The 134,885-nt window shown below is 38.2% G+C and overlaps 7 protein-coding genes, 1 long non-coding RNA gene and 1 pseudogene across 10 annotated transcripts; 5 read left to right on the top strand and 4 right to left on the bottom strand.

The window, feature by feature from the left end:
- Positions 1-4,725: 4,725 nt before the first annotated feature.
- LOC143882049 (uncharacterized) lies at positions 4,726-6,227 on the top strand. The gene is made up of 2 exons (XR_013252081.1): positions 4,726-4,831; positions 5,257-6,227. It is a non-coding gene; the product is annotated as an uncharacterized LOC143882049 (long non-coding RNA).
- Positions 6,228-19,133: 12,906 nt separating this feature from the next.
- Positions 19,134-28,429, top strand: LOC143882047 (leucine-rich repeat protein 1-like). Its single transcript, XM_077385433.1, has 6 exons — positions 19,134-19,592; positions 23,009-23,080; positions 23,893-24,036; positions 25,085-25,156; positions 25,253-25,324; positions 28,097-28,429. Exons 1-6 carry the CDS (start codon positions 19,357-19,359, stop codon positions 28,164-28,166), a joined length of 666 nt encoding a protein of 221 aa, XP_077241548.1. The 5' UTR covers positions 19,134-19,356; the 3' UTR covers positions 28,167-28,429.
- A 570-nt stretch (positions 28,430-28,999) lies between these two features.
- On the bottom strand, positions 29,000-35,365 carry LOC143882046 (uncharacterized). The gene is made up of 5 exons (XM_077385432.1): positions 35,204-35,365; positions 34,495-34,627; positions 31,978-32,222; positions 29,736-29,907; positions 29,000-29,286 (listed from the first exon to the last, which is right to left on the bottom strand). The coding sequence occupies exons 1-5, from the start codon at positions 35,317-35,319 to the stop codon at positions 29,128-29,130; spliced, it is 825 nt and encodes a 274-aa protein (XP_077241547.1). The 5' UTR covers positions 35,320-35,365; the 3' UTR covers positions 29,000-29,127.
- A 1,938-nt stretch (positions 35,366-37,303) lies between these two features.
- LOC143882044 (FAD-dependent oxidoreductase family protein) lies at positions 37,304-45,975 on the top strand. Its single transcript, XM_077385430.1, has 5 exons — positions 37,304-37,793; positions 41,749-42,030; positions 42,419-42,855; positions 44,773-44,932; positions 45,715-45,975. Exons 1-5 carry the CDS (start codon positions 37,509-37,511, stop codon positions 45,826-45,828), a joined length of 1,278 nt encoding a protein of 425 aa, XP_077241545.1. The 5' UTR covers positions 37,304-37,508; the 3' UTR covers positions 45,829-45,975.
- A 3,041-nt stretch (positions 45,976-49,016) lies between these two features.
- LOC143882045 (putative F-box protein At1g23770) lies at positions 49,017-50,223 on the top strand. Its single transcript, XM_077385431.1, has one exon. The coding sequence runs from the start codon at positions 49,202-49,204 to the stop codon at positions 50,045-50,047; it is 846 nt and encodes a 281-aa protein (XP_077241546.1). The 5' UTR covers positions 49,017-49,201; the 3' UTR covers positions 50,048-50,223.
- Positions 50,224-69,433: 19,210 nt separating this feature from the next.
- Positions 69,434-96,242, top strand: LOC143882043 (protein ZINC INDUCED FACILITATOR-LIKE 1-like). Of its 3 annotated transcripts, none has more exons than XM_077385427.1 (17): positions 69,434-69,778; positions 76,382-76,422; positions 76,956-77,016; positions 77,111-77,213; positions 77,347-77,449; positions 80,228-80,281; positions 80,361-80,423; positions 83,263-83,312; positions 83,434-83,509; positions 85,804-86,019; positions 87,412-87,499; positions 90,661-90,746; positions 90,849-90,956; positions 92,326-92,370; positions 92,518-92,606; positions 94,811-94,854; positions 95,829-96,242. In XM_077385427.1, the coding sequence occupies exons 1-17, from the start codon at positions 69,637-69,639 to the stop codon at positions 95,918-95,920; spliced, it is 1,461 nt and encodes a 486-aa protein (XP_077241542.1). In that variant the 5' UTR covers positions 69,434-69,636; the 3' UTR covers positions 95,921-96,242. The 3 variants fall into 3 exon arrangements, with proteins under 3 accessions (XP_077241542.1, XP_077241543.1, XP_077241544.1); XM_077385429.1 differs by lacking the exon at positions 69,434-69,778 and adding an exon at positions 73,910-74,049; XM_077385428.1 differs by lacking the exons at positions 69,434-69,778; positions 76,382-76,422 and adding an exon at positions 73,656-74,049.
- A 1,735-nt stretch (positions 96,243-97,977) lies between these two features.
- LOC143882042 (Ribonuclease III family protein) lies at positions 97,978-107,509 on the bottom strand. Its single transcript, XM_077385426.1, has 6 exons — positions 106,705-107,509; positions 106,062-106,223; positions 104,041-104,245; positions 103,408-103,608; positions 103,064-103,150; positions 97,978-98,575 (listed from the first exon to the last, which is right to left on the bottom strand). The coding sequence occupies exons 1-6, from the start codon at positions 107,403-107,405 to the stop codon at positions 98,258-98,260; spliced, it is 1,674 nt and encodes a 557-aa protein (XP_077241541.1). The 5' UTR covers positions 107,406-107,509; the 3' UTR covers positions 97,978-98,257.
- A 3,713-nt stretch (positions 107,510-111,222) lies between these two features.
- Positions 111,223-113,104, bottom strand: LOC143882040 (noroxomaritidine synthase 2 pseudogene; annotated as a pseudogene).
- A 4,927-nt stretch (positions 113,105-118,031) lies between these two features.
- LOC143882041 (putative glutathione S-transferase) lies at positions 118,032-119,950 on the bottom strand. Its single transcript, XM_077385425.1, has 2 exons — positions 119,607-119,950; positions 118,032-118,501 (listed from the first exon to the last, which is right to left on the bottom strand). Exons 1-2 carry the CDS (start codon positions 119,913-119,915, stop codon positions 118,139-118,141), a joined length of 672 nt encoding a protein of 223 aa, XP_077241540.1. The 5' UTR covers positions 119,916-119,950; the 3' UTR covers positions 118,032-118,138.
- Between the last annotated feature and the right edge of the window lie 14,935 nt (positions 119,951-134,885).

Below are 134,885 nucleotides of genomic sequence, written 5' to 3'. Positions count from 1 at the left end.
TCATATTTACCTGGGATTTCGTGTCATTTTGACTGACTCGGGGTTTTCTAATAATTTTACCTAATACGAAGTATTTTGATTAGTTTTTAATGTCATATGGGTACTGAAGTCATTTAACACTTATTTGGTATATTTTGATCATTTTAACCCCTTACGGGTCAGAATTAGATTTATAAATAACCTCTAGCAGAAAGGATTTATAAATCTAAAAAATTAAACTAACATGAGGAATTTATAAATCTTGTGGATTTCACTCAAATCCAAATCCAGATGTCATAAAGGCTTGCCAAATGCTGAATTTGGATTTAAAAATCCAAATTTACCTCCAAATCCAAATCCAAGGGGGTATCCAAACGGGCAATAAAAATCAAATATTGATATTTACTCTTTTGAGAATCCTTATTGAATTTTGTTGTTCATTTAGGTTAGCGAATGAATGAATGTTGCTGTTCTTCTTCCGATTGAATCAATTGGAGTTTTTTTTTTTTTTTTTAAAAAAAAAATTAGGGCCAATTGACGTCATGTATATAAGAACGAAGAGAAGTTCAATAATCACCCAAAGGATTTGAACTCTTTTCTGCAATGAAAAGTCTTTGGCCTTGTGATTCACTTCAGCCGTTGTTGTCTTTTGTTTTCGGGAGTCAGTATGGCTCTATGCATATTATGCATCAGTAGATATGTTTGTGTAGAATGCATAGAGATATAAGAATCTCGCTATGAACGGTGAAAGATGGTATATGGTAAGAGCCCTCTTCATTTTCGATTTTGACAATTGATTTCGTGTCCAAAGCTGATTATTGGACTAAAAAGTACATTTAACTAGTTTTCGAACAATTCTCACAGAAACCATTACGGGGTGGGGGGATTTTACCCGTTTAAGATTATCATTCTTTGTATTTTCCTAACATCAGTCTCCATTTCTTTCCCATGTTTAGGTCTTATTGTTTGACTCTCTTAAGGCCTCTTTTGACCTCCAAAATTATTTCTTCCTTGCAAATGAGGTCGAGAAACTGCTTGCCCACCTTTTTCACTAGTTTTCCCAGAAAGCAAATCCGACCAAAATAGTAGGATTTGGTTTTCCACCTAGGCTCGAAACTGCTTGCCCACTTTTTTCACTAGTTTTCCCAGAAAGCAAATCCGACCAAAATAGTAGGATTTGGTTTTCCACCTAGGCTTGTTAATTTCTCAGGAAAGCAAGTGAACACCAGAATTCTGTCTTATCAAGGAAAAAAAGGCTGTTTCCAGGGATTTCCCGGGAACACAAGTGAACAGTCAGTGTGATAGCACCCACAACCCATCTTATTGACTTGCAGGCCCCATCTCGATTGATCTGAACCGTCAGTGTGGTGGTCTTTAATCCAAGGTCACCCAAACAATCCTAAGAAAAGAAGAAAATGGTTCCATTCTACGGCCAAAAAAATATCAACTTATGTGAAGGTTAGAATCATCAGATCAAGAAGAGGTCCTTTAGCCATTAAATCTAAGGAGTAGACTATTCAGATCAATAATTAGACCATACAGAAGATATAAAGTTAGAATCATCATCGTCCATATAGCTTAGCAAATTAAGAGGAGTTCCTCATTATGTTGCAACCGTGCATGCCCACAACAGCATTTTTGGACCCCACAATTCAACTGATCTGGACCGTCCATTTGATTGGACTTTTTCTGGACCTTTGATGTTGCAAAAATCTCTTTGACCATCCGATCCTATCATAACGGGTGGCCAAAAATCATATACGAGCAAACGCTCTCACATTCAACGACAAAAGATACAAATTCTTATATGGTAGTATTGCATGTTTATTTGATTTTTGGAAGACAGGAGATCCAAAGGCCTATATCAAATTTTTTGTTCAAATCAATCAAAAGCAGGACCCACTATGCCATGGTAGGTGTGCCTCATTGTATTAACATGAGGTCGCACCTTAAAAAAGGATTTCTCACTTAGCCTCTGTTTCTTTCGGCTCCGTTCCTTTCGACGTAAAAATGGACATAGAATTTGTTTTATGTTCGCGCCTGAACAAACTTTACACCCATTTAAAGAGGACAAATGGGCGTAAAATTTGATTTATACCCATTTTACGTCAAAGAAATAGAGCTTGAAGCTATGATTGGCAATCATAATCTTTCCCCATAGAATATTAGCCTACCCAATCGTGAGGGAGGGTTGGAAAGTGAGAAACTGGTACGTACTTAGGATGATCCCTCTGTTTTTTTGACGTACCTATTGATTGAACAGATAAAACTAAAGAAACAAGAGTAATGCTAGGGAAACCGAGAGTACAACCGAAAAGGGGACCCAGCAAATGGGTTCTCGCCACAATATCACTAGTGACACAATATCACAAGTGACGTGTGCCAGCCCATAGATTTAGGAAAATAACCAGAAGCAGATATTTTTGTGTACATGTCACATTCTCATTGCAGGTCCCATGCTCGGTGGTACTCTCGGTCTCCTTATCATTTTCCAAGAAACAAAATAGGTTTCTTTGAGGAAACCTTGCCTCGGAAACACGATAGTGTTTGTTGAGTTTTAATATCATTCATTGCCCCCAAAACGTCAATTATAATAAGCTTTATAATAAACTTTCCTAACTACCAACAAAATAGGAAGAAAATCCTATAAAATAGGAAACTACCAACACGTTTAGCAACCTATCCGACTACAATTTATCCTACAAACAACTTTATTCAATCTTCCTTGATTCTCCTAAAAAGTAGCAAAACCAAACTTATCCCTATTGAGCCTTATGTTGCTCATGTAACATTCCTTGATTCTCCTAAAAAGTAGCAAAACCAAACTTATCCCTACTGAGCCTTATGTTGCTTACGTAACAGAAAGCCGAAGGGAACTGTTGGGGAGGGTGAGAAAAGGTTGAAAAACAAGGAAAAACAAAACTCCATTCAGAATTCAATTCCACTGTAGCCACTTCTCATTCTCTCCTCACTCAGCCATCTCAAATCTCTCCTCCCACTTCACAACCCCATTCTCACGACTTGATAAACTAATATTTTTACACTCCCACTTCACAACCCCATTCTCACCACTTGATAAACTAATATTCAATGGAAATTTTTTTGCTGTTGCCATTTCTTCATCATCAATCGAATCACTGTTCGCGACCCAAGATTTTATTTAATAAGATAATTAAGATGGCCTAATCCAATATGGCATGTATATAGACTATGAAAACAATCATCTGAAGATTTCCATTAAGAGCATATGATATACATCTTCTTCTCAATTAAATACGTCTTCAAACAAGAGAGACTACTACTCATCCATGTAAGGTATGTATACGGTGTAGGTACGTAGAGGAAATACAACGGAATACCGGCGCCTATGCACTACATCGGGTCGACGGGTTTAGTAGAGATGGTGGCCACGGTGGATTTAGGCATGGACTTTGATAGCCTCATCCAAGCCGTAGATCCTGACCGATGAAACCGACACCTAAACGATCCCTGATGTGTAGTCGGTGAGCACAGGCATTGAGGGACACATCCCTGCTCTCCTTTCGGTGATGATGCCGAAACCGTGTTCTTGGGTAATGTTACACTAGAACCACCTTCAGAATCCATCTTTCTCTAATTCTCTACCTTGAACTGATCTGGGTTTCTTTTGTACTTGTAAATGAGGATGGTACATTCAGTGGTCCTTCTTTTATATTGATTTTTCCTTTTTGGGATACATTATACAAGTGGTGGTGTATTAGGTAGGATAGGATTCCATGAAGAATATCAAGTCAGGATATGATTCCAGGTAACAAGTGGGAGGTTGTCTTTGACTCTTGGTATCTCTTCAATTGGTAGTTCCCCACGCCCAATCTATTCATCTAGCAGGTCCCACGTCGGATAAGCCAATCCGGAGCACTAAATAAGATGCAAATATCTTAACCATTTTATTTGATGAAATTTTCATCTAAAGGATCACTTTTTTAATGGTCCATTTGCAATTCATTGATCCAATGGTTAGATTTATGGATTTCTTCTCATCTACGGTGAGACAAAGTGGATGAACAATTTCAAAATGCTGAGATTTAACAGCAAAGGTGGGGCCCACTATGTGGCAGACCAAAACAATTTGGGTAGAAACAGCGAGGAAAGACTTGAGCGCTAGGAACGTAACAGAGATATGACCTTGGATATGAGAGAATGGAAGAGAATGATCCATGTAGATGAACCCAACTAGTGTCAGGATTAGACTTAGTCAGTTTGAGACTGGTAGATCTTTTCACCTTCTTCATGAAAATTTTCTAAAGGATTCATCAGCTGATCCCAACTAGTTTGGGACAAAGGCTTAGCTGAGCTGAGTTGAGTAGAGATTAGTCTAAGGCCTGTCAATGAACGGTCTCGATCAATCAAAAGGTGGGGCCCACTATGTGATACCGGCACACCTCATGTCCCACCCATCAGGCCTACTAAAGCATTCTACCATCCTAACCGTTTAATCAATGGAGTTTTTCGAATCGAACAGGTTCTTCTCCATTCCTATCATCCATATTCAAGCTGCCGATCCAATGGTTAATTAAATCTGTGGAGTAAATGATTTGATCACTGAATCTTCAATTCTTCCTTTTGGAGTAGCTAAGAGAATTGATTTAAAGAGGACTACCAATTCGGATAGTGCCCAGGACTACTAAAACAGGTCCTCATCTCTTTTGGAAAAGTACCTCTTTTTTTATGCGAGCAGCATAAAAAAAGAAATGAGGTTGGGAAACAGTATGTGGCCGACTGCAAAAGCGGCACAATACCCACACAATAAAAGATAAAAAATTCCAAAGTTCCCGATGTCACCCATCACCAATTAAGCACGAGATTTTATATGGTATAAGGCTATAAGCCCTTCTAATCCCTTATTTTTCAAAGAGTACTGTACTGACCACACCACAGGATGATCCAAACCGTCCATGTGATGGGCCACAATGTAAATAGGAAAATCATTTCCATAGGATGATGCTAGACCTCCCATCTATAGACTTTCCATAATATGCACTTCCTCTATAGATCAGAGAGCTAGGATCATCCTATGGAAATGAAGTTTTGGCGCACAACCAATTTACGTATTGGCCCATCATATGGACGGTTTGGATCATCCTATAGTGTGGTCCGAGCAGTATCTTTTGAAAATACGGGATTGTAAGGTCTTATACCATATAGAAACTTGCTCTTTCCTTCAAATTGAAAAAAAAACGACCTTTCTCTCTTCCTTGTATTGATACTGGCACGCTTTTCTATGGGTGATGGTTACAGATACGAAGATGAGATGTTCGTTCCACAAATGGGAAGGGGTTACTTACACGGGAAGGAATATGAGATTTATTTCGAAAATATGATCAACAGCCCATCCTCTTGAGTTGCGGGCTCCAGCTCGATTGATCAGAACCGTCTATGAGGTGAGCTTTAATCTTGGTTGCCCAAATAATCCCGTCCGTCTCATAAGAATCCTCACATTGAGGTTAAGAAGAAGGAAAAAAAGAATTTGGTTCCATTCAACAGCAAAAAAAATCAATTTAATTATGCGAAGTTTAGGATTATCTATCAAGGATATCCTTTAGCCATTAGATCTAAGGAAGGGCCTACTAGATGGACGATCCAGATCAATAATTAGACCATCCTCATTACGGTGCAACCACGTGCATGCCCACAGTAGCATTTTTGGACATCTTATTTCAACTGATCTGAACTGTCCACATGTTATGTATATAATATGAACACACTCTTTGGAAGATTTCCATTAAGAGCATGTAATATACATTTTCTTCTACACTAATTACATGTTCGAACAAGAGAGGTGTAAAATATTACTCATCCATGTAGTATATGGCGTAGGTATGTAGAGGAAATACAGCGGAATACGGGCGCTTGTACTACATCGTACCGACAGGTTTAGTAGAAATGGTGGCCGCAGCAGTGGCGGTGGTGACGGATTTTGGCATTGAGTTTGATCTCCTCATCCAAGCCGTAGATCCTGACCGATGAAACCGACACCTGAATGATCCAGGGTGTGTAGTTGGCGAGCACAGGCATTGAAGAACACCTCCCTCACCTTTTGGGGATGAGACCGAGACTGTGATCTTGGGTGATGATACACTAGAACCACCTTCAGAACCCATCTATCTCTAATTCTCAAACTAAACTGGACTGGATTCTCTTGTCGTTGCAAATGAGTATAGGAGATTCATTGGTCCTCCTTTTATATTGATTTTTCTTCTTTGGGTTTAGTCTTGACTCTTGATATCTCCTTAATTGGTAGTCCCTCACACCCAATCTATTCATCTAGCAGGGCCCACATTTGGATAGGCCAATGTTGTATTAAACAAGATTTATTGTCTTTCCCATTTAATTAATGGAGGTTTCCTGATCGAAAATGTGAATTGGGCCACTTTTTCTTTTTCTTTTTTTTTTAATTTTAATCATCCATTTGCAAGGCATCGATCGAATGTACGTTTAAATTTTAACTGTAAATCTAAGATCAAGGCATCTAGAATTGATTTCTAGTTGGTAAAACTAATCTAGATTACCATGATCTCTATAGATCAAAATACACTGATTTTCTAGATCTATTAAGAAACAAATTAATCTAACCATACATATTTACTAGAATATAAATTAGATTAAGAACCTACCTCGATCGGCCATTCGGATGATCAATCTGGTGTTGTATCTTCTAATGCCTCACTGGCTGATCAAATCTCTGATGGGGGTTAGTCTGGTTTGAGCTTTTGATGATCTGTTAGATATAAGTAGAGACTGGGTATCGGAATGTTTTGCAAGGGAACATGGGATGGTGGCTTGGTCTCCTAAGTTTCGCAGAGACTTCTTTGTTAGGGAGTTAAACTCTTACAGCGCCCTCCTCTCCTTATTGGATTCTTGCTTCATCAAGTCTTCGGGCGTAGATCGTCGGATTTGGATTTGGAATCCTTCGGGGATATTTTCAGTCAAATCTTTTTATAACCATCTGATCCCTTCTTTAGTGGAGCATGTGTCCTCCTCGGTTTGGAGACAATCTTGCCCTCCGAGAGTTGCTTTCTTTGGGTGGTCGGTTAGCTGGGGCCGCATTCAAACTATGGATTTTTTGAGGAAACGAGGAATGTGGTTGGTAGATCACTGTCCTCTATGTTTATCCGCTGGGGAATCCATTGACCACCTTTTCATACACTGTAAGGTTGCTCGCCATATTTGGGGTCTTATTTTTTCTCGTTTTGGAATCAGTTGGGTCCCCTCCAACTCTATGGCTGAATTCATTCAGAGTTGGGCCTGGACTCCTTGGAAAAGAAAAGGCAGAACGCTGTGGAAGATGTGTCTCCTGGCCTCATGGTGGTTCTTGTGGAAAGAGAGGAATGCTTGTATCTTTGAAGGGAAGGCTAGATCTCCTTATTGGATTTATATTCAGTTGATAGCTGCGGTCATATCCTGGGCTCGAAGCCTTCCTCTGTTTCGTTTTGTTTCAGCTTTCGACCTCTGGGAAGGATGGTCAATCATATGCTTGGAATTGGCTACCAAAGTGAAAATCCTCCCCTCCTGGATTCCTCCTCCTCCGGGGTCCCTGAAACTTAACTTTGACGGATCGTCTATCGGCAATCCAGGAATGGCAGGAGTAGGGGGGTTATGTAGAAACCACAAAGGGGAAGTCCTCTGGGCCTACTCGGGGCCTATCGGAGTGGCAGACTCAAACGAGGCAGAGGTCCGAGCCGTTCATAGCGGGCTTCTCTCGATGCCTCGTCTAGAGTGCGACAAAATTATCGTCGAAGGGGATTCCTTAAATGTTATTCGCTGGCTTTCGGGTAACGCTTCTCCCCCTTGGCGATTTTTGCCTCTCTTAGAGGAAATAGAGGACAGAGCTAAGGGCTCCTCAATAGTTTTTCACCATGTCAGGAGATCAGCCAATGCGGAAGCAGACACCCTTGCCAAGAAAGGAGTCTTTCGGGCCGCGTTTGAGTGCTTTGACTATCTACCTCCTTGAATTATTGTACTGCTATCTTTGTATTATCTTTGTTCCTTCAGGACCACCTCGGTTCTGTGTTATATATATATATATATATATATATATATATATATATATATATATATATATATATATATATATATATATATATATATATATATATATATATATTCTGTTGCCCTTTTCAAAAAAAAAAAGATATAAGTAGAGACTAACCCCATTATTTATAGAAGTTTACCCATTAGAGTTCTCGAACTCAACAGTTAATTGATCTGAACTAATCTGATCACATACCAATCTATGTACATTAAAACTATTAAGATGTACTAAGTGCCCATTTTGCCCTTTAATAATCACTCAAATCAAGGATAATTCCAATAATCTTCGCATCTAAGTCTTCTCTTCAATCCAGAACATAGATCTCAATTATCTATGGTTGCCCGCTTAGATCTTATACTCCGTGTATAGATTGGCATGATTTTTGGGCTGCTAGGGATTAATCTAAGGCCTATGAGATGAACGGTCTCGGTCAATCAAATGATGGAGCCCACCACGGCACACTCTACTTAAAAAATTCTACTATCCTATCCATTTAATCAATGGAGTTTTATTAATCATCCATTTGCAAGCTACGAATCCCATGGTTAGATTGTAGACTTCTGCTCATCTATAGTAGACTAGAAATTCAGGTAGTCCCAAGACTAGCAAAACAGAGCTTAATCTCTTTTGGAAAAGTTTCTGTTTTGGATTGTGAGGAGCATATAAGAGATGAGGTTATGAAATTGTATGTGGCTGACTGCAAAAGGTGCAGATTATCCACACACAAAGAGATCCAAATTTCAAAGTTTCTTTCGTCACTCATCACCCCACTTCCTGCCTTGAAGCGCTTTTCAATGAGCCTTCTATTGTCCACTTCCCAACAAAACTGGTCGTTCGTTAGTTTGGCCTTTAGACAGAGATCACAGAAGACAGAGAACAAGTTGGTAGCGAGATTTCTGGAAAATGAAGTCATTTTCAAAAATAGACCAATAGAAGGGGGTGGAGAAGTGTGGGGAAGGGAGTAGAAATATGATTTGCTTGAAGTACTTTAAGTTTTTGTCAATGGCTTTCTAAGATAAACCTTTAGTTTGTCTGGCTTTCTAAAGGCTCCTTAAGGACGTTTTGATCGCAGTTACATGGATTATCACTATAAATTAACAGCTTAAGTTTAAAGAAAGATATATATAGAAATAAGATTAAGAGCGATGCAAGGACGCCCTTGCATACAAGCTGAAAAAGGGCCCTTGATTGGTTCCACGTCATTAAGTGTAACCGTTTAAAATCAGTTGAAAAGAAAATTCCGTTACACGTCATAGTGACCTGGAATGAATCAAGGGCCCTTCTCCGGCTCTTTATGCAAGGGCTCTCTTGCATATAGCATTGCTTATAAAATAAATTTTAAAATCTAGTAAATATTTTCCAAAATCAATCCTCTCTCTCTCTCTCTCTTTCTCTCCTTGTTAGGTGTATAATTTTTAGTCCAATAATCGGTTTGGAGCTCACAATCTGTTGTCAAGATCTAAAACAAACATGGCCTTGGAATTATGATGAAATTTATATGGTAGATTTTCTTCCTTTTTGCAAAGATTGTAAAAAATCAATTACAATGACCTCGAATGAATCTCTCCTCTCTTTTCACGAAAGGAAACATAAAGATAAAAATGGGCGCCTCCAATCGTCCTTTTTTTTTCCCTTTTCATTGTCTACAAAAGGCTCATCTCTCTCTCTCTCTCACCTCATCCTTTCTTAATAAAGAGACAACAAGAAGTCAAAACCCTCCACTAATTTTACCCTTCCCTTCGTTTTATTTTTATAATCTCAAATTGGGGCAATGTATCATCCGTCCATGATCTTCATACAAAGCCTCCATGCCACACCCACTTCTCTATCTATTCATGACGGATCTACCATCAAATATCAGAATGGCAGATCGCAGATCGCAAGGATCAGAGAAGCACAATAATACAACGCATGGAAGAGAGACTCATATAATCCCACTTCCAGGGGATGGCCTCAAGAATAATAGAGAATAATAAGAGAATAAACAATTTTTCATTCATGCTCCAATAAAAGATACAACTTTTTTTTATCAAGAGATCCTACGCCACTTTCCTACTGAATATAGATCTCCTACTGAATATAGAATAACATAACTACTAAAAATATTATCAAAATGCCCTACAAAATATAGAATAGGATAACTACTAAAAATACTACTAAGATCTCCTACTATATTCAGAATAGGCTAATTGATCAAAATACCACTAACTGCCACGTTCACATCGTTTCTCTTCTCCTTCAAAATGACCTTATCTTCAAGGTCTAACATCTGGAAATTATTGCTGCAAGTCATGCTAATATTCTCACGTGGCATCCTCCAAATAAGATCCGTAATCATATCTGCTGCCTGTAGTGAGCATAATTGTGTTAATATTCCTTCCTAGATTTCTGCAGAACCAAGTCTGAACATCACTCGGCATGGAGCCCGGTAAAATAATTTTTTGGCTGTCACGATAAAACTCCATGCGTCAATTTGTAAAATCCAACATTATTGGACCCAACATTGCCAACCATTGTATCCTCGGAACCATGTCGTAGCCACCTAATGGCAATAAACGCACTTTAGCACGAAAATTAATCCCACGCATCGTCCACTGAAAATCATGACATATTGTTGTACTAAAAAGCCAAGTACCATTCACAATAGTCACTGGCAAAGGATTTATTTTCTATAAAACATAACCTACTCGTTTCACCACTCGAAGGTCCAAGAGGTTATGTGCAATCCCGGAATCCACAAGGATCATCGTCGGAATTTTTTTACAATCCCCCTAATAAGCATAGTTGGGAATAACGACGAACTCGTGAGTGCGTGCACAACTATCTGTGAATTCAAAGGTGGAACCTCTTCATGGAAAAGATCACTCTCGCCTATTTCTTCCTCAACCCCATCCTTATCACGACCTTCTAATAGAAATAGTTGGTGTTGCTTACAACGGTGTCCCGATACGAACTGCTCATCGCAGAGTAGAGGCTTTTTTCTCGATGTTCCATCATTTCTTTTTCTGTGAGGTGTTTGATGGAAGGAAGACTATTGTTACTACCAAATTGAGGTTTCTAAATTGTGGTGAAGACAGTAGAGCAAGTTTAGGAGGGGGTCGAGGACAACATGTAATAACATCAACTAATTCCTCATGCAAACCCGACAAACTTGATGGCTTGATCTAAAGTTGTAGGATTGAGCAATTGTACACCCGGTCAAATCTCATCATTGAGTAGCACAAGGAACATACTTACAAATTTTTTTATCAAGAAGACTGAAGACTTTAGTTTTACAGAATAAATTTTCAAAGCGTTCCCGATACGCTACAACCATCCAAGTCTGTTGAAGCCTCATAATATCTCAGATGAAATCATCTCTCACTCTTGGTCCAAAACGTTTAACAAACAACCTTTTTGAAGATCGACCAAGAAACAATTTGATGGGTGTGCTCAAACCATTGGAACCATTGAACAACTTTTCCTTCTAAGTGAATCGAAGTTAGGGCCATCCCTTGCTCCGTATCAATTCCATTAACCCCAACAAATTGTTACAACTTATTTTTATCAAAGAGATCCTACGCCACTTTCCTACTGAATATAGAATAGGATAACTACTAAAAATACTATCAAGACGTCCTACTGAATGCAGAATATGAAAACGACTTAAAATACTATTAAGGTCTCTCACTTAATATAGAATATATAGGATAACTACTAAAAATACTGCCAAGATGATGAAGGAGACTTCAGCTTTGATACCATTTTGAAGCATGTGACACGGCAGAGGTGCAGTTTTGACTTTGAAGGGGTGGGTGCTTTGAAGTAAGCCTTAGCCAAAGTAATGTGCTGTCAACAATCCCCTCAATGTAACCTTAAGACTTAGTAATATAAGAACAATTGAGAGAGACCATGACATTTCAGCTGTGTATAATATCAAAAGGCAAGTTCTAACCAATAAAGATATGCTTTCCTTTTGTAGCCCAACTCTCACCTCCACATTCCAAAAAGAATTAATTCAGACACTTTCACACGCAGTGATGCAAACAGTTAACATGAAGAACCATGATCAATAGTGAGCAATAGCAACCTCAGAGAACACTCCTTACTATGAAACATTTCAAATGCTAATGGTTTGCCTTGCTAAAGTGACTAAAGTCTCAGATAACACTGAATTAGACATGAATGCAGGTTGTCAAAGGAATTTTAACAAACAAGGGCCGGGCTTGCAATAATAATTCAAATAGTGGAAACATTTCACTATAACAACAAATTCAATTCTGTGGTTGTAACTATTCTCCACTACCCTTTCTTCGTTTGAAGAGAGATACTTCACTTTTTTCAAGAAATGATGATTGCACCTTGTATTAATAGGACTAGGACATTCAGAGATGATGTTCTGGAACGAACTTTCAGAGGAACCCATGAAATATCACCATGACCCATTAGCTTATAACTCTCTAGCCTTGCTCAAACTGGCAGAGTTGAATTTCAGCTTCTTCAATGGAGTCTTGAATACAAATTCATTGAAGTAAGGCAATCAGTCTTCATTCAATCCATAATCTGCTGGAGTGGGTCCCTCCCATTTGGGAGTGCCGACCACACTTATGGTGAGAATGGGAGGGTGTAATGGTAGTGGGTTTTTGAATTAATGATGATGGTGATGTATAAGAAATAAGAGGGGGACAAAGGAGGAAAATATTATCTGGGCTTGTAATTCCGCAATAGTAACCCTCATTTTTCCCAACATAATCAGATCTATCAAAACATCATACGAACTGTGACTGACAGAGGGACGTACATGTTACATCCTTTGAGAATTTTGATGAATAAAATGCAAAGAATTTTAGCAAGGGGGGAGTCAAAATAACAAAAAATGCAAACTAACCCTAAGGTGAAAAATAGAAGAAGGAAGAAGTTTCAACTCCAAGGTGAGTTTTCTTCCTTGCCATAGGAAGTTATCACAAGGGATTGGAAACCCTAAGTATCAAATGAAAAATTTATCAAAAGCTCCCAAATTCAATTGGCTATAGATATTTATACTAACCTAAAGATAAAGGTTGACCTATTCGGGAATCTCCGGATCTATGCTTATTTTCAACTCCCCGAAGCATTTCGTCGACTAAAATGACTGGATCACCCTTCACTTACTTTTGCTGAAATGCAAGAGTTTTGGGCAAAAATGTCCGCTATCCCTTCTCCTTAAATGATAAAAACAACCGTGTAATCGAAATGGAGAAAATAGATCCGCCTTAGCTCGCTAAGCAACCTGAGTCTGAGCTTCAAGTCTAGCAGCTCTGCGTAAGATCTCCTACTGAATATAGAATACGCCAACTACTAAAAATATCACCAACTGCCACGTTCGCAACAAATTAATATCTTTTACTTATTTTTATTTCCCCTCATTTTCTTATAGTTTTTAAATCTTATTTATATTATTTAAGCTTTAATCATTTACTCTTGTTATTAAAGTAGCTTCGAGCTCCATATATCATATAAATCTCCCGTTGATAAACTAACATCTCGCTTCACATTCGTAGACATAACCAAATCTCTCAACCTACTAATCATTATGCAGAGGCTTCTTTACTATGTATTTCTACCACATGCAATTTTAGACACCGAAAGAGAAAGATAACCTAGTTTTGGTTGAGTAATAGATTGCTTGTGCAAAACAAAGTCAGTTGGATTATATGGAAATCCATGGTGAAATCTCAGGCATATTTATTCTCCACACACTCAGAATTAAAAACAATACACTCACAAAAATAATAATAATAATAATAATAAAAAAATAGCAGATTTGATTTTCAATAGGTTATTTATGTGACGATTCTTTTAGTTTATTGGTTCCCCATACGTTCACATAATAAATAAATAAAAATACAAGTAGAATTGATTCTGAATAAGGTATTTATGTACTGGGGCCTCTATCTTTATTTATAATTTTGCATTTTCACTTTATGCATATGGGAATATGGAATTGAAAAATGCTAAACATACTTGGCTCATGTGCTTGTTCTTAACAAACAGTATGTGGGTCACCTCATGATATTCTATAAGATCAATGGTCTTGATTGCACGTAGTACGTGTCCCCATATGAAATGGATCATTGGAACAGGGAAAAAGCTTCTTGTTTTTTTCTTTTTTCTTTTTAAATAAGACCTTGTCCTTGTGATTGACCTTGCAAATGGGGCCCATGTACATGGTATTAGCAACAGGGGTGGCAATGGTTCGGTTTCGGTTCGGTTCGACCCCCAAACCGAACCGAACCGAAATTTGAATCGGTTTTGGTTTGGTGGTTCGGTTTCGGTTCGGTTCCGCCAGATTTGCCACCCGGTACTCATAATAATTGGAAATATTCGGTTTCGGTTCGGTTTGGTTTAACCAAACAGAAACCAAATTTTCAGTTTGGTTTCGGCTCGGTTCCGGTTCGGTTCGGCCAATTTTGCCACCCCTAATTAGCAATAGGGAAGTGATATATTCACCCGTTTTTCTTCCCCGGGCCATCCACCCACCTCCAGTGTATTTTTTTAGTAGATACCTCTAGTGTATTTGTGTATTTTTTTAGTAGATACCTCTAGTGTATTTGCCGACCCCAACCAGTTTAGGAGAAGGCTTAGTTGAGTCGAGTTTATACCTCTAGTGTATTTATGACAAGTCTTCTTACAGTGCAGGGGTGGCCTGGGGAAGAACGGGCCCAAATATATAATTCTCATCTGATTATCGATACTAGTAAAAACGCATGTGCATTGCATGTGCGTGAACAAAGGATTATCATCTGTAAATTATTTTTTGGGAACAATCAATTTATATTGTGGCCCATTAAATGGATGGTTTGGATCATCCTATGGTGTAGGCCGTAAAATATTCAGTACATTTTTTCCTTTTTTGATAGGTAAGTTGGGGTTTTGCGGGGACCCCTACCGACTTATTAAAAAATACTTCACTACATGGGCTTACACCATATATATTCTAACAAGAATTTTGTGACAAAGCCTGCAAACCAAAAACATATTTCTTACACTCCCTACTAAAAAAGACAGTACTGTATAACTTACACCATAGGATGATCCAAACCGTCCAATTGATGGGCCACATTGTACATAGGGTGTTCCCAAAAAACACATTTCCATGCGATGATCCTAGCCCTGCAGTCTATAGAGGAACGGCATATTTAGGAAACATTTATTGGTTGGAGGGTTGTAATTATCCTGTGGAAATGAATTTTGGCACACAACCTACTAACATTGTGGCCCATGAAATGGACGGTTTGGATCATCCTACGATGTAAGCCATACAATACTTTTTGAAAAAAAATACTTACTATCAGGACTTACACTATATAAAAACTCTCATAATCACATCGTTTCCATCTAAATCATGGGTAAACGGGTCAAACGGGCAGGGCCAAAATCACTCGGAAAATTTTATGGGTCATTGGGCTTGGACCCGCACCCGGCCCGTGGGGCTGGGTAGACCCGCGGGTCAGCCGGAATTTTGACATTTTTTTGAAGATATTTTTTTTGTATAGAGATTTGCTAGACACCTTCGCCGAGGCTACTTGTCTGCTTGTCACCCATCCAGAAGTACGATTTGTGCAATAAATAATAATCATCCAGGTACTAAGTTTTAAATGAAAATTAACGGGAAAATGGAAGCAAAGTAGCAAAATTACGAAAAAAAATACCGAAAGAGTGTATTAAAATATGACAATTACGGGAAAAATACAAGGAAAATTCAAAAATTATGACAATTACGGGCAAAAGAGGCATAAAAAGGAGACAGCTGGCGTCTTTTTTTAACTCATGTGCAAGGGCATATGAGAAGCGGAAATGATGAAAAAGTAGTGAAAAAGGACATACATGGGACTTTGACGGAAATTAAGGCGGGACGCGTAAGGCAATAGTAGGAAAGAACGTGCCGAAAAATATAGGATTCTCGCTTTTAGTATAGTAAGGAGTATAGTAAGGATAAGGAATATTCTACTAATTTGAAAGTCGCACTTATTCAACAATTTGGACCATCCGATCAAAGGATTTGAATCTGAGCATGCTCAAATGGTGCCATTTAACAATTGGGCTCCCATGCTCACATTTGATTGTCTTTAAAAAATTCAAATTGTCAAAAGGAGGAGCACATTGTCCCGTTAACTACTTTCTTCCCATTAGAAAAAGTGGTAGTCTAAAGTGAAAGGAAATTCCAAAGCAAGTTCACCAAAATCCACTATGTAGTGGAGTTGGTCGGATTCCTTCAAACTTATCTAACCCTAGTGGGCCCTCTCCCTATTTATTGGTAGGCCCTTTCGAGAGAGAAAAATAGGAAATAATAGTAGTAAATAGACAAGAGGAATGATAGATACAAGGGAACCCTTGCATAAAGAGCCAAAAAGAGCTCTTGATTGGATCCACGTCATCAAATGCAATTGTTTTTACTTTTTCAACCGATTCTAAATGACGTGGATCCAACGAAGAGCCCTTTTGCGGCTCTTTATGCAAGGGCTCCCTTGTATCTATCATTGCTCAATAGACAATACCTAATTTAGTAAAACATAATCCTTATGACTATAGTATCATGAAAAGCCAAGGGTCCACATGTTGTGTGTTGATTAGGCAGTGGCATGTTTAAGAGGATAGATATCATTGACTGGCGAGAAACCTTTGTACCCACCAATAGGGTGACACATTAGGGCATGTTTGGCTGCATTGAAGATTTTTCCATGGAAATTTAAGCTGGTTTGGTAATCCGTTTTTAGGCCATGTTTGGCAACCATGAAAAAAAAATCCATAGAATGTTTGTTTACCCAGTGTGAAAGAGGGTCATAGAGGGCTTGTACGAGAGATTTGGGAGAGGGATGGATGAGTGAGGATAGCATGAGACGGGGCTAGAAATCACGGAAAAAATAAACCTTGTTTAGAATAGGTTTTTTTTTTTTTTTTTCATGTTTTCTAGCCCATCACATGTTCTACTCACTAACCACCACCTCAAATCTCTCCTCCCTTCCTTCTTTTACCATCTCTCACACTAGCTAGTTAAGTCAGGATTCCATAATTCTCTTTGGCATGTGCCAAACATGAGGTAATAGATTTTCAAGTTTTATTTAGAGGAGCCTTCAATTTATGATGATACCCCTCTGAATAAGTCATAAACATATCATTTCCCACTTTCGATGTAAAATTTGTGTTATGTTCATTTTTACAGCATCAAACAAATTTTACGTCCATTTTTACGTCAAAAGAAACGGAGCGTGAAGGGAAAGAAAATTCTATGGACCCTAAGACTTACATTATCATGTCCCAATACAGCTAAGCCTTCAATTTAATAACCACCTTCCTTTCATCAACCTTTAAAGTCTTGAATTCTATCGTAAGAAGGTTGACTCAGTGGACATTGAGTAGTGGTGGTAGGACCGTAAGACTTACGACAAACTCTGCACCTTTAAATGGAACATGAGAGTCCACATATTCCAAACAAAAGTCATTCTAGAAGAAAGCTTGCTGTACCCAGGTAGGTAATCATGTGCAACATGCACACATATGTCTCACACGCTTTCTTGGTAACTTTTAATGAGAAATTCAGCCCCTTTTCTTCCCCAGTCTGCCCACTGTAGCCTAAAAGGAGTAGTCATGAATGCAACAGCGGGGGAAGAAGAAGGGGCGAATGTATCACTTCCCTGTTTTAATCTCTTATAAGAACATACTCTTTTGTGCGAAGCTGTACTTCCAGCATAAAATCTTGCACGATTAGCGAGAAAAATCATTTTTTCTTCATATTAGTTCATTATAGACTTAATAAGTAGACAAAATTATTTAAAAGGGAAACACTTATGTAATTATGTTCAGAGGAAGTCTAAACTGAAGGGAGCCCTTGCAAAAAAGAGGTGAAAGGGCTCCCCCATTGGCTGCACATCCTTTCACCTCTTTTTTGCAAGGGCTCCCATTCCGTCTAGAATTCCTCTTATGTTCATAACCATTTTAGAAATTCTTTGGCAAAATGGGTAGAAACGGGATAATGAGAATTGTTGCCGAACACAACTTAGTTACAATTTTGTAAGTTTAAGAGGATGTTGTTACACTGTAGAATGTTAATGGGGGACCTCCCTATAAAAACCCCTTCTCTAAATGCTAAGTTTGAACTCCGATACCCTCTACTCCGGTCAGGCCCAAGACCCTTCTCTTACTACATCCCCAACCATGGCCTAAACTCCTTCACAAAATTCACACGGCAGCCCCATTGCCCCCAGTCAAATTAAGCCTTCATCTTCTGGACCTGGTACCCAATCTCAACCATTTAACCCTCCTCCCAGACCAAACAGCTCCCATCACGGATAATCATGATGTCTCTGGTGGTTTGTCAGTCCCAGCCGATTCGAGGCCTGAGAAGGAACAAAGTGAACCTTGTCATAGTAAGGAGGAAGCAATTAGGCCTGAAACAGAGTACTCCTCCAAAGAAGAGTCGGAAATGGAAGCTGATGAAGAAGAACACCCCTATCTGAAGAAAAAAGAAACCGTCTATCAAAGGAAAACTAAATCTTCTAAGGTTCAGAAGCTGAGGAAGAGCCAGAGACCAAAGTATTTTAGCGAGAAGATGAAAGACGCCTTAGATCATTAGTACCTTAATCATGAGGACCAGCTCTAGATTTCACATGATTTCACATGTTTTCTCTATTTCCTTTCTTGTTTTGTTATCAAGGGTATTATTATCTTTGTTGTTTTCCCCTCCCTTAGTCATTGTTTTAAAACTGCCGCTAGCATGATATTTTTCCACAGATATAATGATGTTTTGATCACCACACCATCATGCCACGTGTCTTGTTCTAGAATTGCTCCTGATCTAAAGGTTAGGATCATTTCATTTGTGGCTACAAGATGTGACCCACCAAATGAATGGTGAGATCAGCATCCCTTTATAGAGAGAGAGAGAAAAACATGTCTCACATTTTGGACACCTTATACCATCCCGCCAATTAGAACCGAATAAAAGAAGGAAGACACGACGAAAAAGAGATGGTAGAAACCTAGAAAGAAAAGTAAAGAGATTTGAGTTGAATTAACCCAAATTTGACTTCAAATTCAACATATCTCTCTCTCTCTCTCTCTCTCTCTCTCTCTCTCTCTATAAAGTGAGAGTTAAAACTCATAAAAAGCTGTCCATGTTTTGCTCTGATATTCCCAAAGCCGATCCTCTCTTCATTTCTCCCTTCCCCACCACAATCTCTCTCTCTCTCTCTCTAAACAACGAAGCTTTCTCTTCCTCTGTAAACACTAGAATCGCTCCATCGGAAAAAACCTAACCCTAATTCTGCTCTTAGAATCAAGAAGAAACCATGGCAATCTCGGGCTGGCTTCGGAACTCCGAGGAGATTGCCCTAACCCTAGCCCTAACCATAACCCTAATTCTGCTCCCGTTTGCTTCTCCTAATTCCGAAGGAGATGCTCTCTACACGCTGAGACGGAGCTTGTCCGATCCTGATAACGTCCTCCAGAGCTGGGATCCAACGCTTGTCAATCCGTGCACCTGGTTCCACATAACCTGTAATCAAGACAATCGCGTTACCAGATTGTAATATCTCCTTTTTATGTTATTTCTTTTAATTTGAGCTGATCTACTGTTATATCAATTTTTGTTTCTCTTTTCGTGGCGATTTTGTTACAATTTTAGGGTTTTTTTTGTGTTCTGGTGATGAAGATTTTAGACTTGTGTGAGGATTCAGTAGAAAATCGGATTTTTCTTTACTTTTAAGGATCCTTGATTGGATTCTTCTTGTAATTTTGGGGATTCTTCTTGTAATTGTGTTGATTTTAGGGTTTTTATGTTCCGATGCTGTAGAAGTTAGATTTGTGTGAGGTTTCAGTACATGATCGGATTTTTCTACACTTTTAAGGTTACTTGATTGGTGGGGAGTCTTCTTGTAATTTTGTGTCAATTTTAGGGTTTTTATGTTCCGATTCAGAAGAAGCTAGACTTTTGTGATGATTCAGTAGAGGATATGATTTTTATTCACTTTTAAGGTTACTTGATTGGACTCTTCTTGTAATTTTGGGGATTTCACTTTTATGTTTTGATCTTGTCTGTCTAAGTTCGAAAATGAAAGCCTTCTATATGAGGGTTTCCTGAAGGGCGGGATTAATCTTGAATTTAAGGTTGACTGGTTGTTTTACAATTGTGATTTAGGGATTTTGCTTACCTATGAGAGTTTTGTGTATCTCAGTACAAAGAGGCATGGCTTCTTGCATGGGGATTTGATGCGAGTTAAAAAAATTCTCGAGTCTGAGGTTGATTGATTGTATGTACACTTCTTGAAAGCGTGGATTGTAGAGTTTTGCCTGTCACTGTACAAAAAATCTTAATTTTTTTGTGAGGATTAGGTGGTAATCCTAATTTTCTTAAACTTAAGTTTGATTGAAAAGATTCTTCTTGCAAGTGTGGAATTGTCCTCATTGTAACAGTTTTCTCTTTGTGGATTAGATGCAGCCCTAACCGTTTATAATAACAATTTTCTCTTTGTGGATTAGGTGCAGCCCTAATCTTTTGTGATTGGGTGGATTTTTTCCTTTACTAATCAGAAAAATACTGTGGGAGTTATTCTGTGAGATAGGGTTTTGTCTGTGTCAGCACGAAAATGCATAGTTTTATGCATGATAATTCAATATTCACTTTTTTTTCTTGAATTTTAAAGTTGATTACTGGATTTCTTACTGTCTACCCGTGGTTTGTTTGTGTGATTAATCTAATTTACTAGTCTGTTTTCTGGTTAATATATGTTAAATCACTACTGTTATCACTCTTTTGCTAGCTTTAGTGTGTTATCAGGACTTTTTTTCCTGGTTCTCTGAATCAATTGTTTGTATGATTATTACTATTGCATGCTAATGAAGCTACTAGATTTATCATAGCTTTTATAATAATTGCGTAGGGATATTTTAAGCTTGTAGGTTTTTGCTTCCATTGATGATAACATAGTTGTTAGCTTTTATTTTTGTGTAAGGGATTTGAACCTACTGGTTAAAAATATTAATTCAAGCAACCTTAATTGCACTTTTGAGGTTTGGTTCTTCATTTATGATGATGATGATGATGATGATATATAGGTGGATATCCATTTATCTGAACTGAAACTTTTGGTTTTTTCTAAGTCCAATTTTTTTTTTTTTTTGAAGATGGTATTTCCGCTCACTTTTGTTTTTTTCTTGAAATTAATGTCATTTGTAAGAAAAGGGAATAGAAATGTATCCATATTTGGAAAAGACGTACCAAAGGGTGTGGAAATATCATTTCCTTTCCATTTATGAATTTTTTCTTATATTGGAACTTAGATTTGCAATATTTTATACTTAATCTTTTTTTTTGCTTGCGGTTTCAACCAAGTAGGAGGGAATTTGCAAGGAAACGATCAGATCTGGAAACTTACGTAGCTAAGTTTCTAGGTTTGATGAATCTCTTCCACAAGCTGACTGAGTAATACCGATGCAGTTCTTGTTCTTCTTGTTGCTACTCGGACTTTTACCATTATATTTCAATCCAATCAATTGCAAATCTTGGAATTTCACTTAAGATATGGAGAAGCATACCTTATACCAGGATTCATCTATGAAGAGCAGTAGAAATTCACAAGATTCAACATGAGAGATGATGGAGAACCAAGGGAGAAAAGCTTGCAGATCCAAGCTCCAAATCCTCTCTTCTTAGGGATGAATTCCACTAGCAGAAGCTTCTCCAAATAGAAGAAACTCTTCTTACAAAATTCCTTTCCCAAAATTTCCAAACGAGAGTGTCAATAACTGAAACTAAAAATGGGAGGGAAGGCTTTATATAGCCCCCCATTACAATCAAATTTCAAAGAGCAAATGAAAACACAAAAGACAAGGTTACCTCCAAGTGTTGCGCATTAACACTTAACTTCAACTTTTAATGACCGATTAACAAGTAAAATGATGGAACTTCAGAGCAAGTTTTCCTCAACCCTTGGATTAGCCATAGGTTGGCCCCACCAACTCGAACTTGCAAAGAGGGGATGCTAGCCACACTTGCATCACCTAGCAGCTAGCTGCCGCTGTTAGACGATAAGAACGAAGAAGGAAAGGGCGTGGTTTCCTTTTGTTTTTCCTAACAACTAGGGCTGTGTTCGGCAAGGCTTCTCATTCTCATGAGAAAAAAACGGGCGAAACGGATTGATGAGAATCTCGGGAGCGACTCCGCGTGGTTTCCTTTTCTTTTTCCTTACAACTAAGGCTGTGTTCGGCAAGGCTTCCCATTCTCGCGAGGAAAAAAAACGTGTGAAACGTATTGATGAGAATCTCGGGAGCGACTCCGCGTTGCTCCGCAGAATCCTAACTTTTAGCCTTGAAAAAATTTGAAATAATAGAAACGGACTCTAGTGGGTCACGCTTTCGAACAAGATTCTCGTTTTTATTTTATTTTTTTGAAGTCATTCCTGTGTGGCTGTGCCTATAAAATAAGGAGAAATGGTTTTTAAGATGTTTGCCGAACACGCCCTAAACATTTTTTTCTGAAATTTTATTTTTTTTCTTTATTTTGTTAAATTCGTCAAAGTTTCTTATTTTAACAAAATACAGCCCCTTTATCTTTTAGTGAGTTCTGGAGCTCGGTTGATATATAAGGTCCATGAAGTGATTGGTTGATTATTTAGCGGTCATCAGTTGGTTATCATGTCAAATTGTTTGGGCAATTGTTCATATCATATGGGTGGTCTAATTTTAGGAAGATTTGTGATGTTTGTAGTTTTGGGATCCACCTCCACAGGAAGGAATCAAGGGTTTCTGCCAACAAGCTTAAAAACTCATGCTGTTCAGTTTCATCAGTTGTTTATTGTAATTAGTAAAACATTTCTATTTTCGGTGTCAGTAAAGATCTTGTGCCAACACATTCTCAACTCAACTCAACTAAGCCTTTGTCCCATACTAGTTGGGGTCGGCTGCCAACTATCTTTTATTTATTACAATTTTACTGTTCTGCAGGGACCTTGGCAATTCAAACCTGTCTGGTCATCTGGTACCTGAGCTTGGAAAGCTTGAACATCTCCAATATTTGTAAGTGGCTTCTGTTTGGCTTACTCTTTACCTCTCTTATAGTGATTTAGATGGTTAATATTTGTCACATGCTTGCTTTGTGTGGCCTATGCGTTTTACCAACCTATGGTTGCTTTTGCAATATATTATTAATTAGTAGTTTATGGTGTTAGACTTTGTTCATGGGCACCAAACCTACTAGAAAATTATGTTAACTACTATGGTATTTCTGTCATTAAGTGCAATGGCATCTATACAACTGATGTGCTTATTACCTCATTTAACATAGTCACTTCTATACGTTGAATGTGCACGGAGTCCATGTAATGCATTCCATCGAAGGTTAAGTCTAAATACCGACAGTTCTCCTACGGTCATTACTACTAGTTGTATTAATACATATATATGTGCCTCATGCTATGTGACACATTTTTTTCTGGTTTCTAGATGTCATCACTCAAAAACAATTTTGCATTGATGCCTATTTTGATAATTTTTTGTTGTTGTATGGTGTATGCTCATTCTTATTTTAATACATCATGCTCCTTCATTTCATTTTCAAATTTAGACATCTTAGGTAATATAATGTTGTGCTTTTATGAGGGGTTCTATCTGGATAATATCTATGTGATGTGATTCATGAAGCAATGTCTTTTTCTCAGTTTTGATAGAATTTTCTTCTTTTTTGGTGATTTCAGCTACTAACCTTTAAAAAAAATAGTGTTTATTCCTGCGAGAGTATACCTGTTGATATTTTCTCACTGGGTGTTTAAGTTGATTTACCTGTTCCTTATTGTTCTTAATTTATTTTTTACCTTCTTAATTTGATGTAGGGAACTTTACAAAAATAACATTCAAGGGACGATCCCAGTCGAGTTTGGTAATTTGAAGAGCCTGATCAGCTTGGACCTATACAACAACAACATTTCTGGGATCATTCCCCCAGCACTTGGGAAGTTGAAGTCTCTAGTGTTCTTGTGAGTCAACACACATCTTCGTCTCTTCATATTCTTAGCCTCTTCCCAGATTTGCTTTCTCATACTTAAATTATGTACTTTCAAAAGTCGGTGACCTGACTCGCAGCACCCCCAAACCAGACTTGCATGGTGGTGAGTTCAGTCACCCAAGCTGGAATAGGTGCATCTGGTAAAAAGTAAAAATGTTTTTTACTAGGCCATTGCTTGTAGCTGTTTTGCTGTGTCAGCAGCATAGTTACGTCGTGAGAAAAAAAAAATACAAATAAATTGCAGATTTTTTTCAGAAAGATATGCTCAAGAAAAGTCATGAATTATTGAGAGTTGAGAATTATTCACGAATTCTCACTTAATTGTTTCAACATAACACGTGTGTTAAATAAAAAAAAGGTAGGATTTGTTAACCCCATTAATCAAATATATCAATGGAGAATGTGTAATTATGAAATGTATATAAATCACCTGCAAAGTCTACCCTACTTTCTAAAATCTCTCTCCACTAGATTTGCTCTCTTAAGATAACTACCTATGACTAGCCACTACTTCAGCTGAACATACCTCTTAATCAGGGAAGTGGGGAACTTGCCAAACTACCTATTAATGTATATACTAATTCCGGCCTGAAAAACTATCCACTAGATAAATCTAAGAGATGCCTTTGAACCATCTGTTTATGGCCACCAGTCAGACTGAGGATTTCCCGATTCCAACAAGTTTAGGGCTATGGACAATCTGTGGCGACCCACCTGGTGGATGCTTTACATTGTATATTCTTTATTTTGAGGATTTGACCACCCATGGATAGATGCATAGCATGTCCTATTTTATTATCATAGGATTATATAATACTTGAGTAACATCATATAACTGATGTCAGAATAACTATTTTATTTTAGATAATTGCTTTGCCCATTCTTTCCCAAATCTCAAACTTTATAACCATGGCCTGCAATATATGAATTTGGTTTGCCATTGGCTCTGTCTCTTTAAATTATCTTCGTATGTTCTCCTTCTAGGTGCTTACCGGACTAACAAGTATTATATTTCATAGGCGGGTTAATGACAATCAACTGAGTGGGGGGATTCCTAGAGAGCTTGTTGGCATTTCTACCCTCAAAGTTTTGTAAGTTCAAGACTTTTGGCTTCGTTCCATTTTTAGGAGTAATTTGGTCTATATTCACGGGAAGCTCATATCACAAACATGTCACTCTACTTGTAGAGATGTCTCAAACAACAATTTGTGTGGAACAATTCCCACTACTGGACCTTTTGAGCACATTCCCCTGAACAAGTAAGTTTTGGTTGTATTTTGTGTTGCTTTCATTTCAGATGCTATATCTTCGGTGTTTTTTTTCTTTCTCTTGGTTTGAAATTTTTAAAATTTTGAGAATTAGTTTCATTTACTGCCTGAAACTAATAAAAATTTATTAACAGTTACGTCTTAATGCAAACCCTACGCTTTTGATACAACTTTGGTACAAACCCGGGTTCATGGGTTATTCCCGTAGAACCTTAGGAGCTTAAAGGGGTAAGTCTTGCAATTAAAGTAACCCAAACCATATCCAAAACAGATTAAGACAGTGGGAAGTTTTAAACCAGCCAAGAATGCTCTCTTTAAGTTAGTTGTTAAGATAACCCAACAAGACACTTGCAGACTAACCTCAAGCATGCATCAACACAAACAATTCTCATCAATAAAGGCCATGAATAACTAGGACAGTAAGGAAATACCTTGCTTCCAAGGAGGAGAGGAGTTTTCACAATTTCCAAGATATGCTCATATTTCTAAAAGAGCACTACCAAATCCATCTTCGGATTGCAATCTTAAAAATAAAGATTTGAGAAGGGGATACATGTCATTTCAAGTTGGACTTTGCTTTATTAGAGATCCCCGGGCTTTGACAATAGGGTGAAAGAATGGTGGCACGAGATGATTGTTGAAGGGTGGAAAGGCTTTATATTCTGTGAAGTATGTAAGATGTTAAAATTAAGAATAAAGGAATGGAAAATGTCTTTTGAAGAGATTGGCAGACTTAGAAAGCAGGAAATCTTTAACAAAATTGAAAGCATTGATCAAATAAAGATTACCATCTCGAGGGAGCTTTGGATGTGGAAAGAAGAAATCTTTTGTAGAATATGAGAATATATTGTGAAGAGAGGAAAATAGTTGGACCCAAACCCGAGCAATTTAGGAAGTTGATAAAAATATTACTTTCTTGTATCGGATGCAAATGTGAGAAAGAGATTGCCTTGTTCATGAGCTAGTAGATGTATTCTTTACAAAAGGACGAAACTCTTGATCATCTAATGTTACATTGTTCATTCTCATGAACACTATGGTGCATCATCTTAAGACGTTTTGGTGTATCTTGGGTGTTCCCAAGCTCGATTAAGAAGGTTATTCTTGATTGGGGTAGGCTCCTTTTGGACGTGCTAGAAAAATTCTTTGGAGGCTTGTTCCTTTTCCATGGTTTGGCTAATATAGAAGGAAAGAAACACTTGAATTTTTTAGGGAAAAAGAGGACTTTGGGCGAGTTATCACAGATTCTAAGTTTGATATATTTTTTTGGGCAAAAATAGCAAGACAATGTCTTCTCACCCTACATGAGATCCTTCTGAATTAGAGGAATGTCGTCTGGGAAGAAGGATCGAAATCTATTTCCAGATTCAGGATGATAGCCCCCCCCGGCGGTTGTATAAAACGTATGATTTTTGGATACAAGTGACTGACATGGAGTGTCGGACACGGGTAAAATAGAAAGTATACATAATCATAATTTGTTGATACAGATTCGTGTGTCGAGTATTGACATGGAAATGAGTTGTCTGACATGGCAACATCTAAAAGTCTAGAAATGATTACATCTACGCACACATAAAATTATTGATTATTACACAAATACGTGTCCACACGTCCACATTAACTCTAACACTCCTGCCAAGACATTTAAAAGTGTCCAAAGGAGTGTCGACACGGGTGGACATGCGTGTCGTGTCCGACACAGCAGGACACATGTGTCTACAATAAATTGAAAAAGTCCACTAAATCAAAGGATAAAACTCAATTTTGATGGGAGCTCCATTGGAATGCAGAGTCAAGCCAGGGTGGGAAGAGTTTTCTACTTTTCAAATGGTTTAATTCCAGTGAGGTTTCTGCACGCCAGCCGGTGGGTGCAAATCAAATAAAGCGGAAGCATGGCACTCCTTTGTGGCCTGAAAATCTTTTCCTCATAAGGGGACAATTGCTTATAGGAAGCAACCAATGCTATTTCATGGCCCAGTAGGTTGCGGGATCTTGGAAGTTAGTGGAAACAATTATGGAAATTTGGGATTTTATGCGACAGGATTCAACATTGGTCTGCCATAAGCCTCAGTCAGCAAATGAAATGGCGGATCAGTTGGCTAACGGGTGGAGTGGGTTCCATTGTTCATTCACTTAGGGTCCATTTGATTTGAGGAGCTAGGATAAAAAATTGGGGGTTTTCCCGTCAAACCCCATTGAATGGGTGTTTGTGGATGGAGAAGTAAATTTTCGAAATATGAGCTTTGCCTTGTCAACGCCCCGTCAGTCGACTGGCAACTTATTTCCCCCTTATTATTTTCCGCTCAATATGAGAAGATCTCTCTCTCTCTCTCTCTCTCTCTCTCTCTCATGCACTTCAATGAGAAGGGAAATTAACCATTAACAATTATTTTTCAAGTTTTAAAACATGGATTTTGGAAAAGGGGGCATGTTGCCCGACGCCAAGGTCAACCATGAAAACTCAACAGGGAATGGAATCGAAAAAAAGTTCCATTCCGGCCCTTTCCCTTGTCGCCAAGGTCTTTCCTTTCCCATTTCTTTCCATTCCCATCAGCCAAACAAACCCTTAATAAACCCCCCATTGTGATTTTGTTGAGTAAATACAGTGTAGTTTATCATCACAGGTCCAATTACTAAAATCACTGTCGCTCTGATTTTGATTTTCTATCTAAAGGAGCTGTTATTGTAATTCTTTATAGTAATTACACTGTGTCAGTGTTGATTTTCATTCTTAATATTTTTCTGCTTTACACATTGCAGCTTCGAGAATAACCCGCGTTTGGAAGGTCCAGAGCTCCAGGGACTCGCAACATACGACACAAACTGCTAAGACGAAGCCCCGCTATACTAAAACCAGAATTGGTCAGTTCAAATATGAAATTACTGTAATTTGGAATGGATGGGAGATTAGTTTTTCTTATATTTGGTATTAATGCTAAGTCATCATGAAGTAATTGTAATATTACAACAATCTAACTGTTTGTATTTGTAATTGGTAGCATTGCTACTTAAAGATGTATATGTTAAAAGGAAAGGGTGTGGTTCAGGCTAGAAGCTGTTAAAAGTTTTAAACAGATACTATGTTTGTGCTGAGTTCTACTCTGTTGCTTGGATGAATAAAATGGTGTCAAATGTAAAAGTGGGCTCTAGCGTTTTGGTGATCCAAATCATTTGCCTGTTGGCCCACCCTGGATGGTGGGTCCTAAACCTATAGGAAATGATATGAGGACTCACTTGTGTCAGGTTTGTCTCAAACAGCCCCCTCAATGTGGCCATGTGTACCTTAGATAGGGTTGTGTTTATCATTTCATTAAAAATATAGTTGCATTTGGAATGGACCGGATGCTGGCCATTAGACTTTAGCTTGGTTTTTAGACACTGATTACGAATGCAGTGGGGTCCAAATTATTGGGTGATCCAAGCCAGTCATTTGTTGGGCACTGCCCAAAATCATCTCCATATGATGATCTGTGAAGATTTATAATACTTTCTCATCCACTTTAAACCTTTATAGATCGAAGGGTTCAGATCATCATATGGAGATGATTTTTGGAAAATGGCTCGAGTCGGGTTCAAACAAACCAATAATGTGGATCCCAATTCATTTTTTTTAGTACTTTCACGTGTTGAGGACTGATATCTGCACTAAAACACTTGGCCATGTAGCTCTGAACTCTGATACTCATCTGCCATTATCATTTTTCATTAAAAATGTGCTTATCACAAGATCAACTTCTCTCAATACAACAGGAAGTTGAAGAGCTAATATCCGTCATGTTTTGACCATACCCCTAACTAGATGCAATGAGTTCTTCTACTGTGCGCAGAATAAAGCCTGTATTTGGAAGGTGGAGACCCAAAGAATACTCTTCTTCCTCAAAGTTCACTCGACTTAATGTACTCCTGTAACTCTCAATCGCTGTATTTGGTCGACCCCTTGCAACACACACCTGTAATTCCATTATACATTAGAAGCTTGTTACAGTAATGTTAAAAGAGGAAAGGAGAAGAACAGGTATTGAGTTAGATGCTTCATCAAGATTTGTCGAATGCTTGAGAAAACAACATACACATCTTAAGGATCCCCTGAATTTCCTTATGATAGGAGTAACAAAAGAAAAAAAGAAACAAGTAATCGGAATTCTTCTCTTCTAGGCCCTCTTTGTTGTGGATTTTGAGAACCAATTGTGAGTCCAAAACTGATTATTGGACTAAAATTTACATTTACATTTAATTTTAGTACAATAATCAGTTCTTGACTCACAATTGGTTCTCAAAATCCAAAACAAACAGGGCATTAGCATCTTTTGAATTTTATATATTGCCTAAAAATAAAATAAAGGGGATAAAAGAATAGAAAAATAGAAGAACACAACAAGGTTATGGATGGTGTACTGACCCAATGCCTTCTGCCCAGTTCGAAAATCCAAAATCTCCAGTCTCTTGACTCCTCCCCATCAATGTGAACGGATATATTGGTCCAATCAGTGTGGTGAAACTCCAATCTGTCCAACCTATAACCGAGTCCAGCCCCTATGGCTTTGATATATGACTCCTTCAGACACCAATATCTACAGAAGAGAATAGATTTCCTATTATCTGGAATGATGGAGTCTCCCCAGATGGCTAGACATGATATGGAACATCCCACATCTACTGTCGTAGGCCCCATACGAACTCACCGATGAATGAATGGCACATGGAGATCCCAAAATTGGCCACTATTGGATAGCTGAAGTTAAGCCCGTAACTAGCTAAAAAGATTGTAATTTGAAAAGTCTTATTACCATGGTTGGAAGGATGATATGACTCCATTGTGATAATGGAACAATAATCCTTAACCACAACATCTAAGATCCTGTTTGTTTCGGATTTTGAGAACCGATTGCAAGTCCAAAACTGATTTTGGACTCGCAACCGGTTCTCAAAATTCATGCAAGATCTTGTATTAAGAACTGTGAATCATAATCGAATAAACACATACTGCGAGAGGACTAATGAACTGAAAAAAAATAAAATTAATTCACTGAGCTTAGAGAAAAGACTGATCACATTATATGCATGAAAGATTGTTTTTCTTTTGCATGACAGCGACTCCAAACTAACTTTTCAAGTATATTATATGCCATGAAGACTTGCCAATTCCTGTGAACTAATGATGATTAAAACTATGGATACAATGCAAAAAAGGGAGTCCTATAATAATCAGAGCAAACCAAGCCACTGACTAAGAACATTGTCACAAATATTTGTCTAGGGAAGGGTGTATCTCAGGATATTTTAATTTTTTTGTTATTTTTGGGTTTAAATAGAGAAAAAAAGGAAAGATAAAATATTTTAAAATATATAAAAACATAAATTTAAGAAAAAATAGGAAAGAAAATAATGTTGTGAATTTATTGGGATTTTTTGCGTTTAAAAATAAAATATCAAGATTTCTCCATATTTTTCAAGAGAATTTATATGATGCCCCGACCGTCATAATTGCCCTTGGTCAGGTGTTTTGACCAGATCAAAAATCAAGGGCCAAACCACCTAGCCCTTGTAAATTACATGGTCAGCCATCATATAAAAACTCATTTTTCAAAATACTGGGATAATTTTGGGATTTTGTCTCTAAAAAATCGTGATACGTATCATTCAAAAAAAAAAAAAATTTGTCTCTGGGATCCAAACCATATACAAAGGCAGACAAGATACAAAATGAAGAGAATATTCCCATTTCAATAAAAGTAAACCATCTTAGCCTACAATACAATGTCTCGGATGTAAACATAAATTTGCCGGTAGTAAATAGCCATTAAAAAAAATTTCGGTAGTAAATATCTTAAAATTAAAAATAAGATATATTAAATTTCTTCTATATGGCTGATTTTTTACATTTGAAGGATAGTATAAAAAGATTTTTTTTCCCCTTTTTTTCTGGCAGGCATACGAAGGAACGGTAATAAGGAGGATAAACACAGAGTTAAACTTAGAAAACTGGTGCGTCGGAGAAAACTGTGGACAAAAGTGCAATGTACCTGTAACCAGCATACAAATGTTTTTTTCCCCTTTCGGCAGATATATATGCAAGGCAAAGGTTACAAGCAAGGTTTTAAATTTCGGTTTCAGGGGTAGTTTCGGCCCTCACCGAAACCGAAACCGAAATTTTAGCGGAAATCCTGAAATTTCAGACGAAATTCAGTAAAGGCGTTCAAAATGTCTGTTTATTGGGCTGAAATTCTGTAAGGCCTGTTTGGATACCTCATGCATTTGTATTTTGATTTGGATTTGAGTTTTGGATACAAAACACATCAATCATCTTCATGATCATGTTTTAAGAGAGAGAGAGAGAGAGAGAGAGAGAGGGAGGAAGGGATGTCTCGCTGCTGCCGGAGCAATGTCGAGGAGCAGGGACGGTGAAGGAAGTTGCCACAAATATTGATTTCCATATAATGTCTCGCAGAACAGATTTGAAAATCGGAATTTTTTGCACTGTTGTAGCTGATTTGGAAATCTAAGGATCTGATCCAGTTCAAAATATCAACTAAATCCAAATCTAAATCTTGTTGATATCCAAACGTGGCCTAAGGAAATAAAAAATTAATATTTTATTAAAAATTTCGCCGAAAACAATATGGACAACAGTGCATTTGTACCTGTAAAACTCGGCCAGTATTTCATCTGAAGTGCCAGCATTGATGATATTATTCCATTCCAAGCTTGTAAGATACGACGAAAAGTTCTTGATGAACTCAATAGCCGTTTCTTGTTTTGGAATGGTATGAGAAACAATATCTAATCCAACAATGCACAATGGCTCAGATGCTATAGCAACATAGTCTCCATGGTGCGACGAATTGAAGTTGAAATTTGGGAATTCCAAGTTCTCCTGATCGTTTTCCTGCAAACAAATGGAACAATCCACTTTTTGTTAATGAAATAGAACAATCCACTTATTACTACAAAAATCAACTATAATGAGAAAAGGCCCAATAAAATGATTGGATTAAACATCTATGAGATCATTCAGCAATACTTTAAAAGCTGAAACATAAACTCAAGACAGAAAACTGGTATAGCAAAAAACTATATGGTTTCCTTGAAAAGAACCTCTAGCGAGGAGCTTGCCCTTCCGTAAATCCCACACAACAGCAGAGGAAATAATAAAAAGAAAATAACAATTGATTTGAGAAGTAAATAAAAGAAATTGGGAGCAAGTTCTTTTGAATGCTAGTACTAAAGAAAAATCAGGTGACAGATTTTCAGAGGCTCGGTAAAAAGTTCACAATTCATCTAAACAAAGGTGATCGCTTTAGCCATCTCCTGGGTTAAGAACCTCCCAAGTTTCAGGTTCGTGTCAGCCTATGACCTTTGGTACGGTTGGAGAGATATTTGTACTAGTGGTACTGAGCATGTCGTGTTTCCTTCCCCTGGGTGCAAACCACCCGGTCTAGGTCATGAACCTTAACTTTGATGGGTCTAGCATGGGTAAGCCAGGGTCAGCAAGAAGTGAGCCTTTTCAAGTCCAATTGGGGAAACGGAATCCAACGAGACATAGGTGAGAGTGGTTCTATTTGGCATCAGGACCATAGAGAATAGAGATTTGGATAGACTGATCATTGAGGGGGATTCACTCAATGTCATCAGGTGTTCAGGGGAGTCATTCATATCCTTGGGCTTTTGCCCATTGGATTGTTGAGATTCATGATAAAGTGGCAGTATCAGCCATATCCTTCCATCACATCAGGAGGTCTGTCAATAGTGATGTTGACATAATCTCTAGATCTGGAGTTGACAGGGAAAACTTAGCGATTTTTTATTTTCTCCCTCCTTGAGGGTATTGGATCTTTGTATATTTTTCCTTTTTCTTTACTTTATTCCTCATGTATCGACCATCTTGGTTGTGGGATATTTTCCTCTTTCTTAATATAATCATCTACCATTAAAAAACACATCAGTCGCATGAAGAGAACTAAAATAGAAAGAAATAGATGTAGAACTTACATGAGTGATGGAAAGAGATGATCTACTACCCACGATGATTCGAGAGGATCCGGGATACAGGGAAAGGGCAAGAAATTACCCGAGTCATCAAAATATGAAGTGTGGAACGGGTATTAACTACCTTGGAAGCCTTTGATAGTGAAGAAAGTCATTAGGGATAGTATTCAATTGTCCGACTTTCTCCCTCATTGATTACTCTATTCTCATGTTGTATCTATTTTTCTTATGTTCTTTTTATGGGCTTCGGCCCTTTTATTAATATAATCACCATTCAAAAAAAATGATAGGACAGGGCAGTAACGGTGTCTGATGGTAATTCGCATTGAAACGATTGAGCAATTTGGAAGTTGGATCAGGATGATTAGGACCCCAACATAGAAATGATTACTTGTGATGAGCCCAACACCAGGATGCGTCGATCTTATGATGAGCCAGGGCAGTCGACGGTGTCTTAGAAATGATTCACTTACCTCAATTGCACCTCTACTTGAGCAAATTGTAAGATAAACTACTCTAAACATTTATATCTTATATTATTCCATTTCAAAAAATATATATTATTCATTCGATATATTTCATTATACAGGCAATGTAGTCAAGTCACATTCCCTTATTTAGATGTTTACTGAATGTTTCAAGCGCCATAAAAATATAAATACTATAAGAAATTAATTCTGATACTCTGGATCCATTTCTTTCAACATAAAATGGATGTAAAACAAATTTTATCCCCATTTTTACATTTAAAAATGGGCGTAATTTTTTCCGCTCATTTTACTTCAAAAGAAACAGAGCCTATAGATTTTTGTGAGAATACAAAATTTAATCGAAGGTTCTACGATTAGGTTTGGAAACTCCACAGTCCACCCAACTAGATCAGACTTAAATCATTGAAATCTGAGAAAAGCTAAGCCATAGACTCAGATTTGTTCAAAACTCAAAGCAAACTCACCCAAATTATAGACTAGAAAAGAAACCCTTGTCTTGTTAATGCAATATACAGAACTGAATGACCAACCCAAATACCCAATTGTGACAGTGTGTTTGAGTAAGGGATATCCTCATAAGCCTGACTAGTCAAGCTCTTACTGTAAGCCTGACTTTACAAAACCTTAAGTGCATTTCAACCAATGTGACATAACAAATGCACATCATATCAAGAGTCATACCAGATATGGTTTGCCTTCGATGGTGCGATTTATGATTATCTCATCGAACGGAATTCCCAACACTTCATTTACTAGCATATATTGAAGCAGCCGGCTTACAAGCGCCCGTTTTCTATCCTCGAATTTTATAAACCTAATGACAATTTGAGAGCTTTGAGTAAGAAATTGAATCTTACAATAAGATATAACCCGCTACAGATTCGTGGACACCAATTCCATAAAAATCACCAGAAATTACCAATTCCATAAAAATCAACAGAACAGATGCCGTAAATCACCAATTCCATAAAAATAAGCAGAAAAGACACAGTAAACCAACAATTCCATATAAATCAACAGAAAATACACTGGAGATTAAAGGGAAATGATATCAGCACAACCATATTTTGATATTTCACAAACCATCTTCTGCTTTGGTGTTTAAGGAGCTGTGAGAAGGTTATTAAATTTCCCAAAAAGCTCTCAGGAGCCAATCAAAGAAGAAAATACAGCTGGGTTTGTGCAAATATCAAAATATGGTTGTACTGATAACATACACTGTAAATTAAATTCAACAAAATTGAATAAAGAAAAAGAAGATTAGTATACATGGAGTAATTGAATGGAGCTAAGCAAAGCAATATTTTCTGCCAATTCAATCTAACGACCAATCGCATAGTAGAATGTAAATACGAATTAGGGCATAAAAAAAAAAAGGAAAAGGTGGAACCTGGTAATGGCAGAGCGCTCATGGAGAGGAAAGAGAGAAAGGAGAGAGGAGAAGTAATGAGGAGAAGGATTCCATCCAGATATATCAACCAACCATCTCCGTACGCCCTTCTCCATTTTATTTTTGAGAGCTGATCGTTTGGAATGTCTAGAGTAAAAATAGAGATGCCCTCCAAAGGTTTTAATTTGTATAAGGTAGACCCCTTCTTTTGAAAATGCTGATGAAGACCCGTACCCGAATCCAAACACTACCAAAAACATAGTGGGCCACATTGTTTGGATGATCTAAAGAATTCATCTGATCGGCCCTAACATAGATAGGGTGTGCACAAAAAAATCAGCTCCAAGCATCATCTTAACCTTTCGATGAGCAGACGAATTTTTAACTAAGGGGTTTACCTTATACAAATTGAAACCTTATAGGGTGTAGTTGGTGACTTTTAAAAGTTATGGTCAAAGTTAAAAATGTGAGAGAGTTGAGGGGGTGTATTTGTATTTTTACCAAATAATTTTGATGTGTAATTACCTCAAAGATTAGTGGTGTAAATAGTAAGTAGGCAGGAGAGTAGTATTGGATTTATATGAAGAGGGCGATGTTTCTGAGCTAGAGCTCATATTACACCGTCTCTCATAGTTGTTTGACTTATCCAACTCATTCATTTTATAAGACCTCACATAGACAAGGTGTTCCTAACAAATAATCTTCATACTATAATTCTAACCATTCAATCTATAGAAGAACATCTTCTAGCCATCAATTTTAAACCTGATATGGTTTCTGAGCTTTAGAGGCTGAGCTGGAGCTGAGAAACCTTTTCCTATTATTTGAAACGTAATTCTTGTTAGGGCTGCAACTCGGGTCGGGCGGGTCGGGTTTTGGAGAACCCAACCCTACCCGAGAAATATCTCGGGTCGGGTCGGGTCGGGTTTTTTTTCGGAAAACCCACGATTCCCAAACCCGGCCCTACCCATGATAAATCTCGGGTCGGTTCGGGTCAGGTCGGGTTTTTTCACGTTGACGCAAATTTTTAAGGAAAATTCTTGTTTGGCAAGGCAACTCAACTCATAGAAGCAGAAATTACACTTGAATCAAACAATGATGTAATTACACTCACATCACACTTGAATCAAACAATGCTGTAATCAAATAATGTTGTAATTACAATCAAACAATGCTGAATCAAACACTTGAATCAACTCAACTCATAGAAGCATAAATTACACTCACATACAGTAGGTGCGTGGGTTTTCACTTTTAACTTTGGGATAATTACATTTACACCCCCTCTAGTTTCTGACACATCCACTTCCACCCCTATAGTTTAAAACGTGACAAATACACCCCTGTAGTTTCAATTTGTTTAAGGTTTGCCCCCTCAGCTGAAGGTTCGTCCATAGATTGAAGGGTTAGGATGATCCGATGGAGCTGATTTTTTGGGCACACCATATCTATGTCAGGACCCATCAAATGAATGCTTTGGATCATCCAAATAATGTGGGCCCTACCCGAATCCAAACACTACCAAAAAATCATCCAAATAATGTGGGCCCACATTGTTTGGATGATCCAAAGCGTTCATTTGATGGGTCCTGACATAGTTAGGGTGTGCCCAAAAAATCAGCTCCATCGGATCATCCTAACCCTTCAATCTATGGACGAACCTTCCGCTGAGGGGGCCTACCTTAAACAAATTGAAACTACAAGGGTGTATTTGTCACGTTTTAAACTATAGGGGTGGAAGTGGATGTGTCAGAAACTAGAGGGGTGTAAATATAATTATCCCTTTAACTTTTAACTAACAATAGAAAAAAATATACATACTATAACTTATGTAACTCGGGTCGGGTCGGGTCGGGCCCCTTCAAACCCGGCTCGACCCGAGATTCATGCGGGCTTTTGAATGCTGAACCCGGCTCGACCCGAAACCCATGAAACCTGAACCCGACCCAGGCTATTTTCGGGTCGGGTCGATGCGGGTCGGGTTTTACCCGGCTCGAGTTGCAGCCCTAATTCTTGTAGAATAGTTGTATATTTCTGTCCAACCAAACACACCCGGCAGTCACCCGCAATTTTAGAGTCCCTCTTTTGATAGACAGAAGCACCCACCACCTCATTCGAAGTAGATAATAAGACAAATTCAGCTTACTAGGTGGCTTTTTCTCTTCTGAAAAAGATAGACCGTGTAATGGCTTTCCGCAAATTGCCTGGACATGTACGAAAGGTCGCATGGTAGCTCACAGTAAACGCGCCTAAGAGGATCTACACTCTCAGAAAAAGATCTGGAGTTGGGAGAGTCCATCAAAAGATGTTGAGAGTAGCATTCCAGAGCTTAAAAAACCATCTAAGAACCATACTCAGATACGGAAAATCTGAGAATTTCAGCACCCAATTCACGGAAATCCCCAAAGAAACTGCAGATTGCGTCGTGATTGGAGCAGGGGTTGTTGGAATTGCAATTGCGAGAGAGCTAGCTTTCAAGGGTAGAGATGTTTTGGTCATCGAAGCAGCTTCTACTTTCGGTACGGGAACCAGTTCTCGTAACAGTGAGGTCATTCATGCAGGCATTTATTATCCTCCCAAATCCCTAAAGGTACAGTTTTTATGATATAGAGAAGAAACCCATCTGGGATTTCTTGTTTTGAAGAAAACCCATGTTTATTTTTGCTTTATTTTTCAGTTTTTTGGTAAATTGAAGAAGAACCATGTTTATTTCTGCTTTATTTTTTAGTTTTTGGTAAATTGAAGAAGACCCATGTTTATTTCTGCTTTATATTTTAGTTTTTGGTAAATTGAAGAAGACCCATGTTTATTTCTGCTTTATTTTTTAATTTTTCGTAAATTGAAGAAGACCCATGTTTATTTTTGCTTCACTTTTTAGTTTTTGGTAGTTGGATTAGACGATCGTGTTCATTTTGGTGCAATTTGTTGCCCCTCCAAGATTCATTATGGTTACAGGAACCCATTTGGTGTTTGCTTTTCTATCTTCATGAACTTGAGAAAACCAAACTAACCCAATTTTTGGTATGCTATTTTCATGAAATTGTGAAAACCAATGTTTGGCTTGTGTATTCTTTAATTTTCAGATAGATAGATTAGAATCGAACTCATTGCTACACTCCAATTCCTTAAGGTGTGAGTTTTATGAGATGGAGAAGAAACCCATTTGGAATTTCTTGTTGTTGGAACTGATATCTTCATGGCACTGGTAGACACATGTTTATTTACTGTATTTGTTAGTTTTTGGTAAAAGGGGGTCTGATTTTGTAATTCTTTTCATGAGTTGTTTTGGCCAATTCTACTTTTATCGCTCTTGTCCAAAGATATAAGGAACGGTGGAACCCAAAGATTTCAGGTCTTTAGAAGGTTATTGCTAAAATTCTCTCACTTAGCATGCTTAAGAGAAGGTTGGGGACTTTGCTGGATCTTTGGAGCCTTAGATTCACTGCTGATTGCATTATTTGGGCTTGCCTTTGGGTTTTGGGATTCATATCAATGCCGCTTTAGGATCCAGTTGTGGAAATGTTTGAAAGGAAGCTTGCTGATGCAGGGTAAGATGACTGTGTGTTCACTGGGAAGGTTCCATTTGACTTGGCTTAAAATGGTTTTGAGTCAAGCTTCAAGCCTTCAGCTGAAGTTCAGGTATTTCATCCTCCAGTAATAGTAGGAATTAGTATACTGTTATCCTTATTCCAAACAGGAAAGAATTTCAATTCAGATATCTTCACTAGGTCTTAAATGGCAGAGTGGAATTGGTTTTGAGTTAAGGAATGAGAGCTGAACTTTCAGAGTTATCTCAAGTTCAAATACTGACTCATCATTCACAATTTAGAAAGTTCAGCAGGAAATTCAGAACACTTGGTGGCTTTACATAAAGAATGGAAAATCCTTGCAACCGACAAGAGGAAATGAAATTAAAGATGATCTTGTAAGTCACTTACATCGAAGGACCATATAAATCATCGATGAAGGAAAAAGTCCTCAGCTCCAAGAAGCTCCAAAGCTCTCCAAGTTTCATGACACCAAAAACTCCGTGAAAAATTACAGCAAAGGCCTATTTATAGATGAGGTCCAAGGCTTTAAGTGGATGCCAACCACGGGACAACTGCCATGACAGCTCATGCCAGCTAAGGGACGGCTAATGGACAGGTCATCTCTTGATGCTCATGGACAATCATCGCTTGATGATGTGGCAGGCATGGGCTGGCATTCCTCCTCCTTATAGTGATTGCTATATCGCTGCCACCTTTCCTCTTATTCTTTGTTGATGCACATGTCCAGGACTCCAGGCCTTCATCCTCAACCTCATGCACATGTTTCCATCTTTGGCCTCTCGTATCATTTAAGGGCCTTTGAATGTTCTAAGGCTTTCATCACCAAGGATTCCACCTGATCAGTGTTACCTGGGTTGCTAACCCCTCCATCAACTCGCGGTCTGGATCAAATGACCTGAAATATTGTTCGTTTACGACCTGAACCACTAAAAATGGTGGTCTAGGTCATATGACCTCAAACACAGTTCGTTTCTGACCCAGATCGCAAAAAATAGCTACCCACAGTAGAGAATGAGAGAGATGCATGTACACATACGTTGAGAGAGAGAGAGAGAGAGAGAGAGAGAGAGAGAGAGAGAGAGAGCATATCCAAATGGAAGAGTTGTTTCCGCCCTTTGAGAGAGACAACAACATATGTTTTTTCCTTTCAAATGCTCGATTTATAATTTATACGTGCATATCATGCTTCCTCTATTGTCTTATGCCCTTGAAATTTTGGCATTTCTTATGTCCAAGCTCACCAAACTGGATAGTTGATTATGATTTTGTATTCTTTTCTCATGAAAGTAACAGCATTTGACACTCTTCACTAGTTTCCAATCCTCTTATGCCATGGAGAAATTATATGATGAGCGAGCTAACATGCTCTTATTCATCATCTAACCCTTTTGATCGGACAACAACACACTTTTTAAGATGCTGCTGTCTGATCAAATATAAATGAGAGAGAGAGAGAGAGAGAGAGAGAGAGAGAGAGAGAGAGAGAGAGGAATGAGAGATACAAGGGCCCTCTTTATGCAAGGACCAAAGAAGGGCCCTTGAATAGATCCACGTCATTACGTGCAACCGAATTCAGTTTCTCAACCGACTTTAAAAATGACGTGGATCTATTCGAGGGGCCTTTTCCGGCCCTTGCATAAAGAGGGCCCTTGCATCTCTCTCTCTCTCTCTCTCTATATATATATATATATATATGAGGAAAATGTTGGTGAGCTTAAGCTCACCAAACTTATGGTGAGCTTAAGCGCCCAATCACATTGGGGCCTACTTTGTTAGGATGATCCAAAGCATTCATTTGAAAGGCCCTTACATAGATGGGGTGTGTACCAAAAATCAGCTCCATAGGATCATCCTAACCCATCCATTTGTGGAGGTCAAAATGGACAGACATTATTTGTCCACAAATCTGCCCATTTTTGTCCTCCACAAATGGAGGGGTTAGGATGATCCTATGGAGCTGATTTTTGGTACACACCCTATCTATGATAGGGCCTTGCAAATGAATGGTTTGGATCACCACAGAAAATGTGGGACCCATGTGATTGGGGCGCTTAAGCTCACCAACACTTTCCTCTCTCTCTCTCTCTCTCTCTCTCTCTCTCTCTCTCTCTCTCTCTCTCTTTCTCTCTCTCTCTCTATTATATATATATATAGTTCCTGAGTGACATGAATTAGCACTTCAAATTGACCTACGATCCCAAATAGTGAACCAACTAAGCTTACCATCATCATATTGCACACCGGACTACCATCCTACCCGTACTCGTACCGGTTCCCGTACCGAAACGAACCACATATCCGATGACATTGCAAATGATAGGCATGATTTTGACTCTCATTGAGTTCAATTGGATTCTTGTTGTCATCAATCATCTAGAAAGGCTCATTTGGAAATCTCTGATTTCGGAGTTTGGTATTAGCATCAATGTTAAAAAACTAGGACTCGGATGAGAACTTGGGCAAGGTATAAAGGAATTGATTTGGGCAAGTCAATGATTAACCTGGTCAATTTTTTATTAACTTGAGCATGGTGAAGGAATTGTTGATGGACTTGGTAGGGAAAAACTCAATCTCATGTAAGAATTCGGTCAAGGTAAAACTGAGTCAACTCAGGGGAGTTGATGATTGGCTCAGGGAAGTTTTAGACAGGGGATCTGCATTAAATTGACCCATGTCTGGCTCAGTTTGATTTCTTTGTTTTGATAGCTTGTATTGATTAGGTTTTAAACTAATACTCAAGAAAACTCTTCCTTTTAAAAATTTATGGTAAAATCCCTATTGATAGAATTTTTCTAATACTGTAAGAATTACGTTTGGAAACTAAAAAGGAACCCATTCTATTTCAGTTGCAATTGAAAGATTCAAAACCCTCATTGTGGCAATATTTGTTATATCTGAAATCTTTTAAAATCTCCTCTCATCTCTAGTGATAGGCGATACTGATAAGAGTTTCTCTGGCTTCTTAATCTGACCTGAAATATGTAATTCTACCAGGCAATTCTTTGTGTACGAGGAAGGGAGCTTCTGTACAAGTACTGTGCAGATCGAGGGGTCCCACATAAACAGATTGGTAAACTCATAGTTGCTACCAGTTGTACCGAGATTTCAAAGTTGGAGCATCTGCTAAAGCGTGGAACTGAAAATGGGGTTGAGGGTCTAAGGATGATGGACGATTTTGAAGCCATGCAAATGGAACCAGAACTACAATGCATCAAAGCTTTGCTGTCTCCTTGCTCTGGCATAGTTGATTCCCACTCCCTCATGCTCTCCTTGATAGTATGTTTTTCCATCATGAAGTTCATTAGTGAGAAGTGGTGATTTTCTTAAAGTTAGTAGTATCTGGGTTATCAGTACTTTTGGATATTTGCTGGCCTTTTTCTCATTAATCGGGATCTTTAGCAATTTTTTGTAGAAGGCCTTTTCTGATACATGATGTCTCCTGAATTTATTTCTACAGTTTTATTCGTTAAATTTCTTAGTTTTTTGAAAGTTCTCAAGAAGATTATACTTGTAAATGCAATCACAAATGAATGTCTTCTAGTAGGTCACCATGTTCTGAGTTATTATCATACCTTTATACCAAGATTCCTGTGTTTATCACTAGATAAGTCCTGATATCTTTGTAAAAAGGCTCCACCTAATTATCACATTAATGTGGATCCAGGGGGAAGCTGAGCAGTATAGAGCAACCTTTTCTTACAATACTACCGTTATCGGAGGTCATGTTGAAGAAAAACGTATTTATCTCCATATTTCTGAAAGCAAGGAACTTGAAAAGTGTATTCCAAACTCTCCTTTGCGGCCGCAGCTTCTACTGATTCCTAAGCTTGTGGTCAACTCGACTGGTTTGAGCGCTATCTCCCTTGCAAAAAGACTGCATGGCTTACACAATGGAGTTATTCCACCGTCATATTATGCTCGAGGTTGCTACTTCACCCTATCTAAAACTAAGATTCCTCCTTTCAGGCACTTGATTTATCCAATCCCGGAGGATGGTGGTCTTGGAGTTCATGTTACACTTGACATGGATGGCCATGTCAAGTATGGTCCAGATGTTGAATGGATCACAGATATAGATGAGATATCAAGCTTCTTACACAAGTATACTTTATCCTTTCATTTTCTTTCATTTGGAGTATCGAGAAATTATATGGTGCCCAGCCGTGAAGTCTCTAGTGTGGACGGTACCACCCTTGGTATGTGATCCAAATGCAGACCACTTTTTAAGAGTCTGCCGTTGGATCAAATATCAAGGGCGGTACTTTTATCATACCGCCCACACTGGACTGCACGGCTGGGCACCATATAAAATCTCTAGAATTTCTAATATATTAACAAAATGTTCCCGACATCCTACGTTGGTAGTAAAGGTATTTCTGAAGGAGGGGCACAATTCCTTCGAAGTCCGAAAGCCCACCAGAGAGAAACTATTGTTATCCCTCGTGAAAGTGGTTTACTAGACTTTTACCTTTAATTATGGCTCTGGAATCACATCTATGGGCTAAATGAGAGGTTAAAATCATGGTTTTAAATTTCGACCAAAATCCGAAATTTCGGATTTCGGTGGAGACCGACACCGAAATCGATCAAAACCGAAACGGTCATTTATTTCGGCCGAAATTTCAGTCTTTCCGAAATTTGACCCAAAAAATCTGTTTTTTTTTTAAATATTAATTTAATATTTCACCGAAATTTAATATTGAATAAAATATTGGTTTCGGGTTTTGTACCAGATTTCGACCGAAATTTTGAAATTTCAGGGTCCGAAACCGGTACCGAAACCGAAATTTTAAACCTTGGTTAAAATGATAGTTTTGTTCCTATGGCTCTCTGACCACCAAGTGAGTTGTGCCCATCCTTACAAAAACTTGCTAGAGAAGTCAGGCTTTTAGTGTTTTACCCAAAGGAGTATCAAGCTTCCATGACCTTCCAAATGGAAGTTAGAAAAATGTATGGTAATATATAAAGGTGCACATGCATCTATCATTTCTACCATCTCATCAACATGTTGAATTTGTGCGTGCATGGCGTGTTTTGTTATCTTGGCTAGCAACACCAAGGTGCCAATAAGAATAATATTTTGGCGGCTACTTCTCTGGTTTAAGATTCTGAAACCTTCAATTACTGGTTGAGTCACTCAAGCTGAAGATTATTCTATATGATAACTTCAATACTAGCTTGGGACAATTGTAAATATCTTTCAGCTCAGTAGAGTCTGGTAGAAATGCAGTTTAAGTCGAAATTGACAAGTATTTCTATTGATATCATTCTTTTAATCAAACAGAATTCTCTCATTACCTTTCCTGTTTTAATTCAGTATGTTTTCTAAAACAATGTAGATGGAACTACATAACAAGGATATCATTAATTAAAAATTTTCCATGACAGACACTTTCCAGCACAGTGACTTACAGAAAACCTCTTCTTTTCCACACCCTTTTCGTATTATTTATGTAATACACACTAATGCCTTGTACTGTATTTTATACGGAGACTTATGCCTTGTACTGTATTTTATACTGAGACTTATGCCTTGTACTGTATTTTATACTGAGACTTCTGGAATATTGTGTTCCAATATTCTTATATGACCATGTGGATTTATCCAGATTTTCTGGGGTTGTGTATTCCGTGTTAAGTCATCTATGGTCCGTTTGGTTGCACCAAAAAACCAAAAATAGGGAAGATCGAAGTAAATGTAAATGTTACAAATGCAAGCCACTTTTTACTATTTGACTTTCCTCTGAAACCAGGAAGAACAACCAAAGAAATGGGAATTTGTTTTCCTTTTCTTCTACTTTTATATTACGTACATCCAAACGGATCCAGTAGAAATGCAACGGTTCTATATAGGAAAATCGCTGATGCATTTTTGTGTTTGTATTCCAAATATCCTTTCCCCCTTTGATAGTAAAAGTACTTTTTTAAAAAAAAATGGTTGATAGTAAAAGTACTTGGGGACATACAACAGCTGCCTTGCCAGTTTCTCGAACTTACCATTACATATTCTTGCTTCAGGTATGACTATACAGTCAATGCAGATCGTGTGAAGGGATTTTATCCAGAAATAAGAAGGTACTACCCCAATTTAAAGGATGGATCTCTTGAGCCAGGATATGCTGGGATTCGATCTAAGATTTCCGGACCTGGACAGCCTCCTATGGACTTTGTTATACAGGTTCCTCTCTTTGCAACCCTTCATCGTAAAATTACTTATATTTGGAAAAAACCTACCAATTGTGACTGTTTTTTGTTTTGATTCAAAATACTTTCAACGTGCCCATTTTACTCAGTACATAAAATTTGAGTAAACTCCCCTACAAAATATGATGTCTTTCTGTAGTCAAAACAAGCTCAAGGAATCATAAGAGTCAAGAGGGAGTGGCACCATAAATAGGTCATTCATGCTCATATTCTGAAGCTATTGTTTACATTTTGGGTTAGTTGAAATGTAATGGATTTAAGAGTTCTTTCTTGGTAAGTAAATATGGACTGTGTGCTATGGGTACTTCAATTCAATCCCCACATCCTTGTCAAAAAATAGATTTTGTCACAGCTGTGTCCAGTATCCACATTCTTCGCCAACCCCATGTTTGAAAATTATGTTGAGATACAGGGGTATATACATTGTAAGATAGAGGTATTTATGTAATTTCTCTAGGTATATACTATGTAAGATAGGGATATTTAATTAATTTCTCCCTTTTCGCGAGTTGCAGCATTATATCTATGGAGGTCGATTAATATAAGAATGTTACATTGAGATAAAAACGCACAAATACAGCGTTTCGTATTCCTTTTAAGACCAACATGTGCTTTAACCATCTATAGTGCATAATACTATAAGTCATTTCTTTACCACACACTGAGCTGAAGATTTTTCATGTATCCATGTCTATGTTAGAAAAGCCTTTACTTCTGTATAAATCAAACTCAGTCTCTTCAGAAAAACACATGCAGGGGGAGGACATTCATGGCGTGCCCGGATTGGTGAACTTGTTTGGGATAGAATCACCAGGTCTAACTTCCAGCATGGCAATCGCAGAGTATATCGCATCTAAATTTTCAAGATGATGATTTCCTCTCTCGTATAATCAAATGTCATATTATCGGTAAGGATATCTTCTTTTCGGCTAAATTCCCCATAAACAAATCACCGTCAGCATTTGGTAATCTCTCGATAGCTTCAATAGTTCACAAGGGGAAGCTATGGGACAAGAATGGCCTTTTGCTAGTGTTTAGGGGTGGCAACGGGGTGGGTCGGGGCCGGATGTTGGGGTCCCCTTCCCCTTCCCCTCTGCGGGGATGGTGGGGAATCCCCCTCCCCTCCCCGCGGGGAATATCTAATCCCCTTCCCCTTCCCCTCCCCGCATCCTTCGGGGACAAAATCCCCGCCCCGCCCCCTCTTTGGAACCCAACCAAACCAGCAAACAGAGCTTGTTTCTTCTACGTCCATTACAGACAATATTGTGATGAATGCTATGATTCTATTCATGTGATCAACAAACAGATGGACAAAATCAGAAATGCATGGATGAGACAACAAACATAAATAACAACAGGACCTCATCTTTCAGCAATTTTCTGCATAAATTATGGAATGATAAATAGGAAATGAGCACCAGGATTACCTTCATTAACAGGCAGCCAATGTGCAAAAAGTAACTATTTCAGTAGTCACAATGAACTTTAAAAGTCCATAAGTGGGCGCTCACACACGCAAAATAATGTCATTAGTTCATTCTGTATAGCATGTTAACCCCCAGATGAGCATGAGAAATGAGAATGGAGAAGAGAACAAAATCAACAAATGACTTATTTCTTTAACTGCAATTCAGTCTAGTGCTGACATGAAACAAATTTCTAGTAGCTAAATTTTTCTTGTTGAAAATTAAAACCTGCAATCCAACCCTAAAATTCTGTTGGCACTACGATTTTTTGATAATTGCATACACTCAGCGTCTCAGGCTCTCAGCTTGTCTTTATTATTTCAACATCTGTGAAAAGGTTATTATAGTTCCCAAAATGCTCTCAGAAGCTAATTAAAAGGAAAAGACAAGCTAAGTTTATGTTTGGGGGAATCTTGTAGCCGATCCACAGAGTTTCTAGTAGTTTTCCTTAAAAAAAACACTTAAAAATTTACAAAAAAATGGCATTGATTAGCGGGGCGGGGACAACTCCATCCCCTTCCCCTTCCCCTCCCCGCACCGGGGAATTTTTATATTCCCCTTCCCCTTCCCCTTTCAAATCGGGGAATCCCCTCCCCAAACGGGGCGGGGCGGGGCGGATCCCCGCTTTTTCGGGTGAAATTGCCAGCCCTACTAGTGTTTTGTATTCACTGTAGGCAAGCCAACAATCTAAGTCTGGAGTTGCAGATCGAAAGCCTTATGCCTGGCTTTATTGCTGTCCATATATCATCATACTCCATATCGGGGTGTAAAGGATTACGGGCAAGATTTTCACAACTAAAATTTTACCCATGAATTAATTTCAGCTGTTAATTTTTGGTTTTCTTGGATTGGGTTGGGCATTCTAACCGAGTTGAGTTAGATTGAACTTTCCAGGGCCTGAAATAATCAGAATTGAGTTGAGTTTAGCTTTGCCTGACCAAATATTAGATATATTACAAGGCAACAGCATGTGCTATCCACGAATATGATTCATTTCAAAAGGTTTAGGCTCTGTTTCTTTCGATGTAAAACAGGCATAAAATAAATTTTACATCCCCTTTTATGTGGAAAATGAGTGTAAAGTTTGTTTTACAATTTCGACAATGGAGCCTTAGGATTTATAATCATGTTTTTTAGGAGGTAAAAGAGTTCACCTAAAATTAGCATTTTGAATTTTTGAATTATACTAGAACTTGGATTTAAAAAAAATCTATATGGGAAATTTCCTCAAAAATTTGCACTTTATCTCTGAGCTTCTATTTGTTGCAAAAGTTTCTAAATACCAGTGTTTGCAAATAAATAAAATGGTTATAGAAACGATCCGTGTGCAAATAAGATTAAATTAAAATGATCTTTTTTTTTTTCTTTTGTCTCCAGAAGATACCACTATTGGTGTAAAACAACCAATTACTCCCAAAGCTTAAGCCGATGGGGAAGGTGTTATTTATTCTTTTATACTTTAACACTCGCCCTCACGTGTGACCCCTCTTTCTTTGGGTTGGCCTACACGTGGCACGTAGCCCCCTTTTGGTACTGGCAGTACCACCCTTGATATTTGATCCAACAGCAGCGAACTTTTTAACGTGGGTGGTACTTCTGTCGTACCGCCGATACTGATTTGTATGCACATTAACCATATAATTTCTCCCATTTGTAAGAGTTCTCATTCCTTCATGTTATCATACAAAGCTAGCTTGGAAACCAACTCAGTGTGTGAGTCGGAGTGCTCTCACACTATAATTGGTAGAAACAATGACTACAAAAGCTTTTCTTTCTTTGTTTGTTGCAACTTTACTAAATTATATCATAAATACTCTGGCATTTACATTCATTGCATGTGAATTTTTTGCTAGTCCAAATAGTAAGAGAACCCATATTATTCCCAATCCTTATGAGAGAAAAAACCTCAGATTTTTTTCGATTTTAGTTTGTGGTGAATCCCAATTTGAAATTATAGGCCCCACCCTGGCTATCCATGGGGTGTAAGAAATCCACATAAACAAAATTTAATTAAAAAATTTCCATTAAAAAGTTTTTCATTCCAAATTTTCCATGAAAAGAGTACTAGTATTCGAGACCCAAGCTACGCGTGGGTGTGAAAATGGTGGGCCCTACCCACAGGTGTTAAATGATGGGCCCCATCTTAATGCATAGGTTTTGGTCTCAAATACTCAATAACATTAGCTGTAAAATGTTGGCCCCATCCTGTGGGTTTGGTTAGAGATGGTAGGCCCCATCCTATGCATAGGTTTGGGACTTTGGGTAGAGGTAGTGGGCCCCACCCCATCAAAACTGAGGTGTAAAATGATTGGCCCACGCCATAAAAATAAGAGGGAAGTGATAGATTTACACAACTGATTTTGGCACTTCAATGCTTTGATAATTGCACTAAATCACCTTCAACTCAACTCAACTCAACTCAACTAAGCCCTTGTCCTATACTAGTTGGGTCGGCTAATGAATTTGGCAGCTGTTTAAATAACAAAAGACGAGGTGATTTGGTGCCACTATAAAAACATAGTAGTGCCAACATAAGCTGCCTATATTTATGGTTGCAACTTGGGTCGGTTAGGCTTTAACTATTACAAAAAAAAAAGAAAAAGAATTAGAATCAACCCGAATCCTACCTTATTTTATGGCCATTAGAAATCTATCAGTAAATAGTAACGGTAACATGACCGTTAAGCTTCTTTCTAAATTGTATAAATAGAAGTCTTTTGCAGAGAAACCCAAAACGAAAATATCTCCCTCCCCCAATTCCTCACCAAATTCTCTCAATGGGCAGTAGTTCTTGTTCTTCAGTTTCATGTTTTATGAGGAGGGTTTTTAAAGAAATTGCGATTAACGAAAAGGGCAAAGATGATCTTAGGGTTTTAATGATTGCTGTTCATGCTATTTTCCTAGACTCTGGATTCATGGCTCTCAATCCATCCACTGACCGTGTAAGCCACGGATTTCACATTCCTGAAAAAGGGTCCAAATCTCCCGTTCTTTCAATTCGATATACACTACCCGATCTTCTCAATTCAGATGCGGATTTTGTGGTTTTGAAGTTTCAGATTTTGGGAAAATCTTTGATCGTTTATGGGTCTTTAATGGGTTTTGAAAATCATCGCCTCTCTTTGGATGCATCGAGGTTTGTCCCCTCCTTAGATTTTGTTTGTCGGAATGGGGATGGGAATTGTGAATTGAAAGATGCTTTGGAGCTTTGGAAGATTGTGAAGGATGGGCTTTGTTTGCCTCTCCTTATTGGGTTATGTGAGGATAACAGATTGTCTCTTCCTCCTTGTTTTATGGGCCTTCCAATTGATCTCAAGACTAAGATTTTGGGGTTGCTTCCGAGTATTGATATTGGAAAAATGGCATCTGTTTGTTCAGAATTGAAGTATTTAACATCTAGTGATGATTTGTGGAAGTACAAGTTTTTGGAGGAGTTTGGACAATTAGATGAGAAATTGCAAGGGAGTTGTTGGAAAGAGAAATTTGCATTGAAGAACGCTGAGAAGAAGAAGATGAGGAGAGTTGAAAGGGAATTCTCATACTCTTATCTTATGAGGAGACTACCTATGGTTGAATTTGATCCATTCCCTGGTGGATTTACTTTGATTTTAGACGCTATTTAGGCATGAAGCTTGTGGTTATGGTTTTTATAGGCTGTGGTTGAAGCTTGTGGCATGAAGGTTACGGTTGTGGTTTTGTTTTTTTTTTTAAATTTACATGTTTTGTGGTTTTGTAAAGAAAAACGAAATAAGTATTTTGTATATTTTTTTGTTAATTAAGGTTTTAATTTCTGAGTTTTTGTCCCTGTGTTCCTCTGCTCCAAATTTCTGCCGTTAGAGTTTTAAGTTGAAGCTTTTTTTTTTTTGTCTTTTCTTGAGCCTCTCTGTTGCGGGAAACTGAATGTGTTTCAGTTGGGTAGTGCTCGAGAGAGAGAGAGGAACCGAACAAGTTTTTCCATTTTAAGGAAAAAAGCCAAACATAAGGACGCTATTTGTTCCGTTCCAGTTCCACTATTGATGAACGTTGGGCAGGAACAAAACGCCGTTCCTGCGCAGCGCACTAAAATCAAGGAGAAACAGGGGTGTGGAAATATCAAACAAGGAGTGTAGAAATATCAGACCATAGAATTGATATTGCCACACCCCCTTGTTTTCCTTTATTTTAGCGCGTTGCGCAGGATGTTGACCCCGGCCAGAATTCATTAATAAGAGAGAAGATTACAAGCGATAGTACACAGTGCCAGAGGCATCATCTGAAATAATAGAGGCCAAGGAGAGGAGGGATCATTGAAATTGGGATCCTATCCCCCTCTACAGGGACAATCATGCTTAGACAAAAAATCAGCAGCCCTGTTGGCTTCTCTCCAAATGTGAGAGGATGGGACCACTCAGAGAAAGTAGAAAGTAATCTTTTTATGTCATGAAGTAGTCGGATTTTTTTCGTCCACGGACATTTTTATCTCTTCCTTGACAATCTGCAAAGCTAGGAGAGAATCAGTTTCAACCCAAATATGATGGATTTCGGAGTCTTTGGCCAATGAGATGCCATGGGCAATGGGTTCAAGCTCAAGTTCAGCAATGGTACCAGGAGTCAAGGACTTTGAGAAAAGCATTGTAGGTTCCCCTTTGCTGTTACGGAAAATCCCACCAATTGAAGCATCTGCGTCGCTTAGAGATGCGTCAGTGTTGATCTTGATGTTGCCCATCTGAGGGGGAATCCACGAACAAACTTTTTGGATCATGGGAGAGTGAATTAAGGGGAGCCCTAGATTGGCGCAGGAGGTTCCTGTGCAATGTTGCGTAGCCAAGTATTTTTCACTATTGCTGGTCATATCATTATTAGAAAATAGGACCCCCTCTAGTTTCTGACACATTCAACTTTCAAAAGTTGACCTCTAGTTTCTGACACATTCAACTTTCAAAAGTTGACAAGTACTGTACCTAAGGCTGCAACTCGAGCCGGGTTTTACCCGACCCGCATCGACCCGACCCAAAAATAGCCTGGGTTGGGTTCAAGTTTCATGGGTTTCGGGTCGAGCCGGGTTGAGCATTCAAAAGCCCGCATGAATCTCGGGTCGAGCCGGGTTTGAAGGGGCCCGACCCGAGTTACAAAAGTTATAGTATGTACATTTTTTTCTATTGTTAGTTAAAAGTTAAAAGTGAAAACCCACGCACCCACTGTTATTGCGTGTGAGTGTAATTTCTGCTTCTATGAGTTGAGTTGATTCAAGTGTTTGATTCAGCATTGTTTGATTGTAATTACAACATTGTTTGATTACAGCATTGTTTGATTACAGCATTGTTTGATTCAAGTGTAATGTGAGTGTAATTACATCATTGTTTGATTCAAGTGTAATGTGAGTGTAATTTCTGCTTCTATGAGTTGAGTTGCCTTGCCAAACAAGAATTTTCCTTAAAAAATTGCGTCAACGTGAAAAAACCCGAACCGACCCGACCCGACCCGAGATTTATCATGGGTAGGGCCGGGTTTGGGAATCGTGGGTTTTCCGAAAAAAAACCCGACCCGACCCAGCCCGAGATATTTCTCGGGTAGGGTTGGGTTCTCCAAAACCCGACCCGCCCGACCCGAGTTGCAGCCCTAACTGTACCCCCTAAGGTTTCAATTTGTATAAGTTAGACAGCCTCCCGTCAACGGTACGTCAGTTTAACCTAACGGAAAGATCCAAACTAACATGGTTCAAGTCCAACCATAGCAACCAATAAAACATGTATTTTTACCCCGCTATTTTACATCGTATTTTGATAGGCCATCTATAGGGTGTGGCCCATCATTTACACCACAAGAAGTGATAAATCAGCCCCTTTTGATTACTTGGGACACCCGGGTATCAATGATTGCAGAGGGTAGGTGGTGGACATGGTTCAGGTCCAACCCGAAGAACTCTAAAAATTGGTAGTTCGGTTGGTCCAAAATTTGGGAACATGGGTTTTCGGTTCGGTTCTGGGTTTGGGGTCCTGTAAGTAGAACTGAACAAAAAACGTTTGAGTTTTGAGGGAAAAAAAAGGAGGTGCATGTTCATTTGATAGGTAAGATTTTGTGCCTTTACATGGGTTTCCTTGCACACTACTTTCATAAGATCTATGGTTTGTGAATTCACATTTCAAAGAGCAAATTAAACTAATGAGATGATTGATCACATGTTGCATGGCACAACTTTTATTCCCTTCTATCTGGATCATAAGCAAATTAAACTCTTGTTAAATGAAAATGCCTGAGTAGCTATAATTCGGCAGGAAGATTACACCTTGAGGAATGCTAATTGGTAGTGAACATACACATTGTTTGTCCTTCAGTTTAAAAAAAAAAAAAAAAAAGTTGGGTAAACCCAGAACTGAACCAAACCAACCCGATCAAGTTCGGTTCTGGTTCGGTTCGGTTTCATGGCTCCATGGCTAGGTTTTGGTTCCTAATATTGGGACCCGATAGGGATTGGTTCGGTTCTGGGCCGAACCAACCCGAACCATAACCACCCCTAGCAGAGGGGCTGATGTACTTCACGTTAGAAGGAGGATTCAATGGGGCTGATTGCCCCGTACACTGCTGCTGGGTGTCACAAGTAATCAAAAGGGGCAGATATATCAGTTCTCGAGAAAATCTTCTCCTTTGATCTATAGAATATCTATAACGTGTTGTCCATTTTAAACCTCAAAAAGGGCTACGATCGCCAGAGGAGAATATTTTATGGGTACGTCCCTCTGCTCCGGGTCCAGCAAATGAATGGTGTAGATCACCCAATAACATTGGGCTAGATGTTTTAGGTAAAACTTTTCAAGTTTGTGCTTTGGAAGAGTTTTGCCGGAAATATTTTTTTTTCCTAAAAAAAAAAACGCATTACCAGACCTATCAGAACGATTCCCATCATATACATGCCCCGCCAAACACATAAGGTCAAATGGTGGGCCATGTATAGTTTTGAGTTAAGTTGGTGGGACCAACCTAAAAACATATCACTGAGCGTTTTTTTGTCTTTTTTACAAGGTAAGTTGTCTTTTCACATGCATATTTTATTTGCTAGAGATCTAATGATTTTTGCCTTAGGAGACTCGAACACAACCAAAGGAGTAGTAGATTGCATGAGAAAATTCAGAGTGTAATGGCCTCAAAGCTAATCTAAGCAAGTGCGAGAAGTTTACTTAGAGAAGCACGGTAAAATCTTGTTTTGGGCTCTTTCAAAACCTTCATTCATACCATGGGAATGACCAAAAATTGCATTTATCAATTCTATTAGTCCAATGGATGGCTTGCAAATGGTTGATTAAGAAAAAAATGCACAATGAGCTACATTTAAGTTCCATGATAGAATGCGGATAAATGTTTGAATAGATAGGTTTAATTGATATTCATTCACCAATGCTTCTCATATTATCTAGTTCAACCTTATTATAGTATCATTATTCACCAACTCTTCCATTGGGATGTTCGTTCAAAGTGGGACAAAGATCATGTGAGTTGTATGATGCATCATAAATGTTTTACTATATCGACGGTCTTGATTTCACATACGTGCTACCTTATGCTCCATGTAGGACCAAGAATTGCCTTTGAAAAAAGAAGACATTTTAAGGTTAAAGTTTTATAGGAAATTTTATTTTATTTTTTTAGGAAAACATTTTTAACATGTTTAAAACACACGTATTAAACATATTAAAAGCTTCTTTTTTGGCTAACTTTCCAACTTTACCTCACTATATTTTGTAAATAACAGAATTTTAAGAGGAATGCTAAACTAAGGGATGCTACCTTTCACCCCATTTTTGCAAGGGCACCCCTCAGTTTAGCATGATCTTATATGATGAGTGGACGTACAAACACTTAATGGTCGTACCAGCCTTGATATTTGATCCAACAACAGCCTTGATTTTTCCTATAAATAGAGCAGCCAGGAAGAGAAAAGGAAGAAAGAGAAAGAAAATGGAGGAAGAGAGGGAGAAGAAGGAAAAGGCTGGGAGAATCACTTCTCCCTGATCGTTTTCATCTTCAAGGTCAAGCATCTTCAAATTCTCACTTCTCAGGTTTGATAAGGCAGGTGGTAGCTAGACTCGACTGGTATATTTTCTCAATGAAAGTGATAGGGATATGATTATATGTTGTTTTATTCAGATATTTCTTATCCGTTTTACTTCAAATATTCATTGTTTACATTTGGAAAATATCAAATCATATTTGTTTCAAAATGAGGAAATGTGTTTCATTCTGGAAAATGAAATGAAATGTTGAATTTGATATGAACGAAAGTTTGAACGAAAATGAGAAATGAAAGAAATGGAAGAGGTAAATATACGATAGTCTCTCTCGTGTGACATGTTTGTACATCTGAGCTGTCGACTTACCCAAAAGCGGAAGCGGGCCAAGTCCAAAGCGGACAATACGACGGTGAGGCGGATCGTTACAGGAAACTTCATAAATAAAAATGTTGGAAACTATTGGGCTTTAAATGGTTTGTTTTACTATTTGATTAAATTTTTTCTATTAAAAAATCCTATTAGTATTAGTTTTAAATTCACATCATGTTCTATACAAAATACTGCATATTTTTATAGAACTGTCTCTTATTATTGATTTCTGCTACTTGTCGAAGCTTCAATATACATGATCTCCTAACCCACTTTTTCCCACCAGGATTTGAAAATTTGGATGCGGGAGTATTTGTACATGAGGAACCTTAGTTATGAGAAGTGCGAAAGCAACTTGAGGAAATACAGAAATGATGAACCTAGTCAATCCCTTCAGATGTAAAAATGTTTTAAATATGTTGTACTTATAATTTTTTGTAAATTTAGGATGTACTTTAACCTTCCGCTGTGTAATTACAAGACTAAATATGTTTTGTTGCCCGTAGCGATCTGTACAATAAAAATCTGGGTCGTTGCAATTTAACAGTTGTCACAGCAGTCATTCACCCCATTTTAATATCCTCTTATGCATCAAATTGCAGCCTCCACTTCTCATCAATCTTTCCCTTTGTCAGATTATCGTTTCCCCCAATCCAACCCCTAATTTCCTCACCTGAACTCTCGCTTGTGGCTGGAACAGTCCATTTGCCAATCAGTGCTGCATTTATTTCTTTAGCATCTCTTGGACACTCCTCGACCAAGAGGTCGTTATATGGTCAAAACTTCCACGATCGAGCTAGGGTTCCAATACATCTTTACTTCATTGCAACCAACCCAATTTCTATCAAATTTATATAACACTAATTTGCCTATAGCGGTCCCCATCTTTATCACCCTTAGCTCCATACCCTACAATAAACATCTATTAAACATACAAACCACAACCCCTACCTTTCTTGGCATAGATAAGTATTTTACATTGAATTGTGATTTGTTTGACAGGATAAAATATCTACATATGTCCAAGAAAGCTAGGGGTTGTGGCTTGAGTGTGTGGATGTATGAGTAGTATGGGACTGGGGGTGATGAAGATAGGGCTGGTAAAAGCAAATAAGTGCAGAAAGTATCAAATATAAAAGGAGGTTTCCAAGAATAAAATAAAGATGAAGGGGAACCCGTACGTTGATCGTGCAAGCTTCGACTATGGTCTTCTTCGTGAAGAAGTTTCAAAGAGATGCAAAAGAAATAGCTACAGCAACTCTGAAAAGGACTCTTCAGCAACAAGAGAAAAATTTCAGACAGGAAAATTAGAATAGAGATTAGAGGAAAAGATAGGGATAAAAGACAAGGAGACAAACTGCTACTGATCCAAGTTTTGAGCAAGGTCATTAGGTACTTACGAAATATTTCATCCAACCCATAGATTACCTAAGAATCTGAGTTCCAAGCAAGCCATATAGTTCGTTACAAGATATTTTATCAAACCCATCAATTACCTGGGGATCTAAATTGATAGTAAAGCTTGTAGGTAGTAATGAAATATTTTACCTAGCCCATGGATCACATTGAGTATATCAGTTATGAGTAAGGTCGATAGGTCGTTATATGATATTCACTCGTCTCATCGATTACTTGAGGATCGTAATTCTTAGTAAGCTGATCAATGCCATGAAGACCTTTGTGAATAATTTAGACCGATTGATCCGATTTGAATGATATGAGTCAAGAAAATCGCCCGGGGATTGGTTTTGGACGAAGAGGTTAGTTTGAGTTGAGAAAATTTACCTTGATTAGCTTAACCAACCTTAAGCTATAAACGAGTAAGCCAAATAAAGAGAAATTAGTGAGAATAAACACACTAAAGAGACTTTAAAAGGTTGGAATTTCCCCCATGGTAAAAGACGGGGCTTAGGTATCGTGGCGACTCCTCAATGTGTTGAGTCCATGTGCTTAGCCTAAAGAAGTTGGATGGGCCATCGAATACCTAAGGATTCAAGTCATGAGCATAGCAGATAGGTCGTTACGAGATATTTCACCCAGCCCATCGATTACCTTACTATTTGAATTCTAGGGCCAATAAGTCGTTACGGGATATTTTACCTAACCAATTAATTGGCTGAGAATCTGAGCTATGAGTAAGCCTGACGGGCCATTAAAAAATATTTCACCAAGCTCATCGATTACGGGAGGATCGAAAATTATGAGTAAGGGCGATATTAAAATAAAAGATAATATGTTAAATTTGAAAATAATGAAAATCACTTACAATAACACACAGAAAAAAAAAAATCAATCAAGAATAGTATAAAGTTACCATAAAATTAAGTGCAGTGATAAATCGACTCCTAATATCTTATATCGACCACCATATCTCTCTCTCTCTCTCTCTCTCTCTCTCTCTCTCTCTCTCTCTCTCTCTCTCTCTCTCTCTCTCTAAGCACTGCCATATATGGGGGTCGATTTATCATTGCCCAAAATTAAATGTAAAGAGTCAGAAATAATGAAAAGAAAAGCATCCCTTTAAAAATTCATTAGTAAGTAAAATAGAAGTAAGTTGAGCATATTAGTGAGTAAAACTAGAAATAAGTTGAAGGTAAATATTTAACTATAAATTTTAAAAATATGCAAAAAAAATAAAGATAATAAAGAAAGCATTACATAAAAAGACAAAAAATAATAATAATTATTAATTTTAGAAAATGTAAAAAAAATATCACATCAATTAATGACAAAGTAAATAGAAGCATTAATAGAGAGCTATGAGTAAACACTAGCATTAATAGAGAGCTTTGCAACCTATGCATTCATAAACTCAAGACCCTAATTCAAAGAACTATGAGTAAACAGAAGCAATAATAAAGAGCTATGCAACCTATGCATTCACAAATTTAAAAGACCGTAAATTCAAAAGAACAATGAGCAAACAGAAGCATTATTAGAGAGCTATGGAACCTATGCATTCATAAATTCAAAAGACCAAGGTGGTTCAAATAGTGCGACTAAAATCAGATTGGAATATCATGAAATTACCTTTCGCTCTGTGCTTCATTGCTGCCCCACTGCGCATTCAAAGCCCGCCATCGTAAAAAGAGTTCTACCTTTCAATGATTATAGGAAGGATGGAGAGAATTTAGATATCACATATAGGAAGGATAGAGAGAATGTAGTTATCAGTGATGAAACATGGAGATAATATGATAAAAGGCTTTATTTTTCTAAATGAAAATGAGTCCATGCTCATGAATTCATTATTGTTTTTTTATTATGAGGGCTGGTAGCAAAACAGAATCACGTTTTTAAAAAACAGGGATCTTCTATCGTGACACTTGCGCATAAAACAAAAAAAAGTGGGGCGCATATCTCGACTACACATTAAGATTGCCAAAGATCGGCAATCCATATCCCATTTTTATTTTGGGGAAGGGATCTCATTTCTAATTGTTATGACTCTTAGTGGAACGTGCAATGGACGTGCATTTTTTATTAGTTGACTAAAGTTAATTATAGGGATGGTTAAGAAATTATTTTTCAAAATACAAAATTTTTGGAGAATATGTCATGCCCAGTGACTGATTAAAAAAATATTTTCACAGATACGGACTTCATCAAAAATCCTTAACTATAAGAAACCCCCCTAGATCAAAACATATCTACAAGAGTCCCCCAAGTTTTTCATAATTGCCAGTGGTACAGTTTTGTGCCTTCCATAGCTTTTAATTTTCTCTGTCCATCATTTTCCCTTCATTACATTACCCTTAGAAATCCCTAAAATCTCTCCATCACCGGAGGCAACATTAAATCCTTTGAAAATCTCCATCTCTCTCTAAAAAAAGACAGCATCTTTCTCTAATGAGATTTTATATGGTGTAATTGTGTAAGCCGGTATGGTTATTTTTTCAAAAAGTATGGTACGTGCCACACATTAGTATGATCCAAACTGTCCATTCGATGGGCACACCGTAGGATGATCCAGACCGTTCATTTGATGGGCACACCTTAGGATGATCCAAACCATCGATTTGATGGGCACAACTTAAATTGATTGTGGCCCAAAAATCATTTCCATAGGATGATCCCCCCTCTTATTTATATAGGTTTTCATAATATGCAGTTACTCAGAGGGTTGGGTTGATTCCATGGAAATGATTTTTGGGCCACAACCTATTTACGTTATGGCCCATCAAATTCACAGTTTGGATCATCCTACAGTGTGCCATGAAATGGGTGGTTTGGATCATCGTAGAGTACTTTTTGAAAAATAACCAAACCGGATTACACCATATAAAATCTCATACGACTGATATTGTATTTAGACGATTTAACGTTGCCTTTATTGTTGAAGTGGGAGATGGGATTTCTAAGTTGTCTACAACTAAGGGTAGAATGGGTAAAAGAAATAATTAGAAGATGTTAATGTGCTAGTGGTAATAATTAAAATTTGGAGGGATTCCAGTAGATACGTTTTTATCCAGGGGATTTCTAGTAGTTTTCCCTTTAATTAATTAATTTAGTGGGATGATTTTTATCTCTTTTGAACTTTTTTTTTGGGTAGGTAAATTGGGGTTAGGCAAGACCCCGACCAGATATCATTAAATAAAAAAGGAGAACAACTAGGGGGGCTTAAAAAGCAGCCAAAAGGGAACACGCTCCCAATACAAAAGGCCTAAAGCATAGGAATTATAATCGGGAGAACAAACAACCTGATGCATCATTAAAAATGATATCGGCAAGCGGGGGAGGGATGAGGTCAAGAGGAATATCATCCCCCTTGCACACACAATCTACTTTAGATAGAAAATCTGCCACAGCATTAGCTTCCCTCCAAACGTGAGACACCTTCCATTTTCTGAACTTGGAGAGGGAGCAATGAATATTATCAAGAGTGGGAATCAATCTCCAAGGACATAACCAGGTTTTGTTGATGATGTTGACTGCCATGAGGGAGTCGGATTCCACCCAAATCTGATCAAATTCTTTCAGGACAGCAAGATTGAGCCCATGGTTAATACCTTTGATTTCAAGGGAATTTATTGCTTCATTTTTCATGTTGATCGAAAAAAAGGCAACAACCTCACCCTTCGGGCCCCGGAGAAGGCCACCTATACCAGCACTGTCACACATAAGGGAGGCATCCGTATTGATTTTGATTGTTTGGTTCTCAGGGCTGATCCAGGAAAAAAATTTGGGAGATACGACAGATTGGAAGAATGGAATGTTCAAATTGGCAGCGAATTTCTGGTTCCTAAAAGAGGGAGCATCCTGCAGACCGAGAAAGCACAGCCGGGTCTTCATAGCCGAGAGGATTGACCAAAGGATACTCTGTTTATGGGTAGAAACTTTATCATGAATTCGACGATTTCTTTCCAACCATATAAAATATATGGCGGCACAGAATCCAATTCTGATAGCTGTAGCTGACTGACCTTTTCCACTGAACGTCTTACGGATCCATTCCTCTTCCTGCTGAATGGAATTAAAAGTTTTTCTTCTGAAGCAAAATTTCTGAAGAACAGATCTCCATAACCACGCAGAGTAAGAGCAAGAGAAGAAGATGTGGTTTACAGATTCCGGGTCTCTATGACAAAGAACACACCTGGCATCACGGTTCGGGCCCAGGAAGCACAATCTGTCCCTAGTGCTAAGGCCATTATTCATAGCCTGCCAAGAAATGAAGCTTTGCCGAGGAACATTTCCGCGAAACCAAACAGTCGAGTGCCAATCAGTTTTACCATGCGGGGTTCGAATGTGATTCCACGCACTCGCTTTTGAACTTAGTAATGGAAGTCCTTGCTTTATTTACACTTCCCTTCTTTTGGTATTGGCACACCCCTTCTCTAATTAGCTGGAGTGAAGCTATCAATGCCTTTCAAAGTACGAGAGCGAGAGACCCTTCTGGTCTTCCAATAAATAAAGTCTGCAACGCCCATGGTAAATATTTACCAAAAAAGGGTCAAATTAAATGTTCAGCAATCAGACAAGGCCTTTCAAAGAAAATGCTATGATAAGGAATTCAATCCGTATCCAACTCTCTCACTTCACGAGTTTTTATACGATGGCCGACTGGGTAATTTACAACGGCTTGATTTTTTATTTGGTGTTTTGACCGATAAAAAATCAAGGGCTTGCTATTTTGATGGTGGGGCATCATATAAATTCTCCTTACTTCACAACCCACCCATACCGCATATCTACGCATATATTCCCCATTTTCACAACCCACCCATACCGCATATCTACGCATATATTCCCCATTTTCTTCTGAGGCCACCACCTCTCATGAATATAGTAGAGGAGTGGTCTGGGAAGAAAATGGGGACTATAGCCCTTATAGTCTTTCAAAAAGTACTGTTCGGACCATATTTGGGATGATCTAAATTGTCCATGTGATGGAACACAATGCAAATAGGTTGTGCCTCAAAAATAATTTTCAGAGAATGATCTTAGCCCTCCGATCCATAGAGGTTTCCATACATAATGATTTATTTACACATTTGGATGAAGCAAGGGATTCGTCCATACCATTGGTATAGCTTATAAGACTACGGCCGATCCTGAAAGGGAATGAATGGAAAAAAATAGCATGCCGTATCAATGGAAAATTTTGTTGATAATACTTTATCCTTACTGAATAATAAAAAAAATCTAGATTTGGGTCGTGATTAATCATTTGATATTTAAGTACGTCTATGTACTTAAATAAGATCATCCTTTATGGAGAACATAATAGCCTTTTTCCTTTTTATTTGTTATTTGTATTATTTTTGTGTTTGAGGAGAGCCACATATTGTACCATATTCCACTAAATAAGTATCTGTATTATGATCCAAGTCCAAGTGTTCAAATAAATTGATGAGATTTAGTCCCATCGGATCTAAACAATCAATGCCTCCATAGATCGGAGGGCTAGGATCATCCTATAAAAATGATTTTTCGGGCACAACCTATTTACTTTATGGCCCATCACATGGATGGTTTGGATCATCCTATAGTGTGGGGAAAAAAATTGGGGAACACGGGTATAGGTTCAAAAAATAGTGACCCGTAAGATTCCGGCTCGCCCAGCCCACCCGTTTGCTAGGTCTGGCATACGTATCTTTTCAATTCTCAAGGGAAGTGATATATTTGCCCATTTTCTTCCCGAGCCACCCCCTCTCATAGATGCGCTAGAGGTGTGGCTCGAAAAAGAAAATAGGGCCAATATGTCACTTCCTTTGATCTCGCATCACGTCACCCCAATTCTTTTGAGATCTCCTAAGGTATACCCTGCTCATTGTTGTCCTTTTCACACGTGTCAAATTATGCTACAACATTTTTTTAATCAAAACGCTGAACCCGTTTTTCTCTATTCCATACTTATTTAGGGTCCATTCCAATCACCATAAAAGGTTGGTAAAATAAAGTTTTACAGTTAATCTGATTTTAGGCCACGTTTGGATGCTCATAAGATTTAGATTTGGATTTCTCATATTTAGAGTTCATATTTGGAACTCGACCAGATTCTTAATTAGATTTCCAAATTAGTTTCAACAATGAAAAAAAAAAAAACTGATTTTCAAATCTGAGGGCCCTCTCCTCCCTCATTTTCTCTCTGTCTCTCTTACAACATCAGCATGAGGATGATTGATGTATTTTGTATCCAAAGTTCAAATCCAAATTCAAATACAAGAAACATGAGGTATCCAAACGGGGCCTTAGTGTGTGTTCCAATAAAGGCAAACCTAATTTACAAATTTAAAAAAAAACACGTGGGTTTTACGGGACAGGGCCATATATCTTATCGGGAAATGATATCACCACTACTGTATTTTGATGAACGCGTTCCTCACTTTATTAAAAAGTACGGTATGGCCTGCACTATTGGATGATCTAAACCGTCTATTAGATGGGCCACATCATAAATAGAGTGTGTCCCAAAAATCATTTCCATAGGCTAATCCTAACTGTCCGATCTATAGAGGGACTGAATATTAGAGGGTTGATCCTAACCCTCTATAGATTGGAGGGTTAGGATCAACCTATGGAAATGATTTTTGGGCTAACGGTTTGGATCATCCTATGGTGCGGGCCATACTATACTTTTTAATAAAGTGAGGAGTGCGATCATCAAAATATGGTAGTACCGATAACTTTACCCTTTAATTCGCCTCTCATCCCTCTCCAATCACTAATCTTGCAATTTCCCATCTCTTGTATCTCAATTTCCAGTCATTTTCTTCCTCCACTATTGTATTTTGCATTTCGAGGATTCAAGCTCTCCTTCTTGTTTTCCTGAGCATGTGGCACAACATACACAGGGTTTCATCTTTTTAACAAACGAAACTCCGTTTGCACTTAAATACTCATAGTCATATATGCCTGTATGATACACAAGACTGGTGTTTTTGTATCCAAAGATCAAATACAAATACAAATACAAAAACATGACGTATCCAAATGCGGCCTAAAGGTGTTTTAGGAATGCTTAGTTGTTTTCCTGTGTAAAATACACACATGCGTGGTTATCCATTTTGGCTTTAAAATTGAAAACCAAAGAGGTGGTCCCCACACTCGTCTTTTTACATCTTTTAATTGCTACTGTCAGCGTCACCCCGTACTGTGGAATCGAATTTTAAAGGGAAAATGACCAAATGAAAGGACTTTCTACTGACTATGACATATGAAGAGGGGAGACTTGGAAATAACCAATCTATAGTGATAGTGACTGGTTTGCAAGGGTTTAGGACAAAAATACCCTCATTTTTAAAATACCGTCACCTCTCTCTCTCTCTCTCTCTCATGGGATGATCCCAACCATCAATTAGAGGGTCACAATTCCTCTCTCTTTCTCTCTCATGGGATGATCCCAACAGTCCATTAGAGGGCTCTCTCTCTCTCTCGTGGGATGATCCCAACCGTCCATTAGAGGGCCCCAATGCCCCCTCTCTCTCATGGGATGATCCCAACCGTCCATTAAATGGCCACAATGCCCCCCTCTCTCTCATGGGATGATCCCAACCGTCTATTAGAGGGCCACAATTCCTCTCTCTTTCTCTCTCATGGGATGATCCCAACAGTCCATTAGAGGGCCACAATGCCCCCCCCCTCTCTCTCTCTCTCTCTCTCTCTCGTGGGATGATCCCAACCGTCCATTAGAGGGAGGGCCCCAATGCCCCCTCTCTCTCATGGGATGATCCCAACCGTCCATTAAAGGGCCACAATGCCCCCCTCTCTCTCATGGGATGATCCCAACCGTCTATTAGAGGGTCACAATGCCCCTCTCTCTCTCTCTCATGGGATGATCCCAACCGTCCATTAGAGGGCCACAACGCCCTCTTTCTCTCATGGGATGATCCCAACCGTCCATTAGAGGGTCACAATGCCCCTCAGGTTCGTGCACCTCTCTCCGGTATCCTCTTATTCTGAGTGAACCTCCTCTCACAGGTTGGTAGTCTCTCCCTTTCAGTTGTTTAAACCCCTAATTTTTTTAGAAATCTATGGTTTAAAGCCTTAAAGTTTGGTTTAAACCCCTAATTTTCCCCAAATTTTTCACAGATTATTGGTTTAAACCTCCAAGTTTGGTTTAGAAATTTAGTTTAAAAAACCCTATATTTTCCCAAATTAGTTGAGAAAACCGTATATTTTGGAAAATCAGTTTAGAAAACTCTATAATTTTCCCAAATCAGTTTAGACTCAAACCAATAAGTTAGGGTTGGTACTCTCTCTCTTTCAGTTTGGAAAATCAGCAACTAAAACCCTAATTTTTTTTTAGAAATCTATGGTTTAAAGCCCTAAAGTTTGGTTATGTTTTTTAGAAATATATGGTTTAAAGTCGTAAAGTTTTGTTTGAACCCCTAATTTCTTAGAATTGTATGGTTTAGAGCCCTAAAGTTTGGTTTAAACCCCTAATTGCTTCCAATTTTTTCACAATTTTTTTTCGACCCACAATTACGGGCAACTTCTTCCCGCCGATGTATTCAAATGATACCGCATTCTTTACAAAGCCGTCGACCTGTAAGATAAAAGAAGCTCTTCGTTCTACCGTTCTTCTGTTTACACAAAATTAAACCATTGTCAAAATAACCAATTGAAAAAAAATCATTCCAATTAACAAGTAAAGCAGCCATTTTAGAATTATGCACAACTTCAACCACTACTAAATCTCCATAAAACAACATAAACCACTACTAAGACAATTCGGACCACTTTTAAACACTCTAAACCACTACTAAGTCATGACAAGGAAATATGAACCACTGCTTACCCTATATAAACCACTTATAAATTCTATAAACCACTGTTAAGCCAATATAAACCACTTATAAACACTCTAAACCATTGGTAATCCTAAATAAACAACTTATAAACACTCTAAAACCACTGGTAAGTCTATATAAACCACTTATAAACACTCTAAACCACTGATAGGGTTATATAAACCACTTATAAACACTATAAACCACTGATAAGCCACTCTAAAACCACTGGTAAGTCTATATAAACCACTTCTTACCCTGTATAAACCATGTATAAACACTCTAAACCACTAATAAGCCTACATAAACCACTTATAAACAGTCTAAACCACTGATAGGGTTATATAAACCACTGTTTACCCTATATAAACCAGTTGTAAAAACTCTAAACCACTGATAAACCTATATAAACCACTTACAAACACTATAAACTACTTACCCTGTATAAACCATGTATAAACACTCTAAACCACTGATAAGCCTACATAAACCACTTATAAATAGTCTAAACCACTGATAGGCTTCTATAAGCCACTGTTTACCCTATATAAACCAGTTGTAAACACTCTAAACCATTGATAAGCTTATATAAACCACTTATAAACACTATAAACTACTTCTTACCCTGTATAAACCAATGATAAACACTCTAAACCACTGATAAGCCTACATAAACCACTTATAAACACTCTAAATCACTGATAGGCTTATATAAACCACTGTTTATCCTATATAAACCAGTTGTAAACATTCTAAACCACTTATAAGCCTATATAAACCATTTATAAACACTATAAACTACTGCTCACCCTATATAAATCATTTATAAATCCTTATAAACCAATTATAAACACTCTAAACCACTGGTAAGCCTTAATAAACCACTAATTACGATTATAAACCACTACGGAGGATTCTTAACCAAAGAAGCTATATAAACCACTTATAAACACCCACTTCAGTACCGGTTTATGGTAGTGAAATACTGGTTAAACTTAAGAAATTAGTGGTTTACAGAAAAATAACAATGATTATAAAGTGTTTAAAGTAATTTAAATAAGATTAAATAGTGATTGAAGGCTTTCTGCAATGGAAGACAGTAGTTTAACATGAAAAACTTTCATTCAAGTTTATAAACATGCCTTATAATGGAAAGAGAGGGGAGAGGGGTAAAAATACACACATTTCCATTAAATGGAAGCTTTCTGCAATGGAATGGTGGTTTCTAGTGAAGATTTTTAAGATTTCTAAATCCAATAACGTTTTTTTCCAATATTTGTTGAAAATGGAGGCGTTGTGCAATGCAATGAAGGGTTAGGAAGGCTTTCACATCTAAAAATGAGGTTTTCAGCAATAGAATGGAGCTTTTGGCATCTAACAATGGAGGTTTTTGGGTTTCAAAAATGGAGGTTTTTGGGTTTTTCATACGTACGTTTTTTTGGTAGGTGGGAGGAAGAAGAAGAAGAGGGAAAAAGGTGGGTTTTGAGATTTGTTTTTCTCTAAATGTAATCATTTCAAAAAGGTGATTTGAGAGAGAGAGAGAGAGAGAGAGAGTCAAGGGCATTTTAGTCATATGCACTTTAGTCATATGCACTCTTGATTGGTGATTTAGAAAACACCCCCTCTTGAAATGTCATAGTCAGTAGAAACCCCTTCTATTTGGTCATTTTCCCAATTTTAAACTCTTGGTTGCGTGTTTGATGGCTGCTTGGGATCATGATTTTACACATGTTTTGGGCAGTAACTCCCTATGTTTTTTTCTCTCTCCTCTGGGTTAGAGAGAGAGAAAGAGGAGAGACATAAACACATGGGGCATCGATTTAAGATATATGGGAGTCGATTTATCACTCCCCCATGTTTTTTATAATAAAATCTGGAAGATGATATTTTCACTCCCTGTAGTACGCATTCGCCCCCCTTTTAATGTGATTTGAAGTCAAAAATCGTTAAAGTTGCCCACTCTTCACGTTATATGGGGGGCAAATGCATACTGCCGGGGGAGTGAAAATATCATCATCCTAAAATCTCAAAAGATGAGTAAAATCATGATCCCAATGGCAACTAAATGCCACTTAATGAGTGCCCAAAACTCATTAATTGGCTACTTAGCTCTTTGGGAACTGTAATGACCATTGGCGGCTGTTTAAATAATAAAAGACAAGTTAAGTTTGTGCACTTATCAAAAGTTCAAAACATGGTTGTGTGAATATCAATAGCCTTATTTTTTTTTTATCAAAATAAAAAAAAAAACTCATATTAAAATTTTGTATTCTAAACTGAAGGGCAGCCTTGTAGAAATGGGTTGAAGGAGTGCCCCATTGGCTGCAAATAGGGCTGCAAATAAACTGAGCCGGCTTGCGAACTTGTTTGGGTTCGGCTCGTTAAAAGCTCGGCTCGGGCTCGTTCGTTTACTAAACGAGCCGAACCCGAGCCAAAAAATAAGGCTCACCAAATAAACGAGCCTAACTTGAGCTTTGTATAATTCGGCTCAGAAAAGCTCGCGAGCTTTTTTAGGCTCGGTTCATAAACGAGCCGAGCCGAGCTTTAAAGGTTGGATTATGTTTGCCATATATATATAAAATAAAAGAATATGGGTTGTTTATCACAAATGAAAGTTTGGCCGAGTGGTTAAGGCGCTGGATTTAGAGGGGGCTTAGGTTCAAATCCCGAACACCCCAAAGCTCGGCTTGGCTCGGCTCATTTGCAGCCCTAGCTGCAAGCCTGCAAGGGGCGGTTATGCATTTAATGCACTTTGACTTTCAACAATTATAAATGCCCAACTGCTCCTTGCAGCCAATGGGGATGCCCTTTAACCCCATTTCTACAAGGGCGCCCTTCACTTTAGAATACCTCTTAGCAAAAACCCAATAGCTGTCAAAGCAAAAGCTACGACTAGAACTCCACTTTATCGAAATCCCCCCACTTCAATTTCTCGCAAATTTCCGTCACTTTTCACAAATTTCTACTTCTCACAACTCACAAGGTTGCTTTGAATTTTGCAAGTTGCCTACGCCATATAACAAATACCCACTCCTAGGTAGGGGTGGCAAAATTGGCTGAACCGAACCGGAACCGAGCCGAAACCGAACCGAAAATTCGGTTTCGGTTTGGTTAAACCAAACCGATTCAAATTTCGGTTTGGTTCGGTTTGGGTATCAAACCGAACCGAAACCGAATATTTGCAATTATTATGAGTAAAGGGTGGCAAAATTGGCGGAACCGAACCGAAACCGAACCGAAAATTCAGTTTTGGTTCGGTTTTGGTTTGGTAAAACCAAACCGATTCAAATTTCGGTTCGGTTCGGTTTGGGGGTCAAACCGAACCGAAACCGAACCATTGCCACCCCTACTCCTAGGTCCTAGCTATGTCTCTTCTCAATTCACGATGCATATTGATATTTGCGCTACCAAGTTTTGATAAAGACACACTCACCTTGTCTTTTATTATTTAATCTTCTCTCAAAAACTATTACAATTCCAAAAAGCTCTCAGCAGCCAATTAAAAAGGAACAGACAAGGTGGTTTTGTGTCATTATCAAAACATGGTTGTACAAATATCAGTAGCCTTCTTGGAATGCACTGTGTATTTCCATACTGGAAAATGTTCTTAACATGGGATTCTGTTTTGGAGATATCTCTGAAAGTTCATCCGGTACGCGGGGGGGGGGGGGGGGGGCATTTTTTATTTTATTTTACAGTTTACACATTACTCATTGTTGCCTTTTTCACACTCATCAACATTCCACGTCCCATTTTTTTTAATCAAAACGTGGATCTCATTTCACTGGGAGTCACATGCAGCTGTACTAAAACAGTGGCCCATAATTCCATAATTAGTTAATTACGCTTGATGGGGGCTGTCCCATCTAATACAATAAGTTGTGATGAAAAGAGGAGAGTTTTTTCGATTTTTTTGAAAGGCACCCATTAAAGCCGTATAATTTCGATCTTACCCTCCTCCTTTATGGTTTTTTAATTAAAAAATTATAGGGTGATCTTAACCATCCGATTTAAGATAAGAGGAATTATGGAAACATCTATAGATTGGAGGGCTAGGATCAGCCTATGGAAATGATTTTTGGGGCACAACCTATTTATGTTGTGTTCCATCACATGGAGGGTTTGGATCAACCTATGACGTGGTCCGTACCGTTCTTTGTCGGCCCGTGCGAATATACCCCACTAGGTGGCTCGTCTGACATGCAACAGACCAGCCGTGAAAAGCCTTATGCGATGGACGCTAGCAATTCCCTCAAAATAAATGTTTGATTGCTACGGTCACCGTCACCATCAAAATGAATGGCTCTTGTACCTGAAAAAATTTGGAAATCTTCATCGAAAATGATATTTCCACCCTTCCCCAGCATTTCGTTTTCTTCGTGTCTGAGAGGAATTTTGCTTCTTGGTTGCGTATTGGATGGTTACTGATATTATAATTGACGTAGGCAATGATGTGCGGAAAAAAAAAAGGTTATAAATTGATTAAATTCAACGAGTTTTGCTTTTGCACTGGTCAATTAATGAACCCAACTGTGTGCACATTAAAATAAGAAAACTCCATCTACAGAGAAAGAGATATAGAAAGGTTTTCATCTGAGATTCCTTCTCTAAGTTTTTGAAGAAGCAATGGAGGAGAGGAGAGAACCTTTGTTAAAGAAGGTTTACTATGAGGGTTGCCCTGGTTGTAAACAGGATCAGCTTAACGAGGTTCGCAGAGGGATCCCCTTCAAAGAATTCTTTTTTATCTGGATTGTGGTACTCTGTAATGGTAAGACCTTCTCTTCTTCTTCTTCTTCTTCTTCTTCTTGATGACCATGTTTGTGTATTGTTGTTCTCCTTTGAAGTTAGTTAATTACAAATGGAATAGGTTGTGTTTTGTTTCTCATTTTAGTTCCATGATTGAAGAATGGATAGGAATGATGCTTTCTTGCTTTGTAAATTGTCATAGTTACAAATTCCAGGAGTAGATGAAAATTTTGCAGGAAAAAACCAAATCTTTCATACTTGGTCTGAAAGTTTTTAAGAATGCAAAAATAATTCAACAGTTTGAGCGTTTTCTAAGAATAACTGAAGGCTAGTGATATGGCATTACTACTTTAATAATTGCACAAAGTAAGCTTTCTCTTTTCCGCTTAATCGGCTTCCAAGAGCTTTTTGGGGACAGTAATAACCTTTGACAGCTGTTTAAAACAGAAAAGGCAAGCTGGTACCATTAAAAAGTGGGTTGTGGTAGGGAGGTACCGTTTTTTACCGTACTTGCCGGTCGGGCACCATATAAAATTTCCTTTTTATTGGGTGTTGATAAGGAAAAGTCGGACCCCAAGGATTGAATCTTGCACAAATAATGGAAAAGTAAAAATAAAAGCAAATCAAAAGATGAACACCCATATTTTTAAGTGATTCAGCCAAGATGTCTACATCTATGGGCAAGAACACAATCTTCCACCATATGAAAATAAAATTACAAGTATTACAACAAGATTAATCTGCAAACTGCAACCCTTCCCTTGTCCACACAATCAAGACCGTACTTAGGAGAAACTTGACAAAAACCCCATGAAAAAAACACACAAGAGTAACCCAAGAAAAAACTCTCTTTCTCTTGCCTCATACCAAGAGAAAACCATTTCTTGTTTGGTACCCTATTGGCCTCCGCACATTGGCCTGTCATGGAGAACATTAATACCACAAGTTTTTTTTAAAAGCCTAAAAACTTGCCTTTCTCGTTTTCCCTTCTCATCACAACCCACAATCATAATTGAATTAGGAAACTATAGTGGTGGGAAACAAGGCAATTTTTGCAACAATCTCCACTTTGGCTTGTTTCCGAGAAATTTGAAGATTTTCTGTTGATATTACACCGGTTCGTTGTCGTCGCAAACCTGGCTCCACATTGAATCATCTTGGTTATGAATCCACCTGACTCGATCAACATGGCCAATGCACATGTGAACCAGTTGACTCACCCAGTCAACTCTGGAGAGGGAACTCGATCTAACCTTCACATTGCATGTACCATCACCTTCTTACCATCGTCTGCAACTTGAAAACCCTTCCATGCACCAACTATGAGAGAGACCCATGCAAGTACTTGTCATATGTGCACCGTTTCCAACCATTCATCGAGATCTTAGGAATAATAGTCTCTGTGTCCCTGACCAGACGATACAATTCATCACACTTCTCTACTCTCATTAGAACCACATAGCCGTATGTGATTTTTATGACTCACTTATAGCTGAATATCTACAACTTTGAAGTCCAATCGATAAAGTGACACTAGATTCTTTCATATCTCTAGGACACTTCGTCAAACATCTTGACTTTTACAGTCCAAATTCTAATGATGTCACAATTAGACCCTTCTCCTAAGGACACTACACCTGCCTTTATCTCCTGTAACGCATCAAAATATTCTCTCCTAGAGCATACATGAATAGAGCATCCTGAATTTAAAATTCACTCATCATGATCGGCAGTGTGATTACCTGTGGAGACTGTGAGGACATCTCCAACCATTTCGCTCTGTTTACCCGTTACTGCGACCACTATATTTGTAGCACCATTATCCGACTTGTCAGCTCACTATGGATGATTCCGCTTGATGTGACTATATTCCTTACAACCATAACATTGCATGTCATTTTCACCGACCATGGATATTGAGATGCCTTTTTCTGATCCCTTGTTAGACGACCTTTATCTTTGATTCCTACAATGAACAACCGGCTCATGCTCTTGACTCACATTAAGAACAGGTTTCTTTCTCATATCATTTAAAAAGGCAAATTTCGTAAGCTCATTTAACTTCATTGTATCCTTACCATACAATAGAGTCGTCACTACGTTTTCATATGGATTTAGAAACGTAGTAAGAAGCAAAAAAGCCTTGTCTTATTCCTTTAACTTTTTATCAATCTTATGTGCTGATCCAGAAGCCCTTTGAACATAGTAATGTGTTCCAGAAGATTTTAGTCTTCTTACATTTTTGCCCGTACAACTGTCGCTTCAGATACATTTGGTTGAACAAGTTTTTTGACATATAAAGCATTTCCAACATCTGCCATAATCTAGGCCATTCTTCTTCTTCCATAGTGTTGAAGATAACATTATTTGTTGGACATAGTAGAAAATTGTGCTTGACCGCCTCCAATTGAATGTCTTCCCACTCGGTATTTGTCATCTTCTCCGTCTTCCTATCCTTTCCCTTCAATGCTTTAGCCATGCCCTGTTGAATAAGGATGTCCTTCAGCCTCATCTGTTATAGGATGAAACTGTCTTTTTCTTCAAACTTGTAGTCGTTGTAGGGCTCCACCTCAAACAAGAATCTCTCAGATAATCTTTCTACCATTTGACGAACATTGTAATTGTGATCCAATCACACCACGCCCATGATCGCTATGCCTGACCCCAATGATCGCTATAATAACAACTCTCATACCACTTGTTGAGAAAACCATTGGGCAAAAATATGATCCGATTGTGCACGAAGAACAGAAAAGTAGAAATAAAAGTAAACCACAAGATGAATACCGAGATTTTAGGTGTTTCGGCCAAGATGCCTACGTCCACAGGTGAGAACACAATCTTCCACCATGAGAAAACAAAATTACAAGGATTACAATGTGATTAATTTGCAAACCTGCAAACCCGCAAACCACAGCTATTCTCTTATCCTCTCAAGCAACATATTACATGAGAGAAACCCTAGGAAAAATCCAAGAGAAAAACACACAAGAGTAACCCAAGAAAAAACTCTATCTCTCATCTCATGCCAAGAGAAAGAAAATCCTCTCTTGTTTGCCACCCTCTTGGCCTCCAGACTGGGTCGTGTGATAGAGAGCTTTAATACAGTAGATTTTTCAAAAAACCTAAATAACTTGCCTTTCTCGTCTTCCTATCCCACCACAACCTATAGTCTTAATTGAATTAACAAACAACAAGGTATAGTGGTAGGAAACGAGGCAACTTTCCCAACAAAAGCAATGTACATTTGGCCTAGAGCCATCAGGAATACAATTCGTATCAAGATCCACCCATGTTGTTGCCGGATCCCTTTCAAATTCTAACTTCGTTGGGTCCTACTTGGTCGGATCCACAAATTTCTATTTTTGCGGATGCATGTCATTGTCCCGCTAAGTATTAGAGCATATGTCGAAGTGTCCCATGCCCTACTATTAGTTTAGGTCTTTATGCTAAACTCAAGGACGCCCTTGCAAAAAAAAGGGCTGAAAAAGCATCCCCATTGGCTGCACATTACCTAAGTGCATTTATAATGGTTGCAAGTCTAAGAGTATTAAATGCACTTTGGTGATGTGCAGGGCCATGCAGCCAATCGGTGCACTCTTTGAGCCCTTTATTGTGAGGGCGCCCATGAGTTTAGCATTCCTCCTAAAATTTTGTACAAAGTTATAATTTTTAGTATGCACTTTCAGTCCAAATATATTCAGATTTAGGACACCACTTAGATTTTTGTTAGTGTTGGGTTATGGGGCCAGCAATGCCCAGTGGGCTCGGAGGGCACGACCAAAATCTGAACAGTTGGTAGTGCAGATGGGACCCAATAGTTCTGTCACCACTATGGTGCTACTCAATAAAGATAATAGTTGTGCATTTTCCATCACCAATTGATTTTGAGATAGTTGGTAGTATTGCAGCGATCCCATAGGCAGCAATACTGGGTCCCATCTGATTAATAAAGATCCTGTCTATGTCCCACAATCCACACGAATACCCTAAAACAGGCCCACATCATCAGTTCTCTCTATCACCCATTAGAGTCGGATCCAAAGGCAACACCTCAACAGACCCTCTTGGACAGTCTTGGTCCGGTAGGCCTTATTTATAATTAAAAACTATTCACCAGCTTCATTGGGGACTTTTGTCGAACACTTGGCAGATTTTGTGTTACCGATGATCAGACTCAAAATTTCCCCAGTAGACCTTACGAGGAGTTGCAGGGCACAGAATCACAACCCAAATGGAGATGGATTTGAACCCTCTTGTCTCTCTTTTTCTGCTTCAGTTTCCCATCCTAAGGTAAGAGAACCATATTATGGTAAGACCTTATGTTAGGTTTTCATCGATGGGTTAAAAGAAAGGAAGAAGACTCCTTACCATTTACCGGTTAAAAGATTTCATATCCCATTCATAACTAATGTATAGGAGAGTACAGCCCATAAAATAGCAATTGAATTGTAACTCAATTCCTAAAAATAAGTAAATATAGTGACAATATAATCAACATCTAAAGCAAAATTCTAACTAACTACATAAGTACTAACCAACATGATACGAGTCCTAAGGGATACTTAGGAAAAGAGATAAAAATAAAAGGAAACTAATATTAAGGGAAATATCCTAGCTATAGCAAGAAATAAGGAAATCTACTGAAATCAAGAAGATCTTCTAGCTAATCTTGGGTATGTAACATTCCCTTCCTCTTAAGAGTCCTTGTCCTCAAGGACTAAGATCCTTCTACCTGTATTATTTCTTCTTCCTCGTTCTCAAATCCAAATCTTCTAATATGGAGTGGGCTATACTTCTCATCGCAATTATAGCATAACCCTTTCTTGCGCCCCTCGATCAATATAGGTGTTAATTTTTTTTGCTGGTAATGGTCCTTCCTTCATGAGGGCAACCGCCGTAGGAGTAGGCATCGATGGATTTGGTAGTGGGGGGCGCGAGTATCGACCACTAGCTAGAGATAATTCCTCATGTAACAAGGCTAGTTGGGAAGCATGCTGGAGAGTAATCGGTTGAAACATTTTAACGCCGGCCCGGATATCCTCACGAAAGACCCGAAACAAAACATTCCGTTCTGTTGACCAATCGCTCAAACTGCGACTGATATTCTGATACGTGTCTAGATGGGTCCCATTTAGAATGGAATAAATTACTTTCTTATTTTAGAAAATAAGATCAGATGTTACTAGATCTGATATATTTAGTAGTGGATAGATTAGAATATTATTTTAGATTAGGATTCTATTCTTATATTAAGATCTTTCTATGTTTATCATTAAGTGCTTTATATAAGCATATGTTATTGTTAATGGAAATGAATGAAGAAATTGTATTAGAAATCGTGTCTTTTTGCACAAAGGAGGATTGATCCTTCCCTCGAAGTGGATCGAGAGGCTGATCTTCCCTCTAAGAAGATCAATCACGTTACGAACCGATTCGGGTTCGTATCATATTCCCGAACAGATTCCGTTTGTTGTAATTTTGATAGTGCTCCTCCTAGATCGTCGCTTCCGAGCAGCCCAAACCGAGCACATAAAGCAAGCATGCTTGAATTGTGACCATGTCATTACACCCATGGTCTTCTCCATCCAACAAAACCATGGTATTGCATCCCCAGGATCGATGCCAAATCTACCATACGCTCATCGGGTATTTTATTGAACCTTTGAAATTGTTCAGCACTAAAAACCCACCCGGCTAGATCGAATTCGTCAAATCTAGGAAATTGTTGGATCGGATCTGTCAAATCTAGGAAATTCTAGACGGAGGGTACAGAGATGTGTCTTTTGATGCGACTAAACTTTGGCATGTTGCATCTAAGGCCATTAATTTCTTTAGAAAATCTTCAAGAATACGTCCGTGTGCTTCATAGCCTTCCTTAAGAGATCGAATCTCTGCCTCCATCCGCTGGTTTCGGGTATCATGACTTTCATTAGCCATAGCTCTGATACGAACCCTTAGATTAAGAGAGAAAGAAACAATGTAGGCCTATTCGAGATGGCCAAATCTCCTAAACAACCTTGCTTTTCCATTCATATGTTAAACAAAAGAGATTGCATACTTATAGAATTAGCATTTCTACTATTTAAGAAACAATCCAAACTTCCCAAATCCTAAGGGATACTTAGGAAACAAGATAAAAATAAAAGGAAACTAATATTAAGGGAAATATCCTAGCTATAGCAAGGAATAAGGAAATCTACTGCTAAGGAAATCAAGAAGATCTTCCAGCTAATCTTGGGTACATAACACAACATCTAAAGCAAAACCATGATGTTTTGTCATGTCAATTCCTTGCGAAATTTTCATTGACTTGTTTATTTTGTTAATTCATACAGATCACTTAGTGGGTTATTCAATTTGATTTGCTGTGCTTGTTGGAAAATGTGGGAGCAGTTTATTTATGTAATTGTAGGTATTATTTTCTTACATGGTAAACAAACTTCAGGAATTTTTGCCTTTACTAACACTACTCATAAGTGTGCTTGTATATAATTAATTTTAATCATATCTCGTTTCTCTGGTTTAACACTAGTCATAAGAATTTTGTATTAGTTTATTGACCATAGTTTTCTCATATATAATTGTGACCTAATATGTTTTCTCTTGGTGGTTCCTTTTTCAGCTTTACCAATATCATCCCTGTTTCCATTTCTATACTTCATGGTATGTATGCTAGACATGTCTTCTCCATCAGTGACTGATTCCTGATTGTAGGTTTTCAAATTAAAGCAGAAATAGGAAAATTTCTCATCCACCACTTTGGTCCCATTTATGTGTGAAATAAAATTGTTTTCTGAATGCAATTTGTCTGTAAACTTGCAATCTGAACAAAATTTTAGATTTTAAGCTTGCACACAAGTTGTTCCAAAAATTAGATTGCAAGTTTACACAAATTGTACTGGAAATGAAATGCACCCTTATTATTATAGATAGGTTTGGGAAGCACTTCACAAGGATTGTTAGAAAATAACTTTCAAATGTTGTTGGAAATGGAAGATTAGTTACCCGACCAAGCTTTCATACAATCTTAAATATATAGTATTAGCTCTACCAACTTTTGAAGGGTCTATTTATGGAAGGGTACTTCAGTTCATCCTACGTTCTTTCTTTTAATTTCCTTTGGAATGTAGTCAATTTGCTGAAAAGTTATGTAGAATTGCTTCATTTAGAGAGAAATTTTATTTCATTTTGCATAGGTAAGAGACTTTCATGTTGCCAAAAGGGTGGAAGATATCGGCTTCTATGCAGGTTTTGTAGGTTAGTATATTTGATGCACTTCAATATGTGTGTGTGTGTGTGTTATTTTTATGCCTTTTAATCTGGTGCAAATAATATCTTTTGTTTCTTGAAGGATGTTCATTTATGATTGGAAGAGCTTTGACTTCTGTTTTCTGGGGAGTAATAGCAGATCGATATGGAAGGAAACCTGTTATAATGATAGGCACTATTTCAGTGTTAGTTCTATTGTTTATTTTCTTCATAGATCTCAACTTTTACTGTTGGGAATTAACCTGGTTTAATTTGTTGCCAACAGTTTTGCAAATTTTATTTTTTGTCATTCATTTTGATTCATTTTTTTTGTCTCAGGGTACTATTCAACACTCTCTTCGGCCTTAGTACAAGCTTTTGGATGGCACTATCTACGAGGTTTCTTCTCGGAAGTTGTAATGGTCTACTTGGCCCAATAAAGGTGTCCCTTATATATGTGCCTTTCAGGTTAACTTGCTTAAAGAATTGATTAGGCCAACTGATTCTAATACATGGCATTGGTTTCCTATCTTAAATCAAGGTTTCAAGAATTATAAGAGCACCAAATTAACTGAAGTCTATGATAATGACTGAATTACTGAATGGCATGATGCTAAGTTATCTTCCCACCCCCATTGCATTCATCAGGTTTGACTATCGTCAGATGAATATTTTTACCATCTATCTCTGTTGGGAACTACGATCCTCCAAATACCATGCATCAAGACTTTAGTGATCAATTTCAATAGGAAACTCACTTGGTTTTAGTCTTGATTCCATGCTTCCTACAGAAGATCAATAGTATACCTCCTTTCAGAAAAGATGATCTCTTCCATGAGCAAAAAAATCACATCATGTTGAAATTTTAGAATCACTCCGCACAAGCTTCTTGAGAATCGCCATTGAAGAAAGAAGACTAAAAATCTTTCATTCATGACACACTAGGCTTAAACTTAATCGGCCCTAAATGTAAACTGTAAAATATTCATAAACCTATCTAAGTAGAAGTCCTATAAACCGTAAAATATTCAAAACCCTACTTAAGTAACTCAAGTGAATACATTTGTGGGTTGGGGTTTATCTTTTTTTTTTAATGGCTTTTGTGGGGTTTATCTTAAAAACATTGTACTCGTTTTCTCCCCGAAATTCTTAACCTTTTAACCTTAGCATGTCACACAAATTTTAACCTTTGCAAGACCTGTGATAGGGTCCAATTTCTTTTGCTTAAGTGAATTATTAAAACTCCAAATGTAGCCCCGCTTAATAGTTTTAAAAAATCCTTAATTTACCCTTGAAAGCAAAAGAAACCTCCTCCTTTTCATGCTTTTCTTTCTTTCTTCTTTTTGAAGGATGCTGCTGTTGCTGTATTAATTAAACAGAGAACAATTCTCCAAACCCAATTACTATAGCCAAACGACATCCATATACTTTCCAAATGCATCACAACACCTAAATAGAATCTTGTGCAACATGATCTCATACCATCAATACATATCAATTTTGAAAAATCCGTGAAAAACATACACGAGGATGGAAAATGGGTCAAAAATAACTGCTCACAACACTCTCAAACCCCAACGAGATGAAGTGAGAGTACTTCCATAAATTTTCTCTTGAAAAGGCAATCCAAGGGAACCCTAGTCTCCTTTCTAAAAGGGTTACGTGATATCTGGTAAAAGACAAAAAATTAAAACTCATCGTTTAAATTTCCTATTTCTAGATTTCAAGAATCCCTCAGATCCCACTCAATTCTTCTCAAAATTAAATGAAAATATGATAATTACCTATGATCACCACTTTTGGAACGACATCCGTTTCTTATTGTTATAGCAAGGATTGTGTTGTATGACTGAGATTAGCAGTTGTTCATCCTATGATAACAGCTAGCTCCTCTTCTCTTCATTTACAAACTCTTAATGTAGTAGCTTCATGTGTAGTGTTGGGATTTGATGTTTAATCTCAAAGATCAAAAGAGATGATGACTAGATCTAGGATCAATGAGCTTTAATACCAAGTAGAAAATGAGTGAAAAAAAGTAAACAAATGAAAAAAGAACTGGCGTTAGAGTTGTGTGTCCTCTCTCTTCCCTTGTTACTGTGAAATAACCAGTTACTCCAAAAGCTTAAGCTGTTGGAGAAGGCGTTATTTAATCTTTTATACTTTACAGTTACTTTAGTAACCAAAGCTTAACGAACTGTTTACCAATAAAGAATAACATGGCTCTACTTACGCGAATAAAAAAAGTACAATTACAATAATACCCTTGAAGCTAAATGTAGTTTTCATCAGTATTACTCCAACTGTTGGTGTACAAGGAAGGAAGCGAAGTACTCTCAACAAGGCAAGTAGTGGATCTTTCTTTTCGAATGAGATTGAGCTCTCTTGATTCAGACTAGAGGAGGAAGGAACCTGAGACCATAGGTGTGGGAATCAATATACTGTCTCGTTGCCCGAGGAGCCTTCTTCACCCCAAAGCTTATTTGCCATTGCCCAGTCTTCTAAAATCCAACGCTTAGTCTTCTAAAATCCAAACAGAAGGTATGGGTGAAGAGCAATCACATCAGTGAAGTCAAAGAAAAAGAAGAGTGGCAGTCTGATGAAATTAAAAAGAAAATTGAAAGAGGAGATACTTCATCAGACTATCGATAGAGAAAGAAGTGGAGTCTTCTCATCCATTTTCGAAATAAAAAATGAGGACGGTAACACTCTCCACTCTCAAGCTGAGATGAAAGACTCTGCTAAGCTAAGAGAGACTCCCAGGATCTGTCGTCCCATTTAATAGACATGGTGTAACTGGCATAGGTTCTTCTAAATCCAATCTGTAAAATTTCATTCTTGAACTTGTCAAACCAAGCTTGCGGTGGCCAGCTAAGAAGTTCAATAGAGAAGTAATAAAATATAAGATGGAAATATTGGGAATGATAAGTTTTAATAGTTGGATGATTGACTCACATCTTTATTCACTTATAATCATATGTACAAAAAGACAAAAAAAAATCCTAATTCCATTAGCATTGTACGCAGAGCCTCATATAAACATACAGAATGCATAAACATGAGTATTCATTTTAACATTTCCATTCCAATTTATTAATATAAAATCATTTGGTTATGTGCTCAAAAACTACTTTGCATGGATGACAAATTAGATGGTTTTTATTCCCTTATTTTGCTTATTACCTCTAAATATTATAAACTTCATTTATGGGGTTCTTTCCAGGCATATGCATCAGAAGTTACTCGACCAGAATATCAAGCTCTGGGATTGTCTGTTGTAAGTTGGCTATTCTTGCTATATTTTTATAGATTTCATCACTCAGAATAATGAAGATTCACTTGACATTTTATATCAGGTTAGCACATCATGGGGCATAGGATTAATAATCGGTCCAGCTCTTGGAGGTTTCTTAGCACAGGTACTGGTAGTTTTTTCTTGATAGATAATTGTAATTACTGATGAGAAATACATGGATGGAGCCTAGGGAATCATTGAGAAATCATCTCTTTATCTGGTCAACCTCTTTACTTGTGCCTTTCAAAAAAAAAAAAAAACTCTTTATTTGTCCATGGACGTGTGTGCAACCATTTGACCGGTTGATAGAAGGGAGACAATTCCTTACGATCTTTGCCAATGGCTGTGTATTGATGGACTGTGATTCTAGTCATCTAGAGGGGGACAACTCAATCCCAACTTTGATGTGAAAACCAACGTCCAAAAATGAAGATGAAGAAAATGAGTTTCATTCTTGGTTATAGTCGAGCTAGTAGTAGATCCGAGGGAGGGAGGTGCAATGAGGTGTGTGGATCTAGGCTTTTACTAGGTCCAAGCAGAGGACTCGATTGGTCGTCCACAAGAGAGTGACAAACTCTCTTATTGTGGTCAAGGAAAGGCCCACTCGACCTGCTCTAATGCCATGATACACAATGATTTTACTTATCCTTTTCTAATTACTATCAACCCTACGGAGTGTTTATATAGAACTCTTAAAGGGATAAACATAAAAAGATAAAAAATGGAAATAGATACGAATAAAGATTAACATGGAAATAGATAGGAATAGGATAATGCTAATCTGACCTAGCTACCTCATCTAGTCTAGATGCCTAGTCTAACACCCGAATGATCTAACATTGAGGTCTAGAGATCTCGTATACTTTAACATCCAACGATGAGATCTCATATTCTCTCACAAACCCAAAAGAATCAAGAATGTAGTTGCTCAATTGGAAGAGGAATTGTGGGACTGGGTATAACTACATGATTGGGTTGACTGGGGACAAAAAAATATGGAGTATTTTCAAAGAAAGTAACATCTGGACATACTAACTGTTTTTTTCAAGATTGGACTGTAGCACTGATAATTGTGTTGAGTATGAGAATAGCCCAAGAAGATATGCTTAACTACTCAAGGATCAATTGTTGCTACCCCCTAAATCAAGACGTTGGACAAAACTAGTACGCAACCAAACACACAAGGCAATTAAAAAAATGAACTGTTAGGAAATAAGAAAGAATGAGGAGATTTTCTATGGAGGAAAGAAGAGGGCATACAATTGATTTAAGTAACAACTAGTAAGAACAACATCACCCCTATAAATTTTAGTAACATTCCTACCGAACAGTAAGGATCGTGATACTTCAAGAAGATGCCAATTTTTTCTTTCAATGACTCCATTTTGATGAGAGGTGTGGGTACTCAACCTTTGATGTATGTGAAACTTACTCCAAAAGCTTAAGCTATTGGAGAGAGGCGTTTTTAATCTTTAATACTTTAACACTCCCCCTCACGTGTGGCCCCTCTTTCTTGGGTTGGCCTACACGTGGCACATGTGGCCCCTCTTTTGGGTATGGCCATTGCTTGTGGAATTTTGCTATCCGGGAGGTTTGAACTCAGGACCTTTGCTCTGATACCATGTGAAACTACCAATTACTCCAAAAGCTTAAGCTATTGGAGAGCGGCGTTTTTAATCTTTAATACTTTAACAATGTAAAATGCCTTGTTGATCACAGTAAGATTGAAATTTCTTAAACATGTATTCCTTTGCATTATCATAATGAAAACACACATTCATACCAAATTAAATTTTAACTTTCATATGAAAGAATTTGAAAACACACTTTCATTAAATAAAGCCATGTCATTTTGAACAATCGTGTACAAATGTAACTAAAATATTTGAAACAAAATAGACTTGTAATATGATTAGGACCTCACATCAGAATGGACTGAAGAGAAAGGAATTGTTCTGCGATTCTCTGACCATAGTCACAAATATCCAACTTTTATAAAAGATCGCAATTTTATCGCGACATTAAAACAACAAAACCCCAAAATAATCCTGAGATTTTTAAAAAGATCGCGATTATTACTTTTTTATATTTTACCGGGAAAATATTGCGATAATTTTATGATATTTTTATTTTATATTTTCCAATTTTTTTCTCAATATAAACCCAAAAGTCATAACAAAAACTTAAAATCTCCCGAGATATTCACTTCTTGAGAAATTCCATTTGTGACTATGCTCAGGGCAAGGAGGAAATGACACCCTATGATATTTAATAAACTCACAGACTTCAGAACATAACTTACATTGAAGACAAAGATAGAGAGAACCATTGCTTTAAGCTCTTCAAAGACTGTATCAGATCTCTTCCTCTGATACCATGTCACAATTTGAGAAGAAAATAAGACAATAAAATTGCAGGGTAGGAAAGAATAGGAGAAAAATGCAGTTGTCTCACGATCTCCCTTCTAATATATTCACTTAATTGGATTTTTTTTACAAAATCCTCAAAATGTCCTTATTTACATAATAGAGATGTTATCAAGAATGAATTTATTCTGTGCCAAACCGCTCACACCTCAGCTTCTATTATGCCTGGCCAGAAGGACCCTTGGATTTTATTGTTCGTATGTATTTTTATGTCATTTCATGGGACCAAGGCTGGATCGATTTCCTAAATTATGTGATCCTGTGGTGAAGTTATTTTGGCATACTTGGGGTATGCTCAAATTCACTACACATTGATTTTGTTTTCAGGATTGTAGTTACTTCCTCTGACATTATTGTATATGTTTCTCCTTAGATACTATTAAAAATGTGATGGTTTTGTGTGGCTTAAATCATATAAAATGCATGTTTCTAGCAATAGTAAATTCAACCTTTCTTAATTTTTTATCTGCATCTTCAATATATTTTGCATGGATGTGACTTATTGTTGTATTGTTTGTGGATGCACTTGTGTATTAGCCTGCAGTGAAATATCCGAGTATATTTTCTGAGAACTCTCTGTTTGGGAGGTATGCAACACTACAGCTTCTAAATCATCTAATGCTAATGCTGCTACATTTCAGCATTTTTATGTCATTGCGTAATTTATGCTGAATTTCAATATTATCAAACATAAATATCACTTTGTAGGTTCCCATACTTCTTACCATGCCTCTGCATATCACTCGTTGCATTTGGTGTGGCTATTGCTATTTTTTGGCTTCCGGTAAGTTCTGTATTCTATCTGATGCTTTCCTGCTTTTGTCAGTAGATATGACCTCATTTTGGTCACTGTTCTCTAAACTTTCTTTTATTTACTGGCTGCAATTTTCTGTTATCTTCACTTCAACTTCTAATGTTTAGATTCCCATTATCAGAAAAATTAAGCCTCTTATAGAGGATGATAATATCCACACTCCCTTATTCTGGTATTGGTAGTGTGAAACAACCAATTACTCCAAAAGCTTAAGCTGTGGAGATGGCGTTATTTAATCTTTTACTTTAACACTTCCCCTCACATGTGGCCCCTCTTTTTGGGTTTGCCATTACATGTGGATTTCTTTATACCTATGATTTGTGGACACTGACACGAGTGTCACATGTCGACACGAACACGGAGTGTCGAACACGGCACCCCCCAAAAATTTAGAAACGGGGACACGGCTAAAATACAAAGTATATATAATCATGATATGTAGATACAAATTCGTGTGTTGAGTTTCGACACGGATACAAGTTGTCTAACATGGCAACATCTAAAAATCTAGAAATGGTAACACGTACATACATATAAAATTATTGATTATTATCATAATTTATAACAAAATATATTGATATTCATTTAACAAACTAATAAATCTTAGAATCAATCAACTATAATCTAAAACAAATATGAGATAATCAAATAATAACGCATTTATCAATTTAATCTAGTTCTCTTCTGTCCGCAATATACAACGAGAATATAGTATTGAAATAAGAGTTTGTTTAGGGTTTTAGGTTTATGGGAGGGAATATATAGCAGCAAATATTAGTTAAAGAAGATCTAAAAGAAGAGTTTATAATAAAAGATGACTTAATAATAAAAGAGGTAAAGACAATATTCAATAATAAAACTAAATGTCACAGTTGACACGGTACAAAAAACGTGTCCACACGCCCACATTAAGTCTAACACTTACGGCAATACCTTAAAGTGTCCAAAGAAGTGTCAACATGTGTGGACACGGGTGTCATGTTGGACACGGCAGGACACGTGTCTGCAATAAATTCAAAGTGTCAGATGAATCATAGCTTTATACTAGGGAGGTTTGAACCCCAGGACCTTTTGTTCTGATACCGTGTGAAACAACCAATTAATCCAAAAGATTAAGCTGTTGGAGATGGCGTTATTTAATCGTTAATACTTTAACATGTAGCCCTCTATTTTAAACATTTCTTATTAGCAGAGTGGGAAATGACTACTAATGTAAAGCGTAGTGTGCCAATATTAATACAAAGGAGTATGGATATCGTGTCCCAAGACAAAAAGTCCTGGGGTTCAAACATCCCTGGTGTAAAGCTATGATTCAGCCGACACTTTGAATTTATTGCAGACAAATGTGTCCTGCCGTGTCCGACACGACACTCGTGTCGGCACTCCTTCAGACACTTTAAGGTATTGCTAGAAGTGTTAGAGTTAATGTGGGCGTGTGAACATTTTTTGTACAGTTTTATTATTGAATATTGTCTTTAGCTCTTTTATTATTAAGTCATCTTTTATTATAAACTCTTCTTTTAAATCTTCTTTAACTAGTATTTGCTGCTATATATTACCTCACATAAACCTAAAACCCTAAACAAACTCTTATTTCAATACTATATTCATTGTATCATATTGGTCTCCCTATCTCGTTGTATATTGGGGACGGAAGAGAACTATATTAAATTGATAAATGCGTTATTATTTGATTATCTCATATTTGTTTTAGATTATAGTTGATTGATTCTAAGATTTATTAGTTTGTTAAATGAATATCAATATCTCTTGTTATAAATTATGATAATAATCAATAATATTATATGTATGTACATGTCACCATTTTTAGATGTTGCCATGTCAGACAACTTGTATCCATGTCGAAACTCAACACACAAATTCGTATCTACATATCATGATTATATATACTTTGTATTTTAGCCGTGTCCCCGTTTCTAAATTTTTGGGGGGTGCCGTGTCCGTGTCGACACGTGACACTTGTGTTCGTGTCCGTGTCCACAAATCATAGCTTTATTTATACTGAAATGATTTTGTACTATATGCATTTTCATCCATTTTTTCATGCTTATTTTCATTAATTACCACTTGCCATTATGTAGCAGATTATGTATGTGTTTTCACCCGTCTTCATTCATATTTTCATTAATTACCGCTTACCATTCTGTAACATCAACTTGGGGGCTTTCAAGTCAGTAGTAATAACAACTAAGCTGGCAATTAACTGTTATTGGGCATTTTTGGGTCTGGGATTTTTCTTGTAGGAAACACTACATATGCACAATGGAAAAAGCAAAGAAAATTGCAGCATATCTGATGATGAGGAAGCTACTGCATATGGTTCTGATTTGAAAGAAAACATTGAAGAAGGAGGAGGAAAAGGAGCAGTGCCAAAGAGAAATCTCTTCACGAATTGGCCCCTAATGTCATCTATCATTGTATATTGTGTTTTCTCTCTTCACGATATGGCCTACACAGAGGTAAATGCATCCTGTTTCAACATGTGCTATTGAACAAGCTTTATGGATTTCATGCTTATTCTATGATTTAGCTGACACTTTGAATTTATTGTCTGACATGACACGCGTGTCCACACTCCTTTGGACACTTTTAAATGTACTGCTAGGAGTGTTAGAGTTAATGTGGGCGTGTGGACACGTTTTTGTACCGTGTCAATTGTGACATTCTGTTTTATTATTTAATATTGTATTTACCTCATTTATTAATTCTTCTTTAGCTCTTCTTTAACTAATATTTGTTGTTATATCCCCTCCCCTAAACGTAAAACCCTAAAAAAACTCTTATTCCAACACTATATTCATTGTATCATATTGGCCTCTCTTTCTCGTTGTATATTGGAGAGACAAAAGTGAACTAGATTAAATTGACGAATGCGTTGTTATTTGATTATGTCATGTTTGTTTTAGATTATAGCTGATTAATTACAAAATTTATTAGTTTATTAAATGAATACCATATTTATATTATTACAAATTATGATAGTAATCAATAATTTTATGTGTAGGCACGTTCCACCGTTTCTAGGTTCTTAGAGGATACCATGTCAGACAACTCATATCCATGTCAAAACTCGACACACGAATCCATATCAACAAATCATGATTATATATATTTTCTATTTTAGTCGTGTCCCCGTTTCTAAATTTTGGGGGTTTACCGTGCCCGACACTCCATATCAGTGTCGACATGCGACACCCGTGTCCGTATCAAAAAATAATGGTGCTTATTTTACTAGATATCCTTTTACTAAGATGTTAGTTGATCCATGACATATCCTTGAAATCTAGTCGTATACCTTTATGAACAAAATGTATTTTGTGTGTGTGCCTGTGTTAGTGAAACAAAACATGTAGGTGCTTAGATTATCTATCAATATGGATTTCAAAAATTTGATGCAGCTTACATGCTTCTTAACTAATTCTGGATGAAGTCCATGCTGTTATGACTTATGAGAAGATACTGGTCATTGTTTGGTGTTCCAAATGCTCTCTCTCTCTCTCTAATTCTAAAAGTTGTGGTTCTCAAGAATGCTAAGGGGGTCAAGTTTTCACTTGTGATGTAGTCCAGATTATGAATATATTTTCTTTTCTTACTGCTGATTTTTTATCCTGAATCCTAATATTATTTGAACAAATTTTCTTTTGCTTAGATTAATTCTGATCAAGAAGATTATTTTTGTTGAATTATAGGCTATACCAGTCACTAGTAGTCTCATTTAATTTTGGATCTTCAAGCAAATAATTGTACTTTGCTTCTCAATCTATTACTTATTCTTTTTCCACGATGTAGATTTGTTCATCTATTTTGTAGTTCTGAAATGCTACATTTAAGAACCAAATTGTCTTTTGCAGTTATTCTCATTATGGGCAGTCAGTGATCGAAAGTATGGAGGATTAAGTTTCTCATCAAACGATGTTGGTGTTGTGCTTGCAATCTCAGGTATGCATGTGTATGTAGACTGTAGAAGAATGAAGGTTTGATGGGAGTGGGTCCCCCTTTTGTATTGTCGCAAAGTGAAAGGGAGTTTTATTTATTTTGTCGTGGGTTTTAGCGTTAAGGGCCATTATTATAGTTTCATTTTCCCCTATGATTCGGTTGCTTAAGTTTGCGACTTTAGTGAGCACTACTTAACATTTTTTTCGTTTCTTGCGCAAATAATAAAATGTGTTCTCTTTCTCAACCACATGAACTGTAATAAACCTAACCCAAAATGTAAAAAAAAAAAATGAAATAAAAAGATTCAGCAAGAAATAGTGCACTGTTTTCCACAAATGTATTAGAAGCACAAGCAAGAACCCATGAAACTGTAACTGGGGTACAAATAGATTAAAAAGAGCTTCCTTTAAACTTTAAAAATGTAAATACTGATTTGAAAAGCATCACAATTAAAGAGAGCTTTCTTCAAACTTTAACTGGGGTACACTATACCAGTGTATGTTATCTAATTATATGAGGAATGCTAGACTCACAGGAGCCCTTGCAAAAAAAGGGTACAAGGGCTCTTCCATTGGTCAATTTCCATCTATGATGGCACAGAAAATTACAACCATAACATGGAACTTGACCAATGGAAGAGCCCTTGTACCCTTTTTTTGCAAGCGCTCCTGTGAGTCTAGCATTCCTCTAATTATATTTATATAAATTGAATGTGAAATGTGGTATATGTATTATGTTTAAATGTTTATAGCTATGCATTGAATTATCAAACATGCGTGATAGCACATGTCACTCAATTAAAGAGAGCTTTCTCCAAACTTTAACTGGGGTACACTATACCAGTTATGTTATCTAATTATATGAGGAATGCTAGACTCACAGGAGCCATTTCTAAAAAAGGGTACAAGGGCTCTTCCATTGGTCAATTTCCATCTATGATGGCACAGAAAATTACAATCATAACTGTCATAAATGGAAATTGACCAATGGGAGAGCCCTTGTACCGTTTTTTTTTGCAAGGGCGGCTGTGAGTCTAGCATTCCTCTAATTATATTTACATAAATTGAATGTGAAATGTGGTATATGTATTATGTTTAAATGTTTATAGCTATGCATTGAATTATCAAACATTCGTGATAGCACATGTCACTAGGTGTTCAATGTTGTTAAACCATTATGGGTGTTTTTTTGCTTATGTGGTGATGGTTTTTTAGTGTGTTTTTGTGCTTATTCTATCACTTTCTGATATTTATTCTTAAATGTCCATCATTTGCATACGTTTCACTAATTTTATAGGATTTCCATATAAATTTCCTTCTGAAACTGACATGTTTCCATTTCCATCATGACCAAAATGCATACCGAAATTGAAACTTGAAACCTTGGACAAAACATTGACCCCATCCACGCCATTAAACCTCTTACAAAGCGGGCTTACTTCTTGGCTGCATCTTTTGAAGACGGGAAAGCGACTAATTAGCATAAAGGTGAATCATTTGAATTTCTTCTTGCGACTGTGGATGTCATCCTCGGCTCTCCTATGGGGATAATTTACAAACTTCTGCCAGAACCTATGGATGAAGCCTTTGGTGAACCCTTCATTCTAATTCTAGAACCATATGGAACCATGAGTGAGGAAGAAATGGACTTTGAATACTTCAAGTATGACAATACCCAAGCCTGGCATATGACGAGAGGTGGAAGGCAGTCAAGGCACTATAAACCTCCGGAACTCGGTGTAGATAACCCAGTTGTAGTTAGGGTGCAACTCGGTCGGGTTGGGCTGGCCCCCGACTCGACCCGAGGAACCCTTTTTTCCAACCCGAACCCGACCTGACCCAATTTCCAACCTGGCGAGGTTTAACCCGACCCGAGGAACCCTTTTTGGGTCATTTTCTTCTTTCGTCACGGCTACTATTACTAAAGACTTCCCACTCATCTTTTGTCTTGTAAAGATTCCTTCCTTACCCAATCAGCATCCTCATAATTTTCAAAAAAAAAAGAAGCTTACAAAAAAAGAATTTCATAAAAAATGTCGGGTTTCACTTAGGTCAAGTTGCTCGAACCCTCAACCCGAACTCAACCCGGTTTGGGAAAACTCAACCCGAACCTGAACCCGACCCGAACTCAACCCGGCCCGACCCGACTTTTTTTCGGGTTGAACCCGACCCAAGTTGCAACCCCAGTTGTAGTGACCAGAAAGGAGGAGCCAACTAGTCATCGATAGGCTCTTGTCAAAGAAGATGCAGTGATCCATGAAGTTAAAAAGACTCAATCCCAGGCTTTCATAGGGGTCCTCATGGCGTCATCAAAACCATGGTTTTAAATTTCCACCAAAACTGAGCGAAACGACCGAAATGTTTGTGTTTCCATCCCCACCAAAATGCATATCGAAACCGAAATGTATACCAAAACCAAAACCGTTAGTCTATTAATGGTATGTTATATCAGTATGTGTTACACAATTATATTTATATGAATTGCATATGAAATGGGGTGTATGTATTATGCATAAATGTTGTTAAATCATTATGGATGATTGTCTTGCTTATGTGATGGTTTCTAAGTGTGTGTTTTTGCTTATTCTAGCATTTTTTGTATTTCATCTTAAAATTCTCTCATTTTCTGTATTTATTCTTAAAATTCTTTCATTTGCATATGTTTCCATACGTTTCTGCGATTCTACAGGATTTCCACCAAAATCTTCAACCGAAACCAAAATGTTTCTGTTTCCATGGCAATGGAAATCAAAGCCAAAACCGAAATCTACTTGATCAAAGCATAAGGATGCTATTTTAAAGGAGCCCTACCCTCAAGTATCCATCGATACGTACCCCCAACAATTGGCTTTTATCAATAGGGGCAATACACATCTCAAAGGCTCCTCTGGGTTCTTTTTATATAGAACTTTAAAGCCTTTCACTGTACATAAAACATGCATGTATGCGGATTTGTTTGCCATTGCCAAATTTTTAATGTAGCCAAAACATAGTTATCTTAATATACCCTAAAATAGAAAAAAAGGGATTTGCAACAGGAAATTGCCAATGGAACATATATTGACTAGCTTCTGTAAATTGAATTTTATCGTGGTTTTCCCATACATATCTGACCAAAATGTATTCGCAACTCAACAAGTTACTAACTTGTTATGAGCTTATCAGGCTTTGGTCTTCTAGTATTTCAAATGTCTCTATATTCGACAGCTGAAAAGTTTCTTGGACCCATTATGGTAATGCGTATTGCTGCGGTATGCTTTCAACCCAATTCGTTTTCTTTTTGACCTGGTCTGTTTGCATTTCATGTACTATTTTTGGACTCATCTGATTTGTCTATCTTTTTTTTTTTGCAGGTTTTGTCTGTGCCTTTGCTTGCAAGTTACCCAGCTATAGCTATGCTATCAGGGTTGAGTCTTGCATTGGTGATAAATTGTGCATCTTTATTGAAGAATGTTCTCTCCGTAAGTACAAATTCAGTGTGAAAATTTTCTCTTTAGGTTCTATGATGAATTTACTTCTATATTTTTTCATAAAGACAGAAAATTGCTATTGACTTTAGACATTTTGTTAATGACGAAAATGTTTCTCTGATAGAAGGTAAATTTGTATTTATGATGATTTATGCACCGAATTCTTGAGTTATGGTTTACTTAAAAAGGCGATTATGGTCAAAGCCCTTGGCAAGGGTTTCAGTCACTTAAAATTTATTGAGGCCAAGTTGCTGATCTTTGAGTGACATGAGACCGTCATTCAGCTCCTAGAAAATGTTGATAGGTGACCAGAATATATATGTGACCAGAATATAACGTGGTTTAATTTTGCATACAATAAATTTGATTCTAAGTCCAAAATAGGTAAATTGTAATGGGAAAAGCAAAAGATAAAAGAGACATGTTAGCCACCATAATTTTGAAGATGAGAAGCATTCATTGGATTTTCTTGTTAATTAATATGTCTTAATTTATTTCACAGAACTCTAATATATACTTTGTTGGTGTTAGATTTGTTTGAGTTTTTTTGCTCATTTGGAGCTGAAACATAATTTAATTAGAACAAAGTTCATATCATCTGACATTTTTCCTTGTAAATCATCATCCATCTCCCATTCATTGCTTTTCTTCTTTAGATAAAAGTTTTTAACTTCTTCCTTGGAGTGGATAGGATGATATTTTCTTGGCGTGTCACAATACAAAACTGACAGTCCAATTTAATATTTTGACAGTTTGTATAATAAAACGCTATTCCAACATACGGGAAGTGTCCAACAGTTTTTCTTTAATCCTAGAGAATGGATACCAACCAATCTTAGCTTGTTAAGGGAGTGCTGTTATAGGGAAATGATATCCACATTCCATTGTTTTGATGATGGCACTCCTCGCTACATTTTACACTTCTATAATTACCTGGTATATGCCGTTACAATTCCCAAAAGGCTACCAACAGCCGAATAGAGAAGTGTTAAAACGAGTGAGGATTGTCAGTATAAAAAAGAGTTTCGATATGATTTCCCATTTATATATTCGCACTCACGTGTCTTGATAGCGTTATGAAAAATGTTTTTTGATTGGGTATTGACAGCTTTTCAGGAGCTGTTACTGCTTTTAACGGCTACTTAAAGTGTAATGGAAAGAGGGGTGTCATTGTTAAAACAAGGATTATATCTATATATAATGTATATATGATATGTTTGTGTGTAAATATAAATATGTATAATAATCCTAACCTGCATCTTCTCTTGGAGTAATTTCCTCTTTTTTCCTGTTTTCCTTTTTTGGTGTACATATGCTTATTATTGTTCCTCTCACAAGTGATTCTTTTTAATACAATTAGATGGCCATTATCACCGGATTGTTCCTTCTGCAAAACAATGCTGTGGTAATTCTCCGCCCTTACTTTTGTTGAATTTATCTCCTTTTCCTTTTTTAAGTTTTGTTTTTCCTGGTTTGGATTTTAAATTTCATCTGTATGCCACCATAAAAAAAATTTTACAAACATTTTGTTGACCTGATGCCGCATTGACAGCCTCAACATCAAAGAGGAGCTGCAAATGGCATTTCAATGACTGCAATGTCTATTTTCAAAGCAATTGGTCCAGGAGGAGGAGGTGCTTTGTAAGTGTCTTGTACCATTTGTTTATGTTCTACACTTGCGCCTAGATTTACTTCAGAAAGAACTTGGCAAAGATTTGCTCATGAGAAATTCAGGCTGGATTTCATTTCAAATATGCCAGTTTGAATCATGAAGTTGTGCTTCTAAACATAAGATCTAGGCAAATTTGTATGGTTGTCTTTTGTAGAAAAATTCAGACCCTATTGAGAGAATTTGTTCGTATGACTCTCATTTAGGTTTGCTGGAAGTTTCAAGTTCACTGGAAGAATATAATAGTGAAATATTTCCCCTGAAATAGGTTTTATGTTGTTTAGGTGACCCCATGTATTTTATAAGGATACAATTTATGCTGTTTGGATGGCATCTTGTACTTTCCTTGAATTTGTTTTATATTGTTTGTCTAAAAATTAAAAACATACCTTGTTTAATGATTGAGGGAGGTGAGGTAGAGATGGTGTGAGAGAGGACAGGAAGAGGCTGCAACACGAGCCGATTTAGAGCAAAAAAGACAACAAAAACTTGGTGAATTGGAAATATCATTTCCCATAAAAAAGTGTAACAAGTAGAGGAGTGCCTAATTTTCACTTTATTTATGTATTTATCTTTATTATATTCTATTATATTTCTAAAAAAATCAATGTTTTACTTTTTTATTTTATTATTTTTTATAATTTTAAACTTTTTCCTTTGTAACTTGTTCATTTTTTATTCTCCTTTTTCTCCCACCCAGAGAGGGAGGGAGGGACAATTCCCCAATTGTGATTTTCCTTTCATTACAAGTGAAATCACTGGGTCAGTTAGGGTTTCTTTTTTTCTTTTTTTGGGGAGGGGGGTGTTAATGTCATTGGCTTTCATCTCAAAGTTGGCATCCTTGAATATGGATTCCGTGAAATACATTCACAAATCCTTGCTATTGTGAATATTGTTCCACTTTTATGGACAAAAAAAATGTGACAGATTCATATAGAATGGGCTCATATCCAAACTTCCCTTGACATAAGATAGAGGGCATCCTCCTCCTATTGGCATTGAACGAGAAAAAGGCCTTGACCAAAGGTCATAGTGGGTATCTGCCTCTTCCATACCTGTGAGCCCAGTCAAAGTACTGTAGGTCAAGTCTAGTTTAGAGAAATTATGCTAACAAATAATTTTTCAGAATGTCCGTCATAGGTTTAATAGATTCCAATATCATTAGCCTTTCTCTCTCATCTTTTTTTGGTATGAGCAAAGGACGAGATGAGTAGGGCTTCCAGAAGCAGATCCAATTCTTCGTGAATGATTTAGAATCTCTGAAATAGACAATGGAAGAGTTGAAGGATCCAATCGCTTAAATCCTCCTAGGATGGGGTCTCAGACTCCCATGATATCGAAGCACAGATCCTCTGCATTTCACTAATCTCTGGAGTGATCATGGCGAAGGGAATCGCGGTGATGCATGAAAGTTGGAAGAAAAGCTAGAACTAAGAGCAAGAGAGGAGGGTGGGTGGGGGATAGTGCTATGACAATTTCAAAAGGGAAATGATAATATTGGCCTTTTTTTAACTTGGGACAGCCACTTCTGCTGTGTAAAAGAGTAGTCATAAATACACCAGAGGAGGCTGCCCCAAGTTAAAAAAGGGGCGAATGTATCACTGCCCTTTCAAAAAGTGTCTCATCTTCCAAAATCCAAAAACCTTCAAAACCTTACTCCCACCAATCTAAAGGGAAAATATACAGGATTCACATTTCAAAAGAGACAACGATGAATCGGATTCGCCCGAAAAAAACAGGATTCGTGAGGGACACGGCTACGACAAGAATCCGGGTGTGTCCCATGTGAATCCATGTCCAATTCGGATGCGGAGACGTGTCAACGCGGATTCGGCAGAGGGGGCAAAGAATCCATGCAACATAGATTGATATGGATGTATGGATTTATTTATGTAGATATATGCAAGTAACTAAGTATATATGTTTATGCAATTTTTAAACTTATGTCTTACACTGCTCAGATTTTTTTCATCCTTCTATTATTCAAAGCCTTTGTAATTGCAGGCTAGTCAACTTTCGTGTATCTTGTACTGATATAGTTACTAGCATTAAATGCCCAATTTGTAGTTCCGTACGGTTCTTTTATCGTTATCCTTTGTTCTTCTCCTTGCTCTAGGCTGCTTTTCTTGTATCATCTTCTTTCTAATAGATTACCTGTTGACGCAATAAATTGCAGGTTTTCTTTGGCGCAAGTGCGTCAAGTTGCTTCCTTCCTCCCAGGTATGGACTTTTAACCTCATCTCAAAGAAAGCAGAAAAAGGATGAAGATGGAGTTTCTTGTGGATATTTGTATTAGCTTCAGTTCTCACACATTTATTAACTACTCATGAGAGATTACACTAATTACAACTATGCTCACAAAATGGAAAAACGAAAATAAAGAAATAGAGCAAAATTACCCCTAAAGGATCATAATTAAACACTTCCCCGCATTTCATATTTTCATTTCCCAATAACCTTGGTGAGAACATTTGCGAGTTGGTTTTCTGATCACCCAGGGAATTATAATCACCTTCTCATTACCTTCACGCATGCAAAATGACAATCAATTGCAATTTTTTTGTGTCCTTTCATAAAATGGAGTCAACTGTTCTGAATGTAATTAACCCTAAAATTTGGTAACAGGTAAGATACATGTACTGTGTGTTTGGTGTGCTTCTGCAGGCCTTGCAACTGCAGCCAGCATTCCTTTAATATATATATATATATATATATCAGGAAAATGTTTGTGAGGGAGACCTCATATAGCTTATATGAGCTAGTCCTCACGTTTGTGAGGTTACCTCCACAACTGGAAGGGTTAGGATGATCCTATAAAGCTGATTTTCTGGGCACACCCTATCTATGTGAGGGCCTATCAAATGAATGCTTTGGATCATCTAAACAATGTGGGCCCTTATGTTTTGTGAGGGCTAGCTGATATAAGCTATATGAGGTCTCCCTCACAAACATTTTCCTGATATGTGTGTGTGTGTGTGTGTGTGTGTGTGTGTGTGAGAGAGAGAGAGAGAGAGAGAGAGAGAGAGAGAGAGAGAGAGAGAGAGAGAGAGAGAGGAGTGCTGTTACCAAAAACAAGGGAGTGTAGTTATCATCTTCCTTTATGTGGGTGTGTATCTGGGTCTGTATCCTAATTTATGTCTATAAGTGGATAATTCTGTTATATTCAGGATCAGTTTTTTTTTTTTGACCTGCAGGTGATCAAATGATATTTTTTATCCTAAATGTGGTGGAGGTGATTGGATTGATCTTAACCTTCAAACCATTTCTAGTTCTACCAGACAAGTAGACACTAGCCCCAATCGAACCTCGCTTTGGAAGTTTAAAAGCGAGATCAAGGCATTGGTAAGGCAGGATTAGAGGCTAACATGGATTCATCTATCAAAAATAAAGAAAATTAGGTACCCTGAATTAATATTATTATTCTTCGCTTCAGCTCCATGCCTAGAATGAAATTTTGTGGGGCCTGTTGTACCTGCATTTATGATTCTGTAATATTTATTATTAAGGGCAATAAGTTGGTTTAATACTATACTGTCTGGGAGTTTCATGATGGGACATCCCTCTCAATTTCTATTAAGTTATGGGCATGTGTTGTTTTTCAGCTTCAATACTCCATTGAGACCATGTGCATATTCCATCTGTACCATGAGTTCCTTGTGATAAACAGGAAAGATCCTTGCAGAATTTGCAAGACAGATGCAAGAGATGAGTTACCAAGATCCAAGAGATTATAGAGATAGAAGAGGACGAAATCCCATGACTCTACTACAAATCTTTTTAAAAGTTCTTTAGTAATAGAGTTAAAGGGTGCCACCTCAGCAAACAAGGGACTGAAAGTAGAGTAGTGAGTAGGTAGTCTCCTAGGGTTTTGGCTCCTTTTTGCAACCAAAAGACGCATGACACCATACTTCACTAGTAAAGTCTTCCAAAATGTACAACCAAACAGGCTTTTAAATGATGGCCAATCCCAGATAACCCTTTTGGATGAGCGCTTAGGTCGAACTTTAAAAACATTGATTAATATGCTATTTTTTTATATCATAGTTACTATGAAACTCTATTTTTTGATGTCATAGTTTCTATGAAACTCTCTTTGTAGTCGTGTGTGTGTGTGTATATATATATATATATATATATATATATATATATATATATATATATTTTTTTTTTTTGGTAACGAAGGGTGTCCCCACCCCCTTCAGGGGTAGGACTATTTCCCTACGGATGCGCGCAATCACCCGAAAACCACGCGCATCGGGTAAGCAAGGGGGGATTCGAACGCTCGTCACTGGGGAGCAAACACATGACTTTACGCCAAAGAACGTTTGTAGTCGTATATGCTTACTAAAAACACAGACTAATACCCATTTCCAGTTTTCTAAATAAATAAAAAAAATTTAACTAGAAGTGGTTTCCACTTTTCCTAAAAATATTGCCTAAACCTATTCTGTCCAAATTTTCAGAGGTCCATTTTTTTTGTTTCCAAAAACTCATTTTCTATTTCTTATAGAGGGGATGCTAAACTGAAGGACATCCTTGTGAAAACCCATACGGCAAGGGTGCCCCTTTGGATCCACATCACCCAACCACATTTAAAGGAATGATAAATGTGGTTCGATGATGTGGATCTACATTTGGGCGCCCTTCAATTTAGCATTCTTATATTCTTAGATACATGTTTCCATATTTTAAGAAACTATATTTCTATTATTTCTTTAGCCTTTTTTATTTCTACTTAACCCTGTTAATATTGTAATAAAATGATGAGAATGGTATCATTTTATTCATATATTTAGGCTTACCGGATTTGCATTACCATGTTCTGATAATTACAAACTCAGCCTGTTGCTTATTATCTAACCAGCTGTCAAAATTGCAATTCCCAAAAAGCTCTCACAAGTCAATTAAAAGGAAAAGACAAGGCGAGTTTGTGTCATTATCAGAACATGGTAGTGCAAATATCAGTAGCCTACATTCATATAGCTATTTTTGACAGATACAACTTTCATTATGCATATTTTTTCATAATTTGTGTTAATATTTATGAATTTATGCTTCTTTGTAGATGATAATACTAATCATCCAATCCTTCTTTTTTTAAGATAGCAATAAAACTTGGATTACTTTTGTTCAATTAATCTAATAAATCAAGGATGTGGTCCGAGTAACAAATGCCCAAGTTTCCTTGGGGTCCCAAATCCAATAAGATCCACATGCCTCATTAGCCCCATCGAGATTTTATAACCCTGTAGAGCCCAAAGCATCATTGTTGACATACCCTCACCATTTAACACACAATGTTACAATCCTGTGATTTTCACAGCAATTTCATATACAGCAAGAGAAACAAAGGGAGAAAGCTCCAAAATATGCTCTCCACAAATCTGCATTCATAATTTCAAAGTACATAAACCACATTTCCCATTAAATGGCTATCTATTCTACATCATCTCCTACTCAAAATTTCTACACCTTTAACTCAATTACATGAATTTAAGCAGAACCCTGATCTCCAATTACAGTAAATAAACCAAATTGATTAGACTTCAGAAACAACCCAGTGAAAGAAAGATGGATACTCTTACCCTCTACATGAAAATGGTTGAATTCTAGTGGTCAGATTTCATACTGCTTTTGGTTGGATCTGCTCAAAGTCAAAAACCTCAAACATTAAGCGCCTTACATCAGGCTTCCCATACACAGTATATGCAAGCCCATGTATGGCCTGTTGAACGGCAGTTGTGGCCGGATTTCTGAGCCTCCGGTTATGTTCGTAAGAGTCCTGGACCTGTTCGCCATATATAATGAAACGATGGAGGTTCTTGTCCCTCAAGTAGCGCCCACAGAATTTGTTGAGAAGCACCCGACGGTGCTTTTCTTGCAACCATCGTCCGGGAGCATCGAGATGCTTCATTAACAACCTTTCAGCCATCACAAGATCCTGCAGGAAAAGAAAATTAACGGCCATCAACATCCCGAGAAACAAAATGCTATTTGATTTATGTATGTTTATGTATATTCATGTATGCGTTGTATACAAATGGCATTTCTAATGATGGACTATACGGCAGCGGGGCACCTAGGCAGGTAACCATGACATACGTCAATAACTTCATACATACGCTGATTAGTTGTGTAGAATTGACCAAAGAAGACCAAGGCAGGTAACCATGACGTACTATACTAGCACATTATGCATAGGATATATACACATGTTTATGGAATTTTTATATGGTAAAAACTCCGAACATGAGTAGAGTAAAAAAAAAAATGCTGCCTATTTTACTGGATGATCTATAAAAACTCCGAACATGCGTATAGTAAAAAAAAAATACATGCGGCCTATGTTACTGGATGATCTAAACCATTCATTTGTTGGGCCATGACGTAGATAGGTCGTGCCCCAAAAATCTTCTCCATAAGATTATCCTAACCTTCCGATTTTTGGAGATTTAAAGTGGACGTCAGTGCTTTCCAACTAAACAACTGGAACATAAACTGTTATTCGAATAAAAATGAGAAAGAGAAACGCTATTGGATTTGGCCCATTGTCCGGATGGCAGAGAGTGCATGCAGATTGCTAGGATCAGAATGCATGCCAACTTGGAAGGAATAGAGCTCTCCCTTACTAGGTCCGCTGTGAAGAACTTTCCCCGTTAATTGATCTTGTATCATGAATCCGTGAGCTTCAAATATGAAGGTACAGTATAAATCACGAGTTAGTTGTGCAATAGAAATAAGGTTTTTGGTGATCGTAGGAACACATAAGTCATTGGGAAGAGGAAGAGAAGTGTTTGGGGGAAGGAGATATTCAAAACATAAGACAGTGGGAAGAGGCAGAGGAGTTTGAAAGAAGGAGAAATACAGAGCCAATATGAGTAATAGGTAGAGCGGAGCCATTACCAACATAAACAGAAGAGTTACCAGTGTACTCGGCTTGATAGCGAAGATTTATGATGGTTGAGGTCATATGGTTGGGGTTGCACCAATAATACGAAACAATTGTTGATCCATGCTACCAAGATTCGTTGTGGCAATGATTTAGAGAGATCGTCATTCTAGAACGTAGCATCAAACCATTTATAGCACTGAGGTGACTCACGATCGCGACGAGTGCATTTTTGGCAAGTGATACCATGCCCAGTAGGAGCGGGAGGTGGGAAAAGGACGTCATGTTGAGGATTGGCAGTAGGAGCTCGTGGGGTAGAGAAGCCACAGATTGTGGCACGAGAGGGGTCCGTGACCACGACGACCACGGTTTCGACAGCAAGAACGACCACGTTCAGCCACAAAGGTCGTCGAGTGGATTGTTTCTTGAGTGAGTTCAGTAATGCGTTCAAGAAAAAGTTCACGACTGAGCAAGAGAGAGTAAAGCATATTAAAGGAAAGTATGGAGATGGCGATCGCGACTCCAGTACAAGAGGGGTTAAGCACAGTGAGGGAATACATGACCAAATCAGAGTTGGGAATGGGGCATTGGGCGATGTCCAAAGTATCAGCAATGGCTTTCATGCAATTGAGATAGTCGGTGATATATATATATATATATATATATATATATATATATATATATATATATATAGAGAGAGAGAGAGAGAGAGAGAGAGAGAGAGAGAGAGAGAGAGAACATTTCCTACACACTTGGGTGATCCAAACAATTCATTTGAATGGTCTTCACATAGATAAGGTGTCCACAAAAAATCAGATCCATAGGATCATCCTAACCATTTAAACTATGGAGGCAAAAAATGGACTAATTTGTGAAGGTTTATACACGTCCATTTTACCTCCACAAATCGTAGGGTTGGGATGATCCTATGGATCTGATTTTTTGTGGACACCCTATCTATGTGAGGACCATTCAAATGAATTGTTTGGATCACCCAAACAATGTGGGCCCCCACTGTATTTTAAGGTAGTGTGTAGGTAACTTACCTACACAAGTGTGTAGGAAATGTTCTCTCATATATATATATATATATATATATATATATATATATATAGAGAGAGAGAGAGAGAGAGAGAGAGAGAGAGAGAGAGAGAGAGAGAGAGCCTTAGTGGAAGTCTTGCCGTTCACTACGAAGAAGACAAATTCGTGTTGTAGATTGAGCTAAGAAGGTGGGATCCAAGGTGCGTCAGACATCGCGAGCCATCGGAAGATTGATGACCTATATTAAGACGAATTCAGTCATGGTGTCATTGAGCAAACTAAGCAGAGTTTGATCGAGTCGTTCCAAAGCTTGAAGCGTTGGGTTTCGGTGTGGGCGTGGATCCATCTGAGGAAGGAAGAAAGCGAGGCGGAGGGGCAGTGGATCCATCAATCAACTTGTAGAGGTCATGACAGTGCAAAATTGGGAGAAGTTGACTTCACCAGAGGAGGAAGCTATTGAGGTCCAGCATGACAGAAACAAGGTGTGGTGGGGATAAAGTGGTGGACGGTGGATGACGATTGACGATCATTGTCAGCATGGTGAATAGCAAAAGGAGGAGAGAGAGAGAGAGAGAGAGAGAGAGAGAGAGAGAGAGAGAGAGAGAGAGAGAGAGAGAGAGAGACCGATGGCACTCAAGGAGAGGGAGTGCCCTACGATACCATGTAAGAAAATAGAAATAGGGCAAGAAGGAGCTCACAGTTGGGAATTTCTGCTTTGCCTCTTTTGTTGTAGATTGCTTCTATTTAAAAGAATTCTAACAGTCAATGAAATTAGTAACCAGCTAAGCTTGGTACTAATTTACATAAACAAGGCAAGAGTTGGAGCAATCCAATCTCTCAAAGAAGAAATAAATAGATCTACTTAGTTTTATGATATTTTATTTGTAGATGCATTGTGTCATATTTCAGGGCATAGGATACCGGTATCGTATTCGTGCCCTAAATTTTGGAAAATGTCGAGTCGTATCTTTGATCTCATGTCTTTGTTAATATTTGTATCTGTATACAGGTATCATAGATGTAAGGTCTGCCATGACTTTCTAGCAAATGTAAAATCCAGAAAGTGAGACAAGACTAAAGGGGAAAGATTGAAATTAATCAACGTAATGATAAGCTAATCACAGGCATGCAATGGTAGTGGTATCATATCTACCATTTCTCGATGCATCCAAAGGTTTCCCCTCAACACTTTTTACCCAAATCAACTCATATGGAGGAATAGATGCCCCCTCCAGACAAACAAGAAGTCCTTGGGCACGAATAGCAAGGAGAATCGGATATTTCCAAAGAAGGAAATTGCCACGGGATAACATAATGTTAACAGATTGGGAAAGCATTTGAGAGGAAAGAGAAGGGGAAGAAAAGGAATGGATTTGTGGTGATGAAAAAGACAAAATTATCAATGAAGAGGGTAAAAAAGAAAGGAACGAAAATTGGTGAAGAATATAAAATCACTAAAAAGAGAGAAAGAGGGCTCAGCCATAGGGGAGAGAAAGTGAATGGGAGGGAGGCATAGGGCCTAAAACACCCTGATTTTGATACAGAAGAGGATTGGGTTTTAGTTTTTTGTGAGATCAGGATTGAACTTTCACGGGGTTCAGAGTGCTTTGCAAGAAAAGGTGCTAGCATGCCCCTAATGCCTTAAGTTGGGTGCTAAAATGCACCAACTTAAGTGAATGGCTTAAGTTAAAATGATGTGGGCCCTATTTAAGGTTTAAGTTAGCAAAAGGAAAAAAGAAGGGTTGAAGAAAGAGAGTGGAGGTTATGCAATTCTATGGGGATGAGAACCCCTAAAAAAGATGAATTTTGATGGGATAGTAAGAGAAAAAAAAAAGGAAATAAGGGAAAAATAAGAAGAATGAAGGATGAGAAAAGAGAAGCTATCGCCTACGTTTGGAATGAGGGAGAGGGAGAAGACAAAAGGAAAGAATAGATCATGAATCTGATTTGAAGAGGAAATGAGATTAAAAAAAATGCATTTTTCAAGGAGTCGGAGAAAGAAGTGTGCTTGAATCTTGATCTTCCTAATCTGATAGGATGTAAAATATTGAACTATTTAAGAAGTCCAAAGAGAATAGAAAGAGGTAGAGGAGAGAAAAACTTATGGACTGCAAAACTCTATTCTTCAACATATTTGAAAAGAGAAATGTTATCAGCACAGCCATATTTTGATATTTGCACAAACCCAGCTGTCTTCTCTTCTTTAATTGTCTCTTGAGAGCTCTTTGGGAAATGTAATAACCTTTTGACAGCTCTTTAAGTACTAAAATACAAGATGGTTTGTGAAAATATAAAAATATGGTTGTGCTGATATCATTTCCCATTTGAAAATCATTACAAATGTATGTGTGTTGGTGGGTGGGGAGGGGAGTCTTGGTCAGAATAACCAAAAGACCCGTCACTAAAACAATCACTTCTAACATTCATCTGTAATTTAACAATGCATCTCAAGGACATGTATCTAAACTAAGGAAATAAAAATAGTGGCAAAATAATTACCTGAATCTTTTGGCCAACATATTCCAACCGTTCCATGCAAAATCGAGGATGCTCAAACTTGTATTTTGATGGGTGTAAGAAACACAGCTGCAACCCACCATGTCGATTAGGGGACACTAACTTAAAGAAGTTTAAAGGTCATCACTATATGGATTGAGGACATGTCTCTAAACAACAGACGGATAAAATCCTTAAAGGCAGGTTTATTGCAAAGATTTATTTAAAAAAAAGGTTTGTTGCAAAGATTATTACAGGTACTTTAATAATGAAATTGTGTCTGGCAGAACATAGAGCTGGAAAATCAAAGAAAAATGGACAAGAGGCAGGTTTATTGCAAAGATTACCTGAAGCCCGAGTCCAAGTTCGATGTTCCTGGCCTCCGTTATGTCTGGGATTCTATCAGTCATTGGCAAAGGATATCCCAGTGCTTGCAAGACTTGAGGTCTGCTCTCATAGTCCCATATATTTCCTCGAAACCGATGCATACCAGGGGGAACACATGCTCTGAAAAGCCTTGGATGTGCAAAAAGTGCATCTGGTGGGGGCTGCATGGAAACAAGTATTAATCTAAAGATTCAAAGTCAACCTACCCAACCATTCAAAAAAAAAAAAAAAAAAGCCAACCTACCTCGAACCAAGGATTGAAATTTCGGTTTCGATTTCAGCCCCAGCCAAGATCGAAATTTCGACCAAAATTCCGTAAAAAAATCAGAAATTTCCAAATTTAAGCAAAATTTTCTAAAATTTCAGAAATTAAGAAATTCCAGGAAAAAATTAAAAAAAAATTGGCTGAAATTTCGGCTGAAATTCAGGAACGACACCAAATCAAGGTACTTACGGTGTCGGTCCCGGTCGAAATCGAAAATTTCAAACCATGCCTAGAACAATGTTCCAAGGAGAAAAATAGAAAGGATTCTTATTCAAGAGGCAACTGAAAATTTTCAACATAAACGAGAAAAATAAGGAACTACTCTTACCCTGTAGGCAATAACATCTTGCCAGCTGAGCTGTTTGCCTTCAAATTCTACTGAAACATAATCGACATCCTCAAGTTGTCTCCTTAATTTTGGCTGGCAGCTCTCATCTTCTGGATCCATTCCAAATGCCTCAAAAAGAACACGGTATACTTCTGGCATGCCAAAACACAAGTAAATTGCTCCAAACAAAGCCCAGAATACAGACCTGGAACCATTGAAAAAAAATTAAAGAAAAAAAGCATCAGATCGTACTGAACAAGATGGAATTACGAACTACTCTTGCATGCCAAATTCATTAAACAGTATTTTTTTTTCTTTTCTTTTTTTGAAATTATAAAAGAATTTATTAGTGATCGTATTCTCATCTTGAATCAATGATAGCTGTTGCTATTCAAATTTTTTTTAGAGAAGATAAGAACATATAAATCCATTAGAAAATGTTTTGATAAGCAGTAGATACCAAACAGCATTGTTACCTAGTCATATCGCACCTCCCAAATTTCATTAACTACACAGATATTTTTTAGTCAGTCCAAAAGGATCTACAGGGAAATTAATTGTACACTTATAACCAAGGCATCCAAAGATAAGATTTCTATTTGTGATGAACTAATACCTGTAGAAGTAAGAAATGGTCTATATTTGCTAAATTTAGTGCTGAAGCAAAATACAGGACCATGGCACGTAGATACATGGAGCTCATTTCAGAAAGATAAGGGTTCCACAATTCTGGCTGATTATGTGACACAAATTTTTATGCATTTTTGCATCTAAATCCAGGTTTTCTAAAATAATAGCATAGAGGCTAACTTCATGATAGGAAAGGTCACTGCATAGCCTGCATGTAATCTCCCCGTGTTAGAAGTCTAAAGTTCCAAACATATTCATCAAGGTGTTCAGAAATGTCTCTCTGTCAATGGCATGTATTGTTTTAAATTTCCACCGAAACAGACACGAAACAACCCAAATATTTCTGTTTCCATCCCCATCAAAATGCATACTGAAACTGAAACGCATAACGACACAAAAATCGTAAGTATGTTATTGATAAACTATATTAGTATGTGATGGTGCCAAAATCTGGATCTGCAATTGTGCGGATGATAGAGGACCTCCGTTGGATATCTACAATCACAGAAAAGAAGGAGTCAGGGGGTTCGGGCTTGGTCCCGGACGACCACTTCGACACCCAAGTCAGATTTTAACCCAACCAGATAAATGAACAGCTAGATGATGAAGTGGATAACAAAGTTACAAGACTCAACTAAGGGTTCTTTCTGGGGTATAAGTGATCAAGGATGAATGTAGGGTCCGGGGAAGGGGAGTGCAGGCGTCCAACACCTTTTCTCCTCCTTTCCAGTAGTTGTACTAGCCTTAATGAGCAATTAAGACCTTTCTTTAATGGTGAACATTCCTTTGGTTCGTGTTCTAGTAGACAAATATCGAGCAGTAGATAAGAAAAAAAAAGACCTCTCCTCTGTTATGCGTTATCACGTATATATAAGCTTGTCTCCTCTCCTCTGCATGCATCCTTTTGTTTTTGTGCGCCACGTGGACCCTCCTAATCATTCGACAGAAAGATTTTGTTCCTATGATTGGGCGGGGCGTTATTTACCATGAAGGGTTAATAGCGTGTCTGGCTAGTTGATTATGCGTGTAGATAATAGATAATGGTCATGATGAATAATGATGATAGATCTTTTAGTGATGCGTATGGACACGTGGCATAATCCTGCGGTTATACCATATTTTACCCCATCAGTATGTGTTAGATAATTAATATGAATTGCACGTGAAATGTTGTGTATGTATCATGTGCAAATATTTATATGAATTACATGTGAAATGTTAAATCCCATATGTACTGATAATTCAGACACCAAAACACAAACAAAGATCAATTATCATCAATTCCATTTCCACCAAATTCTATCAAACATTCAAGTTCACAATTCAAAGCCCAACTCCATCCAAATCACTATGAAAAGCATAAATCAATTCACAAACTAGAACAGACTTACTTCACCGGCGGTTCCCGCTCCTTCCTTTGCAGCCGATCCATCTCATCAAAAGGAAAAACCAAATTCTGCAAGCTAGCAGCTTTAATCCATTTGGGCAAAAACCTCTTCCCAATCAGTGCATACACCCTCTCTCTCATTGGCGCTGGTGATTCTCTTGGGTACCTGTTGAAGTGTAAATGATTAAATAACACAAACTCCAACAGCTTAAGCTTTTGGACTAATTGGTTGCTTCTCATGGTATCTGAGCTATTGCCTCACGGCAGGTCCTAGGTTCAAAACCCAACAACTCCTTCATATTAAAAAAATTAAAAATCCACGTGTACAACCAGCTCAAATGAGGGGCCACATGTGTCACGCTTACAGCCAACCCAATAAAAAGAGGAACCCACGGGATAAAATAACACCAACTCTAACAGCTTAAGCTTTTGGAGTAATTGGTTGTTCCACATGGTAACCGAGCTATTGGCAAGTCCTGAGCTCAAAACCCAATGACCCTTTATATTAAAAATTCACGTGTACTACCAACTCAAAAAAGAGGGGCAACATGTACATCCAACCCAAAAAAAAAGAGGGGCCACACGTGGTAAAATAATACCAACTCTAACAGCTTAAGATTTTGGAGTAACTAGTTGTTTCACAGTACCTCTGCAAGAAGTACTCCGTGAGGGCCAATTCAATCACATACTGTCCCAAAAACCATAACCTAGAATGCCCAGATCGAACATGCCGAGCATTCGTCCTCTCACAAGATGGATGTTGAAATGCTAAATACAACAATGTATCAAACTGCTTAGCAGGATTATCATCCTCAAATCGATCCGACGGTTCAAGCGGATACCCTAATGCTTGCTTAACTTCAAGCAAGTATTCATCCATCCATGTCTTATCTGCATTGTTAAGTCTTGAAGAAGGCAAACAAGAGCTCAAAAGAGGGAAAGATTTTAGGGATAATTGAGGACTATTGAGGAACCTTTCGGCTAATTTTGAGTCGTCTAAAGGGGGTCTGAGTATGAATCTTTTGGGGGGGATTTTTTTCTTTGGAAAGGTAGATTTTTTACGCTCTGCGAGCTCTTTCAGTAGCCTTTGAGGGCTACTTTTGGGGAGTTCTTGGGGATTTAGGGCTACGGCGAATATACGGGGATTCTGCGAAATGGGTTGTCGGGATTTAGGGTTTTGGAGGTGGGTTTGGAGAGGGAAAGGAGAGAAAGAGGAAGAAAAGGAAAGATCAGATGAAGGGGGAAAAGAGGGTTTGAAGAGGTGTCTGAAAGGAGATGAAAGTTCCATTGAGGAGAGTACTGTAGAGTCCTTTTGGAGGGATGAGTGGGTGCGTATTTGAAGAGTCATTTTTCAAATTTGGGTTTTGTAGGGTTTTGTAGGGTTTCAGTCGCCATTGATGGAGAATTGGGGTTTTGCAGAAGATAAAGGTGGAGATGAAGGATAAGGGTGTGTGTGTGAAGAATTTATACGGTATAAATTCTCATTTGGATTTTATATGGTGTGTACCTGTGTGGCCGTGTGGTCCAGTGTTTTTAAAATAGTAATGTACGGCCCACTTTATAGGATGATCCAAAGTGTTCATCTGTTGGACCACAACATAATTAGGTTGTGCTTTAAAAATCATTTCCATTGAGGATAATCCTAACCCTCTGATCTATAGAGGGACTGCTCGTTGTGTAAATCTGTATATATCTAAGGGTTAGGATCATCCTATGGAAATGATTTTAAGTGTCTAGCCTATTTAGGTTGTGTTCCAAGAAATGAACGGTTTGGATCATCCTATGGAGTGGGCCGTGCATTGGTTTCTGAAAAATAATGGGTATACAGAGTAAGATTTAAATGCTGAATGATAGTTATGAGGAGATTTTATACAGTGTGTGGCTACGGCCACGGCCTAGCCCGTAGGATAATCTAAACTGTCTATTTGTTGGGCAACAACATAGATAGGTTGTGCCCCAAAAATCATTTCAAGAGGATGATCCTAAATATCGGAGGGTCAGGATCATTATATGGAAGTGATTATTGGGCCACGATCTGTTTAAATTGTGGCCCAGCAAAAGGACGGTTTGGACCATCTTGTGGAGTGGCCCGTACAGTACTTTTTGAAAAATACTGGACTATACGGACACACACCAGATCGGTTTTCATCTCTCCGGCATATCGGTTTTCATCTCTCCCTTCCCTCCCTCTCTGTTTTTCTTGGGTCTCTCTATCTCTTTTGGGCTAGAAGGTGTTGGGGAAAAGTTGATAGGAGTCTTTGATTAGAAGTCTATCTGTAGAATTTGTATTTACGGAGTTTTAGTGATGGAAATTGTAACTTTTCTGCAGGTTAATTGAATGGAAATATGTTCCTTTAGCAGCTGGAGACTGCAGAAACAGTTCTATAGCAAACATTATCACATATTCTCCAAAGTACTTGATTAGCTAGCATAATCACAGAATAGCTACTGTCCAGATTCCCCAAAGTACTTGTTTTTCAACATAGTTTTCTAAGTCCTCTTCTAAATGCTTCAATGATGAAACTGAACAAAGCAAGTCACACCACTACATGATCAATTCCTTTAGCACTAAACCTCTGTTCAGAGAGTCCTCCATCCATCAATGGCATACATCCAATTCACCAAACAAAAGAATGTTTAGGGTTGAATTATATCATCTGGTTACAGTGTGTGGGGCAGCTTGTCCCCTGTTTTTATTGTTTTTTATATATAAGAAATTATTCCTTGCATTGCCATAGTTGTTTAATGTGATTGTTTTCACAATTTCAATTTGTCTGCTTGAACTGTGCAATCTGTTTATTTATCCACTAAGTTCTGGCCTACCACATAAATGATTTAGATTAATCAATAAGGTAGCACCAAAACTAATTTGTGATTTTAATGTGTAACTTGTATTTGTGTAATTTTCTTATAAATAGGGTAGCGGCAAAACAATTCTTCTTGATTGAGATTGTATGAAATATTTATTGAATATTTGATTCCATTCCGACATTGGTGACAGTGCCAAATGCTAGAATTGGAATCACGAATGATTCCTTAGAAGAATTCCAGTGCTTACACAAACACAAGAATGGAATCGTTATTCCGTTTACGGAGGGAATTGGAATTGGATTGTAATGTGATATCGATACTGATTCTCGATTCCGGCAATCCAAACGCACCCTAAGAGTCTAAGACCATTACTACTCTCCTCTTTTGGATATCGTTCCAAGACTAGTTGAGCCTCATATACAAGATTGTAACCTTTATTCATTTTAAATTCTGGTAGGGGTCCTGCCAAACCCCAGCCTGCCCATCAAAAAAAAAATCTCTCTTATTAAAAGAAGAATGCTCATGATAGGTTTTATTAACCTCTGTTACAAAATATCTTGTGTGACTTAAAGCTGAAAATTATCAGTATGTACTTTTTTGGTTTTTTGGAAATGCTATCAGCACAACAATGTTTTTATAATACGCTCAAACTCACCTTGTCTTGTAAGCTTAACCGGCTTTTTTTTTTTTTTTTTTTTAAAAAAGATGACAATTTTATTAATACTATGGAAATTACATTAGGGACCAGAGGTCCCAACTTGTAATACATAGAATCAATTAAGCATGGCCAGGAGCATACTCCTAGACCAATTAAACCAAAGGAGAAAATCTACTAATTCATCAACTATAGTGAGGACCACCAATCCATGCCCTGACATCTTGCTGAGTAACTAGTTTACCTCCCTTCTATCTAGAATAACAATCTGGAGAGTCTTCACCACTCCTCCAAAATTCCATAGCACTACCCCAAGGCCTTCGAAAGATCGAATCCAACAAAAAGTGCCATATTTGGGGGCCTCTCATGCAAGGCTTTTCTCAAAACAGACTTAACCGGTTGTTACAATTCACAAAACGTTATTAGTGGCCTTTGACAACTGGTTAAAGCATATGTGGTAGGTTGAGTTCTTGCCGATTATTAAAACGGGGTTTTGCATACATCATTTACCTTGTTTTTTGTTTGAACTTTTACTCGCTACAAACTCTAATCTATCAATTGGTAATTAAAAAAGGGAAGAAGATCAACAATGGTAATTCGAGAAAACCTGGCCTCCAATATGCAAACCGCACAACAGTTATTGTTCTTGATTAGTTTCTCTGATCATTCGGTATCTACATTTTATTCACATTCAAAGGATAACCCCCAAAAAAAACATGAGAAAAGGAGAGATAACTGCCGAAGGAAAGATAGGAAAATAGGAAAATAGGAAATAACATGCAGGGCCCCATGAATGGCAAGCATGACATTCTCTTGTCCATGATTTCAACCTTTTCCACAAGGTTGACTAGTGACAAGCTCAAAAAAATAAAAAAAATCTCTCGTAGAGTTTGGAAGGGTTCTCATGTGCCATCCTCAGTTGGTAGATTCCCCCATTGCATTAGAACCTTAGTAACCACTAGATTATGTCGCATGATGAACCTTAGATCTAGAATAGCGTATTGCTGAATTTTAACTTCTTCATTGGAAGAAAATTAGGGCAAATGAGCTAGCCCTAGTAAATAACCATTGGAGATGATCATTATGCAGTTTGGGATTATCAACTAAAACCCATTCAAGAAGCTCAAAAATACCAAAGTATCAACCGGATTTGCAAGCATGACTAGAGAAGAATACTCATCATGGCCACACAATTAGAAAACCCACAGGACCCCTTCGCACATATACCATATCCACTGGTGAGCATATCTACCAAAGACCTACATTGGTATCACCTAGAGATAAAGAAGAGAAATTAAATGCAACGAAAAACTCGCTGAAACTTGGAATGTTGAGTTCAGACTAGATAACCCAGAAAATGTGTTTTTTTTTTTTTTTCCTTTTTTTTCTTGTTCTTGTTCTTCGTCTTTTGTTTTCCATTTTCACGATTATGCATATCTCTTGTATTCTGGCAGTTATTCATTTTCCAAGCGGACTGATGTGCGCAAGGGTCTAGAGTCAAAATTAATTTTTTCGAAACAAAAAAAAAAAGTTTCAGTGGTAAAAATTTAGAATTTCTAAGGTAAAATAAGTCTCTGCGATAAAAATTAGTTTTTGCAGCAAACAAAAGAGAATGGAATGTACAAGGGCTTACTCCCACTTTTGTTTGTATTTTCATTCTCAAGAAAAGACCAACAAAACAGGATGGAATACGCAATCAGCTTTAGTAATGAACTGTTTCTTTTATTTAATGTATAATGAGCGTAAAACAAAGGTGGGATGTAAATATCATCTCCCATTTTATTAACATTTATATCACAAAGATAAATACCACACAACACTTTAGCCACTTAATATCTGATTGGCGATAGAAGAGAGAGTAGAAATATAAACATAATCATCACTTCTGTTCATCATCAACCATATCTCTTGCTCAACCTAACCTTCAAACCATTCTTCATGTGAAGGATTATAGCAATTTTAGGACACACAATTTCACCTTGTATGACTTGAACATGAAAGTTATAAAGCAAAGCAGCAACAACAGATTTCATTTGAGTGAAAGCCACTTCCTTACCCAAACAAGTCCTTGGCCCTGAATTGAATGCAAAAAACTTGTAGGATGGCTCAAATCTCATCTTCCCTTTAGCAGAAATCCATCTCTCTGGCTTGAATTCTAAGCAATCTTTGCCCCATATGCCTTCCATCCTTCCCATTGCATACAAGGAGATTAAAATCTTCATACTCGGCCGAACTGTTTCTCCACTAGGAAGAACTTCTGGCTGCAAAACACCTTTGTGTTCGAAGGGAACGGGCGGATAGAGCCGTAGAGATTCACACAAGGCTGCATGTAGATAAACCAATTTACCAAGCTCTTCACTATCAAACACCCTTGGTTTCTCTATACACCCATCTTTGTCTTTTGCCAAATTTGCCTTCAATTCTTCTAATATCTTGTTTTCTACTATTGGGTTCTTAGAAATCAACCAAAAGAACCAAGTGAGAGCTGCACTTGAGGTGTCTCTCCCTGCAACCATGAAATTTAGTGTGGTGTCTCTAAGAAATGTATCTGATTTTGAACTAAAACTTTCATTTTCCAAATGAAAATCCATGTAAGATGTTAACAGATCAGTTGCCTCCTCTTCCTCTTCTTTGTTCCTTGTGGGATTCCTTAATTCTTGTCTTCTCATAGAAATATTCTGAGTTATGAAATGATCAATTGTCTCCCAAGCATTAGCCATCTTCTTCTCTTGCCCCATCCTTAGCCACCTAAGCAATTTCCACCAAATTTCCGGCACGACATGCCTGAAAAGTAACACCTCCATTGCATCATCCATGGCCTTTGCAAAGGGAATTGTGGGAAATCGGACGGAGAGGCAACCAGGATCGACTCCGAAAACCAGGTGGCATGTGCTGTCAAACAAGAACCTTTGTAACACATCTTGCAAGTCCACAACTTCTCCTTGTTGGGCTACATGCTCAAGAACTGGAATAAGCCCTTTCTCAGCCTTTTCTCGGCTACTCTTCGCTACGAATCGCCGAAATCTTTGATGATTAATATGGGTGTGAGCCATTTTTCTCTGAATTTTCCATGAATTCGAATCGGAATTGAAGATCCCATCTCCAAGAAAATCGAAAATTTCCAAGAAATCTGGACCCTTGGGGAAATTAGAGAAGTGGGTGTTCAATATGTGGTTTACATTAGCCGGGTCACATGTCATTACAAGCTGCATGTGAGCAAACCATGGGCCTTGGAACACAAAGGTGCACCCACTTTTTTTAAAAAGTTCAGTGACCCAATCATGCAAGCGATGAACATTGAGAAGAAGGGAAGGGAGCATTCCAACAACAGGCCAGTACATAAGAACAAGATCTTTGCGATTCAAAGCACTTATGAAGAAGAAACAAGAGATGGATAAAAGGACTTCAGGGTAGATTTTGAAAAAGCTCCATAAGCCCATAAACCATGATTCAGAACCCATTGTTTTATTTGATATTTGAAAGAAACAATGGAGCTCAGTTTTTAAGATCATGTGATGCCTTATATCTTTTTCTTGTTTGAGAGAGCATTAATTGATGGATATAATGTTTTAATTTAGTTGGGTTTTGAAAGAAAAGAGAGGAGAGTCATTGCAAGATAAGGTGGTTGTCCATATCTTTTTTTTTGTCTTGGTTGACAGAGTATTAATTGATGGATGTAATGGATAACTGCAGTTTCTATCCAAAAGGTTAAATGTGTAACTTTTCCGAACAATTCATTTGTCATGAACTATATTACAAGGTCTAGGATCATTTTTCTAGGATATTTTTCTGCCACAAACTATCTAGGACGTGGACCAATCAAAGAACATAAATATAATCATCCCTTATATGTGCCACATGCACAATTGGCAGCACACATGGGTCTCGATGACCTAAAGCATGCCACACGTGGTATGAGGGGCTGGGATGTCAATCGGTGGTTTATAGCTCTCTCTCTCTCTCCTCTTCAATATAGAGATATGCAAACAATCAATGGCTTGGAGAAATCATCAATTAATGCCTTTTTCAGAAGGGCGATGATATTTTCAACCCCCGGCATTACGTATGCGCTCCACTTATAAGGTGATTTGGAGTCAAAAAAGTGTTATAAGGGAAAAGAGAAAAAAACCGTAAAACCCAAGGATGGAAGTCAAAGAGCTCGCATCCCAAATTCGTCCCGAGTAAGCTGATCAGCATCGAATGTAGCTGACCTCCAAACATGCTGAAAGTGCACCCTATGACCCCCAATGCGCTCCAAAATTTCATCGATTACAAAGGCAAATCATCAAGGATAGACGGACTTGTTGCTCAACCATCGAATGGCATTTGAGCTAGTTTCCTTTCACTGTTATATCTCTGAAAACATGGAAATCAACCAACCAAATTTCACACAGAATCGCTTGCACCTCTGTGGCGTTTGAATCACTTCGACCAATGGGACACGAGAAAGCCCACTTGGTGATTCCGTATTTTGTCCCTAAGGGCATCTTCCACTCCCGCTGAACCCAGGTCTACACGGCAGGTGCCATCAAACTACAGCTTAACTGGCCCAGGTAGAGGAGCACAAGGTAAAGATGAGGGCTGAAGCTCTTGGTTACTACAAACCTCATGCCAAAAGTACAAGAAAGCACAAGAGAAGACTCCTTTGAAGCAAATGAAAACAACAACCCTAAACCTATGATTTAGCTGACACTTTGAATTTATTACTGACACACGTGTCATGTCGTGTCCGACACGACATGCGTGTCCACCCATGTTGACACTCCTTTGGACACTTTTAGATGTCTTGCTACGAGTGTTAGGCTTAATCTGGGTGTGTGGACATGTTTTTGTGCCATGTCATGTGTGACATTGTATTTTATTATTGCATATTGTGTTTATCTCTTTTATTATTAACTATTCATTTCGTATAAATTTTTTTAGATTTTCTTTAACTAATATTTGTTATTGCATTATATATACTCTCTATTTTAGCCGTATTCCCGTTTCTAAATTTTGGGGGTTTGCCGTGTCCGTGTCGACACGCGACACTCGTTTTTGTGTCCACAAATCATAGCCCTAAACTTTAAGAAAAATCCTTTGAGCCATTTTAGACTTGTTGAAAATATGGTTGTTTCTTTATTTCGAAATCACCCATATATTTGCCAGGAGTACCTAGAGGGTGCGACCTCTCAAAGCATGGGTTGAAAAACCAACGATCAAAAAACACCTCAATATGCGCTCTTGGGAAAGACAAAGAGATCCAAAAGAGCGATAGGGTCTGGCTCCTAATATCTCTAGCAAACCTGTAATGAATAAAGATGTTGAAAATCTCTCCCAGCATGTTGCCGCCCTTGGAATATGCTAACCATATTCTCCTTTTAAGGAAGGATGCATTGCAACTACTAGTGACGACTTCACCTTCATAGGAAGAGCCATCTTCTATCTTCACATAGCCAATCTCTCAAGTTTCAGTGAGGAGAAAAAATCTCCATTCACATGGCCAAGCAACCAAGAGTTTAGGAACTATATCCTTTCCTGAATGTATTTTCGGTCCACCTCACGACCTGAATATGATTCTTCTCTGTAGCCATGCTTCCCCATACTGAGACTAGAAACACTTACCCAAGACTGAAATTACCTGAAAACTACACCTGTTAGCAATTCTTTCTACTTTCCCCCTTCCCACTCCTAGCTTGGTCCCCCATTCCACCTCCTAATCAATGGAAAAATTGCCAATGGGGGACACTGAGATACGAGAATTGCCAACGGGGGACACACTTTTGAAAAATTGTTAGAGAGGGACGAAATGGGGGTTATCAACCCTCTTTAACAATTTTTCAAAATTGTGTCCCCCGTTGGCAATTCCATCCTTTTTGTGTCCCCCATCAGCAATTTACCCCAGACCCTCCTGAACCCCAACCATCCCAAGTTAACCGACGTGCTGATCTCTGCCTCATCGCCTCATCCTCCTGCTCATGGACCCTCGCCATATGGAATAAGCGTTCCAGGGAAGGATCCTTTTATTTATTGTTGGGACATGTAAAAATCAGTAGCTATCAATTGATTGAGATAATGATAATTCTGTTTCATGTGACTTAATTGGAATAAAAGGTCCATTAAAAATAAAATGGAATAAATGGTGCTTGTGAGATTTATCTAGGATACTGGGTTTCATGCTTGTGTGACATCTTGTCCCACCTTTGTATTTGGGTTCTTTTCATCAATAAATGTAACCTCTTTCAAAATAAAAAATAAAATAAAATGCTTGTTTAAACTATTGTGCACAATCTCTCTCTCTCTCTCTCTCTCTCTCTCTCTCATGCATGATTGCATTCACTTGTTGCTTCAGTTCAGTGACTTATGTTTCATTCGGACTGAGTCACACAATGGCATTTTATTAGCGTACTGAAACTAAACATTAAGAGCTTAGGTAGGGCCTAGATCTTCAGCCATTAGAATTTTATCAGAATCTGATGTAATGTCTGTTTTCTTATGACACTGGTTTCAGCTTCCGCGGATTCAAGTTACTGATCCAATAGCTAGATATTATGGGTTCAAGCGGGGAAATGTTGTGAAGATCACTCGACCGAGCGAGACTGCTGGCAGATACATCACGTACCGCTTTGTTGTCTGAGTTATGTTATGGGCTCCAGCTGGGCTCCTTTCTTCTCCTACTTTCTAAACTATCCATTTTACACGCTACAATATGCATTGTTAGGATCACCCAATGGAGGAGAGATTTGGAGCATGACCTACGGCTATGGTGAAGACCAGTAAATGATAGGTTTAGATGGTTGAACAATTCCATGTATACTTCTGCGTTGGAGAACCTTGGAGAACTGACAGTGTGGAAACCAGGGTAGCAGAGTTGGATATTATTTTAGTATTAACAGATCCGGAATGGTCTCACCCTTTCTATTTGCGTCCTTAATTGTCTAATAGTTTATGGATAGATGCCCATAATTTTCAAGAAAAAATATGAGCGGAGAAATGTAAAAAGTAGAGGCCACCATGGTTTTAAATTTAGACCGAAATCCAAAATTTTGGACTGAAATTTCGGATTTTGGTCAACACCGAAACCGAAATCCATAATGCCCAAAACGCTACCAAACAATATGGTACTACTAATTTAATAAAATATGGCCATCTCTTTGGCCTACTTGAAGCCGAATAGTCCAATACAAGCCCTCAATGGCTGACCAACCTTGAGCGGTTGGACCTGTAGTTCAATAGTTGAGGCATTGTATCTCAACCATGAGGTCACAGGTATGATCCCAGTTACCAACCAAAAAAAAAAAAAATTAGTGAAAAGAAAATATGTATTTAGAATTGGTTTTTAGTGGCTTTTTATGCTCCCCTCACTCATGTTGGGTGGTGGCCGCATGGCCTCACCTGATTGGAAAGGGAGTAACCGTTGCACGCACCATATGCAGAAGGCTGGCATGGAAACGTTTATATTAATACAATAATGATAAAGGAAAAACAATCTCCCTGGAAATACCCCGAAACGCAGCTAAGCGAAGTCCCCTTCCATTCATTCTTCAACAAATCGCATCTACGATCCTTCAACTCACACCCTCTCAAGTCCATCCATCTTCTACGCATCTCTCTCTTAGTTGGACCCACAAATATTCCATAGAATATTTATTTATGGTGGCCAAACTGTTGGAGTTCCATGTGTAAGCAAAGATCCCATATAGGAGAACCTAATGTGGAGGTCTTGTAAGGATCTGGGCACCCCTCCCCTTAATGGCTAGCTTTTAAGGGTAAATTCTACCAGGGTCCCACAAAGTGGTATCAGAGCCGGGGCGTGGTAACTCTGATTTACCTTTGAGGACAGAGAAAATCATTTGGGATGAAGATCTCTTAGCTCCTATGTTGCTTCCATATGGAGGGGGGAATTGTTGAGAAAGCAAAGATCTTACACCGGAGAACCTGATGTGGAGGGCTTGTAAGGAGTTGGACACCCTCCCCTTAATGGCTAGCTTTTAAGGGCGAGTTTTACCCGGGTCCCAACACAAACATGACATGAGCCAATAAAGACCTTCCAATTGGACAGAAAATATATGTAAGATTTTTTTGGTGGACTTGCATAGCACATGTTTTGGCTTTTGTAAAAACCAGATTACAGTAAAGAGTAATCCAGATCAGCTCATAAACGGTTAGTGATCAGTAAAGTTTTGACTCGGGAACACCTTATCCACATATGTTCACATTGGAAGGGTATGGTAATTGGTTAATGATATGTGTGGACCCGAAGTAAGCACAATAAGATAAGTGGGCTTATTTGAGAAACAGATGTCTAAAATGGATGGACCCTAGCGTTTCCTTCTTTTATTATAAATGTAGGATTGGTCCCTTCTCTTACACATAAGATTGTTATTTCTCCCCATTGAAATACCATTGCCAAGCGATCAAAAGCCATGGGCGGAGGTATTTATGCTCGATCTCTACTTGGGTTTATTTTCGTCAATTACATGCTTATGATTCGATCACACAACACAATATCAGTTTTACAATATAAAGAGAAGAAATTTCAACACTCATTTATTTGATTAGGACATACTTCTAGTGACCATAAAACAGAAACAAGCATATACTGCAATGATAATGTAGGGACAACAAGGAACTGCTCATTTGTTCTCTGCTGCGGCAAGCTGGCTTTTGCGGCGTGCACTTAATCTAGCAACCAGTTGTTCTCGAGGTGGTAACTTCTCTTTAATGGCATCCACCTTATTAAAATTCTCACTCCATGCATAGAGAGATGGAAACCTCTCTGCACTGAGTAAGTTCACACCCGAACATTCGCCAAAGACAGGGAGCCAATGAGAAATCCAACTAGCAACCAAATCCAAATATCCAATGCTCTCTCCTCCAAAGAATTTCTTCCCTTTGATCTCTTCATCCAGAATTTTCAGTGTCTCCAATGCCGATTCCACAGCCTTTTCTTGTTCTTCTCCTTGTGAAATGAAAATGGACCGTACACTAGACAAACACTACATCAAGAGAGATAATTCAAAGAAAATGATTAAATATTTTAACTTGGGATCAATGGCTTTATCAATAGTTAGAAAATCTTGACTCCAGAATAATTGTTCTGCAAGGCAAATATTAAAAGATTCAAGTAAAGTTCCAGAAAAAAAAGGCCAAAATTCAGAAAAAACAAAGTGTTAAAGTGTTTTTCAGTCCTGTTTGGATTTCAGGATTATTTGGAAAATTTTGGAAAAGAAAATTTGTATCATAATTGCTTGCTTTTCCAATAAATAGCTATATATTTTTTTGGAAATTTTGTTATAACCCACTTGGATTTGGGTTCCAATTTGTCTGTTGGCACACAAAAAAATACACAAAAAGTTTCAGTCGAGGCCAATTTTTGGCAACCATGAATTGTTTTTCCAATGGTATGTTAGTTTATCTAGGAGAGGGCAAAGGAGGGTAGGAGATGAAGAGACTTGATTTCTCATTATTAATGAGGAGAGGGTAAGAAGTGGCTAAAAAGCAAAGAGCTGGGGTTGAGCCTCTAGCTCAATGGTAAGGCTTTACTCTTTGACCTTGAGGTCGGTGGTTCAATCCCAACTTACCAACAAAAAAAAGAGCAGAGAGCTGTCAAAAGGTTATACAGTTCCCAAAAAGCTCTCACAACCCAATTAAAAAAGGAAAGACAAGCTTGGTCTGTGCAATTATTAAAACAGGATTGTGCTGATATCATTTCCCAAAATAAATTGTAGGGATATGCTAGCGTCCATTGCAGAAGGCATTTCGCGGATTGTCTGTTGCATGTGACAGCAGCCACAGAGGGTCACTTTTCAGCAGATTTTGTCTTCATACACAAGGTGGCTGCGTCAGATGCAACAGACCATCCGCGAAATGCCTTCTGCGATGGACGCTAGCAAATCCCTTTTGAGGGATTATAGTATTTCTTTTCCTTGTTTTTTCAGCCTTTTCTCACCCTCACTCATACCCTATCCATTCTCTCCCTCTCCCATCCTCCCTAGCTCTCTAACCACTTGATAAACTAATAAAATACCATGGAAAAATCTTTTAATAGAGCCAAACATGGACTAAAAAACCCAGAAACCAGAAAAGGTAGAAAACAATTACCTTCTCATCTATAAATTTCGCCCAGAAGCGCGCCTTAGCCTTCTCATAAGGATCTTCAGGCAGTAAAGGATTTACTTTCCATGTTTCCTCAATGTATTCAAGTATGACCAGTGACTCAGCAATCGGTTTTCCATTGTGCAAAAGCACCGGGATCTTTTTGTGCACAGGATTGTACTTCAAAAGCAATGGACTCTTGTTGGTGAGATCTTCTTCAATGTATTCGTATTCAATCCCCTTAAACTTCAAAGCCCACTCAACTCTAATGGAGAAAAAGCTTATAGAAGTTCCAAATAACTTCAATTCCCCCATTGTAATGAAATTTTTAAGATGCTATAAGCCCCATGCCTTGCTACTACAATTTATAGTGAGGCTTTTGTGTAGTAAAGAGTGTTTTACAAAGGGGATGTGATATATCGCTCCCTTTTCTTCCATGGTCCACCCCCAACTAGTAGGGGTGTAAACGGATCGAATTCGAATCGGATATGGCTATATCCGAATTCGATTACAGTATATACTATCCGAATTCGGATTCGGATTCGAATTTGACGGATATTTAATATCTATTACCGAATTCGTATCCGTCGGATATTTTTCGAATTCGGATATTAACCGTATCCGTTTATCCGATAAATTCGAACATTTTATTGCAGCACTTTATCTTTCTTCTCATTCTTACTCCTCGAATAAATTTTCCAAACCCTAAAACCATACCTCTACCTTCTCTTCACAAAATTAACTCTCAAACCCTAAAATATATGAGATTCTCTTCTTCCTTTTAAAACAAAGGCAGAGTGAGAGAGGCGGTGGGGATGGATGATGGTAGTGGGAGTGGTCTTTGGGTTTTTTCTTTTTTTATGTATATGATGAAATGGGTTTGGGCTATTTTGAACCGTGGAAGTGGGAGTGCTGATTGTGGAAGATGAAGAGAAATGGGGATGGAGATGATGATTGGGTTAGAGATGGAGGTGACTGGCGGTGATGGAGGTGGCTGTGAGAAGGTGTAGAGGGGCGGCGGTGGATTTTGGTGGGATTGGAGGCACCAAGGAATGCCGAAGATGGTGTCTCAACCTCCTCCTTTCTCTTGCTTCTCCTTGCAAACCTTAGAAGTCCCCTCTTTTAATTGCATTTTGGGTTTTTATATAACCCTAAGTTGGAAAATTGATCTGAGCCGTCCATTTACCATCAATGACTATGGCCTTTTTGCTCTATAATTCTCTAGAAACTATGCCATCTTCTTTCAATCACCATCATCCATTTGTCTTTTTCATCCTACAGCCCACATTTGTTGCTTCATAAAGAAGCCATGTCAAACTCCAAGAATGCCTTTAAAATGAGAGATTACTTCCTTTCCTACCCAAAACACTTTTTGTTTTTGTTTTTTTCTAAAAAGTTTCTTTTAGAAACAAAAGATAGTGTGTCATTACTAAAAATAAATATTAATGATATTATTAATAATAAATAAAAAGAATTTACTTCTCGGATTCGGATGTTAAACGGATCGGATATACCATTTACCAGATTCGCATCCGCTAAGAGCCGGATATCTCATAAACGGATTCGGATAATATCCGCTTGAAACGGATCCGGATAATATTCGCTTTAAACGAATTCGGATGCGGACGTGTAGACACCCCATTTTGCTCTACCTTAATCGATAAAGAAATTAGGGTTTGTTTTCCGTCGGTTTTCCAATGTCTTTCTTTCCCGCATCCGTTTGTTACATTTCTAAATATTTTTGGTCATTTCCGTCGTGTTTCGCATTTTCCCGCTAAATGTTGAGAAGGATTATTCAGAAAAATCTAAACTAGGGAGAATTTGTACCCGTTTGTGTGGGACCCGCTGATGTGGGACCCGTTTGTGTGGGACCCGCTGATGTGGGACCCGTTTGTGTGGGACCCGCTGATGTGGGACCCGCTTGTGTAGGGCCCGCTGATGTGGGACCCGCTTGTGCGGAACCCGCTGATGTGGGACTCACCATTAGCATGACTTAACTTTCTCTACCATTTCCACTAACTTCATTTTTCCCTTTAAAATAACACCATTATCTCCATTACCATTATATATTCCATTATCCCCACCACCATTCCCACCATTACCATTATATATTCCATTATCCCCACCACCATTCCCACCATTACCATTATATATTCCATTATTCCCACCACCATTCCCACCATTACCATTATATATTCCATTATCCCCACCACCATTCCCACCATTACCATTATATATTCCATTATTCCCACCACCATTCCCACCATTACCATTATATATTCCATTATTCCCACCACCATTCCCACAATTACCATTGTTTATTTCCATTATTCTCCACCACACCCACCATTCACATTATATATTCCATTATTCCCCACCACAATTCCCACCATTACCATTATATATTCCATTATTCTCCACCACACCCACCATTCTCATTGTTTATTTCCATTATTCTCCACCACACCCACCATTCTCATTGTTTATTTCCACCTCTCCACTAAGTTTTTCACTATATAAAGAGAGGTGATGAGAGGAAGAAAAAAAAAAAACAACACATTGTTTTTGGATAGTTTTCTCTTTCTCTCCCTCAATATCTCTCACTCTCTCACTCTCACACTATCATTATCTACTTTCTCTCCTTATTTGTTTCTCCCCATCTCTCTCCCTTGTTCCATATAAAAAAAATATATAAAAGAAAATAAAACAAAGAAAAAGAGAAAGAAAGCGGAAGCGGATCAAGCGGCGGTGCGATTTTCGAATTTTTCGGCTCTCGGATTCGGCGAGGATTTCGATCACAGGTAGGTACTTAATTTTTAGATTTTTCTAGAATTATTTGGTATATTTGCATGATTTTTAGTATTTAATTGGATTTAGTTGAAAATTAAATATGTATGCTCAAAATCATGATCTCCATGAGTGTTTCGAAAATAAAATATATACTAAATGAATTCCAAAATTAATGAAATTTCGTGGGAAACTAATATGATACCAGTACATTCTACCATGAAATTTTGAGAATTTTGAGAATTTGTTTGGTATATTATTTTATGCTTTCTTTGAAATTTACCAGCTTTTGGAGGAATTGTTATTGACATCAGATCACAACTAAAATTCTTAAAATTTTTACAGTAGTCTTCAATCTCACATTTCTAGTTACTGTAAAAATTTCAAGTGATTTGGATCTGTTTTCATATGGGATGTAGGGTTAATTCATAATCTGGTCTGAAAATTAAAAAATCTGAAACTGATAGTAAATGGTTTCCAAAATTCATGAAAATTTCTCAGTATGTTATTTTTACTTATATCTTATTAATGTAGAAATTTCATTGAATTTAGATTCATATTTCTAGTGGTTTCTGTGTTATTTGTGCAATCTGGTCAATCAATTGTTAAATCGAAATTAAATATGAGCTTAATGTAAAAATCTGTAAAACTCTTTCCGTAAGCTACATTTCATCGTATCTTGCTGCTGTAGAAATTTCAACTCATTTCGAATTCGTTTGCTACAATTTCACTTGTAAAATCACTCATATGTTTAAAATTGATAAAATTCATTGAAAATCCGAAATTAATTGAAAATCATCTGAATATTTCTAAAGAACCTTAAATCTCTGTCACACATTAACTCCTTAATCCATTGAAACAGAAATCTTAGGATCATTAGAATTCCCTGGAAAAATGGTCAGTGCATCCATAATCGTATCCCAATTGCAACCGATCTTTGACAATTTGAATACTTAAGCTATAGCATGTTGTTGGCTCCGAGGTTACTGTCCACGGAAATCCTGAGATATGCCAGGCAATAAGATGTTATAACCTAAGTATTAAATTGCGCAAGGAAAGAACGCACGATTCCCTTCCTTGGATGCTATTCTGGGCTGAAATTGGTGAACCCTAGAACCATTGGTAATCCTCAAGTGTCCATAAATCGAAAATCCATGAAATCTGAAATTAATTAACTTCAAGAATTTGAATTGATTTGTCTCGAGTCTTCCGGAACCATTGGATTATGGTTTCCAATCTAAGAACCATTAGAGCCCAATTTAGGAACACTAGTGTTGTGTCGTGTCCTAAGTTTTAGGGAGTCCTAGAGTTAGGAGTCCAGCCTCATCACGGACGCTTGCTATGAATAGCAATCGTACCATAGGTCTAGTTACACTAGTCACCCAATCTTTCCTTAAGACAAGCCTAGTAAACTAGAATGTAGGCAAACCTGCATTAGTCTAAGGAACAACTTGCATTTAGGTAAGAATCATACAGCATCTTAGATGAAATCCTAAGATAATAAAATCCTCAACTTGAATTAAATAACTACTTTTAAAACTGTTGAAACAGTCAAATCCGTCTAAGTCGGTGTCCTAGTTGAGTTAGGCATAAGTAGCTTAGCTTAGGTGCACCGAACTACGTCGACTCTGATCCCAGTGAGGCTTGGGTACGTAGGCAGCTTGGATGTCTGATGGCATACCACCCGCGAGTCGGCACCACAACAAATTGTGGTGTTTTGTATATTAATTTTCTTGTAAATGCTTAATCAAATCACTTAGGATTTTCCATGAAATTAGAATTTTAGGAGAACTGTCACTTAGATTGAATCCAGACAAATAAAGAAATCAAGATACACATTTAGGATTCACATTGAAATTAGATCATAGGATGCATGTCCCGTAGTTAGCACATTAACAGAGAGTTGAATGAGCCATTTAAAATAAATTTAAAAGAGTTAGCTTTTGGAATCGAAGACCGATTATCGGGCAGGAATGGTGCATGTGGTGGATAACTCCCCATACCTTCCATTCTCGTAACCAGGTAGCGAGTCTAGATTTCTGGTTAATTACGGGTCCTAGATCCCACATCTAGGTGGCGACTCTGTCAATCTCTTTCGTGTGGAATTCGGATTGCCTTAGTGATCCCAAGTTCACATGAAAGATGAATTCAAATCAATATTAAAATACACACGCCAATCGCGTGGGTACGAGAGACCAAGAGAGAGAGTGCATGGCGGCTCGCGCCCCACCCCTCTCGCGGGATCGTGTCCCACAGTCTGGCGACTCTGCTGGGGAACACCTAACTTCATTACAATTCCAAAGGATAACTCATTTGAATCTATTTTAACTGGCTCATGAAAACTCTATCTCTTTTATGCTTGTTAGATTAGTTTGTATGCTTTATTTTCTCATCACATATACTCAAACTTAATCTAACAAAACCTGAAGGCATCATAGATTGCGCGAACTTATTGCACACACTTACATCACTTTCATCTAAACCCCTGCATCTCACATGCACACACGTCCTATTTTAGGAACCCGGAGTGTTATCTAGCATGGTTGACTGGGATTTCATCACCTGGTGCCTCTGTGCTAGAGAAGCATTCCACCCTTAGCCTAGTACCTTTATGGTACGTAAACGGATCTCTTGTTCACGTACTGATACGCCGGACACTGGTACAGTATATCGAACAGGGATTCGCGCTAAGGGAACTCTTGGCCTTACCCCTAGATTAACCCACACATGCATGTAGTATACGAACACATGTGCATCACGTGTGTGAGCCTAGTTTAGGATATCCTACCTATTTGTGTCTAGATTAGGCCGTAGACCATCTTCTAATGGCTACGATCGGTCCTAGGTACACAAACAAAGTCATGAGTCGAGATCCTCTCTCCACTCCGCTAGATTAGGATTAGGGTTGATGCCTTCAGGTAACACTGATAAAATGTGCAAAGATTAAAAAACTTTCCCTTTGGGGTTAGGATTTAAATCCCATTCATTTCCAAAGATCTCATAGGATTAGTCATTCATGATCCATCCGTTGAAAGCAATCTTATGCTATCTCATCTCATCTCGATCGTACGATTTTTAATCTTATATTATCTGATTCGATCGAGTATCCATACTTCCTTTATATTGGTAGGAACTCATCCTAATCTCATGTTCATGTAATCCTGATTATCCCTGTATCCTTTCTCCTGGCTTACAGACACCATGTCTACTCGTACAATTCTTGATTGGATCCGTGGTACATTAAGAGAATCCCATATCTATGCCATAAGTGAGCAAGAGAAAAATCTCTTCGGTTACGTGGCCACCATCAAGCTCGATTGGGGATTACTCTATGCTGCATCAGAGTGTTGGGATCCCGATCATCATGTCTTCCGTTTTGGCAACCAAGAAATGTGTCCCACCTTTGAAGAATGGTGTGCCTTATTGGAATATCCTGTAGATGGCCCTCTGGTGAAGCCATCTTACGTGTCGGATTATCGTCCTTTGTTCCTTCGCTTGATGAATAATCCAGATGAATCCATGAACTCTTTCATCAAAGACCAGGAAGTGTCCATGCAACAACTGATTGACATTTACCCTCCTGTTGGGCATATTGGTGCTGTTGATATTCAAAAAGCCCGAGGTCGCGCTCTGAGATTCTGCTCCTTTGCTAGGTTCCTCACTGTCCAGCCTTCTCGCTGTGCGTCAGCTGTTCTCTTGGACCTCGTTGATCAGATGGATCGTGGCGCCAATCCAATTCCTACTATGCTTGCAGAAACCTTCAATGGATTGGATGAGATGGCTCGTCTTCGTGCCAGCTCAGGTCCAGGCTCTTATGTTCGATCTTTTGTTGGGTCCTTCTCAGGATGTCCTGCATTACTTCACGTGTGGTTATGCCACAAGCTAAAAATTGCAGCTCCTGTGCATTTTGATCATACGTTATACACATTCAGTGGATGGCGTCATGATGTTTCTTTCAATCATAAAGGCGATTGGGCTGAGTGGTTGAGTTCTCTCCATGAAGATCAGATTTATTGGCAAATCCCTGGAATCCAAGAAGCTGTCTTCAATACTGGAGAAGCTAACTACGTTCGCCTTCTTGGCCTCAAAAAGACTTCCTTTTATATTCCTGCCAGGATTCAGCGTCAGTATGGAAGGGAGCAATCCATTGTGCCTCCCCTTCGTCATTTCTATCCGCCTGAGGATCTCAAGCCCAAGATTGTCAAAGCCGTTTCATCTGCTTGGGATGTTCGAGTCATCAAATCTTTCAAGGAGTCAGTTGAGGAAGATAGTCGTCCAAAGAAGAAGTCTAGAAAGAGTGCTTAATGTCATGTTTTCTCTTATCAGTCTATCTTTGAAAGATCGAACCATGTACTCAAGCTTTAATGATCTATCAATAAAAGTTCACCTTTTTCTTTCAGTATCTTCGTCTATGCATACATCAGTGTCTACTTCTTTCTGATTTTAAATATGTCTTTCAAATATTACAGGGCCGTAGACACCATAGCTAACCCTAATACTCCTTGGGTTCGGGTCTCTTCTCGATTACAGAGGAAATCTGTATCCCCGCCACCTTCTCTGAGAACCCCAGCATCTCATTCTTTCCCGTCCTCATCCTCACCAATGGCAGAAAACCAGGACAGTCCTCCACTCGCTGCTATCACCGATACTCTTACCTTGATTCTCCGGCAGCTTCAAGAACTCAAGGAAGAGAACCAAGTTATCAAGGCTCAACTTTCTGAGAAGTTCGGACAATCGTTGTCCAAGGATAAAGGGCCTGTGCACCAAGCAGCTACTTCAGCAGCACCTGTCCAGCCAGTGTTCATCAATATCCATGATAAAACCGAAGAAGATTTGGAAAAAGAGCAGTATAGCGAGAATCGTAGTAGACCTTCTCAGTCCATGGTTGATAAGTCTGTTATTGAGAAATTAGAGACTCTTACCAGAAAAGTTCAAGACATTCAGTTTCAAGACCAGGGTAGTTTCAATCCCAGTGATCTTACTCTATTTCCCGAAATCCGCCTTCCTGCTAATTTTCAAATGCCCGATTTCGACAAATATGATGGTGTGGGTTGTCCAATCACACATTTACAAATGTTCACCATCATGTGTCAGCCTCAAGGCTTATCTCCTGAGCAAATGGCTCAATTGTTCCCAGTTTCCCTAACCAAGGTTGCTAGGAGATGGTTCATGGTCTTGGACAAGACTCGTTACAGGACATGGAAGGATATCGGCGAGCAATTCATCAGGCAGTTCAAATATGATGATGGGACAGAAATCACCAGAAAGGATTTAGAGAGAACAAAACAAGACTCGAGAGAATCCTTTCTGATTTTTGTGAAAAGATGGAGGAGAATAGCAGCTCAGATGATGGAGCGCCCGTCTGAGGAGGAGCAAGTCCAGATAATCATGAAAAATATTTCCCCCCAGCTCCAGTATCACATGTCATTGCAATACTATCCAGACTTCAAACACTTCATTGTGGCTGGCACCCAGATAGAGGAGGCTATGGCTCAAGGTGTATTCAACCGTAGCAACCCAAATCCTAGAGATTTCAAAAAATCCCCACCAGCCCAAGTCAGTAGTATCTCCCATTCCAATGCTCAATCCTCTAAATCCCAGGAACCTCTAGTAATGGACTATGCTCAACCTGCGACCGCACCTCGGCAACAAGCCCGGGTAGAATTTACTCCTCTTCCCATTCCATCTTCGGAGGTGCTTAAGCAGTGTCTGGCTTCAGGTCGCATAACCCTACCTGCCACCCGGCCTCCCCCCAATCCTTTACCTGCCAATTGGCGAGCCGACCTACACTGTGAGTATCACAGGGGTCCTGGTCATCTTACAGACAATTGCATCGCCTTGAAATTCAGAATCCAGAAACTTATTGATGAGAAAGTCATTGCATTCCAACCAAGACCCAATGTTACCCAAAACCCGCTACCTGGTCATGCTAATCCTCCCGCTGCCGTTAATGCCATAACCATAGGAGATCCTGAGTTTGACCCTCTCACCCTCATATGTGCTTTAGAACCCATTTCTGAACCCGAAATCATCTTCTGTGATGAATCATACCTGAGGGAGTCTGTACCTCCCTTGGTAATCACCTATGAGCCACAAGTCCCTCAAATTATCACCTATGGTGAGCCAGAATTGGATGAAGTCAGACATGTGACAAGGGGTGGAAGAATTTTCAAACCTGCTGAATTAAGAGTCGAAAATCCAGGGGCATTGGCTCGAGGAGAGGAGCCGCAATACGTGAAGGACCCAGATGATGAAGTTGTTCAGCAGTTGAAGAAAACTCAGGCTGTCATATCTGTTTGGGGGTTGTTGATAGCATCGAAGAAACACAGAGAGGCTGTGTTGAAAGAACTGAATACCACACAGGTGTCCTCAGAAATATCTCCAGAGCAACTAGCTGAAGTTGTCGCTCTGACACACGCCACCAGGGCCATTAGTTTCTCAGACCAGGAGCTGCCTCCTCAAGGTCGGAATCATGCTAGAGCTCTTCATGTCACTGTTGTTTGCGAAGGCAAGAAAGTACCGTCTGTGCTGGTAGATAATGGATCCGCGTTGAATGTATGTCCATTAAGAACTGCCATTACCTTGGGTTTCGGTCCCACTGATTTTGCCGAATCAACCCTTGGTATCCTCGCATATGACAATACCCGCAGAAATGTGGTCGGAGTCCTTACCACCAGGATCGTTATAGGCGGTCAAGAATTTGAGGTGGAATTTCAAGTTATTGATATCAAGGCCTCGTTCAATATACTTCTAGGACGACCCTGGTTGCATAAGGAAGGTGTTGTTGCCTCAACCCTTCATCAAAAACTGAAGTTCATTAAAGAAGGAAAATTGATCACTGTCAGAGGCGACGAAGAGCCAGAAATAGGGCAGATAACAGGAGAAACTCGGATTCTTCCAGTTACAAAAGCAGATGATTACAACTTGAATGGTTTCGCATTCGATGTTACTGCTATTTCCTATGAAGATGCCTCTCGGGAGGAGTTGTATTTGCCTTTTGCCATCAGTCCTGTGGTGGCCAAGATGATGAGAAAAATGAACTACTTCCCTGGTATGAATTTGGGCCGTGATCCAAGCAAGGCATCTCATTGGCGCCCAATCAAAGCAAACCATGGAATTTTCGGTCTTGGATATGTACCTACTGAGGAGGAGGAGGAAGCCATGGAAGAATTGTTGAAATTGAAAGAAGAAATCTGCCGCACCGGAAGGGTACTCCTAATGGCTCCATATCCCTTATCAATGAATGGTCATTTTATCAAAGAAGGTGAGACCTTTCCATACTATGGGTTTTCTGAACCATGGTATGACTCAGTGACAGGGATCATGATACCCGGTTTTGAAATATTCAGTGGCCTTGCTCTCCCAGAAACAGAACCGCCGATATATTATGTTGAGAAAGCTGTTGAGGACTGGTTAGTCTACCTTGAGCCAGATGTGCTGGAATCTTTGTTTGAAGAAAATGTGCCTGATGTTGATTACTATTCTGAAGAACAAGAAGAGACAGATTGTGAAGATGTGCTGGTGGCAGTTATTCAGAGTAATGATACCTTTACTGAACCCCAGAGTCAGATTGCACCTGCAACAGAAAATCTTTCAAACTGGAGTTCTGATGTTTTTCCACTTTATTATATTGCTAAGTCAAGTCTAGTCAAGTCGAGTGAATCAGTGTCAGTGCCTAGTCCAGGCGAGTCATTTTCTGAGTTTATTTACTATGTGAATCCTGAGCCTGTTCAGGATGAGTCCAATGATAATGATGTAACTTCTTTCAATTCAATGAAATCTGATTCTCAGTATGTCTCTGTGTTTGCTTCTGACTTTAATAATAATGATAACACTCCCTCCTCAGACGAGGAAGAGGGGATCGACGAAACTCCCTTTGAATTACAGCATATGCTCAAACAAGAGGAGGAGCGCCGAGCCCAGCCTCTTAAAGATGAAATCGAAATTATAAACATCGGAACAGAAGATTTAATACAGGAAATACGAATTGGAAATACTCTATCCTCTGAAGAGCGCGATGAATTAATAAACCTACTTAAGGAATATAAGGAAGTTTTTGCCTGGTCCTACAAAGATATGCCCGGGTTGAGCGAAGACATTGTTCAGCACAAGCTACCTTTGTTGCCAGGAATTAAACCTAAAAAGCAGAAGCTAAGGAGAATGAAGCCCGAGTGGGTCTTGAAAGTAGAAGAAGAGGTTACTAAGCAGTTGAATGCTGGGTTCCTACAAGTGGTGGAATATCCAGAATGGCTTGCAAATATAGTACCTGTACCGAAGAAAGATGGAAAGGTGAGAATGTGTGTAGATTTCAGAGATCTGAACAAGGCAAGTCCGAAAGACGATTTCCCTCTACCACATATCGATATCCTGGTAGACAATACGGCCGGGCATGAATTACTATCCTTCATGGATGGTTTCTCGGGCTACAATCAAATTAAGATGGCACCCGAAGACATGGCTAAAACCTCGTTCATTACACAATGGGGGACATATTGCTATCGGGTAATGCCATTTGGTCTTAAGAATGCTGGTGCGACATATCAAAGAGCAGCTACAGCCTTACTCCATGACATGATACATAGAGAAGTCGAAGTTTATGTTGATGATATGATTGTAAAGGCCAGGGAAAGGAGGGATCACATCCCAAACCTCAAGAAGTTCTTTGAAAGAATACTCAAATACCAGCTTCGCCTGAATCCTAGCAAGTGTGTATTCGGGGTTACCTCTGGTAAGTTGTTAGGATTCATGGTGAGTCAAAGGGGTATAGAGGTGGATCCTCAGAAGATTAAGGCTATCCAGGAGATGCCGCCGCCTAGAACCGAGAAGGAAATTCGGGGATTCCTAGGAAGGATACAGTTCCTAAGGCGATTCATCGCTCATCTGACATCAACTTGTGAACCTATCTTTAAGCTCTTAAAGAAGAACTCTTCCAAAGAATGGACAGAGGAATGTCAGCAGGCCTTTGAAAAGATAAAGCAAAGTTTGTCTGAACCACCGATAGTAGCACCAGTGATACCGGGGCATCCATTGCTGCTTTACTTGTCAGTAACAGAAACCACCATGGGGTGTATGCTAGCGCAACAAGACCCAGAAACTAAGCATGAAAAGGCTGTGTATTATCTTAGTAAGAAAATGTTGGAGTATGAACAGAAGTACACTGTCCTGGAAAAAACCTGCTTAGCCTTGGTTTGGGCTACTCAACGACTCAGGCATTACCTTTTATCACATAAGGTCTTGCTTTTGTCAAGGATGGATCCTTTGAAGTATCTATTTGAAAAACCAGCCCTAACAGGCAGGACTGCCAGATGGTTATTGTTGTTGTCTGAATTTGACATCACTCATGTAACCCAAAAATCAGTAAAGGGCCGAGCCATTGCTGAACAATTGGCAGAAGCACCCCGAGAAGAAAATCAGCCTTTCAAGACGATGTTCCCAGATGAAGAGATCATGATAGTAGAAGATGAATATCCAGAAACTGGTTGGACCCTCTATTTTGATGGAGCAGCAAACCAAACAGGGCAAGGAGTAGGGGCATTGCTTGTGTCACCCCGAAATGAGCATGTTCCCCTTGCAGTTAAGTTACAATTCAATTGCACCAACAATATGGCAGAGTATGAAGCATGCATTGTTGGGCTTGAGGCAGCATTGGCCTTAGGCATAGAGAATCTTGACGTATATGGAGATTCAATGTTAATCATTTGCCAAACCCAAGGAGAATGGAGAACCAAAGAAGAAAAGTTGCTGCCATATCATGAATACTTGGATATTCTCGCTAAGCAATTCCAGCACATCACTTTCAGTTATTTGCCAAGGTTGAAGAATAGATTCGCCGATGCTTTAGCGACGTTAGCTTCTATGATTGACATACCTCACAATATGAAAATGAGGCCCATCACGGTTCAAGAGCAATGGGCTCCTGCATATGTTGATGCTATAGAGATAGCTGCAAGATGTCCCGATGGTAAACCATGGTATACGGACATAAAGAACTACATCTCGGGCCAGGGGCATCCCAATGAGGCGTCGAATAAGGAGATAAGGACTTTGCAGAGATTGGCGGCTAACTTTGTCATTTGTGGAGGAGAGCTGTATCGACGGTCCTTCGACGGAATTCAACTCTTATGTGTCACTGAAGATCAGGCAGAAGAAATTCTCGCAGATGTTCATGAAGGGGTGTGTGGACCTCATATGAATGGGAAGATGTTGTCAAAGAAGATCCTACGTCTGGGGTACTATTGGCCAACATTGGAAGCAGATTGTCACACATTTGTGAAGAAATGCTATAAATGTCAGATACATGCGAATCTCATCCATGTACCACCTACCGAATTGCATTCTCTTACTTCTCCTTGGCCGTTTTCGGTTTGGGGAATTGACATTATTGGCAAAATTTCCCCTAAGTCATCCAGTGGTCACGAGTACATACTCGTTGCAATTGACTACTTCACTAAGTGGGTTGAGGCCGCTTCTTATGCAAAGCTTACATCCGCATCAGTTGCTAAATTCATACGAACCAACATCATATGCAGATATGGGATTCCCCATGAACTTATCTCAGATAACGGATCTCATTTCAAGAAAGAAGTTATCATTCTTTGCGAAGAGTTCAAGATTAAGCATCACAAATCCTCACCTTATCGGCCGCAGACAAATGGAGCAGTGGAAGCTGCAAACAAAAATGTCAAGACTATCATTAGCAAGATGTCAGAAACTTATAAGGATTGGTCGAATAAGTTGCCGTACGCCTTGTGGGCTTACAGAACATCAATTAGAGCTTCAACTGGGGCAACCCCTTACTCTCTTGTTTATGGTATGGAAGCAGTGCTACCTGTAGAGATTCGTGTACCTTCGCTCCGAGTATTGGCTGAAGTCAAGTTGCCAGAAAATGAATGGGCAGACGCCAGATATAAAGAGCTGAATATGCTAGATGAAAAGAGGTTAAAAGCGCTTTACCATGTGCAGGGTTATCAGCGCAGAATAGCCCGGGCTTTTAATAAAAAGGTTAAAATCAGAGATCTCGAAGAAGGCAACCTTGTTCTAAAAGAAAACCGAGCACCAGTGTTTGACCCAAGAGGCAAATTCAAGCCTAATTGGTCAGGGCCATACATCGTGGACCAAATCTTACCTGGAAAAGCCGTCAAGCTCCGTAATTTAAATGGAGAAATATTGCCGGAACCAACAAATCTTGATCAACTCAAGAGGTTCTATGCTTGAACACCAGAAGGCCGTCTTTTGGCCGAATAAAACCCAAATTCATAACCCAAAATCAAAAAATATATAACCTTTTGCAAACCCTTTTGAGCCTACATAAAATTTTCCTTCAAAACCCAATGTACTAGGGGCATTCCCCTGAACTACGCATGACCTGATTCCTACACTGGGATACGTAGGCAACCTGTTCACAGGTTCGGTTGAAACTCTTGCAAAACCTTAAGCCATTTTTTGAAAAGCTCTACCTCACCTGTAAAGTCCTTTTGGTGTTCAAGTAAAAAAAAAAAAAAAAAAAAAAAAAAAAAAGAGAATGGAGCTTGAAGATCCGCTAGATTGAAAACCTGAAAAGGCGATCTAGGCAAAATTTAGGATCATTCCCCTGCTAAGTTGAAAACCTGAAAAGGCAGCTTAGGCAAAAGTTAAGGGGGTAGCCTGCTGAGTCAAAAACCTGAAAAGGCGATTCAGGCAAAAGTTAAGGTTGAACGGTCCGCCAAGTTGAAAATCTAAAAAGGAATACTTGGTCGTGGTAAGATGGGGTTCACGCCAGAAGAATTACATCGACCTCTGAACTCTCAGTAGGTCAGGCAAAAATAACAATGATTCCCGAAACTAAGGGCATTAATTTCAAAATAATCCGAAAGTTGATAGAAGGATATATGAAGTATCACTGTCTTAAAAAATAAGTTAAGATGTTTATCAGTGGAGAAACATTCTTTAAAAGAGGCTAACCTAACCCAAAAGAAAATACTGATAAGTCAGAAGCATCACGAGATCACTTGAGTAATCTTTCTTATTTTGTCTTTTTATTACCAATGTCTGTGGTTCTATTTTTAGAAAAATTTACAAATGCTATTTTAAAGAATTGTTGTAGGGTGCAATCACTCTGAAGGCAGGTTCATTAACAGATTCCGAGAAACTTGGAAAAGGTGCGACTGTCATGAATGGTGAAAAATCGTTGCAAGAATGATCTCTGGTCAATAAATAGAAGAAGGTTAGAAGGCCTTAAACTGGGGCAGGTTGCTAATGAAGTGGCATCTCATGTTCAAGCCTTGAAAGACCTTTGCTGCATGGTGGTATGGAATCATTTGCTTCCAAAGTTGTTAATTAGAGATTTCAGTTCCTTTTCTCTGATAATCTATGTCAAAGCTCAAATTATCTCTGAATTCATTTGAAAATGGTCTCTTCTCTTTAAGCATCATATAAATGTGATGTCTCATTTCTTGGAATTCGTATAAATACGATAGTCCATTGTCCTTGAGTTAACTTTGAGCATCATATAAATATGGT

Source organism: Tasmannia lanceolata, unplaced genomic scaffold (genome assembly GCF_043159265.1).
Source record: "Tasmannia lanceolata isolate RefF3 unplaced genomic scaffold, GAP_Taslan_0.1 ptg000007l, whole genome shotgun sequence".
Taxonomy (NCBI): domain Eukaryota; kingdom Viridiplantae; phylum Streptophyta; class Magnoliopsida; order Canellales; family Winteraceae; genus Tasmannia; species Tasmannia lanceolata.
This window is presented reverse-complemented; position numbering and strand designations above follow the sequence as displayed.

Excerpts from the sequence above, each read along its gene's own strand:
- LOC143882047 (XM_077385433.1), top strand. The coding sequence starts at position 19,357 with ATGGCAATCTCGGGCTGGCTTCGGAACTCCGAGGAGATTGCCCTAACC. Across the intron at positions 25,157-25,252 it reads ATTTCTACCCTCAAAGTTTT|AGATGTCTCAAACAACAATT; the intron begins GTAAGTTCAAGA and ends CTCTACTTGTAG. Across the intron at positions 25,325-28,096 it reads GAGCACATTCCCCTGAACAA|CTTCGAGAATAACCCGCGTT; the intron begins GTAAGTTTTGGT and ends TACACATTGCAG.
- LOC143882046 (XM_077385432.1), bottom strand. The coding sequence starts at position 35,319 with ATGGAGAAGGGCGTACGGAGATGGTTGGTTGATATATCTGGATGGAAT. Across the intron at positions 34,628-35,203 it reads GAGCGCTCTGCCATTACCAG|GTTTATAAAATTCGAGGATA; the intron begins GTTCCACCTTTT and ends AATTGTCATTAG. Across the intron at positions 29,287-29,735 it reads AACTGGGCAGAAGGCATTGG|GTGTGTGTTGCAAGGGGTCG; the intron begins GTCAGTACACCA and ends ATGGAATTACAG.
- LOC143882044 (XM_077385430.1), top strand. The coding sequence starts at position 37,509 with ATGTTGAGAGTAGCATTCCAGAGCTTAAAAAACCATCTAAGAACCATA. Across the intron at positions 37,794-41,748 it reads ATCCTCCCAAATCCCTAAAG|GCAATTCTTTGTGTACGAGG; the intron begins GTACAGTTTTTA and ends TAATTCTACCAG. Across the intron at positions 44,933-45,714 it reads CTATGGACTTTGTTATACAG|GGGGAGGACATTCATGGCGT; the intron begins GTTCCTCTCTTT and ends AAACACATGCAG.
- LOC143882045 (XM_077385431.1), top strand. The coding sequence starts at position 49,202 with ATGGGCAGTAGTTCTTGTTCTTCAGTTTCATGTTTTATGAGGAGGGTT.
- LOC143882043 (XM_077385427.1), top strand. The coding sequence starts at position 69,637 with ATGGAGGAGAGGAGAGAACCTTTGTTAAAGAAGGTTTACTATGAGGGT. Across the intron at positions 77,450-80,227 it reads GTCTACTTGGCCCAATAAAG|GCATATGCATCAGAAGTTAC; the intron begins GTGTCCCTTATA and ends GGTTCTTTCCAG. Across the intron at positions 94,855-95,828 it reads AGTTGCTTCCTTCCTCCCAG|GTGATCAAATGATATTTTTT; the intron begins GTATGGACTTTT and ends TTTGACCTGCAG.
- LOC143882042 (XM_077385426.1), bottom strand. The coding sequence starts at position 107,405 with ATGACTCTTCAAATACGCACCCACTCATCCCTCCAAAAGGACTCTACA. Across the intron at positions 104,246-106,061 it reads GAGCGGGAACCGCCGGTGAA|GTCTGTATTCTGGGCTTTGT; the intron begins GTAAGTCTGTTC and ends CAATGGTTCCAG. Across the intron at positions 103,151-103,407 it reads AACTTGGACTCGGGCTTCAG|CTGTGTTTCTTACACCCATC; the intron begins GTAATCTTTGCA and ends GGTGGGTTGCAG.
- LOC143882041 (XM_077385425.1), bottom strand. The coding sequence starts at position 119,915 with ATGGGGGAATTGAAGTTATTTGGAACTTCTATAAGCTTTTTCTCCATT. Across the intron at positions 118,502-119,606 it reads CGAAATTTATAGATGAGAAG|TGTTTGTCTAGTGTACGGTC; the intron begins GTAATTGTTTTC and ends CTCTTGATGTAG.